This window comes from Aquarana catesbeiana, linkage group LG02 (assembly GCF_042186555.1).
Source record: "Aquarana catesbeiana isolate 2022-GZ linkage group LG02, ASM4218655v1, whole genome shotgun sequence".
In the NCBI taxonomy this organism is placed as follows: Eukaryota; Metazoa; Chordata; class Amphibia; order Anura; family Ranidae; genus Aquarana; species Aquarana catesbeiana.
In genome coordinates, this window is record NC_133325.1 from 665715681 (window position 1) to 665859859 (window position 144179).

General features: G+C 44.1%; 1 protein-coding gene across 1 annotated transcript; it reads left to right on the forward strand.

Moving 5' to 3' along the window:
• Positions 1-8942: 8942 nt before the first annotated feature.
• On the forward strand, positions 8943-119547 carry LOC141128961 (protein ABHD15-like). The gene is made up of 3 exons (XM_073616626.1): positions 8943-9564; positions 26839-27191; positions 118001-119547. The coding sequence occupies exons 1-3, from the start codon at positions 9115-9117 to the stop codon at positions 118539-118541; spliced, it is 1344 nt and encodes a 447-aa protein (XP_073472727.1). The 5' UTR covers positions 8943-9114; the 3' UTR covers positions 118542-119547.
• The last annotated feature ends 24632 nt before the right edge of the window (positions 119548-144179 follow it).

The window sequence follows — 144179 nt, forward strand, 5'->3', positions numbered from 1 at the left end:
AGTGACTGTAAAGGCAGAATGTTTTTTTTATCTTAATGCATTCTATACATTAACTGCTTGCCGACCGGCTCACGCCGATATACTTCGGCATAAGGGCACGTACAGGCAGATTAATGTACCGGTACGTTGCCCTTTAAGAAGCGGTTTGCGGGTGCCCGCCGCGACCTCCGTGACTGTGATCGTGGGTCCCGTGGACTCGATGTTCGCGGGGATACCCACGATCGTCTCACGGAGAGGAAGAATGGGGAAATGCTGATGTAAACAAGCATTTCCCTGTTCTGCCTAGTGACAGGACATTGATCATAGCTCCCTGTAATCTGGAGTGGTGATTAGTGTTGTGTCACACATAGCCACACCCCCCCACAGTTAGAATCACTCCCTAGGACACACTTAAACCCCTTCACTGCCCCCTAGTGGATAACCCCTTCACTGACAGTCACATTTACATTTTTAATTGCACTGATCGCTGTATAAATGTGAATGGTCCCAAAATCGTGCCAAAGGTGTCCGATCTGTCCGCCATAATGTCGCTGTCACGATAAAAATCGCTGATTGCCGCTATTACTAGTAAAAAAAAATATTAATAAAAATGCCATAAAACTATCCCCTATTTTGTAGACGCTATAACTTTTGCGCAAACCAATCAATAATTGCTTATTGCGATTTTTTTTACCAAAAATATGTAGAAGAATACGTATCGGCCTAAACTGAGGAAAAAATTGTTCTTTATATATTTTTTGGGGATATTTATTATAGCAAAAAGTAAAAAATAATGCGTTTTTTTCAAAATTGTCGCTATTTTTTGTTTATAGCGCAAACAATAAAAACCGCAGAGGTGATCAAATACCACCAAAAGAAAGCTCTATTTGTGGGGAAAAAAGGACGTCAATTTTGTTTGGGAGCCACGTCGCACGACCGTGCGATTGTCAGTTAAAGCGACGCAGTGCCGAATCGCAAAAAGTGCTCTGGACTTTGGACAGCCAAATGGTCCGGGCTTAAGTGGTTAAGATAAAAAACCTCCTGTGTGAAGCACCCCTCAGCCCCCCTAATACTTACCTGAGCCCCACTATTAATACTTTCCCTGAGCTGTTCACTTCATTATGTGCTACCTTTATCCACAAAGGGACAGGATGTTCTTAGCCTGTAATGGGCTGATTCTGAATTAAAGTGATTGTAAAGGAAGAAGGTTTTTGATCTTAATGCATTCTAAAGGCCCGTACACACGATCAGACTTTTTGACAACAAACATGCAAATTAGCTGTTTTGGGGCAACATCCGACCGTGTGTACGCTCCATCAAACAAACTTTTTCGGTTTTCATTGGACTTTTGTTGGCTGTGCGAACAGACAAACTTTCTGGCAACAAAAGTCCAATGGAGTAAAGTCCGATCGTGTGTACACAAAGCCATCGGACTTTTGCACAAACTACAGTACCTGCCCGTGAGAATGTTTCCAGCTTGCGCTGGTTCTCGGCGACAGGATACTGTACATTTCGCACTGGCTGCAATAGGAAAAACACATTTTCCTATTGCAGAGAGTGAGAGAGGGAATTCCCCTCTGGGAGCATACCAGGCCCTCAGGTCTGGTATGGATTTTAAGGGGAAACCCCTACGCCGCAAAAATGGCGTGGGGGTCCCCCCCAACATCCATACCAGACCCTTATCCGAGCACGCACCCCCCCACCCCAAAGCACCTTGTCCCCATGTTGATGAGGACAAGGGCCTCTTCCCAACAACCCTGGCCATTGGTTGTCGGGGTCTGCGGGAGGAGGGCTTATCGGAATCCGGGAGCCCCCTTTAATAAGGGGGCCCCCAGATCCCAGCCCCCCACCCTATGTGAATGAGTATGGGGTACATCGTACCCCTACCCATTCACCTGGGGGAAAAAAGTGTCAATAAAGAAAACACAGACAGGTTTTTAAAGTAATTTATTAGGCAGCTCAGGGGGTCTTCTTCCGACTTCTCCGCTCTTTCCAGCCTCTTCTCCCGGTGTCCAGTTCTTCTCCTACTCTCCGGCCTCTTCTCCCGGTGTCCGGTTCTTCTCCTGCTCTCCGGTTCTTCTGCCGGGCTCCTCCGCTATCTTCTGCTCTTTTGCCGCTCTTTTGCTAGCGGTGGCCCGGTCTTCTCCATCGTCTTGTTTCCTCTTTTCTTCTTCCGAAGTTGACACAACGCTCTCTCCTGCTGTAATGCCATGTGCGAGGTGCGCAACGACTTATATAGGCATGGGGCATGGTCACCGGGTGATGTCACCCGGTGACCCCGCCCCCTTATGACGTCACAGTCCTGGGGCATGATGGGACTGTGCCGTCATAAGGGGCGGGGTCACTGAATTACATCACCCGGTGACCACGCCCCATGCCTATATAAGTCATTGCGCACCGCTCACACAGCATTACTGCGGGAGAGAGCGTCGTGTCAACATTGGAAGAAGAGAAGAGGGAAGAAGATGACGAAGAAGACCGGGCCACCGCTAGCAAACGAGCGGCAAAAGAGCAGAAGATAGCGGAGGAGCCCGGCAGAAGAACCGGAGAGCGGGAGAAGAACTGGACATCGGGAGAAGAGGCCGGAGAGAGCGGAGAAGTCGGAAGAAGACCCCCGAAGTCGGAAGAAGACCCCTGGAGCTGCCTAATAAATTACTTTAAAAACCTGTCTAGTGTGTTTTTTTATTGATACTTTTTTTCCCCAGGTGAATGGGTAGGGGTACGATGTACCCCATACTCATTCACATAGGGTGGGGGGTGGGATCTGGGGGCCCCCTTATTAAAGTGGGCTCCCGGATTAAGATAAGCCCTCCGCCCGCAGACCCCATTGGCCAGGGTTGTCGGGAAGAGGCCCTTGTCCTCATCAACATGGGGACAAGGTGCTTTGGGGTGGTGGGGCCCGCAGGGCGCCCCCCTGCCCCAAAGCGCCCACCCCCCCATGTTGAGGGCATGCGGCCTGGTTACGGTTCGGGAGGGGGGGGCGCTCGCTCATCCCCACCCTCTTTCCTGACCAGCCGGGCTGCGTGCTCGGATAAGGGTCTGGTATAGATTTTGGAGGGGGCCCCATGCCGTTTTTTCGGTGTAGGGGGTTCCCCTTAAAATCCGTACCAGACCTAAGGGCCTGGTATGCTCCTGGAGGGGAACCCATTCCCTTTTTTATTTAAAATTTGATGTGGAGTTCCCCCTCATGATTCATACCAAACACCTGTCGGCAATGCATGTCGCTCATCGTGAAAGGAAAAAGCACATTTTTCCTTTCCCGATGAGCGAGCCAGCTCGGCGCTGGCTCCTGCGACAGGGCTCGCAGGTGTCAAATCTGCGAGCCCAGAAGTTGACCAAAGGGTGGCAGTAAAGAGCTGAAAAACCATGTGATTTGGTGAAAGTTGGATGAAAAAGTCCTGCCATGTGTATGCTTAATTAGTTTAAGGCCAACGCCCTTTGTACAAAAATCCACAGGAAAGTTTGTACAAAGTCCTATCATATGTATGAGGCTAAATACTTACCTGAGCCCCATCTCTATCCAGTGATGTCCATGATTGCCTCGTCAGTCTGGGACTCTCCCTCCTGATTTGCTGACACACAGCAGCAGCGCCATTGGCTCCCACTACTGTCAATCAAACTCAGTAAGCCAATCAGGAGAGAGAGGGGACAGGGCCGGGCCGCGGCTCCCAGTCTGAATGGACACACGGAGCTTAGGGTGCCCACATGTCCCGGATTGCCCGGGACATTCCCGCAATTGGCAGATCTGTCCCGGGTCCCGGGCACCTTCATTCCGGGACAATACAGTGTCCCGGAATGGAATTGACAGAGCGAGCAAACCCCGCTATAGCGCTGGTGCTCGCTCTGCCTCCAGCTCCACCTGATACTCTGCTCACTGGTTGCTATAGCCGCCTGGCGGCTAGCAACCAGTGACCTCACAGCGCGACCCTGCCCAGCATGCAAAGCGGAGGAGAAGTTAACTTTCTCCTCCTCCGCGCCGAACGCTCTCCACAATGCCCGTCGAGGCTGTCAGCCGGGGCAGCGGCAGCCCCAAAGACACGAATCAGCTGTTACCACCTCCGCAGCTCTGCTGGATGTCTCCCTGCCCTGTACCGTAGAGCAGACCGAAGCCGCCTCCCCCTCCTCGGCTACAAGTACACGGAGAGGGAAGAGGGACACCGCTATACATTCCTGGCGCTGATCTGAGGTCTGTTCTAAGCTTATATTATGTGTGTATGTAGATAGACAGAAGAGGGACAGGGACAGTGATCAGGAATAGGGTAAAAAGTGCCCCCCCAGCACATTTCTGACACCCACCTTTCCACTAGCACAAGTGTAAGAGGGGGTCTGTACTGTGGGGGTTCGCTACTTAGTGGGGGGTCTGTACTGTAGTACTGTGGGGGGGTCTGTACTTAGTGGGGGGTTCTGTACTTAGGGGGGTCTATACTGATGGAGAAGGGGTCTGTATTTAGTGGGGGGGTCTATACTGAGGGGGGGAAGTATGTACTGAGGTGGGGAATCTATACTTGATGGAGGGGGGTCTTTACTGAGGGAGGGGGTCTATAGTTAGTGGGGGGGTCCGTACTGAGGGAGGTGGCCTATACTTAGTGGAGAGGGGGGTCCGTACTAAGGAAGGGGGCCTATAATTAGTGGAGGGGGGTCCGTACTGAGGGAGGGGGTCTATAGTTAGTGGAGGGGGGTCCGTACTGAGGGATAGGGTCTATAGTTAGTGGGGGGTCTGTACTGAGGAAGGGGGCCTATACTTAGTGGAGAGTGGAGTCCGTACTGAGGGAGGGGGTCTATAGTTAGTGGGGGGTCCGTACAGAGGAAGGGGGCCTATACTTAGTGGAGAGGGGGGTCCATACTGAGGGAGGGGGCCTATAGTTAGTGGGGGGTCCATACTGAGGGAGGGGGCTTATACTTAGTGGAGAGGGGGCCAGACTGAGGGAGGGGGTCTACAGTTAGTAGAGGGGGGTTTGTACTGAGGGAGGGGGGTCTATACTGAAGGAAGGGGGTATATACTTAGTGGAGATGGGGGTTCGTACTGAGGGAGGGGGTCTATAGTTAGTGGGGGGGTCCGTACTAAGGGAGGTGGCCTATACTTAGTGGAGAGGGGGGTCCGTACTGAGGGAGGGGGCGTATAATTAGTGGAGGGGGGTCCGTACTGAGGGAGGGGGTCTATAAGTAGTGGAGGGGGGTCTGTACTGAGGGAGGGGGTCTATAGTTAGTGGAGGGGTCTGTACTGAGGGAGGGGGCCTATACTTAGTGGAGAGGGGGGTCCGTACTGAGGGAGGGGGTCCGTACTGAGAGAGGGGGCCTATAGTTAGTGGGGGGTTCCGTACTGAGGGAGGGGGCCTATACTCAGTGGAGAGGGGGCCGGACTGAGGGAGGGGTTCTACAGTTAGTAGAGGGGGGTCCGTACTGAGGGAGGGGGGTCTATACTGAGGGAAGGGGGTCTGTACTAAGGGAGGGGAGTGTATTATTACAATGTAATAATAGAAATACATTTCAAGCAGGGTATTGGGATGATATGAGTGCTAAAACCAGCCATTCACCCGACAAATCACTCGCCGCCGAAATCCCGCCAACCCCGAAACTACATTCAACCCCTCCCCCCCCGGTCCTTGGCAAAATTGTCCCTGAATGGCAGTTTGGAAATGTGGTCACCTACGGAGCTGCAGCTCAGCTCGGGTGCCCCCATAGCAAGCTGCTTGTAGTGGGGGCACTCAACAGGAGGGAGGGGCCAGAAGCTCCAGCCAGGGACCTGAGAAGAGGAGGATCTGGTACTGCCCTGTGCAAAACCACTGCACAGAGCAGGTAATTATAACATGATTATTAGAAAAAAAACAAGACTTTACAATCACTTTAACTTTCCCTGGAATGAGCAGCAGGTGCTGTGACTGTAAACCAAGTTTGTGCTGGAGGAAGTTACAAGAGGATTTTTCAGTGTAAATAGTTAAGTTGCCCCCTTGTGAATAGTTCACAAGGACACTTTTCCATGTTGGGCATCCCATAATTCCTTTCCCTATGCAAGTTATCAATCCCTAATAAAACATCAAAAACAAGCAAAGGACCGTTTTCTGTGTTTGAATGCATGAAGGAAATGCTGTGTGCCTGGCCATGGATGTAGCAGTAGGGAAACCTAACTTCTGCAGCTCCTATGAGGGGGTGTGCTACACAGTGTTTATTTGTGCACTGTGAAGTGCTTTCACTAATGGATGTGCTGTTTTTTATATCCAGGGAAACAAAAACCAGCATAACCCTGCTGACAGGACAGAGCTCTGTATTGTTTACATTCACAGGGCTCTGTTCTGTCTTCCTCCTCACTGATCAGTGGCTTGCGGCGGTCATTCATTGGCTGGCACCCCCTGATCGGCTTGTGCTGTGACTAATCACAGCACAGCCAGGGTGCACGCGCACCCCCTACCCGGGAAAGCAGAATAACGTATATGTATGATTCTGTGCAGTCGGCCCACACCATGGAGTATAGCTACAGTGCGCAGTCGGCAAGTGAGTACCCTTAGACAAGCCAGGTCACATATGAGTATATGGCACTGCATCCCAAGTACATCAGACCTAAACACATAAGAGCCACTGTTCAGACTCAAGTAGGAGTCGTGTGTAATGACCAGCAGAAGATTCTGCCTGCTACATACCCCAAATGTTCTTAAATATTTTTAGGCAACCTCTGTGGTTATAGATCAGTTTCTTAAACAGGAGCGTTTTATAAATCACTGCTTTCCCTTGAGTAATATATTTGAATGAAAGTTTTTCTGCCTGCCTTCAACTTTAAGGGATGAGTGCATTTCTGGTAGATCAACGCATTATTTTTCTATACTTGAAGGATCCTTAACCACCTCCCACCCGGCCACTGCACATATACGGCCGGGTAGGCGCTTGCTCCTTCTGAGTGGATGTTCAGGAACGTTCCTCAGAAGGAGGGGGATCGCATGCGCGTGCCCGCGCATCTCCGATTGGCAGGAGGGCTCTGTGATTGGCCCTCCTGATCACATGATGTCTGTCTCCAATCACAGCCGTCATGTGATGTAAATAGAAAGCTGTTGCTAGGCGATCCGCTCTCCTCACATGGAAGTTGTCAGTGAGGAGAGGAGAGCGGATTGCTGAAGCTAGCCGGTGATCAGTGAGTATAAGCTGTTTTGTTTTTTTAGCTGTTTTGTTTTTTACCGACTCAGTGTCCCCGCACAATGTAAAATGTCCCCAAAACACTGTCCCCACTCACATGTTCCCACACATGTGCCCACACAGTAAAAACACCTGTCCCCCACATATGTAACAGTAAAATCATGTCCCAATGATCATCTGTGCATAACTGTACATGATCATATGCATACATATGTCCGTGATCACACAAACCAATTATTATACATGTAGCACTAACTCTCGGTGGAGCTGCTGGTTTAAGCGGGCTGTTACCTTCACTCTCGATACCTCTGTTTCACCGGCACCGGGTCTAGGGTTCCGTTGAGTTTACCTCTGGACGATATAAGCACCAACACTTGAGTACGTTTTTCAATGCTTTATTGAACCAAGTAATGAAGGAAGTAGCAGGAAAGAGGCAGGAGGAAAACTGCAGGGAAGCTCAAATACCTTTCTTTATGTTTCTTTAGAACATCCTTTAAAGTTGACTACTGTAATTGAATGCAATCCCCTTTTTGTGGGACCCAATGTAGATAGGCCTCTCTCACTTGCCTAGCAGCCAGTACGTAGCACGAACAAAAGTCTCTGCCACAGACTTGCTTGAATTAAACCCGTGCGATCCTCTGCCACAGGATGTATTGGTTCACGATGAACGTCAGACACAGTACTTGGACCTTTAAGCCAACCCGGCAGTACCATGCAATAAGACTACTTTAGGATACGTCCTCCAACCGAGTCACCAGGCCCTTCTCCAGACCAGCACTCTGCATGATCCTTCCATGACGGGTCCTCCCCTGGGATCTTCTCGGTTGTCCAGCTTCTTCACTCTGGATAGACAGCTCAGGACCATTCCTCAGCTGCTGTGGTAGGCCCCAGACAGGCTTCTGGGCCCACCCATGCACCGCAGCGACGCGGGCCTCCAGAACGGAGGGCCGCGAGGTGGTACTCTAACACATACCTGTCGGCCAGGAGGGCCAGCAGGTGGCTGAAAACGAACCCCTAAATATGGCGTCTGTTCCATAAATACCCTCTCCCAGAATGCAACTCAGAGGACCACCTCTGTCTCTGGGACAGAGGAGAACTCATCCGCTTTAACACGTTGCTTTTCCAACACCCGCCAATGGTGACAACGACACCCACTGGCACAATGTGGAACCACACACAACGTCAGCCAAGCTGGAACAGAGGCAAATCTAACTTCCTATAACGAGCAATTCACTAAATTTACATCAGATGGTAGATCATAAATCTACCAGCGCTACATACACTTAACAGGATTTTACTTACCAAAGACATGTAACAGAATACATTTTGGATTAAATTTATGACAAAATTTTATTTTATTGTATTTCTTTTAAAACAGAAAGTAGAAAATATTGTTTTTTTTTTTTAATTTCCACTCTTTTTTTTTTTCGCTTATATCGCAAAAAATAAAAAACTGATTTGTGAATAAATACCACCAAAAGAAAGCTCTATTTGTGTGAACAAAATGATAAAAATGTCTTTTGGGTACAATGTTGCATGACCGCGCAATTCTTATTGAAAGTGCGAGAGCGCTGAAAGCTGAAAATTGGCCTGGGAAGGAAAGGGGCGAAAGTGCCCTGTATTGAAGTGGTTAAAGGGATAAAACATGGAGAAATGTGCACGTATTGCAGAGATGTACTAAATATGTTTTTTTATATTGCCTTGATGTACACTTCAACTCTAAACTCATGACGCCTGGCTTGCTCTGATGCCATTTCTCGCTCAGGCAGCATGTTTGAACTCTTATGTGTTTGTATCTATCTTCCTCTCCGACACTGGGGAGTGACCGCAATAATAGGCTGTGAAGACACAGCTCCTCCGCCCACTGCTCAGAGTACACAAAACCATGCATTGCCTGAGCTGTCTGTGCTTCTCTGAGATGTGAGAGCATTTCTCAGGACTGCAGCAGCACCTGTCCTGGCCCCCCAGCCAAGTCCTTATCACTGTCCCAGCTGAGCTCTGACTCCTACTGCAATGCTAGAATGGGCTGCCTCTCTAGGCACTCTCCTTCTCCTAGTGTTGTGGTCCTATAAAAAGCACTTCTATCTTTATTTCCCAGCAGCTGTACCTGCAAAGACTGTGGAAGAGCCGAAAGAGGACTACAAACTGATCTGCAAACCTTCTGCGCTGGCCAACTACCTGCTGAGACAGTGCAGAACTTTCTGCGCCTTTTCAAATGTCACCTGGGTGTGGAGAACTTTCCCTAGTCTGCAGACTGTGGTGGCTGTGCTGGGACCTGTGGATAAAGGGGTGCACTTTGTCAGGGAGTTCCTGCAGCTGACAGATGATGGCTTGGTTGCCCTGGACTGGGCTGTAAAGCCTGGACACCATCAGAGGAGGAGGAGGACTTCTAGCAACTCGACCGTGCCTATTCTTATCATTATCCCAAACTCTGTTGGCAAGATCACTAGGAATACCAGCAAGGTAGGAGAGCTTAGCTTGCATGAATTGTTTTTGAGCTCCTGCACACGGATGCAGAGGGGCATACGTTGTTAAGAAGCTGCGTATTTTTGCACCCGGGAGTCACAGGTGTTTGCGTATAGTCATGGACAGCAGCCCATAAAAATCAGTAACAGGCTGACAGATGCTGTAACTGTATGGATATAACCATGCATCTAATATGCATACAGGGATAGATGAGCGGCTCCAGATGCTCATCTGTCCCTGTACGCATGAAACTGCTCACATGTGCGGTTCCATCCCTGCAGCTGTGGTGTCTGTCACTGATTTGTACTGGCTGCTGTATGCAAACACCTGCGCCTACCGAGTGCAAAAATACGCTCCTTCTTGATGGTGTATGGCCCTGTGTGCAGGAGTACTGAAGAATCCTTAGCCAAAATGTTATTTTTGTATAGGGTAGAGAATGGTTAACTCATAATATTGTTGTGTGTGTTTTTGTTGTGTTTTGTTTTGTTAAGCCTGTGCTCCATTGGGGAGATTTTCTTCATTTCCTGTCTCAAGACACAACATAAAGCGAGAGGAGAGGTCTCCAACGTAAGCAGTTGTTCACACCATGTCCGTTGAGCTGCGTTGCTCTATATACTGTAGATCAATGCAAGCCCAATATAAGGGCACATAAAAAAAAAAAAAAAAAAAACAGCTCTATGTGCCCTGTTCACACCATACATGTGCGGTGGTGTGTGCTGCATAAACCTGCAGCAAGTATGCATTTTTAAGCAGCACAATTCACTGTACAGCATGTAACCACAGTGTGTCACAAAATTCTGAATCGCATAGAGTTTAAAGAGGAGCGCCAGTCGTTTTTGTGTTTTTATTAAGAGCCAGCAACTACAAAAAGTGTAGTTGCTGACTTTTAATAAAGCGCGCTCACCCGTCCCAGGATCCATTGATGTGCTCACCCGAACCATCGCTTGTCTCCCTCTCCCCTCCCCGGTGCCAGCATTTCAACTGTGGGCACCGAGCTGTGACAGTTTGCGGCTTCACAGCCAGGTGCGCACTGCGCGTGTCGTTCTGCGCCTGCTAAATGGTCCGGTAGTATTCTGGGACCTGTGGGGTGTCCCAGTCGTCTGCAAGGAGGGAGGGGGAAAGAACTTCCGCTCAGATCTACTAGGCGATCCGAGCGGAAGTGGGAGCGGGTATTTGTCAAAGCTAGGTATCCCCACCCCAAAAATAATTGCATGCCAAATGTGGCATTGGAGGGGGGGAGGAGTGCTTAAAGCGAAACATCCCCTTTTGGATGGAGCTCCGCTTTAATGTGTTATTTTGTGACACTTCAACAAAGGTATAAAAATTGTGATGGGTTGTAACACTGTGTCTCACTGCACATATACCAGAGTGTGTGCAGGCTGGTGTGAACAAGGGAAATCTTCCCTTCTCACCAATATAAGTGTCCCCATTGGAAGATTACTCTTCCTTTACCTGTTCAATGATCCAAACTTTTTCCTTACTTCCTACTTACTGTTTAGGGAACAATGGTCACCAGTACAGAGAGGTGAGTCTCTCCAGTGGAGAGGCAAACAGCAGTAAAGACCTGACAGGGGTTCTAATCCTCGCTTTGAGCCTTGTCACGCTGATTTCCCTAACCCCACATTAACACATGTAACCTCAATGCATATGTGTAGTAGCTGGCAATGCACCTGCAGTGTTGTGGTGTACTGCTCTGCCAAATACTGCAGGTGTGGTTTCTATCTGTGTGTGCAAATACTACTAGCCCATTTAAAATGAATGGGCTGCCTTAAAGCAGCATGCCATGACACATGACAACACGTGTCTTAATGCAACGCATAGTGTAAATGAGCCTCGCTTTATCTAAAAAGTAAAAAAAAATAAATAAAGAAATGGCTTTAGGACTCTCTAATGCTGAACTAACTTATGGATAAGGGTCAACCTATCTGCCATTAAATGATAAAATCATTAACCAGCAGACATCCATTGTCACATAAGTCACTTTTCAGAATATTGTAGATGGGTGTTACAGAAATATACTGCAGCTCTTTGTGAAGTGTGCATGACTATAGGAAAATTTTAGGCAATGCAGGCTTTCGTTTAAAGGTGTCCATAAAACTTATGGTTACAATGACAAGTATGGTGGCGTGTCTGGTGGACACAATGTTACTTGTCTGTGTCTAATAAGGTAAGTTGCCTTTGCAATAATTTCATTCTTTTGTGATCCAGAATGATGGCCAGGTAGCATCCCTATTAAATTTGTATAAGGGCTCATTCACACCATGTCCACTGAATTATGTTGATTTACATAGATCACCTCAAGGGCACATAGAAAACAGTAGTTTTCCACGTGCCCCGTTTACACCATACAAGTATGATGCAGTGCACTGCATTGTCCCCAATGCCCTCCCCTCCCCCTGCAGCCACCATCACATCTAAAATCAACGTGGTTGCACTCCACCTGCGCTGCTGTATTATTTATTCAGAGGAATCTGTTAACCCCTAGGCGCCGATGGCATGAAAATACACAGGCTCTTGGTGGGAGGGCCTTGGCCCAGAGAGGCCGCATATTTGCATACCAATTGGCTTCTTGCGAATTGGGAGTGTTCCGATCATGTGACAGCCAATCATGGTGGTCATGTGATCATAAACCCCGCCTCCCGGCGTCTAAAATCCCTCAAAGGGCCGGGAGGTGCAAAGGGGTTAATGAATAAAATACAAGTCCCGTCTGCCACCGCAACAGGAAAAAAGAAAAAACATATTTTTTTTTCTATAAAAATATGTGCATTTTATTTTTTCTCCTTTTTAAAAGGTGAACTTATCCTTTTAAAGTAAATGGAAAGGCAACTTTTTTTTTTTTGCCATTTTTGGACATGCTTAGAGGAGGGTAAAACTCCTGTCCCACTTTTTTTCGCCATGTATGTCTTATTAGGGAGATTTCCCTCTACTTCCTGTCCTCTCAACTAACAGAAAGCTAAAGGATATCTTTCAAATGTGAAGGAAATCCCATCGTTGACAGTTGTCATGGAAACACATCTCCCCATTGGAAGATTTGCCCTATATTCCTGTTCTGAAGGCAACTGAAAATTTTTAATCTACCTGCACTTTCATTAATGGTGACATTGGTTATCAGGACATTTATAGAGGGTGAATCTCCCTAACTGGAACACGCGTTTAAAAAAACCCAACCGTGGTTCTAACACCTCTGTACTCCTCTCCTCCAAATCTAAAAAATAAGTTTTGCCTTTAGTTATACTTTAAGGCTAGCCATCTGAATGGGATAGGGTGGAGGTGGCAAAAGAATAGAGTGCATACAAGGCACCCAAGAGTGATTTGAGAACCTGGTACCAAAAGAAAAGTATATCTGCAATCTTGCCTACAAGCCTGGACTGTGCTGGACATTGTAGTCCCATTCACTTTCCATCACTATGATAATGCTGCAGGCCTTAGTGTAGTGGTCCCGAAAATGTACCCCACAAGCAGGATGTGGCCCTTGCTTGCCTTTAACAACCTTTTGGAACTCTATTCCTCTCAACGGTTTTGCCCACTGACACCAACGATGGGGCACTATACTATCTGACCCCAACAATGGGGCACTGTTTATCCCCCTTAAGCCAACAATGGCACATTAGTTGTCCTATTGACACCCAACATTAGGTACTATTTCTTGCATTGACCCCAACCACGGGGCACTATTCCTCTCACTTACACCAATGATGGGGTGTTATACCTTCTGATGAAACCAATGTTGGGGCTCTTTGCCTTCCACTGGCACCAGCAATGAGGCACTATTCCTCCACTCACTAGCCACAAACACTAGGCCATTTTTTTTTTTTTTTTTTTTTTTTTACTCCCACTGTTTACCAAACCTGGGGCATTGTTTACATCCACGGACCACAGTCTGGCTGAATATTTTCTACTGGCACCAACGATGGGGTTCTCCATACCATACTTTTTTACTGACGCCAATAATGGGACACTATACTTTACTTTCTATTGACACCAGCCATTGGGCGCTATGCCTCCACTCAATAGCCACAAACACTAAGCCATTTATTTACTCACGCTGTTACCAAACCTGGAGCACTGTTTACTTCCACTGACCACAGTCTGGCTGAATACCTTCTACTGACACCAACGATGGGGCACTCTTCCGTGCCATACCTTTTACTGACGCCAACAATGGGGCACTATTGTTTCTACTGACACCAGCCACAGTCTGGCTGCCCTAAAGGTCTGAAGGAGTGTGTACTGGCACTTTGTTTAGAAAGTTTGGGGACCCCAGGCTTGGTGGAATGCAGCCAAAAGTGACATTGATGTGCTACCTCATTTAGTACTAGTGATCCAGCACTTAGATATGTTGCATGTTAGAGGGTGGGGATATTTGTGTACAGAACACACTGGCCAAATTTGAAGATAATAAGCAGCTGTTAGCTACTTGCATCATTTAACACTGCCTTATTAACGTTAAACATAGTGGTTAAGTGTTGATAAGTATTAGTTTGTGGTCTGTTTTCGGTAATGAATTCATGGTGTGGCCTAAAATGAGAAAATTTTAGGTCTGGGTTTACTATGCACACCTCAGGCAAAGAAGGAGCTAAGAATTAACACAACCTGTCATGTTTCCAGACTGCAATAATCTTGTAACTTTTAACGAGATCAAGTATAACTAGAGTCGCTGGTTACGTGGTTAGAAAAAAGAGAGACTTGCTGCATCATTTTACATGCAAAGAGTGTCTGTCATCAGTATTCAGCTCACTTATTTGTTTAAAGCAGAACTCCGGGAAAAACTTGTTTCCATGTCCTTGTTGCTGATCTCCTACCTTCACCAACTATGCAATCCATGTTCTTCTGAGCTCTGTAGTTCCTCTGTAGTAGCCTGCTGATCTTGCTGAAAAACCATTACTGCTCTGTGGTTTCCTGTATCTAAGACCGCTGGCTGCTATTCCTCCTGTATCCTCAGCCAGCGGTCTTGGCACTTCCTACCAGTAGAGCGAGCAGGAAGGAAATAGAAATGTGCTCTGCGCCCCGATCCCACCCTGTTGTGTGACGATCGCAAATTAATTTTCGCTATGGTCACATTACAGTTCTCCCCGACAATCAGGAGGCGGGTCTGTGAGGCTTGTTTCCCAATTGACCAAAGCGCCAGGTGATCCTACTGGATGTCTAGCGCTTTGGCGGAAGAGGAGACACAGAAGGGAGGAAGCCTGAGGAGCGGACACTGGAGCCACCGCTGCCCACCACTGAAGGAGAGGCGGAGGACAGCCCTGCCACTGCAGGAGGGGAGGAGAGCCCCACCACACAGTGGGTAAGTGCCGCCGGACCACCCGCGGGTGGTCAGTGCTGCGTGTGGTCCGGTGGGTGGTCAGTTCTGTGGGTGGTCCCACTGGTGGTCAGAGCCACGCCACCTGGCGGCGGGGGGGTTGGTGTATGTTTGCCGCCTCCCCAAAAGAAGAACCCACTGGCCGCCACTAAGAAGGAGGGGTGTGAGTTATAATGAAGTGGGCTTCAATTATGGTTTAAAGAGAGAAGAGGATATGATGCAATCACTGTTCTAACAGATCCTCCTTGGCAAAATAAATGATGCATTTTTTTGAATTAGAAAGTGGACTTCCTGAAAATTCAATTAGACTTTTCTCTTCAATGGTAAGGAATTTCACAAATGTAATAACTGTTTAGTGTTTTGTGTGGGGGTGTACTAATGTGTTTTGTTTTTTTGTTTTTGTTTTTTTTTTTTTCTAATCCCGGCGTTCTGCTTTAACGTGACCTGTCGTCATTTCATGAAAAAACGTTAGTACATTTCAAAAATCTAAAGTAAATAAGCTATGTAGATTTAACCATTCCAATATGTATGAATTTGAAAAGAGACGCTGGGCTAATTTGAAAAAGATGAAAGAAATTAATACAGATTAGCGTTGTCCATATTAACCAATCTTCTCCTTTTTTGCACTTTTTACAATCAACTTCAGAAATGATGACAACTTGAACCTACTGGTTGCTGTAAACGACATACACACCTATTGACAGATTTCAGGGTGACTGTTGAGGAAGGACTTTGGTGCTTATTCATTTTTTTTTTTTTTTTTTTTCAGACTTTACGTGATTGTATTGAATTTGTGACATTCCAGGAAAAGTTTAGCACTTCCATACACATCAAGAATGTGCACAATGGTGTCAGCTGAGTGGTACATCAGTAATAAATTTTACGGGCAGACAAAACAATCATTGAGAATCCAAAAAGCTTTAAGGGCTAATAGTTCACATGAAGAAATAATAACCTTGGGAACGAATAATATGAAGAAAAACCGTAACTTCCAAATAGCAGGAACATTTCACGGTGTTCTAGAGCAGTTGAGATACTTGATGGGTATTATTTCGTTCTAACGTGGACAATTTATAAAAATCATTGGTATCATCACATTGTTCTTTGGAAGACCTATAACTGAAGTGCAACTCGTATAGTACCATTTGCAAGATGTGTTCACGTGTAAAATGGCTACATTGTGATCAAATTGCCCTTGCCATTTTTATACAGCTGCTCAGGTTGAATACATAACCTTTATTTGGTAGTCAGTCCTGTTTATGCCTCCCAATGAGATAGAACTAGAAAAAGTATTTTACTCAGATATTGCCAGAAAATGTGGTGGTTCGTGGTCTTAAACAACATCCACATTTTAAAGTGGGTCATTCTATGTAGGTGTAGCAAAGTCTCGGTGCCCCTGAAGCCCAACGGTGACCTCCAGAGTTGGGGACAGCTGACATCCTTCAGTGTAGATTGGGTTACAAGGCATGGTGGGTGTAATGCAAGATGAGCAGGTGGGTGCCAGATACTTTTTGAATGTAAAGAGATTTATTGTCTCTTAAACAGAACTGTGGGAGAGAGGGTTAGGGCCAGGACACCCTTAAGTAAATGCAATGTTAATTGGCAGACTCTTAGACTTCTATAGGTAGACAGCTGTACAGGTGAAAGCCTCCAGCCAGACAAAACTTCTGTATAGGTAGGACCGCTGTCTCCTATGGCAACAATCATGTAGTTGTTACTAATGGTAAAGGTATTCAACTATCTGCAACACGAACAGTCATCTTTACCCCATACTTGCTCACTGTGGGTCTTCCCTCAACAAGCTCCCAGTCTCTCACTAGACTTCAGATCCACTAGCCACTGGATCCCCTGAGCTCTTTCACTATAGCACTCAGTATCTTCCTCAAGCGTCACCTCCGATTCACTGCTGGGTCCCTGGCTTGGCACTCGGAGATACTCCTCAAGCTTCACCCCTGCTTGGCACTTCACAAGCGTCACCTCTGCTGTCCTGCTGGGTCCCTGACTTGGCACTTGCTGATGCTTTCCCACTTCTTCACCGTCCCCGGTTGGCGAGAAGTCTGCTCTGGTACTGGCCTCAGCTTACTCACAATGGTCTCCGGTAGCAAGGTGGATGGTCCCTTTGTGGCAACCGCTTCCCCTCTACCTCCGACCACGACTGGTTCCTGGCAGGCAGAACCATTACTTCTGGTTGGGTGGCCTGCAGTCCACACCCTGCACTACTTCTGGATAGGCACCCAGATATCCTAGCAGCCAGATGTCCCTGGGATAGGCCTTAGATTTCTGGCCTAGCAGCCCGGGGCAATATGACACACATCCACCCAGACAGCTGTCCAGGTAGCACAGAACCCCGATCACCTGACTCCACCCAAATAAATAGGCTCTCCCAGCAGGCCAAGGGACCCAAGAAAATCCCTGCCCATTAGCTGAGACACCCCATCAATTCCTAATCTGCCCATGCAATGCCCTTGTTATCTAATGTCACCAGACACAAAGCCATCTAGTGACAGAAAAGAGAATTGCAGCAATTCCAGAATTGGGGCAAAATCAATTGACCTCCTAACAATTGGCCATGTCAACTATCACTTGGCAAATAAATTTAATAGCAACCCTGCCTAAACATCAGGGTGCTACATCGGATAAGGTGGGGCAGACTTTGATTTCCCAGCTATGTCTTTACAGGACCACAGTACTTACCCTCAGCACAGTGGCAATTTGAAAAACTTGCTTTTTTAATTTAGCATGTGATGTCAGTTGTGGAGCTTAATTCTCCATCTTTTTCCATACAGAGCTGTGTATTGTAAAGAGTTTTTTTATAATCATGGAATGTGTTCAGGTATATGCCATACCATTTCATAACCCTACAATAACAAAGGAACACACGTAACCACTGAGACGCATAGGCTCATTTATGACCAACTAATAAACCAATACCCCCCCCAAAAAAAGACACAGAAACTGATTAAGTTGGAAATGGGGTAAGGCCACAGTTTTATTGAACTTTTCAAAAGTACAACTTTCCAAATGTACCAAACAACAATGCCAGTCACAGTATACCATGAGCACTCATAAATATAAACTCACATAGTCTGAGGCCTGTCCTTACCATCAGTGCCAGACAGGTACTAGACTGACACCAGAATTTAACTTGAGGGCATAGCCCATAAAGCAACATCAATTGCTGGCAAGGTCAAAACCGCCACATGCAAGCCAGTGGTACACTGACGAGCGCCCCACCACAGCCAGCACCTGCTCAACACCAAATTGTAGGCCGAGGTGTACATATTTAGGCCAATCATTTAAATTAACCCCATCAGGTCTTAATAAATACTGTTATCTCCCTCAAGATCCCAGCGGCAGACAACAATGCCACCAATCCTGTGGACAAATTTGAAAACCTAGGCATTCATCTTGTGGCAAAACAATGTTGGACCAAATAATAGGTAAAACTGGCACAGCACAGAGCAATACCATGCCTAATAGAGGAGGTGGAATCTACAGGCCAGTAATGCCCTATATTGTTGCCCCATACATGAATGATAAGAATGAAGGGGCCTAAAACAAATTGTCTCAGGTAATACCAGCAGCCAGTGTAGGCCATGAAAACTGTGACAACGAATTCTGCAAATTGCAAAGGAAAATTCTCCCCACAGTATCAAAATTCGGCATTGGCAAGAGGCCCAATAAACGAAGGAGTTAAGGATGATCCAAAGTAATTCTGGGGAGAGACATGAAATCAGAACACAAGGTGAGGAAGAACATGTAGCAGAAATTCTAATGATTCCCATCTACCTAAAAGCCATCTTTGTCATCCGCAGAGAGGCAGTTAACCACCTGGCCATAATAGGTAAGGGCTCTAACAGCAAAATGTTAAACAACAAATAGTTGGGCCAATGAGGCCGGCCAAGGTTCAGCAGACCAGTCATCCTGGAATAAAATGCCAAAGCTAGAGGAGCTGAATACAGACCTGTAAAAAAAACTCCAGCTGTGTGTTCGACAACTCTTCCATTCAAAGAAGGACCATTAGAGGAGTGCAAGAAGGACAACCGCGCTTCCAAGTCATCAGGCATCGGAGCTGATCATTAGTACGTAATGACGTGTATCTGATATACATATCATAGATGTCCACAGAAGGCACTGCCCATCAGAAGTATGTGGCATGTGAAAACAAGATGGCCCAAAAAGGTTGAAGCTGCTACAGTCATAGCTTCCTAGAGTCCCTTGTGAATTTAACCAAGGAAAGAAGCTAACCCCAGGAAGTCGGCAGACCATCACCACAATGTCAATCTCAATGCCCAAAAAGACAGAAGATGGGCAGGACCTTCCATGTTGTTGGGATGGAACAGTTGTAGTGTACAGGAAGGAAGCGAAAGGCAGATTCAATGTTAGCCTTCACCAGAAGGGTAGAAGCACCAGAGAACTTTGGCAAAGAAAGTGCTGTATCAAAAGTGAAGTATTGGTCCCAAGAATTCTCCTGATCAATACCACCATTAACTGACAAAAGCCTGCAGGGAAAGAAAGTGTTGTATAAGCTGAGGGGGGAAAATTTATATATATATATATATATATATATATATATATATATATATATATATATATATATATATATATATATATATATATATATATATATATATATATATATATATATATATATATATATATATATGTGTAAGATTCAGGCCTCCCTACTGAGAGGGTACTGGTCTAGCCATTGCAACATCCTTGAGACTTTCACTGGCATCCTTTGTCTTAGGAGGAGGGTTGAACTTGGAACCTGGTTTGGTAGGTGATGTATTCCCCATTCAGAAAGTTGACTGCTGGGTAAGCACCACCACCAACGGAAAAGTCGAGCGCACACAGTGGCTCTCATTGAACCGTCATCAGTTGCCTATTTGTATACCACTGACGATCTGTGCATGTGACTGAAAAGAAGTTGGCCTGTGCTGGCACATGAGTAATAACCATGTGCAGAGTAAGTCAGCGCTAGAATGAATAAAGTTGGCAGCTACCAATGCAGGTCAATCTACATTGACTATAGACTAACATTTTGGCAGTCAAAACTTAGTTATTTCCAGGCAGCCATTTTTAGGCAAAAGTGGGTATCAAAATTAAACAGCACAGGCCTCCATATATTTTGTACACCTCCCAACTGAGATCCACAGAACTAAATAGGGAAGGGACTAATTCTGTAATTTTATTTTTTTCAGACCAATGCATAGGCACAGAAACCCTGCAGCCAGTTCCCAACAATACCAGGAAGCTGCTTAGATGTTCACCCTCCAGTATTAACATCAATATCTTTCTATATGTCAACTGTCTGTGTATCAAAAAGTACCAGCATCAGCACATCAGTGAACTCATGGTGCCATTTTTAAAATGTATTTATTCAATCCTCTGTACTAAGTGCAAATCGAAAAAATTTTATAGAGGGCCACCCAGGTGAGAACCAGACCCTGGGGATGGGGTGGGAGCCACATCTGGCGTGACAGCCAATAAAGTAAACATAAGATTTGATTGGACTGCTGCACAAATGCATCAGTGGCCCTAAAACGGCTACACTTGATTTATCTCAGACCACCCTATAATTATACTTGCCCTATGGAGGTGGAGTAGGAGGACTGATGATTGCTTGCTGGAAGGAGAGTCTGGAGTTTAGGAGTTGACCCTGTGTGTCAGAGGTTGTGCCGGGACATACAAGGTTAATAAGGAGCCTCCTGCCTCAAGTGACACAGAAGCTCTGTCAGAGAATCCCGAGGCATGTCACTTGGGGAGGCTGTAACACTGAAATCACATGTCACTGAAGAGAAGGAGCTGAGTGAAATGCTGGAGGGGATGAGAGCTGATCTTATACATCAGTTACTGCCCTGTAGGGCGCAGGGAACTCAGTCTCTCTGACAGAATCCAGGGACTGAGATGCTGCAAGTGTCCAAGGTCTGAGGTCCATTCACATGTGATGGCAGTGCTCTGGGAATCCTAGGATGGGGAAGGCGGTGTCCATTATTAGAGGCAGATGCTGTATTAAAAGTCCTCACAGGTTGTGGGCAGAGGAGTGAGTGGTGAAAGTAGGAGAGGAGCCAGTAGCAGCGGTGAAGGGCCCCATCCCATGTAGGAATGAGCATAGGGGAAGGATGCTGGGTGTAGAGGCGAGACACCTTCTGATAAGAGCAGCACTTTTCAGGGGATGTGATGGCTGAGGGACAGACTCTGGTGTGAGTAGCCAATCCTTAGGGAGCCACCCACAGTGATGCCATGCTTCCAGCAGTCAAGGCTTCCTTTCCCTAAAGGCGGTTCAAGGGGCCTTCATTCTTTGTTTAAAAGTAAATGGTAACCATTTTCAGTTAGTAGTAGACATTATGGGAAACTGAAATGTAGAAAACCAAGGGCAATGCTATTATCTCCAGTCTGTTGATATTACAATTGTAATTTCAAGTTTTATTTGCAGCTCATTGTCTTTTAGATATTTTTTTCAAGGCAGATGGATGATCGTTCAGTACAGACAGACTATTCACAAAAGCCAGGAACAGTCTGTATTAGAATCTTATAGTTTATACACATTTATGTACTGTATACATAGTTCTATTCAGCACACAACTTGTTTTAAATGGGCCTGTCATTTTTTCATAAACATACATTTTTAAAAGTATGTCTTAGCTGCATTGATCATGATTCTGAAACACATGGAGCTGCCTGCTTCTGACACGTATTAAACACGTATTCCCCTATTTAAAGCGGAGATCCACCCAAAAAAGTGGAACTTCCGCTCCTTTGTCTCCTCTCCCCCTCCGGTGCCACAATTGGCACCTTTCAGGGGGGAGGGGGTACAGGATACCTGTCTTTGACAGGTATCAGGTTCCCACTTCCGGGAGTCCGGGCTGCGGCCCGTGACATCACCGCGGGGCTCCCGCCTCCTCTCCCTGTCGCTGGGCCAATATGAGAGAGAGGAGCGGGGCCTCTCGCGAATGCGCAGTAGGGTTCCCGGCGTGAAGCCCTAAGGCTACACTGCCGGGTACCCTTACACGCAATGGCGCTGGCAGCACCCGACAGCTGATGGAAACCTCAGTTGCGGTGCCGACATCATGGGACTGGTAAGTGTCCTATTGTTAAAAGCCAGCAGCTACAGTATGTGTAGCTGCTGGCTTTTAACTTTTTTTTTTTTTTTTTTTTTTTTGGGGAGAAACACCGCTTTTAAATAGGGCAAAATACTGTTATGTTGTACAAGGTGCATTGACCCATTTTACTTTACTGTTGTCCATGAAAGCACCACTAGAAATCATTGTGGATTCTAGTAGCACCACGTGGAGGTGAAAATGTTAAGTAGAATTTCAAATTATTCCAACCTACTATTTATTTTACCCTGCATAAACCCCCTCTCCCAGCAGGCTTGAGGCCTCTGCAGATTCCTTTGTAGCTCTAGCCAAGGCAGCAGTAATGTAAGTATTTATTTGTATTGGATGAACTTATCACTCAATTCATTTTGTCATCCTCTGCACATTAGGATTTACACTTTAAGTCCACCCTAACACTAAAATGCCTGCACCTACAGATATCCATGATCTAACACTAACCTATCTAGCCGTGTGTAAAAAAAAAAAAAAAAAAAAAAGAAATCGGTATACATACTATATATTTTTTTTTTTTTTTTATCCGATCCAGTCTCCAGTGGTGGAAGCTTTTCAGAGGACACAGCCGACAATGGCTGTGAAATGAACTAGGGAGTGACATTACCCATAGAGTTACTATGAGGCTTCTGTTGTTGGATGTGTCCCCTGCCCCCGCTTCCACAACAAAGCCGCAGCTGGCAGCTCAGCATGGAATCGGTCAGATTGGCTTTAGAAAAGGTATGCATACTGACGACTTCTTTACAGGGCTAGATAGGTTACAGTTGGATTGTGGATGTCTGTAGATGTAGGGATTTTAGTGTTAGGATGCACTTCTATTTCAAGCTGGTCATACATAGTACAATTTTGTTTTGGGGAAAATTTATTTATATATATATATATATATATATATATATATATATATATATATATATATATAATATTATTTTATTTTCTCACTGTGATTTGTGGTTTACATTCCGGAAATATCACACTTATTGTACTGCGTATGTAACACCCTCAAGTGTGTTCTACAAGTATTGATAGAGTAGGAAAATATATTCTGGCCAGGAATAACCTGAGTCACTAAATTGGGTCAGGGTTATCAGGGACCAGGGTTGGATGACTCATCTTGGCAGCTCTCTGGTGTCTTCCCCTGGTGTCTGGAACTAGAACTAGAGGGTGGGGGCTAGGAGGAGCTTCCCTAAATACTGGTGGGGCCCCAGCCAATCCCCAGAAGTGGACTAGCAGGGGGCTGGAACTTGGACATGGGTCATGCCAGCAGCGCAGTCGGGTAAAGATGGAGATGCAGTGTTGAGAAGGCTGTCATGGTCCTGAGGGGTACCCCCTAGTCCCCTACTCTTGGGAGGGGGAGGGTTCTGCCTTGAGCTGGGGCTCGGGTGACGGAAGAATCCTGCCAAAGACACAAAGGAGGAAGCTTTCCTGGAGGCACAGGAGCAAAGAGAGGACAGAGTGAGTAGTGCAATACTGGTGGGAACTAACAAAGTCTGCCTTGAAGACAGCAGTGGGCTTACGTTTTCTACCTTTTTTTTTTTCTTTTTTTCCAGCGAGATCTTGAGAGAGTCAGCCAGGTGGGCTGGTGTAGAGGCAGCCAGGTGGGCTGGCATTGCCTGAAGAAGTGGAGCTGAGACCAACGGCCATAAGGGGAAGCAGAAGGAAAGATCACATGCAGTTCACTTCATATGTGCTGCTGTTAAGGGACTGTGAGTTCCTGCCTGTAATGGGTTGCTACTTAACTGACAAGGAGTCTGTCAAGTTCCCTCAGGAGTGAACCAGCAGAGACTGTGTAAAGTAGAGCAAGTGTGCGTAGGAGGAAGAAGTTGAAGTTGTACATAGGAAGTTTGTCCCTGAAGTTCTCATTAGTCAAGTGGGCATCCCATACAGTAATCTCGCCATTCCCATCCAAGTTTTTAACCCCCCTAATAAAACAACCAAAACAAAGATACGGACTGTTTTCGAAGTATTGTGTACCTGAAGATTGGGTGTGCCTGGCTGTGTAGGAGTGGGGGATCCCTTTTTCATCTGCAGCTCCTATGTGGGGTGTGCTACACGTATGTGCATCTCAAACTCAATGTACAGATTAAAGCGCTGGCCTGGCAATTGAACAAACTGTTCCTGTGTTCTCATACGAAATTTGTTGACTCCTTAAGATGCTGCCAAATGTTCTGAATGTATGGCCAGCTTGTTCTGCCCTCTTCACATGATTTTCGGTTGGGACTCATAATACACTCCTGGTCTTGCCTCACTGTTTGGCTCCCTACCTTTTACTGTAGATGTGACTTTTTATGGTCTATTGTCAGCTTAATTAAGCCTCCATTAAATACTAATTTAGCCTTTCTATTTATAGCTATATAGTTCTTGCATTCTCGGTACAGGTTTAAACTACAGGATTAATTTTGTTTTGTTGGTTTAGTCTATTTACTTTTTACATATATTAAGTAACCAATCTGTTTAACATATACTATACTGTATATTATAAAAATAAGAGGTTAAACAATACAGATCTTTCTTTGCCTTTAGGCTATTTGCATTTATGGAGGGAGGAATTTCCAACGGAGTGCACAGAGGAGACTGTATACAGTGTGTGTGATATTTATTTAAAACATTTATATACAGTATCTCACAAAAGTGAGTACACCCCTCACATTTTTGTAAATATTTTATTATATCTTTTCATGTGACAACACTGAAGAAATTACACTTTGCTACAATGTAAAGTAGTGAGTGTACAGCTTATATAACAGTGTAAATTTGCTGTCCCCTCAAAATAACTCAACACACAGCCATTACTGTCTAAACCGCTGGCAACAAAAGTGAGTACACCCCTAAGTGAAAATGTCCAAATTGGGCCAAAAGTGTCAATATTTTGTGTGGCCACCATTATTTTCCAGCACTGCCTTAAGCCTCTTGGGCACGGAGTTCACCAGAGCTTCACAGGTTGCCACTGGAGTCCTCTTCCACTCCTCCATGACAACATCACGGAGCTGGTGGATGTTAGAGACCTTGCGCTCCTCCACCTTCTGTTTGAGGATGCCCCACAGATGCTCAATAGGGTTTAGGTCTGGAGACACGCTTGGCCAGTCCATCCCCTTTTACCCTCAGCTTCTTTAGCAAGGCAGTGGTCGTCTTGGATGTGTGTTTGGGGTCGTTATGTTGGAATACTGTCCTGAGGCCCAGTCTCAGAAGGGAAAGGATCATGCTCTGCTTCAGTATGTCACAGTACATGTTGGCATATATGGTTCCCCGAATGAACAGTAGCTCCCTAGAGCCGGCAGCACTCATGCAGCCCCAGACCATGACACTCCCACCACCATGCTTGACTGTAGACAAGACACACTTGTCTTTGTACTCTTCACCTTGTTGCCGCCACACACGCTTGACACCATCTGAACCAAATACGTTTTATCCACCCATAGTCCTACATATCTGTAAACACTATTGAACCTTTCTTGGACAGGCAGATGGTGATGACAGCTTGGCTGAAAGCTACATTCAGTATAGAGAGAGGCAAGAGGAATGACCTAAAAGTTGCCAGCATACAGTCAAAAGATAGCCACAGCAATTGGGGCAGTTTTTGTAACCTGCCCAGTCAACGGTTCTTGTATACCATGGGTGCTTAACCTGTGGCCCTCCAGCTGTTGCAGAACTACAATTTCCATCATGCCTCTGCCTTTGGGAGTCATGCTTGTAACTGTCAGTGACTTGCAATGCCTCATGGGATTTGTAGTTCTGCAACAGCTGGTGGGCCACAGGTTGAGCACCCATGTTGTACACATTGATTGACTAATGGAGTTTGGGACCGCATATAGACATGAGATCATTGCCTAGCCCAACTGAAAATCAAGGATGAGGTGACTGTTATTTATGTGTATGCTAAGATATCCATCTGTCTCATCATTGAGTGTTTTATTTTTCCTAATATGGCCGTAATTGGGTGGTGTGTAAAACGGCTATCAAACAGCTGAAAGCATCAGGTACTAATATGTGGACCGCATTGATGTATGCCACTGGGGCATTGCCAATTCCATTCACACAATGCACGACAATAGAAATACAATATTGACTATGGAGCCCATTCACACATGCAATGAGCTTCTGTGTTTCTTTGAAAAAGGTGAAAGCACCTTCCCCTTTTTTTTTTTTTTTTTTTTTTTTGTGCGAAAGTGTATTTTTGGCCCCATAGACTTCAATGGAAGAACGTGAAAAATTATATAAAATGACATAAAAAAAACATGAAAATGCAGAGGAGCAAGTGTAAGCCTAGCCTTAGAGACCATACTGTCTGCAGCTAAGAATGAGCCTGATCTGCTTGTGTATATGCAATGTGGTTTTTTAATATGTATTAGTCATCCTGTGTAAAGCAAAAAAAAAACTGCTAAACGAAGCAAGTCCTAGGCATTAAATAGCAGCTGCTCATGAGGCCTTAGTCTGACTGTCAATCCTTACCGGTAATTTAAACAGTGGTTAAATTAAACACACACAATAAAATTTTTTGAGCATAAGAGCCATGTAAAGAAGAAAAGCAGCCCCCCCCCCCCCAAATGCTGGTCTTATGTTGTGATACAATAGCAATTGCCTGGAAATGTCCATCCTGACAATCATTACTTACCACCCCCAAATAAAAACCCTTGGTCATCTTTAGACCTACAAGTTTGCTCAGTATGGAAAATTGTCCTAAACAGATTAATGATTCTTATGTATGTGAGTTAGTATTTGTGTGACGGACGTAACCAAAGACTACAAGAGTACAAAAACTTAAAAATATGTGAAAAAATGCATTAAACAACTGTATTCCAATGGTCTATTGCTTGTTAAACACTTTCATATAATAATTATATCTATATCTAACAGATGTGTCACTTGGCCCTCACCCATGGATACCAAGCTGTGGTCTTTAACCGTCGCTGTCATAATGGATGCCCACTCAGCACAGCCAAGTTACAGCCGTATGGTGATCCTAATGACCTTCGTGAAGCCATTCGATACATCCGTCATTGTCAGCCCTCGTCTAGACTATTTGCCGCAGCTGAAGGCACAGGTGCTGGACTTCTGCTTTCCTACCTTGGCGAGTGTGGTTCATCAAGCTACATCACAGCAGCAGGCTGCATCTCCCCTCTGTTTCGCCTGCAGGACTGGTTTGAAGCTGGGTGCCCATGGCTTTGGCAGTCAGCACTACTCTTGTATCAAAAGATGTATTTAAGCAGGTAAGTTTTTTTGCATAAACTACACTGTAGATTAACTGTCTGTTTTCCCTAAAATGGTATTCCATTTGTGGGTACATTCTAGCAAGCTGAACTATACACTAGCTGCTTATATCTCTTGTCAGTACATGATGGCAAATTAAATTGTACACTGCCTGATATTAGGTGTTAGAGGTAGCAATAGTTCAGTTTTGGAGCTCTTAAAATGCGCATTTGTTGTTGCCATTATGAAGACATCTCGCTTCCCTTGTCTAATATTCACTCATTAAGGCCTATTTCACAGGGGCAGCCAGGGGTAGTAGAAACAGGCGGTTGAGCAGCAGTTTTACTGTCCCTCCCGACCACCCAGCTACAGCCTAACAGGCAGCTGTAAAAGAATGCTTTGCATCGTGGTAAATATAATGTCACATTGGGCTGACAAATGGCACCAACCCACTTGGCTCACGGTTGCAGTGCATTAGTCCCATTGGAGAAAAAAAAAGCAAAAAATAGGCATTCATGAGGCGGCAGGATTAGGATTGCCTAAATGTAAATTTAGAGCCTCATTAGCACCACCTTATTAAGATGGCCTAAGTGTGAATTTCGCTATAGGGCCCATTTAAATTTATGTACTACGCTGCAGTGAAAATCACTTATGCACAACTTTTTCCAATACCGCACACCATAACACACTGTATTCAATTGTGTGTGCTGCAACAGAAGTATGTTGAGGATGCATTGTATCAGTGAATTAGGGCAGCATTCAAAGCTAATGGTACTGCATTACCCAAACTTACCTTCAATAATATAGGCAATACAGCCATATTGATACACATTGCACAGGCATGGTCCACTGCTGTCACTTATAAGAAATCTGAGTAAATAAATGTCAATTTTGTATGAGAACAATGCCTTCTTAAGCCACATGCCATCTAGCTAGTGTTTTCATCTACTAGATCTAGTCCTTTTGTAGTCTGTATATTAAAAACAAACTGATAAGACATGCATTCTTACTGCTTGCAGTACCAAGTCTGAAAGCGATTTGACAAATATACCATTACTTTTGGACGTATGGTGTTTTTTTTTTTTTTTTTTTTTTTTTTTTTCTGTGATACTTTCCATCTGTTCAAATAGTTTTGATATACAGTAAAACTGAAGTCACAAAAGCAAGGAATAAGTTCCTCTTGGATCTGTTTACCTGAAAACACACTTCCAAAGTCTTCCAAAAGTGTCATTTGTGCGCCAAGGAACAGTTGACATCACAGCAGTTCTATGAATGCATGGGGACTGCATTGCAGTTTTTCATATTCTAGGCCAGCCTTTTTTAACCAGTGTGCCCAGGCGCCCAGGGGATGCCTTGGCAAAATGCCCAAAAATTGGTCAAAAATTGTATACAAGCCAGCAGGTAGAACAAGTCTGCCTTTTAATCACACAAAGCCACAGGTTTCCATTATGCACCATTACAACTTTGTAGACATTGGGATCTTAACAACCAATGATGATGTCTGTTTCCTCCACAGCATCCTTGTTTGACCCTCTTGTACCCCTCTCCTTCAGCACTGGGGTGACATTAGCTGACTAATGGAAAGAAAATGAGGGAGAAGAGAAACACTGGTATACTAGTCAGTACCAGTGTGCAAAAGTGTATTTGCTTTGGAAGAATAAATCACCTCTAATATTGGGTGTCCTATGTGTGGATGTTGCTGCATTATGTAAAACTATTAGAATCGTTTTTTACATTTTAGAATGGGGTGTCAGGGAGAATCGCCCTATCTTTGTCCTGTTTCCTATTATCACTGAGAGTGAAAGTGAAATAAAATTACAATTTTTTTCGTTATCCCCAGAGCAGTAATAGTGGAGGAATATACCAAGGGAGACAGTAGTTCTGGTGACCTTGCTGACAACCAAGGATTCCCTCACTTTTGGAGGGATTTCTCCCAACTTCCTGTTTTGGCTTTGAGACCGGAATTAGAGGGAAATGTCCCCAATGGGAGAAAGATGACAAAAAAAAGAAAAACACAGGTGTTCTAACCCTTCCTTCCTCTATCCAAAATGAAATAAAGGTTTACCTTTTTTAGTTCTACTTTAACTGCTATTATTCAAAACTAAACAATTGCAGGTTTGATCGACTTGTGTTCTTCAGGCACTGTGTTTTATCTGTAGAGGAAAAAAGAACACCCAGTGACCAGCACAAGTTAGTGAGACTAAAGTGTGTATGTCTGGACATTGATAACAGGCTGGCAGACTGCGGTCCTTGAGTCTTTCACGCCACACTCTTCTTCTCCCATTCAGAATTCTAATTCTAAGCACTTCTCCTCTTTTTCCTCAATCCCTCCACACTTGTCTCCACCATGGAGGAGAGCGATGAACACAAAACACATCCTCATTCCCTTCTCCACAGACCTGTGTGGTGGCGTTCTGCTTTAAACAGATGCTTATGTTCTATGATTAGGTGCACATCACTGATTTCCTAGTTCTACATCTTAGACATCAATGACCCAGTTTTGAGCCGTTGCACACAGACCATGCTTTGCAGTATTTTACCACACAAAAATACCACAACAGAAAAACAATACAATGATAGCAGAGATACAAGGCAGCTGCTGCATTAGGTAAAATATACATAGCTCTGTAACATGTTTTACGATCCAGGATTCTTGATTTTAATATATAGTTGGACCCCTTCCAAGGTTCTTACACACATTGTCATACTTGCCAACTGTCCTGGATTTCCCGGGACATTACTGGGATTTGGACTCTTTTTTTCCCCATTTTGTTTCCCGGGAAATGTCCCGAGAAATCCGTTTTTTCACGTTTTTTTTTTTTTTTTTTTTTTCCCTGCCGCTGCTAGAGGTCCGCGGCCACCATTTTTAAGAAGACCAGGAACACGGCTGGGTGGCTAGACGAAGCTTCTGCAACGACGCCCACCCTCCGCCCCGCTTTGCCTACCCCCCACCCCACTGCCAGTCTGTTATGGAAAGGGGTGAGGGTTCTATTGTAACCACGCGGCCGGTGGAGGGAGACACTATTTTGTATACTCCCTCTGTTTTGCAATGGCGGTGGAGACCTACTAGGACACCTGAGGTAAGGGGGGGTGCACTGCTGGGGACATCTGATGTAAGGGGGGGCTCCGCTGGGGACATCTGATGTAGGGGGGGGCTCCGCTGGGGACACTTGATGTAAGGGGGAGCTCCACTGGGGACACCTGATGCAAGGGGGGGCTCTGCTAGGGGCACCTGATGCAAGGACGGACTCTGCTGGTGGCACCTGATGCAAGGACGGACGGCTGGTGGCAGACGACGTGGCAGGTGACACGCTCAGGGATCCCACTGATTCGGCATTATGGTGAGTTGAATGATTTAATTTTATATTACAATGTAATAATAGAAAAAATGCACTTCAATCATCCTGACACCATAACAACCATGGTGCCGGGCTGATTGAAGTGCTAACACCAGGTGTTTGGAGTATCTTTATCTGCTGATTGTTAAACTTTCTAGAATACACGTTTCCATTGTTGTGTAGGATCTGGGGCTGCTGTCCCTCCATCCCTCATTCATCTGAGAATCTAACCACGCCCATTTGAGCCACGCCCACTTAAGACACGCCCACTGTTTTGCGTAAACCATGCCCATTTTTACTTTCCCCCTGTGCCACGCCTACAAATGCATGCCCTGCCCCTAATTATAATAAGACTCCGCCTACAGCCCAAAAAGTGTCCCTAAAAATTTTTTTCAATGTTGGCAACTATGACATTGTGACTCCGCAGATTGCTAAATATATGTGCATATAAAACACAGATCGGCAAGACAAATTGCAAATTTCCTAAGCTGTGCCGGATTTAGGAGTACAATGGGGCTCATTATTTACAACTGTTCAGCAGAAAGTGAAGGCATTGCTTCAAGCAACAAATCAGAAACCAGAACCTTACTTCCTGGTTGGGTCTACTAGTTACACTATAAATGATCTAAACAAAAGTACATGATTAGTGGAAATATACTGTCTATCTGCAGTGTAGAAAGAGATGGATAATAAAGATAACAAGGTTTAACTTTGGGGCAACTGTTTTTGTAATGCCCTTTTTTCTGTATCACAGACTGTGCCCCTCTGCAAAAAGTCAGTTCAATAAAAAACATGGTTGAGATTGGTGTGGAAGAACTTGAAAGGCCTTGGTTTTTGCTGTGGTTGTGAAGCATAGCATCGTGACCACGGTGGGTACAGTCGTGAGTGGCTGGATGTCAGTGTTCAAGTGGGAGGTCTCGAGGCAGTAAAGCTGCAGCTCGGCCATCTGGTTTTGCCACCCTCTGTCCACTTGTATGATCAAAGTTTTACTGTCAGCTACAAGGTCCAGCTGGCACTAGGATGTATCCCTCCTTTATATTTGCAAAAAAAAAAAAAGAAGTTTATTAAACTCCAAACATGGGCGAGGGCCCCACATTACATATATTGACACAGAGACAAAACCAGTTACATTTGTAATTTGCAGAGGAAAAGTATGCATTACAAAACGTGCTATGATGAGAGACATGAAGGTTTCGAGCATATATTAGTTCTGATAACATTCACTCTGTGGCAATCTGTATCTACTGTGGGAAACATCTCATTTGGGTAATCCTCACCCGCTTTTTCCATTTTACTCTAAAAGGAAAAGTATCAAGAGATAACGAGAGGTATCCGAAAGGAAAAAGAGAAAGGAGGGGGATGGGGAGAGGATTAGAAGCGGAGAGGGTACGGAAAAAGGAGGGGGAGGAGAGGGGGGGAAGACACGGCGGTGGCTAAACCTTCAGGCCATTCCAAAGTAGGAGGGCGTGAACCCATCGGGTCAGCCCAGTAATCGTTGACCCTCATCAGAATATATGAAGATATTCCAATTATCCCAGGTCTGCTTATATGTCTCTTGCTTATGTTGTGCTGTAAGTATCAGGTCCTCCATCTTCTTAATTTCCTCTACTCTTCCAAGCCAAAGTTTTATGGGTGGAGGGAGGCTTTGTTTCCAGAAAATTGGGATGCATCCCTTTGCTGCGTTGAGTAAATGGCGAACAAACGATTTTTTGTATGTCTTAATAGGAATCGAGGAGAGATGAAGGAGAAAAAATGCGGGGTCATCCGGGACGACATAATTAGTAAACTTTTGTGTGATGCGTCTAACTTCTCCCCAGAAGTCCTGTAACTTAGGGCATGTCCAAAAAACATGAATCGGAGATCCCTCCCCCTCCGCACACCGCCAGCACAACCCAGAAGTCTCTGGGAAACACTTTCTTAGTCTGGATGGAGTCAAATACCATCTGGTGAGCAGTTTTAAAATTAGATTCTTGTATTTTGGTGCAGAGCGAAGATTTGAGGGAGAGGGTAATGACTCGCGTCTTTTGTGAGGGTGAGAAGGTGCGGCGTAGATCTTTCTCCCAGCTTGTCAAACAGGCTAAATGAGGCTGTGTTAACGGTGTAATCAGCAAACTATACGTTTGTGATAGGATGTGTGCCAATGGGGTATTTTCTGAGCAAAGGGCCTCAAAGGAAGTCTGTTCTCGCGTAAAATTTTGCTGAGCTGGGAGCGAATGGAGAAAGTGATGTAGTTGTACTGCTTTCCAAAATGGGAGTTGGTACATTCCCGTTGGGTTACAAAGATCTGAAATGGTTGGCCACCTCCCATTGCAGATAAACTGAACTGCACAGTCCCTACCTGAGTCTCTAAGAGAGGAGAATTCTGCTGTATCCAAGCTGGGTTCGAATTTTGGGTTGCCCAGTATGGGGAATAGAGGAGAATTCTCTGATGTAAGGTTTGTGTGAAAAGCAGATTGGTGGCTATTTCTCAGAGTGATCCCAATGAGTGGGTGAGATTTCAGCTCACATGGAAGATCACGAAAGCACCATAGTGCTCCCCCTAGTGGTACACTCGACTGCGCTTGTTCAAGTTGTATCCAAAGTTTGGATGTTCCATTTCTCCTCTAGTCGAGTATACGTCCCAGGTGAGAGGCCATATAGTATAAGCGTATGTCAGACAATGCCAACCCCCCAAACTGTTTGGGGAGAGTCATCTGTGAACGGCGTAGTCGGGGTCTTTTATGTGCCCAAACAAATCTGGTGAAGAGAGCATGAATCTGCCTAAAAAAGGAGGGAGGGATGTGAATCCGTAAGGCTTGAATGAGATCTATGAATTTTGGTAAGAGACTCATCTTAAGCAGATTACATCTCCCAAACCAGGAGTGGAAACCTGTGTGCCATTTGTCTAATAAGGTCCGGGTCTTCGTCAATAGAGGGGGAAAATTTAGGTCGAATGTTCGTGTTGTGTCAGGAGGGATGTATGTACCTAAGTACTGAAGTGCGGTTGAAGTCCACTTAAAACTGAAATTTGATTGGAGCTCAGCTAGGGTAGTAGGAGGGACCGAGACGCCCATTGCTTCAGATTTTGAGAAATTTATCTTCAAATGAGATATTTCTCCATAAGTTTTAAACTCTCGCATCAAATTTGGGAGTGAAATTTTAGGGTTTGTGAGGGAAAATAGAAGATCTTCGGCATATGCTGAAATTTTGCAGTTTGTTACCTACTTGAAGGCCTGATATGTCTGGGTTTGATCTGATCTTACGTAGGAAGGGTTCAAGGGAAAGGGCAAAGAGAAGTGGGGATAGGGGGCACCCCTGTCTCGTACCATTTCTGATGGGGAAGGGGGAAGGAGAGTATGCCATTGACCTTCACTTGGGCAGACGGTATCGAATAGATACTGCCAATCCATTTCATCATCCTATCTCCTAGGCCGATATGACGAAGGACAGAGAACATGTAGTCCCAAGTATCCCTCCTTTTAATACACACCGCTGCCTGCAGATTACGATTAAATTAATTCCACGTTGTCCTAATTTTTCTTTCTTTTGTCATTCTGTAATAATTATGCTCTTCTTTTTCTGTACTTTTATAAGGTTGTTTGAAAACCCAATAAATATTGATTATACAAAAAAAAATTAATTCCATGCTCAAAACTGACTATACAGTGTGCCCCCTGGAAATAAAAGTTTTGCTCTGAGATCTGGCTGCATTGCTATTGCATTATACACATATGTAAATCATGTATTATTCACTGTATTGCATATTACTTAGCCTGAATACATAGATTGTATATAGTTGATTCAGAGGAAGGAAACAAACTATTATAAAGCCTGGTTCAATATGCTCCAGCAAGGAAAAAAAACTGAACTGTGTGCTCTCCTCCAATCTCCAATGATTTGTCATGAGGCCGCCCCCCCCCCCCTCCTTTCCTCACAGCCTATCACTGGGAAAATTGGTGTGCTGCAGGTTCTCCTCCCCCAGCTCTTATGCAGCTGAGAACATAGGGTATGTGATCACTTATATATATATATATATACAGTGCCTTAAAAAAGTATTCATACCCTTGAAATTTTCCACATTTTGTCATGTTACAACCAAAAGCATAAATGTATTTTATTTTATTGGGATTTTATGTGATAGATCAACACAGAGTGGCACATAAATGTGAAGTGGAAGGAAAATTATAAATGGGTTTTCAATTTCTTTTACACATATCTGAAAAGTGTGGTGTGCATTTGTATTCAGCCCCCTTTACTCTGCTACCCCTAACTAAAACCTGCTGTATCCAATTGCCTTCCAAAGTCACCTAATTAGTAAAAAGAGTCCACCTGTGTGTAATTAAATATCAGTTTAAATACAGCTGTTCTGTGAAGCCCTCAGAGGTTTGTTAGAGAACATTAGTGAACAAACCGCATCATGAAGGGCAAGGAACACACCAGACAGGTCAGGAATAACTTTCTGGAGAAGTTTAAAGCAGGGTTAGGATATAAAAAAAAAAATATCCCAAGCTTTGAACAGCTCACGAAGCAGGTGGCAAAATCTGTCCACAGGCCAACTATTGTGCACTGCACAGATCTGGTCTTTATGGAAGAGTGGCAAGAAGAAAGCCATTGTTGAAAGAAAGCCATAAGAAGTCAAAGTCCCATTTGCAGTTTGCGAGAAGCCATGTGGGGGACACAGCAAAGAATGTGGAAGAAGGTGCTCTGGTTAGATGAGACCAAAATTTTACTTTTTGGCCTAAAAGCAAAATCCTATGTGTGGCAGAAAACTGGCACTGCACATCACACTGAACACACCATCCCCACCATGAAACATGGTGGTGCCATCATGTCTGTGGGCTCCTTGAGGGTAGGGACCAATGTGAGTGTGCAATGTACGTGTGGAGTGCTGCATAAATTGATGGCGCTATATGGGTACCTTTTTAAATAAAATAGGGATAATTGTAGACACGCACCCACGCTCTTTCAGGTTGAACTGGATGGACTGGTGTCTTTATTCAACCTTACTAACTATGTAACTATCTATGTAACTATGTTCTGGGGATGCTTTTCTTCAGCAGGGACAGGGAAGCTGGTCAGAGTTGATGGGAAGATGGATGGAGCCAAATACAGGGCAATATTAGAAGAAAACCTGTTTTAGGGCTCTTTCACACGGGACGGATCCATGATGATCCGTCCCGTGAACATCCGCTTGCTCAGCGGGGATCGCTTCGCCGATCCCCGCTGAGCAGGCAGATGACAGGTCCATCGCTGCACACTGTGCAGCGACGGGCCTGTCAGAGCGCCGCTCTCCCCTATGGGGGATCTGATGACGACGGACCGTAGAGTCCGACTTCATCCGATCCGAAAACGGATGGAAAAGTAGGTTTTTCCTCTGTCACACTTTTTCGGATCGGAGCGGGTCGGCTGTCAGCGGACATGTCACCGCTGACATCCGACGCTCCATAGAGGTCTATGGAGGGTCCGTTCAGGTCCGCCTAAAAAACTGACAGGCGGACCTGAACGGATCATTCGTGTGAAAGAGCCCTAAGGCCTCTTTCACACGGATGATCCGTATGTCCGTTTTTCATCCATCCGTTTTCGGATGAAAAACGGACATACAGTCATCCCTATGGAGCGTCGGATGTCAGCGGTGACATGTCCGCTGACATCCGACCCCGCTCCGATCCGAAAAGTGTAACGGAGGAAAAACCTACTTTTCCCTCCGTTTTCGGATCGGATCGGATGACGACGGACACTACGGACCGTCATCATCCGATCCCCCCATAGGGGAGAGCGGCGCTCTGACAGGTCCGTCGCTGCACAGCGTGCAGCGATGCACCTGTCATCTTCCTGCTCAGCGGGGATCGGCGGAGCGATCCCCGCTGAGCCAGCGTGTGTTCACGGGGCGGATCATGACTGATCTGCCCCGTGTGAAAGAGGCCTTAGTCTGCAAAAGACTTGAAACTGGGGGTTGGAGGTTCACCTTCCAGCAGGACAACAACCCTAAACATAGAGCCAGAGCTACAATGGAATGGTTTATAATTAGATCAAAGAATTTTCATGTGTTAGAATGGCCCAAAGTCCAGACCTAAATCCAATTGAGAATCTGTGGCAAGACTTGACAATTGCTGTTCAGACGCTCTCCATCCAATCTCCAATCTGACAGAGCGTGATCTATTTTGCAAAGAAGAATGGGGAAAAATATTTCACTCTCTAGATTTGCAAAGCTGGTAGTGACTAATGCCCTGTACACACGACCAGTTTTGCCAACGGAATTCCGCTCAAGCTGTCTTGCATACACACGGTCACACCAAATTCCGACCGTCCAGAACGCGGTGACTTACAACACATACGATGGGACTAGAAAATGGAAGTTCAATAGCTTCCGTCTCATACGTACTTCAGAGTATGCGTCGTTTTTGGTGCGTCGGAACAGCATACAGACGAGCGGTTTTTCCAATAGTAATTTGTCCTGTCGGAAAAATATAGAACATATTCTCTATCTATGTCCATCTGAATTTTCGACAGAAAAAGTCTGATTGGTCATACATGCGGCCGGAATATACCATGAAAAGCTCCCATCGGACTCTTTCTGTCAAATTCCGCTCGTGTGTACACGGCATTAGGCTACTTTCACACTGAGGCATTTTACAGGCGCTACAGCGCTAAAAATAGTGCCTGTAAAGAGCCTCTCCTGTCTCTCCAGTGTGAAAGCTAGAGTGCTTTCACAGTGGAGCGGTGCGCTTGCAGGACAGTAAAAAAAGTCCTGCAAGCAGCACCTTTTGCAGCGCTGTAGGAGCGGTGTATACACCACTCCTAAAGCGCCCCTGCCCATTGAAATCAATGGGGCAGCGTCGGTAAAGTTCTGCTGCAGCGGCGCTTTGCCGGCGGTTTTAACCCTTTTTCAGCCGCTAGCGGGGGTTAAAAGTGCCCCACTAGTGGCCGAATAGCGCCATTGAAATTATGGTAAAGCGCCGCTAAAAAAAGCGGTGCTTTACCGCTGACGCCCGCCCCAGTATGAAAGTAGCCATACCCAAAAAGACTTGCAGCTGTAATTGCAGTGAAAGGTGGTTCTACAAAGTATTGACTCAGGGGGACTGAATACAAATGCACGCCACACTTTTCACACATCTATTTGTAAAAAATTTTGAAAACCATTTATCATTTTCCTTCACAATTATGTTCGACTTTGGTCTATCACATACAATCCCAATAAAATACATTTACGTTTTTGGTTGTAACATGACAAAATGTGGCAAATTTCAAGGCACTGTATATCCTATACACAAATTTTTTGCCTTTTAATTTCTATTGTGAACTAAATGGGTTGTTTTTCAAGGTGAGGGTTTACAATCGCTTTTAAGTTGAGACCAGAATTATTGGTAGAGTTATTACACTGAGTTATATCAATTGTTTCTTCATAAACTTTAGAAGTATATATGAAACTATCAGCACCTTCAATATCCAACTGCTATGAACTTATTTTAGACATGTCTTCTCTGCCTTATCTATTACATACTCTTTATGGTCAAGACCACAACAGCAGGATGTCCTGTATATGCTCTTGCTTGCTTAGGTTGTAAGCAGAAAGCCGGAACCCTTTTATGTGTCTAACTAGCATTTCTTCCAAAAAGTTTATTTGTGTCAAAAAACATGAGGCCGCAACTTACTTAAAACTGACTTTGTTTTCTCTTTGTTTATCGATTCATGCATTATGTAGTATAGATTTATTAAGCCCAGTGGTCACTGTAGTGGCAATAGGTCACCCTGATTATTACTAGTAAGGAGCAAACCAAGCAAAGTTGAAGTTGTTGGATATTCTCTGAACAAATTTGCAAACCCTGAACATAGCACCCGAACCCCATCGACATCTATGGGAACCAAAATTCTTCTGGCTTTTTCCAAGGTCAATTTTCAAGTTTTTGGTAAGAACGGGCATGGGTAGATAGGCACTGCCATGGGGCACCACTGCAACAAAAATGCTTTCTTAAAAATACCGTTCAGCAGGGAGCAAGTCTTTTTAAAAGATTTTAAACTACAAAATAAAAATACACAGTTCCTTTTAAATAACGTGCTTGGGTATTGCTCTATACCCACCCATGAATTTGCACACCTGTAGGGTGTATTGCAGCAGAAGTGACATTAAGGCTCCATGCACACTGGCTTAAAAAACATTGCTTCTACAGGAGTTTCGAGTTCTGCCTGTAGAAACAGCTCAGTGTTATCCTATGTGTCTGTAGCGCACTACTCCCTTGGGAGCTGCAAAGTTGTTCATTTTCCCACTGGCCATCCCAGACCCTCGGAGCTACCCTTACCTCTGACACTTCGGGTTCCATTATGTGTAACACCGCAGACTCAATCCCCTTGACCCAGCTGTGGTGTGGTTTGCAGCTGGCAACAAAGAATAACCCCCACAATGTATACAATAACAATTATATACCTTTGTTATTACCTGAAAGACAATAGAATGCAAGACCTTGCAATGATAGAGGTAGTCCTTTTCTTTTGAATTCTGTCTTCTGCTAGCTATGTGTAGGTTAAATTGTAATCCAGTGGTTAACAAAAGCCATGTCAGAGCAAACTGAATGTTGAACTATTGTTGTGGTGCGGCAGCACTGCAACTGTCTCCAGTGCGACTAACTTGGTATAACACAGTGTCAAAATTGTAGTGAAGTGCAGGCTTGTGGCCTATATTAAACTCAGTCTTTATTTCTTTTAAATCTCCTCCGTGGGACTACAGGCCCCAGCAGCACTGTGTTATAAATGCAAGTGTGTAAAAGTGTGTCAATGAAACTTTGGGCAGCAGCCCTCTCACCCAACCAGGTCTGCAGAGTAGAACAGTTCTGCTCCGGTGCAAGCGGTCTTGTTTCTTTCCCAGCAAATGCTGCTACGCTCCACTCAGCAAGATGTTCCGACGGGCTTCTCTGGATCCTTCCCAGTTCTGCCTCAACGTCTGTCCAGCTCACTGAAGTGCAGCAAGATCACTGATCGGGTCACTCCGCAAAGGGTGTAGGCCGCGCTCCTCTGGATACCTCCGCACAGATCCTCACAGGCAGGCCACGCGTCCAGAAGAGACCCAAGATGGCTGCGCCGAGTCCTTTTATAGCCTACCCAGCATGCATTTCATCACTGAGTCTTGCTGGGTAAAAACACTTGGCGTTATGGGAAGGTCAATTCTTATGAGAAGTAAATAAACAATCTCACTTCCTGTACCATTCTTGAATAAAGAAAATAAAATGCAGTCCATTCCACAATTTGTCCACTAGATGGTGCCACATACTAACTTTTATAATACTGTTCATTAAATAACATGGCATTACATTAATAGGCAACAATTTGCGGGCACTACATGTCCATGTACATTAGGACGTTTACAGGCATATTTTGAGTTCAACGTTTAGAAGCAGGAAAAAAAAACCCTCTGGTTTGCGTTTCTGATTGGAGCTCACTGGCATAAAAAACGTAAAACTCTTTTAAACTCGTCTAGACTTTGTACAAAAAATGCTCTATATGAGTGTTTTTTTACTCCTAAGAGAACAAACTTTTTTTTTTTTTTTTTGCCCAGTGTGCATGGAGCCTTATGCCCCGTACACATGATCGGACTTTCCGACAACAAAACCATGGATTTTTGTTAGAAAGATGTTGGCTCCAACTTGTCTTGCATACACACGGTCACACAAATGTTGGCCAACAATTACGAACGTAGTAACTTTCAAGACGTACGTGATATCTCCATTATGAACGCTAGTTATATCTCCGGCTCGTACTTGATTCTGAGCATGCGTGGACTTTTGTCCGACGGACTTATGTACACACGATCGGAGAGTCCGACAACAAACATTTGTTGGCGGAAAATTTGAGAACCTGCTAGCCAACATTTGTTGGCAGACAATCCAACAAATGTTCAATGGAGCATACACACTTTCCGCCAACAAGCTCACGTCCAACATTTGTTGTCGGGGCATAAGAAAGCATAAAAAGCTATTGCCACTAAATGAAACTTCTTCTCTTGCCTGTTTCTGTTTGTAACTAAAGCAGCTGGTGGTTTCTATGTGACGCCATTGAACATATAGGTCATCGTGCGTAAATTTTGGTCCAGGACATCAGCCAGCATCGCTGGCTGTTTTTTTTGTTGGCATTCAGCTGGCTAGGTAGCTGGCACTTGTGGTAAGGGTCTGTGGAAGCGGATCTTTGGAGCAGGTGTGTGTGTGTGTGTGTGTGTGTGTGTGTGTGTGTGTGTGTGTGTGTGTGTGTGTGTGTGTGTGTGTGTGGTGTTTTTTTTTTTTTTTTTTTAAAGCTGGCCAGGAACATCACTCCCCCTCTCCCCAAACCATACCAGGCCCCATGCCCTTAACGTGGGATTGGTACCTTGCCAGGGAAACCCCCCTTGGCAAGGCACCATGTCCCCATCTTGATGCCAGACTATTCCGACTTTTGTACACCAATATACACACAATACAGCAATACATATAGTATATTTTGTAGTAAACTTTAAATGCACTTATTTTTTCCCACTTTATCCAGACAGCTAAACATTTGCTAGTTGAGTCGGTCAGGCACATTCTGTGTTTTCACTTCTATAGTATCTATAAATGTTAATATGGGGAAGGAGTTGGGACTTTGTATGAAGCATGCAGCCAGGGAGATAACACGAAAAGAATCTATAAATGTTAGCTTCCAAGTCATGTTTAAAAGAAGTATGTTTTTTTTTTTTTTTTTTTTGCACATGTATACTTAGAGCCCGTGGGGGACTGATGTTGCACCACCTAACACTAAGAACCTTGTGATCTAACCCTGCTGATCGCTCGGTTCGCACAGCTCCCCGAGCAGGGAGCTGCTGACTGTCAATCAGCAGCTCTCTGTTCTGCCTCCTCCTCACTCATTGGAGCGCTGGGCTGTGGAGGGGGTGGGAGCGGCCAGCTCAGGCTCTCAGCGGTTCGCTGAGAGCCTGAGCCGGGTGCTGGTCCAGGCAATTGGTGGATCCCAACCCCAGTGTCGCGATCTTGCCTGAGCCTGGACCGGCTCTGTGACGTCAGCCAAATGAGCTTTGGCTGTACTTCTCCTTTAAGCTGACCATGCATAGCTCAAATGAGAGAAATCCTTTTTTTTTAAATGTATGGCCAGCTTTAGGGCTCATTCAGATAGCAGATTAGTGCCATCCTCCATGAAGAGCCACTGTCAGAGGTGCATGCATACACCTCAAAACTGAGTACAGGAAGCCCATAGACGTGGATACACGCAAAGAGTCGGCACGGACATAATCTCATGTCAAAGTTTTACACGGGCAGGAGCAGGTGTACAGTTCTGAGTGCAGAGGCTCTGCGTACAGATCCATGTACCCGCTCCTGCCCACATTTCAAACTTTAACATACAATTGTGTCTGTGCAGCCAATTTGTGCACACAGCTCCAAGGTGGATGCACATGGATCTGCCAGCAACTCTGCACAGAGAATGGCACAATCCATGTAAAGATTTCTCCCATTTGAGTTGTGCATGGTCAGCTTAAAGCTGACTTGGAAGCTAACATTTTTAAATATAAGACCCCTTTCACACTGGGGAGGTTTTCAGGCGCTTTAGCGCTGGAAATAGCCTCTGCTAAGTGCCTGAAAACCGCCTTCCATTCATTCAAGTGTGACTTTTCACACTGGGGCGGTGCACTTGCGGGACGTTCCGAAAAGTCCTGCAAGCAGCATCTTTGTGGCAGTTTGGGAGCGCTGTATTTAACGCTCCCAAAACGCCCTGTCCATTGGAATGAATGGGCAGCGCTTCTGAAGTGCCGCAACACTGTAGTTTTTAACCCCTCCTTTGGGGTTATAAGCACCCGATAGGGGCCAAAAAGCACTGTTTTTAAACGGCGCTAAAACTATCTGCGCTTTAGCGCTAACGCGGCCACAGTGTGAAAAGGGTCTAAGTGAAAATGGACTGACTAGATGTCAGGGTATACTTTTTTCTTTGTACAAAACTTTTTCTTTTTTTTGTCAATCTAAAGAAATATGTATGTATTTTAAAGTGAGCAATCTCCACAAAGTTGTTGAATTTTTGGGAGCTACAATGGTTTAGGTTAATTGGCTGCCTTAAGAGTGGGTAAAGTGTACATTCTAGCCTGCAATGCTTTTCTGTATAGTTGTTAATTTGTCCCTATGAGGAGAGGAACAGAAGAATTTTATAGGAGTGGGCAGAGGCGGGCACAGTGTTTTTTTTTTTTTTTTTCTCACCAATTTTCCGAACCATAACATAAGACAATATAAATTAACAGCTGTGTAATTAGGCAGATGCACACAAACAGTACATTAATAAAGCATAACTGCACTCTCTCAATCAACATTGACTATTTTTAATCCATACGCTGGTAACAGTGAATATATAGGAGAGTTACTGTAAACTTCTTTTTTTTTTTTTTTTACATTCCTTCAGTTGCTTCCTAGTTTCCAGGCCTAGGCAAATGATGTCATACATCCCAGGAGTCTTCAGGAAGGGAGAGCATTCTCGGCTAAGCACACCCTCTTACCTGCATGCCTTAGCTAAGGGCAGATCGATTCCAGGAAGTAAAAGCTTCATGACATGAATCATCTGTCTTTACTCAAGATGGCAATGGCCAAAAATGCTAGGGGATGTTTTTAAAAGTGATTGCTTAGCAAAATAAAGCATGGAGATATGGGCTGATGGCCAAGTTTGCTTTGAATACTAGAAATCAATTAAATTGCATTTTTGTTTTGTGGTGCTCAGATGCAGAGTAGTTCCGCTTTAAGTTATCAGACAAGGCCAGATTGTGGTCATGTTGGCTTCGGGGAGGTCATAAAGATTGTGTTTATTGTTTAGAGCAGTGGGCATGTGACTGAAGCTCATGGGCCCTGTGTTTATAATGATCCAAAAGTATCCTGGTTTGGATATTTTCATGAGTCTTGTTTACAGACTTACTGGGTTGCAGTTCTCCTTTTTTTTTTTTTTCACTTTTTTTAATGTTTTTCAATTGAAATTTTTGCATATTGGTTGTAGGGTGGGGTTTAGCACAGGATTTTTTTGGATTATATTTCACTTGTATTATAATTTTACATTGGGGACCTCTGTGTCACTAAGCTACTGTCTAAATAAAATTAGTTTTTTGTCTGTCATGTCATAATGAACCAGACAATTTCTACAGATTGCAGATTTAAATAAATAAACTTGCTTTCACCAGACAGAAGCCCTTTTATTAGAAATAGCTCTATAGTCTTACAGTGATAAGTAGAATACAGGTTTTTCAGGAAGCAGATTATGTGGGACATGCAAATAAATAATGCACTAGAGATTTTCATAGTTTGCGTGAATTCCTTCCTTCTTAGCATGAAGCAGTCGTCCTCTGGCCAGAACATGCAAACCAAGTATTTGCTATTCCTCTTTGGCACTGAAGAATAGGTGTGCTTTCAGCTTGGTGAAGCTCAGCTGTGGCCAGGGTTATATACAGAATCCTATATGGAACAGAGAAACGAACAATATTGACTATAATTCTTTCTCTCTTAGTCTGTAGGAAAGTTTATAGAGTCCACAAACCATGGTGTATATAGATCTGAAAATTGATCAAGCCTGATATACTGATGGCCTATCTCATTTCTTGAGGCACGAAAATGCCAGGACAGTACAAATACAACCCCCCCAAGCAGACTGTGGTAATTGGGCATGGTGCATTTTTTTTTTTTTTTTTTTTTTTTACATAGTGTGACATTTGTCAAGTCATCGAATGCGCTGATTTTTTTTTTTTTAATGAAGGTTTTGTACAAACATTAATTATAAAATATACTAGTGAACAGCTTTAGTTCTTCAGAAAAGTGACCAGCACAGACCGAAACCTGTCGCAATATTTTCATTAGTTCTTTTTAGAACTTCTATTTACATAATGTTTTTTTTCATTCCCAGCAAGATGGTTAAATAGCTTTATTTTATTGTTTAAGTCTAAAATGGTCTAAAAGTCTAAGGCCTTAGACATCAGTGTATGTAGAAAGTCTTATTTTGCACTCAGAAAAATAACGATTAATTAAAATCTTAAGAGCCTCACATGTTTATGCATATGTTTGTATGACTATGGTAGGGACATTTGAGTGTAAGCTCTTCTGGGGCAGGAATTGATAAAAATGGTTTAGGGCAATTTGTAAAACTGTGTATGACATTAGTGAATATATCACTGTTCTAGTTCATAGCCTACATTGAAGTAAAAACCATAAGTGTTGGCTCCCATATTTTTACTTTATACAGTTTGTGCTCATAAGTTTACATACCCTGGCAGAACTTATGATTTTCTTGGCCATTTTTCAGAGAATATGAATGATAACACAAACTTTTCTTTCACTCATGGTTAGTGTTTGGCTGAAGCCATTTATTATCAATCAACTGTGTTTACTCCTTTTTAAATCCTAATAGCAAGAGGAATTACCCAAATGACCCTCATCAAAAGTTTACATACCCCAGTTCTTAATGCCGTGTATTGCCCCTTTTACCATCAAAGACAGCTTGAAGTCTTTTGTGGTATTTGTGGACGAGGCTCTTTATCTTCTCAGATGGTAAAGCTGCCCATTCCTCTTGGCAAAAAGCCTCCAGTTCATATAAATTTTTGGGCTTGCATGTTGAACTGCATGTTTGAGATCTCCCCAGAGTGGCTCAATGATATTGAGGTCTGGAGACTGAGATGGTCACTCTAGAACCTTCACTTTATTCTGCTGTAGCCAATGACAGGTCGACTTGGCCTTGTGTTTTGGATTATTGTCATGTTGGAATGTCCAAGTACGTCCCATGCACAGCTTCCTGGCTGATAAATGCAAATGTTCCTCCAGTATTTTTTGATAACATACTGCATTCATCTTGCCAACAATTTTGACCAAATTTCCTGTGCCTTTGTAGCTCACACATCCCCAAAACATCAGCTACCCACCTCCGTACCTTTTCATCATCGGCCTTGTTGACTCCTCTCCAAATGTAGCATTTATGGTTGTGGCCAAAAAGCTCAATTTTGGTGTCCTCACTCCAAATTACTTTGTGCGAGAAGGTTTGAGGCTTGTCTCTGTGCTGTTTGGCGTATTGTAAGCTGGATACTTTGTGGCATTTGCGTAGTAATGGCTTTCTTCTGGCGACTCGACCATGCAGTCCATCTTTCTTCAAGTGCCTCCTTATTGTGCATCTTGAAACAGCCACACCATGTTTTAAGAGAGTCCTATATTTCACCTTGTTTGTGGGTTCTTCTTTGCATCCCAAACAATTTTCCTGGCAGTGGTGGCTGAAATTTTAGTTGGTCTACCTGACTGTGGTTTGGTTTCAACAGAGCCCCTCATTTTCCACTTCTTGATTAGAGTATGATCACTGCTGATTGGCATTCTCAATTCCTTGGATATCTTTTTTTTTATATCCTTTTTTTTTCCTGTTTTTTATACAGTTCAACTACCTTTTCCCGCAGATCCTTTGACAATTCTTTTGCTTTCCTCATAGCTCAGAATCCAGAAACATCAGTACAGGACTGGATGAAAGATGCAAGGGTCTGTCAGGAGTCCAGAAACTCATTGACCTTTTATACACACAACACTAATTACAAGCAAACAGATCACCGGTGAGGATGGTTACCTTTTTTTAATAGCCATTCAAACCCCTTTTGAGTCAACTTGTGTGCATGTTATCAGACCAAAATCACCAGGGTATGTAAACTTTTGATCAGGGTCATTTGGGTAGTTTCTGTTGTGATTATGATTTAAAAAGAGTAAACACAGTTAATTGATAATAAATGGCTTCAGCCAAACACTAACCATGAGTGAAAAATGTTTTTGTGTTATCATTTATATTCTCTGAAAAATGGCCAAGAAATCATAAATTCTACCAGCATATGTAAACTTATGAGCACAAGTGTGTGTGTGTGTGTGTGTGTGTGTGTGTGTGTGTGTGTGTGTGTGTGTGTGTGAATATATATAGTGCTCATACGTTTACATATGCTGGCAGAATTTATGATATATAATCTTAGACTGAAACCTTATTTGATGGTATGCTGCGAATATACACACTGTCAGTTTCTTGGGAAAAAGTGACCAATGGATGGATGGGCAGAATATTGGGGCACTTTTTTATAAGATATCTTTGCTCATTGTATGCAACTGGTCCACTTGAAGATGGAACTTCCAATATCAGATTTTTTCATTTAGAAAATTATGGCCATAACTGTAAAAAATTAAGATGTTTTTAGAAACGTAATGTTCACACTATTGTCTGATACTGTGTGGAAAACCAGAGTGGAGGTTAGCTTGTGCAAGCCAAGTTTTTTTTTAAGTGATTGATGACATGAGCGTACACAATGGATGACTATTACCTAGTACACAGAAGGAGGAAGTGGCAAGGCTGGAAGCCAAGATGTGGACTGCCGAACTGCATGAAATTTACAAGAATGGCACTATAATGAAACCACTCGAATGATGATTTTAATGTTTAAAAATATTGGTTATGAAATGCCACTCGTAAACAGCATAGCCTGGTTAAAGAGAATCTATAGTTTGTCCATTCAGTGCATAGAAATAGGTTAGCTGAATTGTAATGCATTATTTAAGCATTTCTCTACAATTTCCAAACTCATTATATACTACTGCTGGAGTGAAAAATCTAATATGTTATTATTTAAGGTATTAACCCTTTCATGACCAAGCCTATTTTTGAAATTTGGTGTTTACAAGTTAAAATCCGTATTTTTTGCTAGAAAATTACTTAGAGTTCCCAAACATTATATATATTTTTTTAGCAGAGAATCTAGAGAATAAAATGGCAATTGTTGCAATATTTTTTATCACACGGTATTTGTGCAGTGGTGTTTTAAATGCAAATTTTTGGAAAAGGGACACTTTCATGAATTTTAAAAAATCCAAAGAGTAAAGTTACCCCAATTTTTTTGTATAATGTGAAAGATGATGTTATGCCGAGTAAATAGATACCAAACATGTCACCCTTTATAATTGCATGCACTCGTGGAATGGCGACAAACTACGGTACCTATGAATTTCCATAGGCGACGGTTTAAAATTTTTTTTTTTTTACGGTTACCAGGTTTGAGTTACAGAGGAGGTCTAGGGTTAGAATTATTGCTCTCGCTCTGATGATTGCGGCGATACCTCACATGTGTGATTTGAACACCGTTTACATATGCGGGCGCAACTTCTGTATGTGTTTTCTTCGCTGCGCGAGCTCGCGGGGACAGGGGCAATTTAAAAAAATTTTTTTTTTTTTTATTTGTTTTATTTATTTTTTTACTTTTATAAATTGTGTTTTTAAAAAAAAAATTTTTTTTTTTACTTTTATTGCTGTCACAAGGAATGTAAACATCCCTTGTGACAGTAATAGGTGGTGACAGGTACTCTTTATGGAGGGATCGGGGGTCTAAAAGACCCCTGATCCCTCCTCTGCACTTCAAAGTATTCAGATCACCGAAAACGGCGATTCTGAATACTGTGTACTTTTTTAAATTCGGCGCCATTGGCAGCCGAGTAAACGGGAAGTGACGTCATGACGTCGCTTCCGCATTTACAATGAGAAGGCTGGAACGAAGCCGCCCACAGCTTCGTTCCAGGCATACAATCAGACACCGGGCCTCCCGATCGCACGGGAGGCCCGGTAACAGCGTCGGGAGGGGGTGGGATGTCCCCTCCTGCTCCTCCGGTATAACAACCGAGCGGCTTTTAGCCGCATCGGTTGTTATACTCGGGTAGCCGATCGCCCGCTGTAAACAACGGTACCGGGATGATGCCTGCAGCTGCGGGCATCATCCCGGTATAACCCCGGAAAGCCGAGTACGCATATCTGCGTATGGTCCGTGGGAAGGGGTTAAGGTTTGAACATGCACTACAGACACAGATTTAGTCGTTATATAACGTCTTTATTTAAGTAAAACCGTTTCGTCATGAATATTGCTTTTTTGACAAAAGAGTAACCTAAAAATAAAAACTCTTTGCGTGATCATGATGATGCCACCATGCAGTGCACATTTACATGAATTTTAACAGTTCAAGAAACAAACAAACACAACAAAACATTTCAGCAGCTTGGCCTGGTGTCAAGAAGGGCAGCAAAGAGGCCAGGCCACTATCTCACTCCAGGAAAAACATCAGGGACAGACTGATATTCTGCAAAAGGTCTCTGATGAATCCCCTTTCTGATTGTTTGGACAAAACCTTGTCCAGAGAAGAAAAGGTGAGCATGAGCGTTACACTATCAGTCCTGTGTCATGCTCATGCCAACAGTAAAGCATCCTGAGACCATGCATGTGTGGGGTTGCTTCTCAGCCAAGGAAGTGTGGTCACTCACAATTTTGCCTAAGAACACCGAATAAAGAATTGGTATAAAAATATCCTCTGAGAACAACTTCTAACCATCCAGGAACAGTTTGGTGATGAACAATGCCTTTTCCAGCATGATGGAGCACCTTGCCATAAAGCAAGTGATAACGAAGTGGCTTGTGCTCAGTCCTCGAGGCAGGTGCATGAACAAAAACCCCACACAAATTCTGACAAACTCCAAGCATTGATTATGCAAGAATGGGCTGCCAGTGCCATCAGTCAGGCTGTGGCGCAGAAATTGATTGACAATGACAACATGCCAGGGTGAATTACAGAGGTCTTGAAAAAGATAGGTCAACTCAACACTGCAAATATTGACTCTTTGCATAAACTTAGTCATTTTCAATAAAAGTCTTTGACACATATGAAATGCTTGTAATTATACTTCAGTATACCATAGTAACATCTGACAAAAAGATCTAAAAACACTGAAGCAGCAGACTTTGTGGAAATATATTTTTGGTGTCATTCTCAAAACCTTTAGCCACAGCTGTACATGTACAAAGTCAAGCGCAGCACACTGCACAGGCACTGTCACTGCCAGTCTGGCACAGGCTCAGCATAATAAACCAATACCTGAGGGTAATGCTTATTTCTACAATAAGAATCAGTTTACTGTCAGTTTATTATTTCAACAATATTCTCTCTTCTTTTTTTCTTTTTCTCTTTCTTTTTCTTTTTCTTTTCCTTTTCTTTTCCTTTTCTTTTCCTTTTCTTTTCTTTTCCTTTTCTTTTTCTTTTCTTTTCTTTTCTTTTTCATTATGTGATATTTACCTCCTATTGTCAATGCTAAGAGAGCAAGAAGTTGATAAAAAGTGGTGCTTGTAATTGTTCCACATACTAATGGCATTTGTAGCCTGTGCATTTTCCTATGAATTTAATTGATAATTTTAAACTGTTGTTGAACTATTGATTCTTCCTATCACAAAAAGCACAACCCACAAGTATTCGGTATGCTTCTTATGTTAGAAATTCCTGGAGAATAAAATGCTTCCATCTGTTTAGATCAATTTTAAGGAAAGCCCTTTGTGCCAACATGCTCCCTGCTCTATTCCTCTGGCCTCTAGAGAGGTCACCTGTGACATTGAATACCCTCTCTGCAAAAGCTTGAGAAGCTGGCATAGCCAGCAGGTCTAATGCAAAAGGTTTTAGCTGGTGATAAAAAGCGTCACTCTTTGACAGCCACAAATCTGTTCCGGTGTCCTCACTGATAGTGGCAACTTGGTGCAAAAGCTCTTCTTTATATTTTCCGATCTGCTGTGCTATGCTGTTTGGGGAGATCCTCTGCCTGGGTCTTCTGCAGCCTTTAGAAGGAAACCGAAAGACTGTCTGCTTAGATGTGGATGCCGCCGGTGGCAGTGCTTCTTCCACTTCCTGTGATGGTTCCACATCATCTTCAGACAATTCTTCATGGGGTGTGTGTGTGTGTGTGTGTGTGTGTCAATGTGGATTTTCTTACAGCATACTCCTCTGCCTTTTTAAGCAGTTCCTGAATGTTCTCATCTGCCACATCAAGGGTTTTTCACAGACCATATGGTTGACAAAACAAACAGCTGCTGCAACTGGCGAGAACATTTCATCAGTTGGAGCTAAGAATGAAGCAAAACGCTGGTTGACACTCACTTTTAACCTCTGTGCAATTGTGGCAAGGTCTTGGTAGCTAGTGTTCTGTTTAAAGTCCTTAAGGTGGGTGAGTTAGATCAAAGAGGGCAGGGACAGCCAGGGACATGGGGTCTCTCTGGAGGGTTTTAGTATGGTCTGCAAAAGGCAGCAGTAAGTCATGCAATGATGTGAGCTTTTGCCATTCATTAGAGAGTAAGCTGTCCCATCCCATGTTTGCTATTTGGCAGACCAACTTTCAGGTGTTTTTTTTTTTTTATTTCCCACAAAGATGTACAGTTTTCCAATGCACAAACATTTTTCCTTTGTTCAATACAACCCTTTCACATGTGACATGCGTAGGTAATACATAAAAGTTTTTGTAAATATTTTATTACATCTTTTCATGTGACAACTCTGAAGACTGAAGTAGTGAGCGTACAGCTTGTATAACCGTGTAACAGTGTAAATTTGCTGTCCCCTCAAAATAACAACACACAGCCATTAATGTCTAAACTGCTGGCAACAAAAGTGAGTACACCCCTAAGTGAAAATGTACAAATTGGGCCCAAAGTGTCAATATTTTGTATGGCCACCATTATTTTCCAGCACTGCTTTAACCCTATTGGGAATGGAGTTCACCAGAGCTTCACAGGTTGACACTGAAGTCCTCTTCCACACCTACATGACGACATCATGGAGCTGGTGGATGTTAGAGACCTTGTGCTCTTCCACCTTCCATTTGAGGATGCCCCACAGATGCTCAATAGGATTTAGGTCTGGAGACATGCTCGGCCAGTCCATCTTTACCCTCAGCTTCTTTAGCAAGGCATTGGTCATCTTTAGATGTGTTTTTGGGGTCGTTACCATGTTGGAATACTGCCCTGCGGTACTGAGTAACAGACCACTGTAAGACTAGACATGTCTTAACCATATGAAAAGGGAAAAAGGGGGAGGAGACAAGGAAGGAAGAGGACAAGGGGGGGAGGGAAAGAGGGAGAGGTGGGGAGGAGGGGAAGGAAAGGAAAGACAAGACAGGGAGAGAAAAAAGGGGAGGGGGGAAAAAAGGGGGGAAGGATAGATTGTATAGTCATATTCCTCCAGTTAATTTCATTTGAGGAAGTATTTGTATGAATGTGCTTCATTGAGTCCCGGAGGCGTGAGGGCATCAAGTCGCTCGATCCTGAGAGCCTCATGTCTCAGGATCTTGCGATCCCAGTCACCACCTTGTGGGTCCTCGGGAATGACCTCCAACACAAAAAATTTGACAAGTTCTGATTGATAACGGTGGAGAATGCCAATGTGGCGTCCGACCAAGGTTAACTTGCCATTGGATGTATAGTATAGGTGATCGCCCATCCATTGGCGTAGTTCCCTGATGGTCTTGCCTACATAGAAGGCCTTACAGGCACAGACCATCAGGTAAACCATGCCTCTGGTACCACAATTGGCATGTTGGGGAGGTAAATGGGTTTCTCCATTGGGAAGGATAAAGCTGGTACCCTCCAAGATCCATGGGCATTTGGGACAAGTCCCACAACTAAAGGTGCCATGAGGGCCATCAAGACTGTGTTGATTGGCCCTATAGTGGCTGCTGGTAAGTTTGTCTCCAAGAGTGGTAGCTCTTTTAAAAACTAATTCAGGTGTCGATCTCACATACTTCCCCAGGATGTGATGGTCCATTAAGAGGTGCCAGTGGTTGGATAGTAGTGTGCGAAGTGTAGTGTGGTGGGTGGAAAATTTTTGGTGACAATCTTCACCGTAGCCGGCTGGTCGAGGAGGGCCATAAAGTAGGGACTGTCGTGTGCGGGCGTAGGCCTTATTGAAGGCCTTTCTTAAGTTTGTACGCATATAACCTTGAATCAGGAAGCGCTCACGGAGAGCAGCTGCCTGAGTGAGGAAGTCCCTGTCCTCTGTGCAGTTACACCTCAGTCTAAGATACTGGGCATAGGGTATGCACCGAGCCAGAGGGCGGGGGTGTGAAGTTGAGGGGTGTAACAGAGTATTGCCCGCAGTCGGCTTACAGAAGGTCTGTCATCAACCCACCCGTGTTGTTTTTGATGATATTAAGATCCAAAAAGGAAATGCATTGAAGGTCATAGGAGAACGTGAATCGCAAGTTAAATTGATTAAGATTTAGAAGTCTAATGAACTCAGTGAGTAGTTGCTCAGTGCCGGTCCATCTAACGAACAGGTCGTCTATGAATCTATGGTACATAATTCAAATAAGGTTGAAATGTTTTGTCACTAAAAATTACAAATTTTACATTGTAGCAAAGTGTCATTTCTTCAATGTTGTCACATGAAAAGATAGAATAAAATATTTACAAAAATGTGTGGGGTGTACTCACTTTTGTGAAATAGTGTGTGTGTGTGTGTGTGTGTGTGTATATGTGTGTGTGTATATGTATGTATATGTATATGTGTGTGTATGTGTATATATTATAACACAGGCCCAGTAGAGCTGCACGTGAAAGAGGGAGATGTGCTCTGTAGTGCTACACGCATGTGTCAGATGCATTGAGCCAGCGATCCCAGACTTTGTTATATTTTGCAGGGCACCTTCTATTAATGTAGATTAATTTTTTATAGGGCAATGTGCTATTAATGTCAGTTTTCCAGTCAGATAGTCTAGGGGGAGCCTGCCTCATCCAAAGTTTAGCAATTGTTTTCCGGGCAGAAAATAGGGTCTCATGCATAAAAGTTTTGGTGTATTTGTCCATGTCAGCATCTGGAAAAATACCCAGTAGACACGGTTTGGGGTCTAGAGTCAGCGGAGACCCCATATTGTCATCAAGGAAATCTACTACCTTTTTCCAGAATCCCTGTATGTAGGGGCAGGACCACAGGAGGTGGTAGAATGTGCCTGTTTCTCGGTTACATAATAGACGTGGAAGGTTGTCCCTGATTAAATGTAGCCATTCTTACAGGTGTGAGGTATGTGCGGTGTAGAATGTATATTTGGGTTACTCTGTCAGATAGTTTGGGTGAGACAGCTTTGCATGTGTCCAATGCCTCATTCCAGTCTTCGTCCTCGAGGTTCCCCAGATCTCCTTCCCATCGTGTTTTTATATTGTAGGCTATTTTTGTTGATGAGGGAGTATGTAGCATGTTGTAGAACAGGGGTCTTAAAACTACGGTCCTCCAGTTGTTTAGGAACTACAATTCCCATCATGCCTAGTCATGTCTGTGAATGTCAGAGTTTTAAAGTGCCTCATGGGATGTGTAGTTCTGCAACAGCTGGAGGGCCGTAATTTGAAGATCCTTGTTGTAGAATATTGATATTAATTTCTGGGGGTCTTCACTTTTGGCTATGTCCATTATGGGATTGTGTGTGGGGTTAGGTAATGATTCTGGGAATTGGGAGTGAATAGCATGTCGGACTTGTAGAAATCGGAAAAACATGCGATTTGGGAGTACAAATTCTAGTTTTGATGCATCGAATGTTTTCAATGTGCCAGCAGTGAGTAAGTGTGAGAGGTAAAAAAATCCGCTTTTACACCAGGCCTCCGAGTCTGGTACAGTCAAGAATTCTTGGAGTGCTTTATTGTGCCAGATGGGAGAATAGTTATGTGTAGGTATGTTCAGTTTGATAGAGGCCAATCTCCAGATCTTCCTATAATGGTTTAGGAGGGAGTTGTTCTCCCTTTTTTTTTTTTTTTTTTGTAATACCTTCAACGCCTGCTGCTATAGCGCAGATTGGGTCGGTTGTCAGTTGGGCCCAGGCAGGACATAGGAGTAAAGTAAATCTCTTCCTGTCAGTCTTATTTATATGGAACAATTGGGATAGTTGAGATGCGACGTAGTATAGACTGAAGTCTGGTTGGGCTGTATCGGCCAGATCAGTGGGGTTTTTAAGTAATCACTATGCCAGTTTATGTCTATTCTTCCCCCAAACATAAGGTTTGAGAATTGCATCTATGGTTTTGAAATATTTCAGTGGTAGGTACACAGGGGTGTACCACAGTACATATAGAATTTTAGGGAGGAGTATCATTTTAATGAGGTTGATATGACCTAGTACCCCAAGAGGGAGACGTGCCCATATTTGTGTTTTAGATTTAATTAGGGCAAACAGTGGTTCCACATTGAGAGAAACATAAATGACTGGTGACCTAGTAACGCTCACTCCCAGGCATTTGATACTATTTACTCGCTGTAGAGGCAATTGGGTCTGTAATTCAGTTTGGGGAGCAAAATCAAGTGGGAGAATGTGAGTCCTGAAAATGAACCAAAGTGTTCAATTGTTCGTAGGTCTTCAGCCAGGGAGGGGCCTGAATCTGCTAGATATAGTAATGTGTCATCTGCGTACATGCTTCTTTTTCCTTCTAGGTCGCCCATGCATAGGCCCTGTATCAATGGGTTGCATCAGATTGATATTGCTAGGGGTTCTGTGGCTAATGCATACAGTACTACTAATACTAGTAATACTGCCTGGTGCCTCTGGAGGGTTCAAAGGTATCTGACTGCCATTCGTTGGCCGTCACCCTGGCCACTGGGGCCTGGTACAGCAAGCAGATCCACCTAAGAAATTTAGGACCGAAGCCGTATTGTGCCAGGCATTTCCACAGGTAGTTCCACTCTGCCCAATCGAATGCCTTAGCAGTGTCAAGTGTCACCACTACTCTCTCTCCGATATTGTCATGATGGGCTTGCATATTTATGAACAATTTCCTGAGATTGAATGAGGTGTTCCTGCCCGGCATGAAGCCAGCTTGGTCCTCATGCACTAGTTAGGATAACCTAATTGAGGCGCAGCGCCAAAATTTTAGCCAGGATTTTGATGTCCACCTGAAGCAGGGAAATGGATCTATATGATTCGGGGAGACCCAAATCCTTGCCTGGTTTGGGGGTGAGTACTATAATTGCTTCCCTCATGGATGCTGGTAAGGTAAAGGTCTCAAATAGGTGGGTGTAGAGGGTAAGCAACTGAGGTATGAGAGTCTCACTATATTGTGAATAAAATTTGATGGGTAGTCCATCAGACCCTGGTGACTTGGATCCAGCAAAACTGGGGATTGCCGTTGCTATCTCCTCGGTCGTTAGTGGCGCCTCTAGTGTTTCTATCTGAGCTGAGGTCAGTTGCGGGATCGCAAGTTCTTCTGTTGAATCATTGGATGTAGTGGTGGTGTACAGGGAGCTAAAAAATCTGTGGAACATTACTGTTACTGCTGTGGGTTTGGTTATCCTCTCACCTGACGGGTTTCGCAGGGAGATCACTACTGGGGGTCTGTCCTCCCTGTGAGCCATGTATGCCAATAGCTTTCCTGCTCTCTCTCCATGTTCAAAGAGTTTCTGTTTAGAGAAAAAAAGTTTTTTTCTTCTAGACATCTCATATTGCAACTGATTAACTACCCTGGATTGTAGTTTTAAGGTGGGAAGCTTTGTCAGGAGAGGAGTCAGTCTTGTACCGATGTTCTGCAAGCGAGAGCTCCTCCAGCACCCTGTCTGCCTTCTTAGCTGTGGTTGTTTTTAGTCTGTTAATTTGGGATATCCGAGTGGCCCTCGTGTGCAATTTGAATGAGTCCCATATGTTTGCAAATAAGGCAGAGTGAGCATTTTCTTGGAAGTATCTTTTCCATTCATCGGCTATCTGACCATCATCTGGTAACAATGAGAGCCAAAAAGGGTTTAGTCTCCATGTCCTGGGTGGTTTAACTATAGAGATAGATAATTTAATCCAGTACGGACCATGATCCGACAAAAGTCTAGAGCAAAAGGCTGCCTCTAGTAGACGAAGCACTAGTATCTGCAATAGTAGGATAAAGTCTATGCGGGACATTGTGTTGTGGATGGAGGAAAAGCACAAGCATGCTTTGGTGGTTGAGTGTTGGGTGTCCACAAGTCAGTTAGATTGAAGTTTGATATTAATCTGGCAAACCTGGTAGATGAATAAGGCCTAGGAGTTGAGGCAGGCTGTTGTGCTCTGTCAAGGCTGGGGTTTAGGGTAGCATTGAAGTGTCCCAGCCAAATGGCTGGAATCGTCGGATGCTGTGCCATAAAGTTGAGTCCCTCCATCAAGACTGTCATGCAAAATGGAGGTGGTACATAATAAGCCAGCAGCAAAAACTGTTCACTGTATATTATAGTCACACAACTCAAAATGTAGGGACTTGGTTATGAGCCAGGACACCCCTCTTGCGTGTGTGGTATTAACTGAATGATATGCCTAGCCAATCCAGGGGCACTTGACTATGTGTCTCAACGAGGACTATGATGTCAGCCTTTTGTTTTTTAATACAGCATAGGACGGCTGAGCGTTTAGTAGAGCATGTAGAAATATACTGAACATTGCATTCTGTAGCTCACAGGTGGCAAACACAAGGCCCGCGGGCCGAACCTGGCCCGCCAGGCCTCGTCATGTGGCTGCACAATGGCCGGCGACCGCCACCTCTTTTGTCTCCCAATGTCAGGGACATACTGCCCGTTCGAGAAGGTATACGCACGCGCAAGTCATGGACTTTGCGCACGTTAGACGTGCTTTGGCGGCCAACAGTCCATAAAAGACACTCAATGATGCTGCCCTTTGTGGTTTGATCTACTTCTGTTCCCTGTGTTCCTGATTCTGTACCAGTACTCTGTTCCTGTGTTGACCCGGCTTCCTGACCTTGCTTATGTCTCCAATCCTGACCTCGGCTTGTTTGATCCTGCTCTGTTACCTGCCTGATTGTCTGTTGCCAAGACCCAGCCTGGACTCTGACTATTCTCTGCCTGCCGTTTTTGCTGTGTTCCCTGATGTGTATGACCCGGCTAGTCTGACTCCGCTTCTGCCTGCTGACCTGCATCCGCTGCTCTGCAAACCTGCATCTGCTGAACTGCATCCGCTATTCTACTAGCCTGCATCTGCTGACCTGCACCCGCTACTCCAGCTTCCACGCAACGAAACCACTTCAAGCAGTAAGGACTCAGCAGGCACCTTTACCTCACTGTGCTCCTACCACCACTGTTCCCACTCCAGTGGTCTCCGAGCCAGGGTGGTACGGGAGGTCTCCCTCCACACGTCAGGCTCACATCCCAGGTACGTTACACCTAGGCAACAGGAGTAAACATCCTCTGTCACACGAATGGCGCTGGCTTTGTGCGAGCGCATGCGTGGCCAGCCGATCTCCAAGGGAACATCTCCCGCTCTCTCCTCCTCAGTCGCTCTAGCAGCACCAGCTGTTTCCGAGCTGAGCACATGCGTGGTTGGCCCATCAGTGTCGGAGGTTCCTGACAGCTCCGACTGCTAGATATATATAGATATATATAGATATATATAGATAGATAATATATTTTTATCCAGCGGGTTGCAGCCTGAGAGCAGGCTACTTAAGGACTTTGTCAGAAACCATGAACCAGACCGAAACAGAAGTACAGTAAAATCACACTTGTTTATTAATAAAAATAAAAAGATAAATAGAGTAAGCGTAGTCAAAGCATAGCCAGAGTTCAGTAACCAGATCGGGTAGTCAGCCAAGCCAGAGTTCAGTAACCGGATCAGGTAGTCAGCCAAGCCAGAGTTCAGTAACCAGATCGGGTAGTCAGCCAAGCCAGAGTTCAGTAACCGGATCGGGTAGTCAGCCAAGCCAGAGTTCAGTAACCGGATTGGGTAATCAGTAATAAGTAGAGGAACAGCAAGCAGGATAAGGAGCCAGAAGGGATGTCAGAAAAGCCAGTCTTTAAACAGGAACACAGGAGATGGTTTCTTGTGATGTGACCAAGGCGAAGGCAGGAATGAAGTGAGCGGGACGTCTTTAGGCGGGACTGACGAGCAGATCCACAACAGCTGGTTAACTGTGGAGAGAGAAGAGAGCTGGCAATTAGCCGACAGCTGAGCGGCCAGCTCAGAAGGAAGGGCTGAGCCAGCCCTGACAGACTTGCTGCAGTGTTGTGGTGCTGAACACAGATCCTCATACACAGGAGGTTAGCAGAGCTGGGCCAGGTAGGAAGGTAGGAAAGAGCACAGATTTGAGAGGTGAGGGGGGGGTTGAGGGCTGTAAAGTGAAGGGGTGCAAAGGTCAGATGTTGCACACTGCATAGCATACTCCTGTACCCCGCACTCCGTACGCAGCATACTCCTGTACCCCGCACTCCGTACGCAGCATACTCCTGTACCCCGCACTCCGTACGCAGCATACTCCTGTACCCCGCACTCCGTACGCAGCATACTCCTGTACCCCGCACTCCGTACGCAGCATACTCCTGTACCCCGCACTCCGTACGCAGCATACTCCTGTACCCCGCACTCCGTACGCAGCATACTCCTGTACCCCGCACTCCGTACGCAGCATACTCCTGTACCCCGCACTCCGTACGCAGCATACTCCTGTACCCCGCACTCCATAAAACCAGTAATAAACAAATGCAGTGACAATTATTTATGATAATAAAGAGTGGACACACAGTCCTACAGATACAACTGGCCCTTTGAGGGCAACCATACTGCTGATGCCACCCCTGATGAATTTGAGTTTGACACCCCTGCTGTAGCTGATAGCATTTGTACTTGTTGCTTTGTACTTTTGATATAACATTCCTCCCGCCCGGCCCAACACCGACCCCAACTGGTGTAGGCATTTAGCCATAACAAAACATGAGTGTGTGCTGAGTTGGTCAAACACTTCGCTCAAGTAAAACCGTAACATAGACAAAACCTGGATCAGGGCCCTGAGTGATAAAGGCTGGTATGGTAATACATCCCTGGAATCAAACTTCTCAGGGCATATTGTGGCAGGGCTTGTACGCTAAATTGGGTGGATTCCAGGTTGAATCTAATCCAGGTCATTCTGGTAATGCAAAGGGGGTGAAACTGCACTAAATAAGTCTCGCATATTGTAAGACTTTCATGTCTCCAATTAGTAATTCTCCGTTTTGCAAAGGGGCATGTTTATGCAGCTTTTGCCTGAACGGTTTGTGTTTCTCGGCCATAACGTTCAAAATACAAGTGCGTGTACCCGGACATGGTAGCGCTGGTTTTATTGTTGCAGGTGGTTTGTATATAAAAGATAGAATCTCTCCATCGCACCAGGAGTGGGGGGAAAAAGGAGGAGAGTACAGCAAACGGCAAACAGGAGACTTTGAAAGTAAGGCCCGATAGGTAGTTTACAGTACCTGAGATAAGTGGGACAATTTCCCTCATGTTGTAGAGAGGGGGGCTTCTGGTCCCCTTTTTGCAGCACACAGCCGTGTGCTATATATTGTAGGCTAATCGTTCGCTTTCCTGTTGGTGTCTCAGCGCTCTAGCCAGGTGAAGGTGTCCTTGGGGGTTTCAAAGAAAATGGTGCGGTCATCATCTTCCACGTGAAGGCATGCTGGGAACAGCATTGAATATTTAAGATTTTTGATAGGTAGGCGTCTTTTGGCTTCTGTAAAGCTTTGTCTGCGCTTCTGTACTTCAGTGGAAAAATCAGGAAAGATGGCTACCTTGATGTTGCCAATGGGTATATTGCCTTTCACCTGTGCCATACGTAGTGCTGTGTCTCGGTCTTTGTAATTCAGCAGTTTAGAAATAAATGTGCACGGGGGGCACCCTGTGGTGGCGGCCTAGCGGGCATGCGGTGCACTCTTATAACCGCAAACGTGCCCGAAAAAGGCCTCCTTGCCATACGTCTTGATCAGTAATTGTTCTAGGAACGTAGTTGGGTCTTTCCACTTTGTCCCCTCTGACAGACCAATACGAAGGTTGCACCTACGGAATCTGTTCTCCATGTCGTCATCCTGTTTTGCCAGGAGTTGGTTTATCTGGTACTGCATGCATTCGGAAGTATTCTGTAATGGCTGGATCGTGTCGTCCACCTCTCCCAATCTGGTCTCAGAGGTCTTAACCCACTCCTTGAGCTTATGGAGATCCTGTCGGACTAGGGAGATGTCCACCTTCACCTCCTCAATTTTAGTTGTGAGGGTGGCCTGTAGTGCAGAGAAAGCCTCTAGTGCCTTATCCGTATCTGCTCCAGCCATCTCCCTCCCCTCCAGTGCGGTGCCGCCATCATCCTCCGGGCTGTCTTTGTCATGTCGGCGGTATTTGTCCAGCTTGGTGGCCGTATCCAACTTGGGTTTCATCGGGGCCGTGACCGTTTATAAAGAGCTGGTAGTTGTAACAGGCTGAGTGGTGCTGGTGTTAGTACAGTGGGTGAGTTGGACACCTGGGGAGCGTAAAGGCCAGGACCAGGTGTAGATACTAGAGGAGGGTGTAGCAAGATGGCGGCCGCACATGTCACCGAGAATAAGGCCACGACTGCCACCCGCCCTTGATGGATTTGGATACCCTCTGCAAACTTAGGTGGGAATAGCGTTCTGGCAAGCCAGGGTGCTGCAGTGGCTAAGTGGGGCCCGGGTCAAGCAGGGGAGAGGCGAGGAGGCCGAGGGCATCCGTTAGGGTGTAGCAAGATGGCCGCTACTCACATGGTGGGTCCAGGAATCACCCACAGACTGATGCACAGTGATGTCTCTGATTGCTGTAGGCAGCGGTGGACAAGCTGGTCGACTTTTGGCTCCGTGTAAGGAAGGAGTCAGGGAGGCCAGGATGTAGTGCTGGCAGAGAGTCCAGGAGGAGCCAGATGGCCGCCGGTCCCCGAGACTAGGCCAAAGTCGCGGTCTGTCCCTGAGGTTGCCATCGGAAGCCTGTGGAGCCGGGTTTGAGCGTGTGGAGAGTCCCTAGGGGGACCTTTCAGGCTGCTGCAGGAGATTGTTGGAGTGCAGGATCACTTAGAAACAGGAGTAATGAATGGAGCTCAGGTCACACAAGTCCTACTCCATGCTGTGCCAGGCCATGCCCCCCGACTTTCAGTTTTGAGGAGTCTTGCGATCATGTTGCATGTACTTGACCAGTGTATAGGGCAGTCATTTAAAAGAGGTAAGGCCACGATGCTCCAATATCCATCTTCTGTGTTGCAATGGAAGACTTGCGGAAGAGGTTCACTTGATCTTGCTTTATGCAATATTCTCTTCATGCTTGCCTCCTTCTGCACCATGTGGACCACAAGTTGCAAGGTATGCACCACACATGGTGTCCGGTCCATACCGATCTGTTGGTACAAGAGGAACACAGCCAAATAGGCATAAATTATAGAAAAGGTTACTGTACTATTCTATTATTATAATACTTAACATCTTATGGGAATACTTTTACAGAAGACTACAAATAAAGTGGAAAAATAACAAAGATGCACCCGTACAGTAGAGCAGATAGTGCCCCCATATCAATCATCTCCTATCCATGTGATAATTGACTGACTGGTGTCAACCGTGTCATCATGTAAAAGAATAATAAAAATGGCTCACCGCAGATCATCAATTTCGGACTCGGCCTCAGTCACTTTCCGTCATGGAGGAGTCTTCCTCACTTTTGCTGGGTGGTTCTGCTGCTGCTCTGGTTTGTTTAAATGCTGCCACCATATAGCTCCCATTGTCTGTTATCACTGTAAGGATCTTCTTCTATGGTATGTCCCATTTTTGCAAGCATTTGTCCACACGTGATTTGATTGACTGTACAGTAGCATGCACTTATAGCAAGGAATGAAGCTGAGTCCTTTTTTGGTCTACAAATCAGTGCAAATGGATACTCCTCCGGGCAGCAGCCAGTCCCTCCCTCCCTCCCTCCCTCCCTCCCTCCCTTCCTTCCTTCCTTCCTTCCTTCCTTCCTTCCTTCCTTCCTTCCTTCCTTCCTTCCTTCCTTCCTTCCTTCCTTCCTTCCTTCCTTCCTTCCTTCCTTCCTTCCTTCCTTCCTTCCTTCCTTCCTTCCTTCCTTCCTTCCTTCCTTCCTTCCTTCCTTCCTTCCTTTTTTTTTTGTTTGTTTTGTTTTTTTTTTTCTCATCTTCATACTGTTCGTCAATCAGATTGCTTATTTTAGTTTTCTTTGGAACAGTCGGCTTCCTATCTATTGTCTCCATCATGATAAAAAAGTCATCATCTTTAATTGTCCTGACTGGTAATCCGGTGCGCCCAATCCATCTTGCTATGGCCTCCTCCCTGGCCTATTGTTCCTTTTTTAGAGCCAATTTTGTATTTTGAAGTACCTAAAAGAGCAGTGCAAATAGTTTGCTGTGGCGCACTGGCTTGACAGTGCCCCAGCCCCTCCCAGTGACCACATCCTTCTACATATAATTTGGTGAGATACTTCAATTTGGGGAAAGCAGCAGCTGATAGCTTTTATGAAATCAAATCACTCCCATTAAAATTCAGTGACTAAAGTGCACAACATAGACAGACAAACAGCTATTACTTCAGAATAACAAAAGGTATGAAATCTGACTGCTAGAACATATGTTAAAAAAATCCCTGCAATGTACAGAAGACTGTTCCCAACAAGAGTGGAGTTAAGTGTTGTGCTTACCTTTTTTGTATGAATTTCAGGATGAGTTGTCCGCAAATGACGCTTGAGTTTGTTGCATTTTTACCAGCGAGTGTCGCTCCACATGGTTTGCAAAGGGTCTTGTTGTTGTTAAGATCAAATGTAAAATACATCCATAGATCTACTCTTTTCTTTCTACCAATCAGACGCCAACATTTTCCTGTATATTTTGTGCAGCAGTGGGGATAGGAAAACAGGAGGAGCTACTCAGTCTGAGTCCGACTCGCCTCGGTGAGGTCTGGACGTAAATGGTAAGGAGGAAGACTGTAATTCACAGTACTTTGGGCGGGGGTCTGAGTAGGCCTGTAATGCTGCAGAGTTTTCTGGATGCCGGTGGTCAGAGGAGGCCTGTAATGCACACAGTGCTCTAGATGGTGGTCACTCTGAGGGATGCCCTGTAATGCACAGTGCTCTGGATTCTGGTGGTCAGAGGAGACCTGTAATGCTGCGCACACAGTGCTGGATGGTGGTCTCGGGTCAGGTCTGAGGGATGGCCTGTAATGTACAGTGCCCTGGATGCCGGTGGTCAGAGGAGGTCTATTGTAATGCTGCACAGTGCTGGATGGTGGTCTGAGGGATGGCATGTAATGCACAGTGCCCTGGATGCCACTGCCAGTGGTCAGAGGAGGCCTGTAATGTGCACACACAGTGCTCTGGATGGATAGTGGTCTGAGGGGAGGCCTCAGGCCTGCTGTAATTGTATTGTACTACACACTGTCTGCTCTCTGCTGCTCTGGACGTGGGCGGTCATCTCGTGAGTCAGGACTCGGGAGGTATGGCTGTAATGCACAGTGCTGCTCTGATCTCTGGCAGTCGTCACTGTGTACACAGTCTCTTCAACTTGCTTGCTGGGAGAGGAAGCATTCGGAGCTCCGTGAAAAATGGAAGTTCGTTCACGAGGGTAAACGTCCCTGCCTCACATTTTCGGCCCGTTTTCGTTCATTAACGAAAACAGATTTGATTTTCGGCAGTTTTCGTCCCTGTAAAAATGCCGCTGACGAAAACTTTGAAAAACATTTTCATTGACTAAATTAACACTGGTTCCCTGTCTCTTTAGTGAATAGGGAGAAGTTTTAAGTGAATGAATGCGTGGACATGGGAATAGATCAGCCATGACACTACAGACTGCAGCTCCATCATTACAAGGTAAGGCAAACAAACGACACAGATAATATAACTATACTAATAACTAGTTAAAACCACAAAAACATTAGAAAGTGTACATCGCCTTCAAATTAAGGGTGCCCCATAGTCATAGTTGCCAACATTGGTAAAAAAAAATTCGGGACACTTTTTTTGGCTGTAGGCGGAGTCAGCCTATAATTAGGGGGCGGGGCATGCGTTAGTAGGCGTGGCATAGAAAAAAGGAAAAATGCGGCGCGCGTGGTTTACGTGAAATAGTGGGCGTGGCTTACATGGGCGTGGCTAAAATGGGGTGTGGTTAGAGTCTGAGATGAATGAGGGATGCAGAGGGAAAGGGGGGTAGAGGGATGGAGGGACAGCAGACCCAGATCCTACACCATAATAGCAATGTGTATTCCAGAGTTTAACAATCAGCAGATAAAGATACTCCAAACACCTGGTGTTAGCACTTCAATCATCCCGGCACCATGGTTGTTATAATGTCAGGATGATTGAAGCGCATTATTACTATTATTACATTGTAATATAAATAATGAAATCATTCAACTCACCATAATGCAGAATCAGTGGGACCCCTGAGCGTGTCACCTGCCACGTCGCCTGCCACCAGATGCCATCAGGTTCCCCCAGCAGAGTCTGTCCTTACATAAGGTGCCCCCAGCAGAGGGGGGAGAAGGGGGTGCAGGTATGTTGGTGACACAGGGGGGGAGAGGGGGGTGCAGGTATGGTGGTGACACAGGGGGGGAGAGGGGGGTGCAGGTATGGTGGTGACACAGGGGGGGAGAGGGGGGTGCAGGTATGGTGGTGACACAGGGGGGGAGAGGGGGGTGCAGGTATGGTGGTGACACGGGGGGAGAGGGGGGTGCAGGTATGGTGGTGACACAGGGGGGGAGAGGGGGGTGCAGGTATGGTGGTGATACAGGGGGGGAGAGGGGGGTGCAGGTATGTTGGCGACACAGGGGGGAGGGGGGAATCAGGTATGGTGGTAACATGGGGGGAGGGGGGTGCAGGTATGGTGGTGACATGGTGTGCAAGAGGGGAGCCAGGACCATCAATGTCCCCAGCCAGCGGAGCCCCAGTCCATCCATGCTGGACCTCAGCCTTTGAGAAGTGTACTGCAGGGAAAGCTCCAAGCCTCCCATACACTGAGTACACTCCCTCCCCCTATCTCTCTTCTCCCCCACTACACTGACAGGCCACTACTCACAGGTCAGACAACTCCTGAACAGCCAGATGAAAGCCTCCCTTCTTCCCTCCCGTCACTCCCACTATTCCCTGAGCTCCGTTGGACACACGGGGGCGGAGGGTGATGGCAGTGGAGGCTGATCACGTCTTCCTTGTGTGCAGTGTAGAGCGGGGAGGGGTTGCCAATCCCTCCAGCCAATAGGCTTCAGTGTACAATAGAATTTTCTATTTGTACACTGAAGAGAGAAGCGGATTGGCTGCCCCTCTCCCCTGCACGGAACACAAGGGGAACTTTGTGACTGACTCGTGGAGGCAACGGCGGCCATTTTTGTGGAGCCATTGCCGTTTTTTACAAAAACACTCACGATTTTCTCGAGACAAACCCCAAAAATTCGGGAAAACACCTGGGACAAAATTAAATCGGGACAAGGGTCCCAAAATCGGGATTGTCCCGGGAAAATCGGCAACTATGCATAGTAACTAGATGGAAAACTTCTAATAATGCTGGAGTTAAATTCTTCCAGTTAAGTAAAATGACTCGTCGCCTAAGGAAGAGTCCAGACATGGTGCGCATGTTTGAGAATAGTACAAATTAATTGAGAATACTTAAGAGGCTGACTCCCCGAAGTTGGAGAACTGTTAAAACCTTGGCAAATATCCAAAGCATAACGCAAGTTTTTCTACAATGCACTGATGCAAAGACAAGTCAAGAACGTATGGAACATAGTTTCAAGGGAATCACTGCATGTAGGACACTGTGATGAGACATAAGACCCATGCTTTGTAACTTATCCAGAGAGTAGTGTAATTGATGTTAAAGCGGAGTTCCACACAAAAATGGAACTTCCGATTTTCGGAACCCTCCCCCTCTCCGGTGTCACATTTGGCACCTTGCAGGGGGGAGGGGGTGCAGATACCTGTCTAAGACAGGTATTTGCACCCACTTCCGGCATAGACTCCCATGGGAGTCTATGCCTCTTCCCGTCCCGACCGCGCTGTCTGCTGGGAACACACAGCTCCCAGCAGAGAGCGGGGACCACTAGGGACGCGCAGCGCAACTCGCGCATGCGCAGTAGGGAACCGGGAAGTGAAGCCGCAATGCTTCACTTCCTGATTCCCTCACCTAGGATGGCGGCGGCAGCTGCCGAGAACCGAGCGGGTTCTCGGCGTCCCCTGCCGACATCGCTGGACCCCGGGACAGGTGAGTGGGCATGTATTAAAAGTCAGCAGCTGCAGTATTTGTAGCTGCTGGCTTTTAATATTTTTTTTTTTTTTGGCGGTGTGGGTGAACCCCCGCTTTAACGTTTGGCAAACCATCTGTCGGTAACTTCTTCCCAGCCCTCTTTAATGAGGTTTGGCATAAACCTAAGCCATTTTTACCAAAATGTGTCAAATGATTGGACCCCTTAAGTTTGCAAATGTTTGCAGAGGGCCATATTCAGTTTGTCCTTTTTGGTTTGCCCATTGTAACCCTCTTTTGGAGAGGAAGGGTTATGAGAAATGACCCTCCCCCAAACAAGAGAGTGCACCAAACCTGGATGTAAATAACAGAACTAGAATCTTTGCTAAATGGAAGAGTAGGTTTGATTAATAAAATTGGCAGTGCCTTCATCCAGGACAGGGCATCTGTGAATAGAGGGGATTTCCCTCCTGGGAAATTAACCACTAATCTAATCAAAGTAATTGTGAGCAGAGGAACTACTGCAACCAGCATAGAACATTAACCAGAAATATAAAGATGCACGCTGGTATGGAACTAATACAAGCGTTATATAATAAGACTAATAATAGTACATAAAGCCAATGTACAAACCGGTATTATCAGCAAAGGGCCCGGGTGTATATATACAACATTGTTATTAATAAAGATGGGGCGGTCCTCCAACTGTTGTCCAACCAGCCTGGAAGGCAGATTCTCACAGCAGAAACTGGTGTGGCACTGAAACTCAGTCAACCTATCTACTGTTTTAGTCAGTTAGATAGTAGTTTCTAATCTGTCATGCAACCAGACTTCTAGCTACCAGAAGTGGCTATTGGATTTCTAACCTGGCTGTAGCTGTTGCTGGTTATTGAGCCCTGAGCTAAAACCAGCTGTGGAGTCCCAGACCTGAAGGGACAAGGTTAACTAAAATAACAGGAGCTGCATATAAATTCTATTGCCACACAGACCTAGCTATTTATTGAAATAATAACAACACGCTCAAGAAGCTATGGGCAGCTGCAGGTAAATTATTACAACGTAGTAATCCTTTCTTAATAATCTCTGATTCTGGTCTGGGTGAAATGCTACAGCAGCTCCTGTGTAAGGTTATGCGGCTCAGTTCTGTGGAAATTCACCTTTTATACAACATTAAATAAATACAGTACGCCAATCAGTGTTTCTGACCCAAATAGCAGGGACAAAGTACCTGACTGTAACCAACTAACTTTGCGTCAATATTCAAAATCTATATACAAATACAGACAATAGAGGGCAGCAGATCCCTACAACTTCAACATAAAAGGGTTGTCCCAGGTAGAAGACAAAGTCAGATCTATAGCATCGAACTGGATTTAAAGGCATGATGTAATAGGAGGTAATAAAGCATTTGTTAACCCCCCCCCCCCCCCCACAAAAAAAAAAACAGATCCTGTTCCCTTAAAGCATGTTATACAGCACAGTGCTTGTGCTGTGTCATTTGGCCCCCTGTATCACCTGTAATACCTGTCTGATCCTGGCTATGCCCTTCTCCTGTGCTTTGACCACGATATATCAGGACTGCTGAGCCTTGACACCATTGACATCGTACGTGCCTCCGTCAGCCGCAGCCCTGCTCTGTCTCCTGTGTCCTCTCCTCCATCCTCTCCCTTCTGACTGCTCGTGTCAGTGCCCACCACCCCCCACTCCTGCTGCTCTCATACTTAACATTAAAGGCTCCCATCCCCTCTGTATTAAAACAATAAGTCCCCCTGTGTCTGTGCTATATCATAAATATGCTTATCTGTACTGATAACACAGCGTCTTCCTGTGATCATGTGACTCCTCGGCTCTGTCTCTCCTCTCCTCCCTGGCAGACAACAGCGGCAGTGCTCTGCTGGAGCTGTCAGCCGGGCAGAGGAGAGAGGAGGAAACTGAACGCAGGAAGGCGGTGTGTTATCAGTACAGATAAGCATATTTATAACACAGACACAGGGGAACTTATTGTTTTAATACAGAGGGGTTGGAAGCTTTTTATACAAGTGGCTTAACAACCACTTTAAGGAAAAATGTGTTAGTTATCCCTGATTTTCACTTAACAGGAGCAAAAGTAAAGAACCATTCTCAAATACACTATATTGTCAAAAGTTTGCCTGCCTTTAAATGCACATGAACTTTAATGTCATCTCAGTCTTAGTAGGTTTCAATATTGCGTTGGCCCACCCTTTGCAGCTATAACAGCTTCAACTCTTCTGGGAAGGCTGTCCACAAGGTTTAGGAGTGTGACTATGGGAATGTTTGACCATTCTTCCAGAAGAGCATTTGTGAGGTCAGGCACTGATGTTGGATGAGAAGGCCTGGTTAGCAGTTTCCGCTCTAATTCATCCCAAAGGTTGAGGTCAGGCCAGTCAAGTTCCTCCACCCCAAACTCGCTCATCCATGCCCCAGTCCAGCTTTAGTCCAGAGAACCCCTCCCAAGTTCTCCACAAAAGGTAACAAAGTCTGAAAAGAAGTTTGTGAACTATCAACCCACTTTGCTTAGAAATGTTAGCACTATGAATATTGAGGTATAATATGTGAATATTGTCATGGGTACCTTTTACCAGGCATGAAGATGCCTTGATCAAAATTTGAGATAACTAATTGCTGCAGAGACAAAAGGTCAAAATTTTTGAGAGAATCTTTGTCACTGTACAAAGGAGAAATCGGAGCCGCAGACTGAAGTCTTTTGATATCAGTCTAGAAAAGTCATTGGGGGTTATTTACTAAAGGCAAATCCACTTTGCACTACAAGTGCACTTGAAATTGCACTTGGAAGTGCAGTCGCTGTAGATCCGAGGGGGGCATGCAAGAAAAATAAACAGCATTTTGGCTTTCACGTGATTGGATAATAAAATCAGCAGAGCTTCCCCTCATTTCAGATCTACCCCTCAGATTTACAGCGACTGCACTTCCAAGTGCACTTTTAGTGCACTTTGCACGTGTAGTTTGCACTTGTAGTGCAAAGTGGATTTGCCTTTCTTAAATAACCCCCATTGTGTTGTCAGCCACAACAAGAAATTAGGAACTGAGTACATATCTAGCAGATCATTCTGATATTATTCTACAATTGCAGATGCAGGAATGCAACATGGGCAAATGTAAATTACAGAGAGTGTACTGAATATGCTTTTACTTTGCTTTGACATCTGTTTTAAGTAGCTAACAAAAATCTATTCTCTCTTCACTCTATATAATTGTTTTTTGCTTATTTTCATACACTAAAGGACCATGTGATGGTGGTGAGTAGGGATGAGCCAAACATCTCCCCGGTTTGGTTTGCACCAGAACATACCGAACAGTAGGGATGAGCTGAACACCCCCTGGTTCGGTTCGCGGCAGAACATGTGAACAGACCAAAAATTAGTGCGAACACGCGAACCCCGTTTAAAGTCTATGGGATTAGAACGTGAAAGATCAAAGGTGCTAATTTTAAAGGCTAATATGCATGTTATTGTCATTAAGAGTGTTTGGGGACCCGGGTCCTGCCCCAAGGGACATGTATCAATGCAAAAAAAAGTTTTAAAAACGGACGTTTTTTCGGGAGCAGTGATTTTAATAATAAGTGTAATATTCCTTTAAATATTGCGTCTGGGGGGTGTCTATAGTATGTCTGTAAAGTGGCACATTTTCCCGTGTTTAGAACAGTCCCTGCACAAAATGACATTTCTAAAGGGAAAAAAAGTCATTTAAAACTGCTTGTGGCTGTAATGTAATGTTGCCCCAGCCCATTACCAGGCCCTTTGGGTCTGGTGTGGATATTAAGGTAAACCCTGCACCCAAATTAAAAAAAAAAAAAAAGGCGTGGGGGCCAGAGGGGCAACTAGAATCTTCAGGGCCACGGTGCAAGAAACCATGAAGGGCCCCCACCAGTGGCGTTGCTACTAGGTCTACAAAAGATCTCAGGCTAGAGCCCATAGGAGATAAGTAAGGAAAGTCATACACTTTGGCGAGCATACACATATATATATAATATATATGTGTGTGTATATGTGTGTGTGTGTATGTATGTATGTATGTATAAAATTATATATATATATATTCTCTATCTATCGTTTATCGTCTATACCCAGAGAGCCCCACTTACATCAGAGTTCCCAGGGAGCCCCTCCTTACATCAGGGTCCCCAGAGAGCCCCCCCCCCTTACATCAGGGTCCTTAGAGAGCCTCCCCCTATATTATGGTCCCCAGAGATTCTCCCCTTACATCAGGGTCCCCAGAAAACCCTCCTTACATCAGGGTCCCCAGAGAGCCCCCCCCCACATTAGGGTCCCAAGAGAGCCTCCCTACTTATATTAGGGTCCTCAGAGCCCCCCTCATTACATCAGGGTCCCCAGAGATCTCCTCTTAACATCAAGGTCCCCAGAGAGCCCTTCCTTACATCAGGGTCCCCAGAGAGCCTCCCCCTACATAAGGGTCCCTAGAAAGCTTACCCTTGCATAAGGGTCCCCAGAGAGCCTCCCCCTACATTAGGGTCCCCAGAGATCCTCCCCTTACATCAGGGTCCCCAAAGAACCCCCTTACATCAGTGTCCCCAGGGAGCCCTCCTTACATCAGGGTCCCTAGAGAGCCCCCCCTACATCAGGGTCCCCAGAGAGTCTCCCCTTACATCAGGGTCCCCAGAGAGTCTCCCCTTACATCAGGGTCCTTAGAGAGCCTCCCCCTATATTAGGGTCCCTAGAGAGCCCCCCTCCTTACATCAGGGTCCCCAGAGATCCCCCCTTACATCAGGGTACCCAGAGAGCCCCACTTACATCAGGGTCCCCAGAGATCCCCCCTTACATCAGAGTACCCAGAGAGCCTCCCTTACATCAGGGTACCCAGAGAGCCTCCCTTACTTCAAGGTATCCAGAGAGCCTCCCTTACATCAAGGTACCCAGAGAGCCTCCCTTACATCAGGGTCCCCAGAGAGCCCCCCTACATCAAGGTCCCCAGAGAGCCCCCCTACATCAAGGTCCCCAGAGAGTCCCCTCCTTACGTCAGGGTCCCCAGAGACCCCTTTCCTTAAATCAGGGTCCCCAGAGACGTAAGCTAGCAAGTGGGTGTGGTGCTGCGCTAATCCTGGTAACTAAACAAATGCATGAGTGCAACCGTGCTACAATGTTGATGAGTCAGAGGCTAGTCGCCTAACGTGAACGTGGGGTGTGAATAATCATCAAACACCATTGTAAGAGAATAAAAATATAAATATACTCCGCCCAGTGTAAAAAGTGACTAAATTGGGTAAAAGTGTCCGGACTATGAAAATTGCAATAATAGCATCAACATAAGCAGTTAAAAGGCATGCAGTGTCAGACTAAACATATAGTGCATATGTAGGCAAGTGGGTGACTAAAACATTAATAGCACAATATACAACTTCCAGAAAAATAAAAATAAAACAAAAAAGTGCAATGTTACACTGTATGTCCGGAGAGATCACAATGCCTGTGGAAATGCAAAAAAGTGTCCAGTGCAAACAATAAGTGCTCAAAAATTGTCTAAAGACATAAATACAGTCCAAAGAGAGGTGGCTTGTGTAACAGCAAAATCTCCAATGATTCATCAATTCCCAAAGTGCCAGTGAGATGCAAGCAGCAAACTTGATTCTAAAATCAGTCACTTTGAATAGGTGAAAAGTGTGAAGTGTATAGACCAGTCCTCTTCATGCAGCAATCCTACACTGGTGGATAATGGCCCCTTACCTCATTATATTGAGGTTACAGCATAAATCAGTCACCGCTTATGGCAGCTCCTATGGAGGTTGGTCCTGGGTCCCGGACTATGTCTCTATATGCCTCAGGTCCACAGGGGGCATGGCGGCCGAAAGGGGAAAAAGGATGCCATATAGTGTAGTAATTTTTAAAACATCTAAACTTTATTCAAAGGTAAAAGAAGGTACTTACACAGTAAAAACGGCAGAGGGCGCATATAACCAAACGAGTGGCGAGCTCGTACACTGCTGACAGTGGAAGGTGCCTGTCCCAGGGACAGGCATCCTTTTTCCCCTTTCGGCCGCCATGCCCCCTGTGGACCTGAGGCATATAGAGACATAGTCTGGTATACAGTGTATACAGTGGAGACCCCGGCATGTATCAGCAGCGCAAGCAGAGCTGACTCACTGAAAGTGAAACTGATACCTGCCGGGCTCCTCCCCTCTTCTCTCCACTGTTTACACTGACACTCGGGAAGAAAGAACTACAAGCTGCAGGGAGATCCCACCGCCCACAGGAACAATAGAGCTGCCGATCGCTGCCTCCCACCTCCCCCCACTGCATTCCAAATGGCAAACCAGGGGTGCAGGGAGAAATGCCAGGTCTTGGGCCCCCCCACAGCGGCAGAATGGCAGGGCCCAGTCGCAAGTGCGACTGCAGCGACCCCTATAGTTCCGCCACTGCGTGGCCCCCAGGCCCTATATATTCTGAACAGCAGCAGTATGCAGGCGGTCCCTGGGTTACAAACAAGATGGGGACTGTAGGTTTGTTCTTAAGTTGAATTTGTTTGTAATTTGGAACAGGTAGATTTTTTGGCTGGAGCTACACTTACAAAATATATTTTTAAGCTTTTTGGATAACATAGGGAAGGGTTATCATCACCCCTGTAACATTTGTTTTGCTGTCTGTGCCCCTGTTCAGAAGATTTCACCTCACTTTCTGTCCCAATGACAATTGGATTTTGAAAATTTTGGGTTATTAGGGAAACAAGAATTGGTGATAAAACATCAGTGGGGAGACACCTTTTTCCCATATTAACTCTTACAGGAGAGAATTTCCCTTCCTAGGGGTAGATTTCCTCTCACTTCCTGTTGTCTCCCTCTGTTTCTAAGTAGGAGTCGTTTGTAAGTCGGATGTTTGAAAATAGGGCGCCGCCTGTATATACTATATGGCCTGCCCTATACACTCTGCGGAAAATTGGGCCTTAGGTGTTGGTGGTACCAGAACACTGTAAGCCCTCAGTAAGCCCACTCCTGGTGGGCGCTGGAACGGGCCCTGCTGTAAAATATTATATCAAGAATTGTAATTACATGCTCCTGTTAAACAGGGGCAGAAAAATTGGGCCTTAGGCGGTGGTGGTGGCACAACACTGTAAAGTCTCACAGATACTTTTGTTGAGCACAGGAACAGGCCCTGCTGTGAAATATTAGATAAAAAATTGTAATTACGCGCCCATGTTAAACAGGGGCAGAAAAATTGGGCCTTAGGTAGTGGTGCCCTGAACCGAAAATATTCTTAGAAGCTATCATCATGAAAATTGAGGAGGAATAGGATAGTCACTCAGCATATGCAGCCTTCAAGGGATCCCACATCTATAGAAAAGTCATTCAGTTACATCAGCATCAGGTGCTTGGTAGCTGGTGATCCAAGACTGATTCATTTTTATGAATGTGAGCCAATCAACAGTCTGTGGACAGGCATACTCTGTGATTGGTTACAAAGCCTCCAGCAGCACTGAATGTGCGTTCAGAAGGAACGCTGGATGCAGGACAGGCCAGTAGCTCAATTGCATATTGAGCAAGCTCTGGCCAGTAGTCCATCCTCAAGACCCAGTAACCCAGTGGATGTTCTGGTGGAAAGGTCTCCAAGTCTGATCTTGCCCCCAGATATTCCTGCACCATGTAATTTAGACGCTGGCGATGGTTGCTGGAACCGATCAGACCTGGGCACTGAGGACTGAAGAATTGCCTGAAGGCATCGGTCAGCCAGCCACCTTCTCCACTGCTCTTTCTGTGACTGATGAGAGAGGGGGGCATAGAGGGTGGGACTTTTAATGAAGCACATGGAAGCGAGAAGATAGTGAGGTGGAACAAAGGAATTTTATTCATGTCACAATGTAAAAATACATATAATGTTAATACACGATAACAATAACATGCTGATAATACAAATATCTCGAGTTGTAACCATAGATGTCGAAGATGAAAGAGGTAGACATGGCAGTAGACAATCGAGGGTAAAAGGGTAGCAATCTCCCAATGAAGAGCATAATAAAATTCCTTGATACATTCCAAAGTTCCACACATTCAAAATATGGTAAAAATCGTAAATACAAGGTAAAACCTGCAAGATCTATGACTTCACTAGACCTGTTGGGCTAATTGTTATATGGAGACTTGAAATAGATGTGATTGAATGAAAACATGGCATCATATAGCTCTACGCGTTTCCATCTATTTTCACTTTCTACTGTGATTCCTTGGGGTTCAATGCCCGCCCTGTTTCGCGACCCATGTGGGATGCCCCCTGTAGGCCGTCTGCTACGGCTCCCAACTAGAGGCTTTGTTGGATGCTTTGGCACCTCACAGCCACACCTTATCTGGCAGATCTCAATTAGTAAGTTTGCACCCACGTGCTGCGGGTGGTGATATTTCACCCCTAACTATGGTTATAATGATTACTGATCTTTTTTATTAATTCTACCCTAGATCACCACGTGCATGCTCCTGACGAGTGGCGTATCGGCCACGAAACGTGTAGAGCTATATGATGCCGTGTTTTCATTCAATCACATCTATTTCAAGTCTCCATATAACAATTACCCCAACAGGTCTAGTGAAGTCATAGATCTTGCAGGTTTTACTTTGTATTTATGATTTTTACCATATTTTGAATGTGTGGAACTTTGGAATGTATCAAGGAATTTTATTATGCTCTTCATTGGGAGATTGCTACCCTTTAACCCTCGATTGTCTACTACCATGTCTACCTCTTTCATCTTCGACATCTATGGTTACAACTTGAGATATTTGTATTATCAGCATGTTATTGTTGTTATCCTGTATTAACATTATATGTATTTTTACATTGTGACATGAATAAAATTCCTTTGTTCCACCTCACTATCTTCTCGCTTCCATGTGCTTCATATAAAGTCCCACCCTCTATGCCCCCCTCTCTCATGACTCAATAAGGATGGAAATATGTGACCCTACTGGGCCACAATTTCAATTAAAGTCCCATAGGGATGGAAATGCATAACCTTACCAGGTTTAGGCCTCCTGAAAGTCCCTACAAATTCATTTTCTTCTAATCTTTCTGTGACTGAACAAAGCCTCAGCAACACATTGTCCAGCACCAGGAAATTGTAACCTCCCAGGCTCTGGAAACGCATTGCACAAACCTTTCTGCAAGCCCTCCCAAAGATGTTTCATCCTCTGCTCCCTCTGCGAAGGCTGGATAAGTTCTGCAACCTTACCCTTGTAACGTGGATCAAGAAGGGTTGCCAGCCAGTAATGATCCCTCTCCTTGATACCATGAGTCCTAGGGTCCTTTCGCAGGCTTTGCAGGATCACGGAGGCCATGCAGCGTAGGTTTGCAGATGCATTCGATCCTGAGTCCTCTGGGTCACTAAGGATCACATGATCCTCAACTACCTCCTCCCAGCCACGTACAACTCCATGGGTTTCTGGGGACTGCAAACGATCCCTTGAAGACTCCTCCTCCTCTTCCTCCTCCATCTCCACCATCTCCATCATAAAGGGGGCCTTGAGAGGTAAGGAAGTCCTCCTGTTCTGTTCTGCCTCAAGTGCCCTGTCCATTATTCCACGAAGCGTGTGCTCCAAGAGGGACAGTATCACTGATGTACATGGGCCAAACCACATTGAGTCATCGGGCACCTACGATAATAGAAATGATTATGAGTACACTATCAATACACAAAACAGCTTTTTTCCGTTACGAGATAGAGAATATCCGTCATTGGAATCTGATCGTAGGAATGATATCTTGCATTCAGCTAGAGAGGCTGGTACTCCTTCTATGCCTCACAATCGTGATTTAACCACTTGACGACCGCCTCACGCTGATTTACGTCGGCAAGGTGGCACGGACAGGCAAAATCACGTACATATACGTGATTTGCCTTCCGCGGGTGGGGGGTCCGATTGGACCCCCCCCCCGGTGCCCGAGGCGGTCGTCTTTTGTCCAGCAGCGATCAGAGGTGAGGGGGAGGCCATCCGTTCGTGGCCCCCCCCTCGCGATCGCCGCCGGCCAATCACATCATTCCTTTGCTGCTGTATGCTAAACAGCAGCAAAGGAAATGATGTCATCTCTCCTCGGCTCGGTAATTTCCGTTCCGGCCCGAGGAGAGAAGACAGGTATGTGAGTGCACAACACTACACACACACAGTAGAACATGCCAGGCACACAACACCCCGATCCCCCCCCCCCCCCCCCGTCACAAACTGACACCAGCAGTTTTTTTGTTTTTTTTTGTTTTTCTGATTACTGCATTGGTGTCAGTTTGTGACAGTTACAGTGTTGGGACAGTTAGTATTACCCCCCTGTAGGTCTAGGATACCCCCCTAACCCCCCCTAATAAAGTTTTAACCCCTTGATCACCCCCTGTCACCAGTGTTGCTAAGCGATCATTTTTCTGATCGCTGTATTAGTGTCGCTGGTGACGCTAGTTAGGGACCTAAATATTTAGGTTCGCCGTCAGCGTTTTATAGCGACAGGGACCCCCATATACTACCGAATAACCCCTTGATTGCCCCCTAGTTAACCCTTTCACCACTGATCACCGTATAACTGTTACGGGTGACGCTGGTTAGTTTGTTTATTTTTTATAGTGTCAGGGCACCCGCCGTTTATTACCGAATAAAGGTTTAGCCCCCTGATCGCCCGGCGGTGATATGCGTCGCCCCAGGCAGCGTCAGATTAGCGCCAGTACCGCTAACACCCACGCACGCAGCATATGCCTCCCTTAGTGGTATAGTATCTGATCGGATCAATAGCGTCCCCAGATACCTGCTAGCACCTGCGTTTTGCCCCTCCGCCCGGTCCAGCCCAGCCCACCCAAGTGCAGTATCGATCGATCACTGACACTTACAAAACACTAAATGCATAACTGCAGCGTTCGCAGAGTCAGGCCTGATCCCTGCGATCGCTAACAGTTTTTTTGGTAGTATTTTGGTGAACTGGCAAGCACCAGCCCCAAGCAGCGTCAGATTAGCGCCAGTACCGCTAACACCCACGCACGCACCGTACACCTCCCTTAGTGGTATAGTATCTGAACGGATCAATATCTGATCCGATCAGATCTATACTGGCGTCCCCAGCAGTTTAGGGTTCCCTAAAACGCAGTGTTAGCGGGATCAGCCCAGATACCTGCTAGCACCTGCATTTTGCCCCTCCGCCCGGCCCAGCCCACCCAAGTGCAGTATCGATCGATCACTGTCACTTACAAAACACTTAACGCATAACTGCAGCATTCGCAGAGTCAGGCCTGATCCCTGCGATCGCTAACAGTTTTTTTGGTAGCTTTTTATTGAACTGGCAAGCGCCAGCAGCCTAGTACACCCCGGTCGTAGTCAAACCAGCACTGCAGTAACACTTGGTGACATGGCGAGTCCCATAAGTGCAGTTCAAGCTGGTGAGGTGGCAAGCACAAGTAGTGTCCCACTGCCACCAAGAAGACAAACATAGGCCCGTCGTGCCCATAGTGCCCTTCCTGCTGCATTTGCCAATCCTAATTGGGAACCCACCGTTTCTGCAGTGCCCGTACTTCCCCCATTCACATCCCCAACCAAATGCAGTCGGCTGCATGAGAGGCATTTTCTTTATGTCCTCCCGAGTACCCCTACCCAACGAACCCCCAAAAAAGATGTCGTGTCTGCAGCAAGCGCGAATATAGGCGTGACACCCTCTATTATTGTCCCTCCTGTCCTGACAATCCTGGTCTTTGCACTGGTGAATGTTTTGAACGCTACCATTCATTAGTTGAGTATTAGCGTAGGGTACAGCATTGCACAGACTAGGCACACTTTCACAGGGTCTCCCAAGATGCCATCGCATTTTGAGAGACCCGAACCTGGAACCGGTTACCGTTATAAAAGTTAGTTACAAAAAAAGTGTAAAAAAAAAAAAAAAAAAAAAATAGTTGTCGTTTTATTGTTCTCTCTCTCTATTCTCTCTCTCTTGTTCTGCTCTTTTTTACTGTATTCTATTCTGCAATGTTTTATTGTTATTATGTTTTATCATGTTTGCTTTTCAGGTATGCAATTTTTTATACTTTACCGTTTACTGTGCTTTATTGTTAACCATTTTTTTGTCTTCAGGTACGCCATTCACGACTTTGAATGGTTATACCAGAATGATGCCTGCAGGTTTAGGTATCATCTTGGTATCATTCTTTTCAGCCAGCGGTCGGCTTTCATGTAAAAGCAATCCTAGTGGCTAATTAGCCTCTAGACTGCTTTTACAAGCCGTGGGAGGGAAAGCCCCCCCCACCGTCTTCCGTGTTTTTCTCTGGCTCTCCTGTCTCAACAGGGAACCTGAGAATGCAGCTGGTGATTCAGCCAGCTGACCATAGAGCTGATCAGAAACCAGAGTGGCTCCAAACATCTCTATGGCCTAAGAAACCGGAAGCTACGAGCATTTTATGACTTAGATTTCGCCGGATGTAAATAGCGCCATTGGGAAATTGGGAAAGCATTTTATCACACCGAGCTTGGTGTCATCAGATGCTTTGAGGGCAGAGGAGAGATCTAGGGTCTAATAGACCCCAATTTTTTCAAAAAAGAGTACCTGTCACTACCTATTGCTATCATAGGGGATATTTACATTCCCCGAGATAACAATAAAAATGATTAAAAAAAAAAAAAAAAAAAATGAAAGGAACAGTTTAAAAATAAGATAAAAAATAATAAAGAAAAAAAAAAAAAAAAAAAAAAAAGCACCCCTGTCGCCCCCTGCTCTCGCGCTAAGGCAAACGCAAGCGGCGGTCTGTCGTCAAACGTAAACAGCAATTGCACCATGCATGTGAGGTATCGCCGCGAAGGTCAGATCGAGGGCAGTAATTTTTGCAGTAGATCTCCTCTGTAAATCTAAAGTGGTAACCTGTAAAGGCTTTTAAAGGCTTTTAAAAATGTATTTATTTTGTTGCCACTGCACGTTTGTGCGCAATTTTAAAGCATGTCATGTTTGGTATCCATGTACTCAGCCTAAGATCATCTTTTTTATTTCATCAAACATTTGGGGAATATAGTGTGTTTTAGTGCATTAAAATTTAAAAAAGTGTGTTTTTTCCCCAAAAAATGCGTTTGAAAAATCGCTGCGCAAATACTGTGTGAAAAAAAAAAATGAAACACCCACCATTTTAATCTGTAGGGCATTTACTTTAAAAAAATATATAATGTTTGGGGGTTCAAAGTAATTTTTTTGCAAAAAAAAATAACTTTTTCATGTAAACAATGAGTGTCAGAAAGGGCTTTGTCTTCAAGTGGTTAGAAGAGTTGGTGATGTGTGACATAAGCTTCTAAATGTTGTGCATAAAATGCCAGGACAGTTCAAACCCCCCCCAAATGACCCCATTTTGGAAAGTAGACACCCCAAGCTATTTGCTGAGAGGCATGTCGAGTCCATGGAATATTTTATATTGCGACACAAGTTGCGGGAAAGAGACAAATTTTTTTTTTTTGCACAAAGTTGTCACTAAATGATATATTGCTCAAACATGCCATGGGAATATGTGAAATTACACCCCAAAATACATTCTGCTGCTTCTCCTGAGTACGGGGATACCACATGTGTGAGACTTTTTGGGAGCCTAGCCGCGTATGGGACCCCGAAAACCAAGCACCGCCTTCAGGCTTTCTAAGGGCGTGAATTTTTGATTTCACTCTTCACTGCCTATCACAGTTTCGGAGGCCATGGAAAGCCCAGGTGGCACAAACCCCCCCCCCCCAAATGACCCCATTTTGGAAAGTAGACACCCAAAGCTATTAGCTGAGAGGTATAGTGAGTATTTTGCAGACCTCACTTTTTGTCACAAAGTTTTGAAAAAAGAAAAAAAAAAAGTTTTTTCTTGTCTTTCTTCATTTTCAAAAACAAATGAGAGTTGCAAAATACTCACCATGCCTCTCAGCAAATAGCTTGGGGTGTCTACTTTCCAAAATGGGGTCATTTGGGGGGGTTTTGTGCCACCTGGGCATTCCATAGCCTCCGAAACTGTGATAGGCAGTGAAGAGTGAAATCAAAAATTTTCACCCTTAGAAATCCTGAAGGCGGTGCTTGGTTTTCGGGGCCCCGTACGCGGCTAGGCTCCCAAAAAGTCCCACACATGTGGTATCCCCATACTCAGGAGAAGCAGCTAAATGTATTTTGGGGTGCAATTCCACATATGCCCATGGCCTGTGTGAGCAATATATCATTTAGTGACAACTTTGTGCAAAAAAAAAAAAAAAAAGTGTCACTTTCCCGCAACTTGTGTCAAAATATAAAATATTCCATGGACTCAATATGCCTCTCAGCAAATAGCTTGGGGTGTCTACTTTTCAAAATGGGGTCATTTGGGGGGGTTTTGTGCCACCTGGGCATTCCATGGCCTCCGAAACTGTGATAGGCAGTGAAGAGTGAAATCAAAAATTTACACCCTTAGAAATCCTGAAGGCGGTGCTTGGTTTTCGGGGCCCCGTACGCGGCTAAGCTCCCAAAAAGTCCCACACATGTGGTATCCCCATACTCAGGAGAAGCAGCTGAATGTATTTTGGGGTGCAATTCCACATAGGCCCATGGCCTGTGTGAGCAATATACCATTTAGTGACAACTTTTTGTAAATATTTTTTTTTTTTGTCATTATTCAATCACTTGGGACAAAAAAAATAAATATTCAATGGGTTCAACATGCCTCTCAGCAATTTCCTTGGGGTGTCTACTTTCCAAAATGGGGTCATTTGGAGGGGTTTTGTACTGCCCTGCCATTTTAGCACCTCAAGAAATGACATAGGCAGTCATAAACTAAAAGCTGTGTAAATTACAGAAAATGTACCCTAGTTTGTAGACGCTATAACTTTTGCGCAAACCAATAAATATATGCTTATTGACATTTTTTTTACCAAAGACATGTGGCCGAATACATTTTGGCCTAAATGTATGACTAAAATTTAGTTTATTGGATTTTTTTTATACCAAAAAGTAGAAAATATCATTTTTTTTTTCAAAATTTTCGGTCTTTTTCCGTTTATAGCGCAAAAAATAAAAACTGCAGAGGTGATCGAATACCATCAAAAGAAAGCTCTATTTGTGGGAAGAAAAGGATGCAAATTTCGTTTGGGTACAGCATTGCATGACCGCGCAATTAGCCGTTAAAGCGACGCAGTGCCAAATTGGAAAAAGACCTCTGGTCCTTAGGCAGCATAATGGTCCGGGGCTCAAGTGGTTAAGAAATGGGTTTAACCACCCGGGTTCTGGTTTCCATGATCACGATTCACGACAGTGGGATTTTCACAGGCAAAATCAGGGCACCAAAAGTTTGGGAGAACAAAAAGAGGATCCAGAGGGGGGAGGAGGCTACGAATCAAAAAAGAAACTATAGTTGGGGTCGGAATCTTTAATCTTAGTACTGTGACTCTGAGCGAACCGGAGAAACTTGTTTTAGGTAAAGGTCTCTACTATGCCCCCCTGCGTAGGCTCAATAAATCTGAAACCTATATGGACGTGCATAGGTTTAACCGTAAGCTTAACATTAAGCGGTATATGCTGTCCAACCTTATCAATCCAATTAGGTCATCCATCCCTGATTATCGACATTTGGGGCTCTCAAATGCCTCTTTATTCAACCCTCTTGGTTCCCTAGCACCTTCTCTCAAAGTCTTTAGGGACGTTTTGTTAAGAGATCTTGATATGATGCCCATTAGAAAAGTTTGAGCTAAACAAGAGGTGACTGCTGGTTTAGACTTTGTGTAATAACAAAGAACTTGTCATCAGACCCGCTGACAAAGGGGGTGGGATCGTTATACTCAACAGAAGTGATTATATGGCAGAAATGCATAGGATCCTTGAGAACCGAGAAACGCTCTATTAACGTCTGACCCAAAAATCTCCTATCAAAAATATCTAGATATTATCACACAGAGAGTATTTAGTCAAGAGATTATAAACAAAAAGAAAAGTTTGTACCTTGTTCCAAAAGCACCACGCACACCAGTCATCTATTATCTGCCTAAGATTCATAAACATCTTACCTGCCCCCCCGGGATGTCCGATAATGAGTGGTATCGATTCCATCACGTCCCGGTGGGCAGGTATATTGATTTCTCTTTGCAGCCTCTTGTGCTTAAGATGCCTTCTCATATTAGGGATTCACGCCATGTCATTAATCTCTTGTCCAACTATAGGCCCACTGTTGGCATGTGGCTGGTAACCGCCGATGTCGCATCACTCTACACGATTATTTCCCATAATTTGAGGCTTTTCGCTGTAGAGTATTACCTCAGACGTGACTCTGGCCTACTTGATGAACAAATTGTGTTTATTATGGAACTGCTGGAATATGCGGCCTCGCACAATTATTTTTGGTTTGAGGGACAATTTTATCGTCAGGACAGAGGGGTTGCGATGGGGGCAAAATATGCCCCCAGTCTAGCTAACCTGTTTATGGTGCTTTGGCAGGAGGATGTCGTCCATGGTTGCCAGAGACCCCAACTTGTGTTGTGGGCGAGGTACATTGACGACATCCTTCTCCTTTGGGATGGTGGTCGTGAGGACCTAGAGCTTTTTATGAGTCACCTCAATACTAACACTAGGGGCATCCATTTCAACTTTGAGGCCAGCCACATCCATTAACTTTTTGGATCTTAGTATTACAATAAATGGTAATCAATTCAATACATCCACCTATTTCAAAACTATGGACAGGAATTCTTGCATCCCTATAGACAGCTGCCACCACGAGCCATGGCTCAAGTTCATCCCAAAAAGCCAATACATGCGCTTGAAACGCAATTGTATGAACAATGAAGACTTCTTGGCACAGGCTGCTGTTTTAACAGAAAGGTTTCGAGAGAAGGGATATGCCAATGATTTTTTGATGAACACCCTGGGTGAAATCAATCTCACGAGACGATCTCTTGAGTGTTAAACCACCACGTAAGAATACAATCTCCCAGGTCCCATTTGTCACCACGTATTCTGTTCAGCATAAAAACATCAGGAACTTGATCAGAAAGCATTGGCATATCATTAATAATGATCCAGTACTTTGTACAGCCCTTCCTGAGAGACCACAAATTGTATATAATCCTTTCATGACTAAGCCTATTTTTGACATTTGGTGTTTACAAGTTAAAATCTGTATTTTTTGCTAGAAAATTACTTGGAGCCCCCAAACATTATATATATTTTTTTTAGCCGAGAATCTAGAGACTAAAATGGCGATTTTTGCAATATTTTATGTCACACGGTATTTGTGCAGCGGTGTTTTAAACGCAACTTTTTGGGAAAAGGGACACATTCATGAATTTAAAAAAAAAACGAAACAGTAAAATTAGCCCAATTTTTTTGTATAATGTGAAAGATGATGTTACGCCGAGTAAATAGATGCCAAACATGTCATGCTTTATAATTGCACGCACTTGTGGAATGGCGACAAACTACGGTACCTAAAAATCTCCATAGGCGAAGCTTTAAATTTTTTTAACGGTTACCAGGTTAGAGTTACAGAGGAGGTCTAGTGCTAGAATTATTGTTCTCGCTCTCACAATCGCGGCAATACCTCACATGTGTGATTTGAACACCGTTTACTTATGCGGGCGCTACTTCCGTATGCGTTTTCTTTGCTGCGCGAGCTCGCGACGACACTTTAAAAAAAAAAATTTTACTTATTTATTTTAATATTAATATTTTTTTTTTTTTAATTTTTGATCACTTTTATTGCTGTCACAAGGAATGTAAACATCCCTTGTGACAGTAATAGGTGGTGACAGGTACTCTTTATGGAGGGTATTCAGATCGCCATTTTCGGCGATTCTGAATATTTGTATATTTTTTTTAAACCGGCGACATTGGCAGCCGAGTAAATGGGAAGTCGCTTCTGTGTTTACAATTAGAAGGCTGGAACGAAGCCGCTTACGGCTTCGTTCCAGACTGTCACTAGCCGCCGGAGGCGGTTTGTTGATTGGGCCTCCCGGTGGAATGGAAGGCCCAGTAAGAACGGCGGGACCCCGTTCCTCCAGTATAACAGCCGAGCAGCTTTTAGCCGCTTCGGTTGTTATCGCTGGAAAGCCGATCGCCGGCTCTAAAAAACAGTACCGGGATGATGCCTGCAGCTGCGGGCATCATCCCGGTATAACCCCCGAAAGCCGAGTACGCACATCTGCGTACGCTTGGCTGCAAGGGGATAAGGGAGCCCCCTCTCTTCGTGATAGGGTGGCGCCCAATGTTGTGAACCCTCCGGCTAAGAAAGGAGGCTTCTCTGGGAACCTTACAGGGTTTTATAAATGTGGTAGGTGTCGTGTGTGCTCCCTTAATGGGTGCACACAGAGATGCACACATAGGTTCTGTTCAACCAGTACTTCTAAGGAATATGAAGTAGAGCCTTTTATCACCTGTGCAACGAGGGGGTAGTCTATTTGATCCAGTGCCCCTGTGGGCTCCAATATGTGGGTAGGACAAAACGCCCCCTCATGGTAAGACTCAATGAGCACATTACTAATATTAAAAGTGGATTTTCTAAGCATTCACTGTCCAAGCATTATCTTTTGGCTCACAACAAGGATCCTTCTAAAATCATCTTTATAGGAATTGATAAATACTGCCCCACAGTGGAGAGGCAGCTCCTTAGTCGGAAGCATATCCAGACTCGAAATGTCTTGGATACATAGTTTGAGATGCTACGTCCCATTTGGGTTGAATGTGGACTTTAATACGTTCATAGACAATTCATGAGGATTAAACTATATTTTTTTCCTGTCATATGTTTTCATGTTTATCCCTAATAGTTCTCTAATATGTATGTTCTGGTGTGAACTCGTTTGAGTCAGTGGTGGGGACACCTGTAGTATGGGGAAACTTTTTTGGATTCCCCATGGTATGGCTGGATGGTTTGTCTTGGGCCCTATTGGCCTGGTTATGGGCAGATCATTGTTAACTAACCAATTATTATTTTTTATATACCGTTCGTCTAATTGATTTTTATTTAATCTATTAACATACAAGATACTTTGGGACCAATCCTCATGACATGAGTTTTCTCTGCCATCAAATGTGTTGGATCCTAGACAATTGGGGTATGTTTGATGTTGGGACCCGCATTTTTTAATCCAGAACGGATTAGTAACATCATCTAATTTATAGTCATCTCTCTGTATTTAATGCCTGGTACATATTTCAATTGATGACATTCACCTAGTGCGGTTGTATTGATGTACGTTTTCTCATACACCGCTTTATTTAATCATTGGGGTGTTTCCCTTTTAACTAGTTTCCTTAACTAATCCATCCTTGTGTTTGCCACAGAATAATGCCAACACTTCGGTCAATATGGCCTTTTGCTATTTGGCTATTAGTTATTGTTATACCTCCAGGCTGATTTCTCATGATCGTTTATGTATTCAATTTATTATTCCACATGATTAGTTTAACTGAGATTACTGATCATCGTTTTTTATCTCGTTCCCTGTTCTCCTAGACAAATTTACCATTTCTAGTATAAATTTACTATTTTTAGTATAATTTTTTCTGGAAAGCTTCAGGGGTTTTAACTCTTCTGCCAGCTTCCAATATGGTGGATCCGGAGTTTCTGGATCTCCATGCGGAATTTCAGGGGTTCCGGTTCCGCGACTCAAACCGAGGCTTTGTTCTCCTGCTTTCCATATATAGCGTGATGTGTCAGTGCATTGCCCGTTCCCCAAGACGACGTCATTGTATGATGAAACGTGATTCGGGAGGTTGGAAGTACTGTCGCCATCGCGTGGTCCTCGTTTGTGGACGCGTGTTTTGTTTGTTTTGCTGGCCGGCTTTCTCTTATACCTTATGATGGTTTATACCATGTAAGTGCAATAATTGTTTTAACAAACTGTAATGTGTTATGGTTATACAATATGTGAGCTCCTCCTTTTCTCACTTTTTGGTAACTCACTGACCAATCCGAACTTTGAGTATCTGTGAGCATCTACCTGTCGATCTGTTGTGGCTCACCCTCCTGGACCATTTGATGTGTTGCTGCCACTTCCTTGGACCAAGTACCCTGGCGGTTATAGCCGCAGGCCTGCTATAGCTTGCCTCTGGTAAGCCTTTCTTTTTTTTTTTTTATTATTTTTGTTGCATTTTTCAAGACAAACAATACATACACAACTCAAAAACTGTGGTGCCTATGCAGGGTATCATACACATCACATAGTGAAATACTATAATTGTATTATTTATCCTATAACAAGCTAAACCCATGGATTGCTTCTTCTTGTATCCATTTAGAGGTCACTTAAAAACATCAGGTCCTCTCCCCCAGTCGTAACCAATAAAAAAAAACTCAATACTTTCTTATTCTCAACCCCTATCATATTAATTAGAGACTCAGCAAGCTGTTTCCACTTCATCTAACCACGTACGCCAGACTCTATCGTACTTCATCAGGCACCCTCTATTAAAGTATGTGTCTTTATATAGAGGAAGGTTATTATTAACTAGACTTTTCCATTGTCAATGAAGGGGGGGTGGGCTTCTTCCATTGTATGGCAATATTTTTCCGGGCATAGAATAGCAATAACCCGACCAGTATGCGTTTTGCTATTGTTGGTACAAGTGTTTCGATTAGCCCTAAAAGACAGACTTCCATGGCATGTGGCAGTGTAGTTGATGCGACGCTGTTTACCATGTCAAGCACCTCACTCCAATATTGCTGAATCTTAGGGCAATGCCAGAAAATATGAGAGAAATCTCCTGGGGAGATTCCACATCTCCAACCCTCCGAGGGTTATGTAGGGTTCATTATAGAGAGTCTATGTGGAGTAAAATACGTCCTATGTACTATCTTAAATTGGATCAGCCGATCCCGCATAGAAACTAAGGAACTGAAAGGAAAATCCCAGACATCATCCCAATCATCATTGTCCAGCGAGGGTATGTCAAGCTGCCAGCGAGACCAGAGTTTATCTAGAGGTGGGAGAGACACACAGACCAAATGCGCATATAGCTGTGAGGTAGGTTTCTCTGCACACTTAGTTCTGAGTGTCCTCTCCAGCCCCGACTGAACAACTATGCAGGAAGCGCGTGGAAACTGCGCAGCGAAAGCATGTGACAGTTGGAGATAACGAAATTGGTAGTGCTGAGGTACATTATACATAGAAGAAAGGTGTGAAAGGGGAGATAATGACGTTTGTGACACTATGTGAGAGAGGATTTTTATACCATATTTGGTCCATGCGAAAGGGTCTGGAAGTTTGTAAATGTGTGGCAAAGTAGGGTTCAGCCAGATCGATGTGTTAGGAGAGATCTCGGTTGATTTGTACTTTTCTATAGCTAGTCCTGCCCGCCAAGCCCGCAGGGTGGTATGCATAGAGGGTGTCAAAGGATATGGGGCTCGAGGGCCTCTAAATATCAAAAAATTGCAGGGCTTCCAACGAGCCCACTATCGTGGCCTCTAGGACTGTGGATGAGTTAGTTTTGTCAGGGTGCAGCCACCAGGCCACTGTCACCAATTGAGTAGCTAGAAAATATTTGTAGCAATCAGGAAATGCCATACCACCCTGCGTTGACGGCCGCATCAAGGTCGACAACCGATACCTGGGTGGTGAGGAGCCCCAGATAAAGGATGAGAACAATTGATTCAGTTTTTAAAAAAAAAAGATTTGGGTATCCACTGAGGGGAGTGGCGGAACAGATATGTGAATTTGGGGATAATTTTCATTTTAAGGAGATTTACTCGTCCCCACACTGAGAGAGGTAAATTACTCCACGATTTACGTTTTGTCTTAGTGTCCAAGAGTATAGGGGTAAGGTTAAGTGAGATAAAATCTGATGCTTGGGTGGATATATGAACCCCCAGGTACTTAAAAGTTTCCACCCATTGTAGTGAACAGTCTGGGGGGGAAGTAGTTTTAGCCGCCTGGTCTATTGGAAAAAGTATGGATTTGGACCAGTTAACCCTTAGTCCGGTGACTACTGCGAAAGTGTCTAACATGTTCAGAACACCCTGCAAGGACGGACCAGCATAATTGAGGAACAGTAGCATGTCATCCGCGTACAGGGCCAGCCTCTCCTCCAGCAAGCCAATACGGAGACCTCTAATATGCGGGGACGTACGTAGCACCTCCGCCACCGGTTCAATAGCTAGGGCAAATAAGGCTGGAGAGAGAGGACAGCCCTGCCGGGTTCCTCTAGTGACCTTAAAGGGAAAGCCTTTAATTCTTATGGTGGAGGTGCACTATTCCATTTGGTGTGTCATCGGATCGTTTTGTAAGTTCCTTGGGGACTTGTGGATTGACATCTTTCAAACATATTTTTTCACTTGTGGACTTTTCCCTTGTGTATTTTTTATTTACACTTATATGTTACCCAGCTAATCAGTTGTGGAGCGACAATTATTGAATTATTTACCTATCACACACACTGGTCTCACTATCACATGTGTGTCACTATTTATATGTAATAGTTTTTAGGTTTTCACAGCGCAGCTTTATTTTTGAATAATTTTATTTGGTGTATCTCTCACTTTCTAGTTGCAGCATTTTTAGGGGTTGATTTATTAGCGCGGTATCTTTTTTTGTTTAGTATCACTGATGCATGCACTGTCACTGCTCACCATCCTCGTGGCCTCCTCAAATGGTGACAGGACAGTGCATGCATCCTTGATCTGTAGCCACTGGCGTGGCGAACAAAGCCAAGTTTCCCTGACCCTGTCCTGGTGCCATACTCACACAGGTACTCATTGATGGCCCTCTGCTGCGTGTGCAGCTGCTGCAGCATTGCCAACGTTGAGTTCCACCTGGTGGGCATGTCACAAATGAGGCGGTTCTTGGGCAGGTTGCATTCTCTTTGAATGTCAGCCAGCTGAGCGCTGGCATTATACTGTATGACCGGCGGAAAGGACCACAGACTTTCCTGGCCTGCCTCAGGAGATCCTGTAAGCACGGGTACCTGCTCAAGAACCGCTGCACCACCAAATTCAGGACATGAGCCAAACAGGGTACATGGGTCAAGTGTCCCTGTTGGAGGGCGGCGAGAAGGTTGATGCCATTGTCTCATACAACCATTCCTGGCTGAAGCTGGTGTGGCGTCAACCACCTCTGAGCCTGCCCCTGCAGAGCTCACAGAATCTCTGCCCCAGTGTGGCTCCTGTCCCCTAAGCAGACCAACTCAAGCACCGCATGGCATCTTTTTGCCTGAGTGCTTGCGTAGCCCTTGAACATATATATATGTGGTAGTACGCTGCTGAGCAAAATGACGGGAAGTATTTGATCCAATTTTCAGTTTTTGCTCCTAAAGAGTTAATCTCTTCTAAAGGGATTTGGAGCTGCAGTTTTCCTACTCAGAACCCTGCAGGTGCAGCACCTGATTGGTAACGAGGATCACTCCCATTGCCATCACTCTGCACATCCAAACACACAGATCTTCCTTCACCGATACACAAGGATATACTGAAGGATACTTCACAGCTGGAGCGGGGGACCCTGAGAACCCATAAACATCATATCGCTGCCTGGTACTACATGCCTACTACCCCTGCAGGGGTGCAGGGAGCTGGTGAGTGGGGATCTTTGAGGGGGAGCACCGCAAGTCACTGGATCTGATCAGCTGTTCTCACGAAAGTCACTTACCACAGACGTTTTGTTTTTTGCTTTATGCTTCTTGATGCTGGACTTTGATACACATATTAATAATTTTTATATTTTTTCACTATTTTTTCACTATTTTTTACCACTTTTTTCACTAATTTCCAAATGTGCAGTTCTGCACTGTATGCCTAAGTTGGGACTACTTATGATACATGTATTTATATTTAATTCACCCTATGCATAAAAACACTTTTGGACACACCTGGGGATCAACATAGGATCTAGATATCCTGATTAATGCCACTCAGGAAGTGGATTGCACACTGTTTCCCAGAAGGGGGATTTCTCTAGGATTGATCCCCTTCCATGGCACAGACCGTGGTGTTTAATTTATTAATATTTTGTATTGTTATATATTAATTTTTATAAGTTGTCACCTAAATTAATTTATGATGGTCAGTTACACGGTGTACACCTGTATGTAGGTATGAGACTGACACGCTAGTACCGTCCACTCAGGTAATGTTGGACACTTATATCCATTATCCAATGAATCTGAGTGACTAAGGGGTTGCATTAAGCACATTTATTCACTCATATTTCTACTTGTATTTATTTCTCCTTTGAGGTTCATTATATTATAAATTAAGGTACCCTGGTAAGGTAGCGCCATTCACCCCTAATTAACTTTCCTTTACTACTTAACTCACCCCTTTGGGGGTAAGTGTAAGGGGAGGCTGCAAGCCTTCAGGTCCGTGAGCGCGGAAACCCGTCCCTCAGTCTGTGGCAGAATCACCAATAGCATTTTGGAGGTGTGGTGGCGGAACAAGCTCCAACAATGCTGAACTTTGTCCTGCATCCTTCCCAGCTGCCAGCAGAGTTACCCAGTGCGCCGTGAAAGAAAGGCAACATCCCTGTCCATGCCTGCTGGACCATGAGTCAGTAGTAATATGCATCTTACTGCTGACCGCCCTGTCCAACGAGGCCAAGACATTGCCTTCCACATGCTGGTAGAGAGCCGGAATGGCCTTCCGTGAAAAGAAATGGCATTTGGGAACCTGCCACTGAGGTACCACACATTCCACAAATTCATGAAAGGGAGCAGAGTCTACCAGCTGAAAAGGCAACAGTTGCAGTGCTAGCAATTTGGCCAAGCTAGCATTCAGACGCTGAGCATCTGGGACCGAACTTCTTTCGACAGTTTAGCAACTGGGGTAGGAAAATTTGCTTGCTAAAATCCGATGTTGGTGTACCGCTAGCAGATTGGCTGCAAGTACTTGGGACACCTATTTCTATACCTTCATTCCTCTCAGTGCAGGTTTCTGAGAGGACTGGAGGTATAGTGGGGTTGGAGATCCCAGCTGATGAGGAGCAAGGAGAGGTTCGCCTTGTTCTTTGATGTGGGTCTTTTAAGTGCTGTTGCCAACGGACTGCATAGGAGGTCGACATCTGTCTGGTCAAGCATGTGGTCCCCAAGTGGCTGCTATTTTGGCCACGCTTGATACGCTTCAGACATATGTTGCAAACCGCAATGGTGCGATCTGCTGCACACGTGTCAAAAAAGGCCCACACCAAAGAACTTTTCAAAATATGTGGGGAGTCAGCAGCGTCCTGCACCTGCTTAGCTCTGCGGTGTGATGCAATAGGGTGGCTGCCCTTAAGCTGCCCCTTGGAGGGCATCCTACCTCGTTGGAGATGTGCCTCCTCCTCCTTCTCTCTTCTATCAGGTACCCAAGTTGAGTCAGTGACCTCATCATCCCCTCCCTCCTCATCACTGGAGCAAACTTGGCAGTATGCTGCAGCTGGGGGAACATGACTGCCAGTTTCTTGACCTTCTTGGGCACCCCCTCTCTCTAGGCTGACGTTACTCCCTTCCTCAACCTGGGTACCATCATCGGAGCCTTCAAATCGCGGCACATCCTCCTGCAGCATTTACCCGACACTGTGGTCGAATAGTTCGGGGAACTCCTCCATGCATGATGGGGGCTAGGGAAGGAGTGACTGTTGACATGGAGCCGGTGGAATAGGCCGCTTTGGCAGCTGCATTGGCGGGAAAACTACTCTGAGCCTGGGTGACAGAGGATGAGGACAGCTTTGTTATCCATTCCACCAACTCTTCTGCATGTTGTGGCTCAATAACATGGCCAGCTGCAGGAAAAAAGGACAAGCGCGCCCCACGACCATGTGCTGAGGATGCACCATGTCCACGACCAGCACTGTCGACTGTAGGCACAGAGCCTGCTTGCCCTCTTTTAGTGGCCTGTGAACGTCTGCCTGTCCTTGGTGGCATTCTGGACATGCTGTAAATTTTGTTTAGCAAAAAAACACTACACTGTATTGTGTACTGTGTACACTACCAGGAAGGTAGTAGCAACTGCACTAGGGGTGCATGGCCCTGTGTACACCAACAGAAGTATAATAGCAACTATGGGTGCACTGTATGTATTGTGCATACCACCAGGAAAGTAGTAGTAACTGCACTAGGGGTGAACGGTACTGTGTACACCAACAGAAGTATAATAACAACTATGGGTGCACTGTATGTATTGTGTATACCACCTGTGTACGCTGTATGCAGTGTATGTGTATATCTATCTATCTATCTATCTATCTATCTATCTATCTATCTATCTATCTATCTATCTCTATCTAGATATAGATATATATCTATATCTATATCGATAGATATATACCCTGTTTCCCCGAAAATAAGACCTACAAGGACTTTAACTAGGGCTTATTTGGGGGGCAGGGCTTATATTGCAGCCATCACCGACAATCACGCTAGGTCTTATTTTCGGGGAAACAGTTTATATATTAAATACACTGCAGCTAACTGAATCGCCTGCCTGAAGTATATTAGAAACAGTACACCAGGAACAGACTGCAGTCAGATCTAGCTAAACTGGATACAGTGGATATATATATTATATCTATCTATAGATCCACGAGACTGACTGTATATATGTGTGTGTATGTGTATATATATAATAAATATATATATATATATATATATATATATATATATATATATATATATAATATAATTTTTTTTTTTTTAAATGCACTGCAGCCAACTGAATAATCTGCCTGCCTGCTCAATCTAAATTACACTCTCCATCCACGCCAACGACACACTACACGAGACCGACGTGCAGGCAGCCTTATATAGTGTGGGGCATGCACTTAGTCCCCCTGAGCCATGATTGGCAAAAGGCACCCTGCCTTTGGCCAATTATGGCTCTCTTAGCTGAGGGCGCTGTGATTGGCCAAAGCATACAGGTCATGGTGCATGCTCTGGCCAATCATCATACAGCAATGCACTGCGCTCCCGCAGTGCATTATGGGCCCTTACGTGCCACGATCGAATTTGGCACGAACGGCCCATAATGTGTGGTTTTTGACGAACGGGCGAACAGCCAATGTTTGCGTCAACTCTCGACCCGAACAGAAAGCTCATTCCTACCGAACAGGCTAAAAATTTGGCAGAACACACAAACACCGTTAAAGTCTATGAGACACGAACATGAATAATTGAAAGTGCTCATTTTAAAGGCTTATATGCAAGTTATTGTCATAAAAAGTGTTTGGGGACCCGGGTTCTGCACCCGGGGACATGTATCAATGCAAAATTTTTTTTTTTAAATGGCCGTTTTTTCTGGAGCAGTGTTTTTTTTTGTTTGTTTTTTTATGCTTAAAGTGAAACAATAAAAATGAAATATTCCTTTAAATATCGTGCCTGAGGGGTGTCTATATTATGCCTTTAAATTGGTGCATTTTTCCCGTGTTTAGAACAGTACCACAGCAAAATTACATTTCTAAAGGAAAAATTGTCATTTAAAAATTATCGTGGCTGTAATGGATTGTCGGGTCTCGGTAATATAGATAAAACTCATTGAAAAAAGAGCACGGGGTCCCCCCAGTCCATTACCAGGCCCTTTGGGTCTGGTATGAATATTAAGGGGAACCCCGAACCAAAATTAAAAAAAAAAAATTGCGTGGGGTCCCCCTAAAATCCATACCAGGCCCTTCAGGTCTGATATGGAAATTAAGGGGAACCCTGCACCAAAATTTTAAAAAAAATGGTGTAGGGGTCCCACCCAAAATCCATCCCAGACCCTTATCTGAGCACACAACCTGGCAGGCCACAGGAAAAGAGGGGGGGGGACTAGATAGCGGCCCCTCCCTCCTGAACCATACCAGGCCACATGCCCTCAACATGGGGAGGGTGCTTTGGGGTAGCCACCCAAAGCACCTTGTCCCCATGTTGATGGGGACAAGGGCCTCATCCCCACAACCCTTGCCCGGTGGTTGTGGGGGTCTGTGGGCGGGGGGCTTATGGGAATCTGGAAGCCTCCTTTAACAAGGGGACCCCCAGATCCCAGCCTCCCCCCCTGTGTGAAATGGTAACGGGGTATAAATGTACCCCTACCATTTCACAAAAAAGTGTCAAAATGTTAAAAACCACAAGACACAGCTTGGGGACAAGCCCTTTATTATAAAAAATAAAAATGTCCCACGATGTTCATTCATCTTCTTCACGCTGCGACGGACTGAAAAAGAAAAAAAATTCCGCAACCGATCCTCCTCTATGGGAGGCTCCCACGGTGTGACGCTTCATCGCCTTTGACAGTTCTAACATAACTGAGTGCGGGGCTATCCGGTGATGTACCTGGGTGACCCCACCCCCTTCTGACGCCATGGGGAAGCCATAGGAAAGTCTCCGTGATGTCAGGGTTTCCCCGCCCTCAGTTATATGAGAACTGTCATCAGCGAAGAAGCGTCACATGACGGGAGTTGCCCATCGGTCCGTCGCGGCAAGATAGAAGAAGATGAATGGACATCGTGGGACGTTTTTATTTTTTTATTTTTTAATAAAGGTTTTTGTCGTTTGTCGCTTTTAACATTTTGACACTTTTTTGGTTGGAATTCTGGTTCGGGGTTTCCCTTAATATTCATACCAGACCCAAAGGGCCTGGTAATGGACTTGGGGGGGATCCCATGCTCTTTTTTTTTTTTTCAATGAATTTTATCTAGATTGCCGAGACCCGACAATTCATTACAGCCGCGATCAGTTTTAAATGACAATTTTTCCTTTAGAAATGTAATTTTGCTGTGGTACTGTTCTAAACATGGGAAAAAGGTGCCACTCTACAGGCATACTATAGACACCCCCCAGGCACATTATTTAAAGGAATATTTAATTTTTATTGTTTCACTTTAACCACTTCCCACCCGCCACTGCACATAAATGGCCAGATGGGAGCTCCCTCCCTCTGACTGGATGTTCCCGAACGTCCTTCAGAAGGAGCGCGGACACGCCGCATCTCGGCAAGGGCAGGAGGGCAATATGATTTGCCCTCCTGATCCGCGCGATGGCTGTGTCTAATCACATCCATCGTAAAGTAAACATGGGGGAGGGGTGGCTTTTGACAGGAGATTGCGCCGCCAAGTGCCTGCGCAGTGGCGCGATCCCGATCTGCCTGTGCCCCCCAGAGACAGTGGAGTAGTACAACACAGGAGGGCCCTGTGATTGGCCCTCCTGATCACATGACGACTGTGTCCAATCACAGTCGTCATGTAATGTAAATAGAGAGCGGCTGTAACTGCTCTCATCTCTTCCTCTCCTCACACAGAGCCTGTCAGTGAGGAGAGGAAGAGAGATCTGTGCTGCAGCCAGGAGATCAGTGAGTTTTATAGATGTTTGTCTGCTGTTTACCCACTGATCACCCAGCTAGAATCCTGAAAACACAGTGTCCCCAAAACACAGTGTCCCCAAAACACAAAACAGTGAAAACACCTGTCATACAGTGAATATCAGCCCGCCAACAGCTGGCACATCAGCCCGCCAACAGCTGGCACATCAGCCCGCCAACAGCTGGCACATCAGCCCGCCAACAGCTGGCACATCAGCCCGCCAACAGCTGGCACATCAGCCCGCCAACAGCTGACACATCAGCCCGTCAACAGCTGACACATCAGCCCGCCAATTATCTGGCACATCTGCCGCCCGCCAATTATCTGGCACATCTGCCGCCCGCCAATCATCTGGCACATCTGCCGCCCGCCAATCATCTGGCACATCTGCCGCCCACCATCTGGCACATCTGCCACCCGCCATCTGCCCATGATCAGGCACATCTGGCTGCCAACATCAGGCACATCTAGCCACCCACCATCTGGCACATCTGCCGCCCGCCATCTGACACATCTGCCGCCCACCATCTGACACATCTGCCGCCCGCAATCTGGCACATCTGCCCGCCAACATGACGAAAAGATCTTACAGCGCAGAGGAGGCTCTGCAAATACTCCAGAGTATGTTGGACGAGAGCAGCGGGGAATTCTCTCCATCAGACTCTGATATCGACTAGTCAGTGGAAAGCAGTGGCTCCGAGATGGAAACAGAGGAAGATAGAATCCTAACAAGGAGAATCAGGAGAAATGAGCAGGAGGAGACATTCACTAGCAGTGCAGCACTCCAGGGCATCCACCAGCAGCGCAGCACTCCGGGATGATATGCAGGCATCAAGCAGCAGCCCAGCACTCCAGGATGATATGCAGGCATCCACCGGTAGCGCAGCACTCCACAGCATCCACCAGAAGCGCAGCACTCCGGGATAGGCAGGCATCCACCAGCAGTTCTGCAACCTTCCTAGAAGATAGGCCAGATGCTAGCAACGGATCCCATCAACGAGGCAGTGCCCATACTAGCCTCCCAGATGTTCTAATGTATCCAACAAGGCTACCCGATACGTCAGTAGAACCTGTAATTCCCCTTTTTACAGCCCAGCCAGGCCCTCAGATGCAGATGGAAAATGTAACCCCACTTTATTATTTTCATTTATTTTTTAGCAATGATCTCCTAACCTACATTGTGGAGCAATGTAATCTATACGCCAGCCAACATATAGCCAACAATCAAAGCTCTTCATATGCCCATCCTTTTTTGTTTGGAAACCCCTCACCGTGGAAGAATTTAAAATTTTCCTTGGCCTAACCCTCAACATGGGGCTGACAAAAAAAATGAACTCCATTCCTACTGGTCTACCCAACCTATCCACCACATGCCGGTCTATTCGTCATTGATGCCCAGAATCCGTTATGAGATGATTATGAGATTTTTACACTTCAATAACAATGCCCAATGCCTCCCTCGAAATCATCCCAGTTATGATAAATTATTCAAAATTCGTCCCCTAATCAATTTTTTTTGTGCCAGCTTCAAGGAGATGTTTACCCCTGATAGAAATATTTGTGTAGATGAATCCCTAGTACACTTCACCAGAAGACTCGGAATAAAACAATACCTCCCCAGTAAAAGAGCCAGACGTGGGGAAAAATTTTATAAGGCGTGTGACAGGGCCACGGGTTACTCATATGACTTTATAATTTATGAGGGAAAAGTGAGACAGCTAAACCCCCCTGGATGCCCTACCTACATGGGAACAAGTGGCAAAATTGTCTGGTAGCTGATCCAACCATTACTTGGGAAAGGTTACCACCTATATGTAGACAATTTCTACACTAGTCTCCCACTTTTCTGCCATTTGTACTTGAAGAACACTGTGGCCTGTGGGACAGCATGGACCAACCGCAAAGGCTTCCCACAGAGATTGGTCGCCAAGAAATTGAAGCAGGGTGAAATGGCCAGTATGCGGACTGAAGAGGTACTAGAGGTGAAGTGGAGAGATAAAAAAAGAGATGTCTACATCCTTTCCACAATACAAAATGACACCTTGGTGGAACTTCAGAGAAGAAGAGGCCCCATACAGAAGCCAAAATGTGTGCATGAGTACAACCTATACATGGGGAGGGGGGGGTGGTGGATATGAACGACCAGATGATGCAGCCCTACTTGGCCACCAGGAGATCACTATTTTGGTACAAGAAAGTCGCCATTTATTTGATGCAACTTGCCCTATTCAATTCATATATAATTTTTTCTAAGTGCACCCAACGTAGCCTAACCTATCTAAAATACCAAGAAGACGTTGTCACAGCCCTTCTCTATCCCCAAGGCCAAGCCCCCTCAACTAACTCGCTCCGTTTAATTAGCCATATTCCATGAAAGGCACTTTCCCAAAATCCTCCCTCTTACCCAAACAGGTCGCAAACCCCCCAAAAAATGTTGTGTGTGTTCAAGTAGAGGAATTCGCCATCTGAACACCTTCTATACCTGTGAGCATGGCATGTGCACCCCTAATCAATACAGGACACGATCGGTGACCAGAGGGAACTGACACCAGACCTCTCAACTCACCATCCGCCGCTTTTTGAGAGACCCGCAGAGGCCATCACCAGGCGCCATTGCAGTCGCACCACGTGAGCCCCGCATGGAGCTGACCCCTAACACAGCGCGAACATCCGTACCGTCACCTTTATCGGTATCGGACCCCCTTGCTGGGACACCGGCTGCCTTTCGAGAGGATATGGAAGCTCCATCCAACAGCCAGAGCCAGCTAGACGCCGACCTTCGAGCTATGCTTCAGGCCCTCCCCACGAGAGCAGACATCGAAGCTTTAATCCAGAGCATAGAAGAGGCACATAGCAGAGACGTCCATGAGCTACGAACAGAGCTACACACGGTGACTGATCGAGTAGCCTCCGGTGAGACTGTAGTAGCTTCACTGGAATCCCAGGTACAAGCACTTGAAGGGGCGAACATCTCCCACACCAGGGAGACTCAGGAGATGCAGTTACATTTGGAGGAAATGGAGGACCACAGCCGCCGCAACAACCTTCGGTTGCGGGGCATCCCTGAAGCCACGGGCCCAGAAGACCTGGCGGAACCGGTAAAGGCCATATTCCACAAGCTCTTAGACTCGCCACCACCATCACTGGAAATAGACCGGGTACACCGCACCCTGGGCCCGAGATCCACGGACCCCTCCAGACCTCATGTGCTGTGCCGTCTGCACCGTTATGCACAGAAAGAGGTCATACTACGCAAAGCATGGGAGCTAGGAGACTTGGACTTTGACGGGGCAAATATAGAGATCCTCCCAGATCTCTCTAGAGCCACGCTGCTGCGACGAGCGATGTTGAAACCAGTCCTGGAAGCTGCGAAGAGACATGGCTGTGCATACCGCTGGGGATACCCCCTGGCAGTTACCTTTCGCACGGCGCAATCCTCCTTTACCCTGCGCACACCAGCTGATCTACCAGATCTCTTTACGTTCCTAGGAGCAGACCCAATCCAGGTACCCAACTGGTTGCTAAGGATCCCGAAAACAACAAGCCGCATGGGCCCAGCTGCCGGCAGATTTGACCGGCCTGCACGTTCTCAAGGCCGCGCGGTCGTCCTCGATCTCCACCGAATACCGGGTCACGTGAGTCCTAATTGTTCTTTTCTGCAGACAATTTGTAAATCAACTTTGCCAAATCAGAGGCGATGGGAGTGGGGATTGCGCAACCACAGCTCACACACCTACAATCCAGCTTTAAATTGAAATGGACAACAACCGCCCTAAAATACTTGGGCACGTACATCCCACACACATTTTGCGCGGCTATATGATCTTAACTTCCCACCACTGCTGAAGACAATCAGAACACTACTTAACCAATGGCACACGGGCTTACACTCCTTGATTGGAAGATGTAACATTCTGAAAATGATGATCCTCCCAAAATTCCTCTACCTCATGCAAGCGCTACCTATTTTTATCCCTACATCCTACTTTAAGCAGATACAATCCTTGTTTACTGAATTCATATGGGCCAAAAAGAGACCCCGACTCTCACATAAACTTCTAATCCTACCCAAACAACATGGCATGTCTTGCGGTGCCAGACATCCGTGCTTACCACCAGGCAGTACATTTGGGGAGGCTAATAGACTGGTGTCGACACCAAGAAACTAAAGTCTGGACACAAATGGAGCAAAACCAATCCACGGTCCCCCTCAGTAGGGCCCCCTGGTGCTACAAGACCCTACCGATAGAAACAAAACGTCATCCACTGATTGGCAATACAACACGAGTCTGTTCTCGACTCTTATCTCAGACATCCATATCTTCCCATAACTCACCTTTTATATCCCATATTGGGGACTCCTGGTTTCACACCGGGTATACAGGATGCAATCTTTTGGGGTCTGAGCGACACAGACCTACACCAAGCCGCCCACTTTAGTACTAGAGGATGTTGGTACACAATCGCAGAACTTTCAGATCCTGCGGGCCTGTTTCGTCTAGACTTCTTGAGATCCCGTCAACTAAGTCACTTCCTCCATTCCCTGAAACCCCCTGTCACCAATGATCAACCCCTCACAACACCGGAGGAACTTTGCAATACCTCAGGAACCATAACACATACGCTATCCCTAGCCTACAATCTCCTAAATACACCACAAACAAATTTTTCGCCCCCCGGGATTAATTAAATGGGAAAAGGAATTAAATTGCCACTTCAGCACGACTAAAAGACAGCGCATCCTTAGATTTACTCACAAATCCTCCATCTGCGCCAAATCCCAGGAGACAAACTACAAGCTCCTATCGAGATGGTATAGGAACCCAGCACTACTCCACAAGTTCTTCCCGGAGATGTCTGATGTTTGGCGGTGCCGGGCAGACAAGGGAACATTAGTACACATTTTCTGGTCATGCCAAAACTTGACCCACTATTGGCGAACAGTGCACGAAGTTACTCAGAAATTTACAGAACACAGCATTCCAAAAGACCCTGCATTTTTTCTCCTGCATGCGTCTGACATACCGGAGAAAATATACAATAAATCTGTGATTAGACGCCTGCATCCCAATCCATTGGAAAGCCACACTACCACCAACCATTGCCTCATGGATTGCTAAAGTAGAAGAAATAAAACACATGGAGGATCTTATCCTCACTGCGCAAAACAGGCAAACATTCAGCAAAACTTGGCAGCTATGGAACATCTTCATATTCTCGACTGAGGGTCAAGCCCTGAGAGAACTCACCACGGCTATATGAAGGTACACCCTCCAGCAAGCCCCCACTCACTCTCGGTAAATACTGATACAGCATACCATGTTCGCATCTTCTGAACACCCCCCCTGACGTTACATGCCCGGGGGTCCAAAACCACCCCTCCTCCCCCTTTCTATCCACTCCTGATCATTTCTTCTTTTCTATCTTTCTAGTTTCTATTACATTATCCTCTCTCGCTCTATATATCCCCACATGTAGGGGTCTTCTTTTTTCTTTGTCTTGATAAAAGGGAAAAGACAATGCAGGGATGGGGCGCATGAACCCCGACACCTAAAAGCCATTACCTAAACTGGCACATCAACACTCGCACTTACAAAAGAGATTTTTTTCTGTTAACAACACAGACTAATTAAAGTAGGGGCACCTAGACAAACATCAAGGACACTTGAGACGTCTCAAAGATACGAAACTATGTCTAACACGATTTATTCTGTGATCAAAGTTCTTGGTCAATCAGACATGTTATTATGTACCTTGATGTGTTAATGTACAATTATATTACCCTCTGTTACCCTATATTACCCTACTGTATACCATGTCTGCCCATGTGGGCCTCATTCCGGTTATAAATAAATAATTCAAATGGGTACCCCTAGTAGTGTCTAAAATACCTGGCGCCTAATTTGTCAAGGCTAGCTGGCTTTGGGCCCTTCTGTATGGTGGTGCTCATGTAGTTGTCTCTTTAAGGCTGTTCACAAAAGATGGCTAATCTGCTAATTTACTAAAATTGGTGCCTTCAGAATCTGGTGCAGCTGTGCGTGTTAGCCAATCAGCTTTTAACGTCAGCTTGTTCAATTAAGCTTTTGACAAAAAAACCTGGACGCTGGTTTCTATGCAGAGCTGCACCAAATTTTGAACTCTCCACTTTTAGTACATCTCCCTCAATTTGTCTTCCTAGATAAACTTTGCATCGTGAGCTCCTGTGAGCGTCCTTTTAGCATTTAACAGCTCAGGTTGTTTTTTTGGGGGTTTTTTAGTGATGTTTTCTATTATGTTTACTATAATTACTTGGTGAGGCAGACCTAGCGCTTACTGGATGTACGTGTGTCACTTCCCACATTTAAAGCTGGCCACATATAATCTGCAAGCGAATGACGCTGTCTTGTGTTGTGGTCACTTTGCATGCTTCTCAAGGCAGGACTCTGTCCTCATGTGGTTTTCAGCATTTTTTGTTTTTTATTGTCATTTCCTGTACTATTTATATATTGTATGCCCTCTTTAATATTTGTACAAATCCTGTTTACTGTTATGTGGCTCGAAATAGTGATTTATTCATATGACAGGATTATTTCTATGCAAATATTAACTTATATTCTATTCTAATGTGACAAAGGTTGGTGTTGAAGGTCTCAAATCTATCTTCAACTAATCCTGACAAGAAAAATAAAATCCTATGTCATAGGAGGGTGCCTAAAATAGAGTAGGGGGTTGGCCTATGTTTTCTTTTTTATTACAAGTTTGAAAATAAATATATTTTTTGTATATAATAAAGTGCAGCCACGTTATACATTTTAAATGAAAAAGTCTTGCCTAAGAAAAGGCACTAGAAGGTGCCTTTTTATATTACCTTTATTAGCCACAAAGCTGTTTGCGTGCCTCTATGATGTAGGTTTAAAGTGATACTAAACACACATTATTTAATTTATATTATCCCTTCTCTTTCTGTACGTGGATGATGCCACTGTAATTATTTTAATAATAAAAAAAAAATCTAAGTACCATACCCTTTTTTTTTTTTTTTTTCCTAATTGATATACAGCCGTAGCCTGACCCAGCTCTTTCCCGGCCTGTCTGCAGGGAAACTTAAGCAGGAGGAGCTTCTAGAAAAATCAGCCTTTGGGATAAAGAATACAGAATAAAAATAAGTAATAGCAATGAACTGTTTTACATTGTCGTCATACAAATATATATTTGAAATTAAATCTTTATTATTTTTTTGGCAATACCATGGTATGGGCGGATTTCTGCCAGTCATACTGTGTCATGCCAGCCTGTGCCTTTATAATAACAGGGAGGTTAAGCCACCCTCAATCGAGATGTAATATACCACCCCTATTGTGTTTAGCTGGTTAGTGGACATGGAGGAGGAGGGAGGGAGTGGGCTGTCATTTACCACTGTGTATATGCCCACACGAGTAAATCTGTAGTCACCTAGGCTGCTCAGATGTGATAGGGAGGAAATGCTAAGGGTTAAAAATACACGGGAAAACCTGAGCACGTGCACTAGCTGCCAACACTGCTGTGGAAAATCCCCAACTGCAGTGGGGACATGGACAGGTTTTTTGCAGAATACAGAAAACAAATCCCATAGTGACTGAGTATGAACAGCATGTAATACACCATTTTTGATAGTTTTTAATGATGGGTTTGATGACACTTTAAAAGCTCATTCACACTAGAGGTTTTGGGGGGTGTAAAACTTTGCAGTTGAGCTGTGTTTTTACCACCCTCCAACCCAACCACTACTGCCTTTAGCTACTGAGGCGGGTAGTATATGCATGCTGGCGCTGCAATGCTTTGCTTCGTGGCCATGGCAAAAATTACCGTATTTATCGGCCTATAACACGCACTTTTTTCCCCTTAAAATCAGGGGAAAATCGTGGGTGCGTGTTATAGGCCGATCCCCACCAATTTTGTTCTGATCAGAGCGATCGCGGCTATTGCCGCGATCACCGCCGACATACACAGCTGTATGTAAATTCAAATATGGCGCCGAGACCGCAGGGACTCGTCGGAGCCGAGATACACATACCTGAGTATCTTTGGCTTTTCTCGGTGCCGCTCACAGTCACGCCCAGTCCCGCCATTGGACCTGTGTTATGTCCATCATTGGGCGGGACTGGGCGTGACTGTAAGCGGCGCCGAGAAAAGCCGAGGATATTCGGGTATGTGTATCTCGGCTCCGACGAGTCCCTGCAGTCTCGGCGCCATATTTGAATTTACACACGGCTGTGTATGTCGGCGGCGATCGCTGCACTGGGGCAAGGCTGCACTGACAAGGCTGCACTGGGGCAAAGCTGCACTGACATGGCTGCACTGACACCGATAACGCTGCATTGATGGGCATTTTAATGTAAGTTTTTCTTCCTTAAACTTTACTCCTAAAAGTTTTTTTCCTTAAAATTCCCCCCTAAACTTGGGGTGCGTGTTATACGCCGATAAATACGGTATATACCGTGTTGCTTTTGGTGCGACCCATTCAAGTGCATGGGGCTGTTCTGCAAGTGCCCTGCAACCGCATAAATGCCTAAAAATATTTTTTTATTTAAATATTCCTTATGTTTTAGATATTTTTAGGGAACAGACCTCTGGACAGACTTCAGGCTACTGTGAATTTAAGTGAGTCTGACCCCAAAAACAATGAACAATGAAAAAGCCAAGCTTCTAAATATTTGATGTAATACTAAAGGCAGTTTTTTTTGTTTTGTTGTTTTTTGTTTTTTTTAATAGCAAACAAGTACCTGCTCTGTGCAATGGATCAATTCCCTTTATAAAAGCTGCAGTTGGTTATTTCTATACTACGTATGCATTAATGCTTGACAGTTTAAAAGTGGAAGTAAAGGCAAAACCTAAATCTATTCCCACCCCCATTCTAATGCCCCGTACACACGGTCGGATTTTCCGATGGAAAATGTCCGATCGGAGCGTGTTGTCGGAAATTCCGACCGTGTGTGGGCTCCATCGGACATTTTCCATCGGATTTTCCGACACACAAAGTTGGAGAGCAGGAGATAAAATTTTCCGACAACAAAATCCGTTGTCGGAAATTCCGATCGTGTGTACACAAATCCGACGGACAAAGTGCCACGCATGCTCAGAATAAATAAAGAGATGAAAGCTATTGGCCACTGCCCCGTTTATAGTCCCGACGTACATGTTTTACGTCACCGCGTTTAAAACGATCGGATTTTCCGACAACTTTGTGCGACTGTGTGTATGCAAGACAAGTTTGAGCCAACATCCGTCGGAAAAAATCCTAGGATTTTGTTGTCGGAATGTCCGAACAAAGTCCAACCGTGTGTACGCCCTATAAGAATAATCTATCTAACCCTGTAAAGAAAAGATTGCTATACTTATCTATTCTTAAGCTGCTCTGGTTTGGCCTCCAGCAGCACCCTCTGTGTGCAGAAGAAAGCTGGAAATGCCTCATAAGTGACATCGCCCATATATTTACTATGGGGCTTCCATTGTTGGAACAGCTCAGCTTGGGACCGGACTTCAGAATAGGTAAGTGTAGCGATCTTCTCTTTACAGAGTTGGAAAGAGTAGGCTAAGAAAGGGGGTGTGCATAGGTTTAGAGTTATGTTTTGCCTTTACTTCCACTTTAAGTGACCGGCCAGGTGTAATACTTGTATGTTAGATTGATGCCATTTTTATATGATGTATATAGTGTATCATATTGTTTTTTTTACAGTTAATGTGGAGCCACACCTTACTCTTCCAATATTGTGGTACCCTTGGAACATGGGTGTGCCTGTGTTAACAGGGGGGTGTAAGTAGGTTAGTGCCATTTTATTGAGGCCCCTCCCCTGCATGGGTTTGGTGGGCATGCCCAGTATGTTCTAGAACTGAGAAAGCCTGAGGGCAGAAGTTGATGGGAAGAGGCTTCTCCTGGTATACTAATATGCAAGCCTGTATCCTTGGGAAGTGAACCCTTTGGGGTAGGCCAGTTTACAGACCCAACTGGAGAATCCACCTATGAAGGACCTGCAGTGAAGACAGTGGAAGAGTTGGACGGTTATGTGTTTTTTTTTTTTTTAAATACACAGTGTGGATGTTGGGTCTGGAGGAGTGGAGATGAAAAAAAAATGTACAATATAATGTAGGAGCTGGCCATACAGGGCTCGAATTTCAATGGATTCCTGCTGAATTGGACACAATTCAAGCTGTGGGTGGCCCTGTTATTTATTTATTTATTTATTTCAGGTACTTATATAGCGCCGTCAATTTATGCAGCGCTTTACATATACATTGTACGTGGCACCATCTGAGATGAAAGATGGTTGGAAAACAAAACTCTACATTCTACCTTTTACAGCCATAAAATAATTGAAAGGCTGAACGTGTGGACCTTTCTTATTTGTGGAGGGGGCACAGGCATAAAGAGTGAAAGTGAACAAAGATGGCGGCGTTTCTCACTGTTACAGGTGTGTGCATGCCCACCACATTTCTGTTGCAGGAGAGCAGTGATGGTGCCAGCATTGCCATTGTTGCCAACGAATCATGGCCCTGCTTATAGGTGCTGTGGCTCTCCGAATACCATAGCTTGCAGGTGGGGACTCCGCGATTTACACTGTTTTTATAATGCACAGTTTTACGTTTTTGTTTTTTTTTTATTTTAGTTTTTTTTTCTTTCCTCATGCTTTCTTTTACAACAGGTTTTACAGCACTATCGTTTATATCAGGTTCATGTGAGAAGATTACAGCGAATAATGTGTATACTGGAATTATATTTTTAATTCAGTATCTGCTAGAGTGGATCAAGTATCAGACACCATAATTTAGTGATTATTCACTAGGGCTCAGTTAATGAAATTATCCGGAGGTGTATTTTATTAACTGATTAACGAAACCCATGTACAATCTACCCACTGGTCACACTACATTGACAGAGCTGTCCTTGACTCTAGATCATGATTTTCATTAACTCCATATTACCCATATGCACCAGCAACAAAGCTCCTCTTCTAGCTCTTTTGAATAGGCACCTTATTAAAATTCACAGCCATAGCCTAAAACCGCTGTATTTTAAGTAGGAAAAAACAATGTGATATTTGGAAACTGACTTTACAGTCAAAATACCTTAAGGATCCATTCACATTATTGTGCAGTGGCAACATAGTTGTTCGTGCTGCGCATTGGTGCAATGCAGCACTTCATTCTGGATGGCACCCCAACAAACCATACCAACAGATGTGCAGTGCCAATGCCCTGATGTGCGTTTCAAATTTGCTACATACACCTTTTTTAGAGCATTCATGTGCGTCAGGCAGCTAATTTAAATAGGCTTCCTTGAAGTGTTACTAAACCTAGGACCCTGTATTCGCTATATCTGGTCTCCCACAGTACACAGAACATGGAAATGCAATTATTTTAGTAAATATAAACTGCTAAATACCTTTTCTCCTCAGCTGTATATTGCAGTCTTCTGAATTCTATTAGTGTCTGGCAGAGCACTGGTTAAAGCTTGTAGGAGAAGTTTTCATTCTCTGTTCTATGAGGCTATAGGACCCCTGACCCTCTGATTGGTCCTGTGCTGATCACATTCACTCTCCCCCAAAGAAAAAAAAAACTCTCTTGCAAAACAAATTAAACTGAGCATGTGCAGAGTTACCCCAAGGCTCTGTACTATCAGCAGATAGGATTAGGGACTGTGGAAGGAAGGGAGGATCAGAAAACACCAGATCAAACAGCCTTTTTACACCATGCGAAAAATGAACCCCTTAATTTACACAGTGAGTATGACAAGCATGCTTTACTGCATCTAAAGACATGCTGGTAGTTTAATTGGATCCTGTCTAAATTAGCCCTAGTATGTATGAATGTGTGTTAGGGACCTTAGATTGTAAGCTTCTTGAGGGTAGGGACTGATGTGAATGAACAATGTATATGTAAAGCACTGCGTAAATTGACGGCGCTATATAAGTACCTGAAATAAATAAAATAAAATAAAAATATACAGATGGCCTTACTGTTGTGGGTTTAGTAACACTTAACACCATGATGTGTTAAACACTGCTGTGGTGTGAATGGGCACTAAAGTATTGTGTGTGTCTGTGAAATAAACAATCCAAGTGCATGCAGTGAATTCACAAGATGTGTATGCTTTAACACTTTATTGGTTTGGGAAACATGGTAGCTAAAATTTAAAAATATTTGTAACTGACAAACTTTTCATAACATTTCTGTGACCTGGCCAAACTAAATTCACAGCAAAGCAACAGTGGCAGCCACTTCAGCCGGGACTGGTTGAATTTCAAACCATGGAAGGGCAGGCTGGTGGTACAGAAGTCGATCTAAAGATTGACTTCTGTACAACCAGACTATTGGAAAATTTCTGCACGATCAGCGCTGCCAGCTATAGTAGTCGAATACAATACCTCAGCGGGGGTGATTCCCCCATCCACATCAAGAGTGTGTAGATAAGGGGGGGGGAAATTGGTAATTTTCTTTAATTCAATCCGCTTGTAGGAGGACGCAGTGTGGTGCAGCAGCAGTAACTCACACACGGTCCAGTTGCAATAGAAAGAACCTTGTGTGATAGTAAGAATATAACACAACAAGTCTGGCAGAAGGCAGCATGACTGGGAACACTCACAGGTGAACAGCAGATTGTAGCAGAGCAGATCTCAGCCGAACTGACAGTGCCTGTCTTGAGGGACAAAATGCAGCCTGGCCGGTCTGAGTTTAGGCGGGGAGGTTTCCAGGAGAAGTGGTGGATCCCCTAGTCTTTCCCTGCAACTATTACTGACCATAATACTGTCCCTAACAGGCAGGTAACCTGTCCTTACACTACCTACAGGCTAAATGTGCACCAAACTCAAGAGCCAGGGTCTTAAATAAACTCTACCTGACCCAAGATGGCCAACAGTGTCACACAGGCTGTCTGCACCGCTGCCCCAGTGACCTAGAAAACCATGGAGGAACCATGCTCCCCTTGACTCCCTCTGCACTGCCGCTGCGGTTGAGTGCCACCTGCAGCAGAGAAAATAGACTACACTTGCCTATATGCTGGTTGAATTAAAAAAAAAAAAAAATGACCGACTAATGTATAGGCTACCTAACATCAACATCTTGGGTTAGAAACTGAGATTTGTTTCATTCATTTGCTAACATTCAACATTGCTGTGTCAAAGCACCTCTCAAAAGTGTTTGTTCTCTAACTAATAGATTGCAAGAGGGCTTCTCTAGAAGAGCCCCCCCCCCCCCTTCCTTCCCCTAAAAGCTATTTTTTTTTTTTTTTTTTTTGACTGATGTAGCACCCTGGTGTTTAGGCAGGGTTGTTCCTAAATTTACCTGCCAAGTGTAGTTACCTTGGCTCATTGTTAGGGATCAACTGAGTTCACCCTAAGTCTGGAATTACTGCACTTCTCTCTTCTGCCGCTAGGTGGCCAGGTACCTGGTGGCATTAGATATGTGAAGGGCAAAGCAAGGACAGATTATGAGTATATGGGGTATCTCAGCCAGTGGGCAGGGGTTTTCTTGAAACCCTTGGCCTGCTGGGAGAACCTATATGTTTGGGTGGAGTCAGGTGATCAGTGTTCTGTGCCACCTGGACAGCTGTCTCGGTGGACATGTGTTGTCTTGCCCGGGCTGCTAGGCCAGAGTTTGGGCCTATCCCGGGGACATCTTACTGCTAGGCTGTCTGAGGGCCTATCCAAACGCAAGAAAGCAGCGCAGGATTGGGATTGCAGCTAGCAGTCATACCAGAATTGACGGTTCTGCCAGCCGGAGAACCTGTCGTGGTCAGAGGTAGAGGGGAAGCTGTCGCCACTAAGGGACCAACCACCTTATTACCAGGGACCACAGTGAGTAGCTGAAGCAAGTACCGGAGTAGAATTTTACCAACCGGGAACGGTGAAGAATGGGGAAACGCCAGGGACCCAGCCAGCGGAGGTGACACTTGCAGAGCAGCCTTGTGTGCCAAGCCAGGGACTGAGCAGGCCAGTGGGGTGAAGCTTGAGAAGTATCTGGAGTGCCAAGCTAGGGACCCAGTGGAGAAGCGGGGGTGACGCTTGAGGAAGATACTATAGTGAAGATTGGAAGAGCTCAAGGGATTCAGTGGCAGTGAATCATCTAGTCTAGTGAGAGACTGGGAGTTCAGTGGGTTGAAGAACTACAAGAAGTGATTGTAGTGGAAGTGAAGGAACTGTTATGCCCCGTACACACGGTCGAACATTGATCGGACATTCCGACAACAAAATCCATGGATTTTTTCCGATAGATGTTGGCTCAAACTTGTCTTGCATATACACGGTCATACAAAGTTGTCGGAAAATCCGATCGTTCTGAATGCGGTGGCGTAAAACACGTACGTCGGGACTATAAACGGGGCAGTAGCCAATAGCTTTTGTTTCTTAATTTATTATGAGCATGCGTGGCACTTTGTGCGTCGGATTTGTGTACACACGTTTGGAATTTCCGACAACAGATTTTGTTGTCGGAAAATTTTATATCAAGCTCTCAAACTTTGTGTTTCGGAAATTCCTATGGAAAATGTGTGATGGAGCCTACACACGGTCGGAATTTCCGACAACAAGGTCCTATCACACATTTTCCATCGGAAAATCCTATAGTGTGTACAGGGCATTACACTTTGTGTTAGAAACTGTTGCCATAGGAGACAGCATTCCTACACATTCAGATGTGGTGTCTTGCTGGATGCCTTTCCCTGCATGGCTGTCCTCCATGTAGAGGAGGCCTGGGACCATGCTACACTAGCTTGAAAGTCTGTTTAGGAACGTTTTGTATTGTTGCCTCGCCTACTATTACCTTGCCTTTCTTGCTAGTTTTGAATTGATCAGCGTGGCTATTGTTGTTTTTGTTGGCTATGGTGCAGACATACACAAAGTCTTATGCCGCGTACACACGATCAGAATTTCCGACAACAAGTGTTCGATGTGAGATTGTTGTCAGAAATTCCGACTGCGTGTAGGCTCCATCAGACATTTTCTGTCGGAATTTCCGACAACAAAAATTGAGAGTTGGATCTCAAATTTTCCGACAACAAAATCCGTTGTCGGAAATTCCGACTGTGTGTACACATTTCCGACGCACAAAATTCCACGCATGCTCGGAATCAAGCAGAAGAGCCGCACTGGCTATTGAACTTCCTTTTTCTAGTCCCGTCGTATGTGTTGTACGTCAGCGCGTTGTTGCCGATCGGAATTTCCGAAAACATTTGTGTGACAGTGTGTATGCAAGACAAGTTTCAGCCAACATCCGTCGCAAATAAATCCACTTTTTGGTTGTCGGAAATTCCGATCGTCTGTACGCGGCATTACACAGACAAAAAAAAAAACATCTGTAAAAGACACATTTACTTACACTACTGTGCAAAGGTTTTAGGCAGATGTGAAAAAATGCTGTAAAGTAGGAATGCTTTCAGGAATAGAAGTGTCAATAGTTTATTTTTATCAATTAACAAAATGAAAAGTAAATGAGCAGAAGAAAAATCAAATCAATATTTGGTGTGAGCACCTTTTGCCTTCAAAACAGCATCAATTCTTCTAGGTACACTTGCACACAGGTTTTTGAAGGAACTCTGCAGGTAGGTTGTGCCAAACATCTTGGAGAACTACCACAGATCTTCTGTGGATGTAGGCTGCCTCAGATCCTTGTCTTTGTGTAATCCCAAACAGACTTGGTGTTGAGATCAGGGCTCTGTGGGTGCCAAACCATCACTTCCAGAACCCCTTCTTTCTTCTTCTTTCTGCTTCTTCTTTCTTCCGCAATGTGGCTCAGTTATCCTGACTGGGCGTCATATGATGTCCAGCAGGATAAGCCACTCGTGGTAAAGAGCCTATGACATGTCCAAACCAGGAAGTGCCGGTAATCGGCTTTCCTCAGTTCGCTCTGACAGGGAGGGCTCTCCTGTCAGAGGGGGGGGGGGTCAGTGCATTGATTATCAGCACAGCCCCCATCAGAGGTGCCCACCACAATGCCAATCAGTGCCCATCAGTAACGCCTGTCAGTGCCCTTCACAGATGCTAATCAGTGCCCATCAGTAATGACTGTCAGTACCTCCTCCTCAGTGCTGTCTATCAGTGCCACCTATCGGTGCCCATCAGTGCTGCATATCAGTGCCGCCTACCAGCGCCCATCAATTCTACATATTAATGCAGACTTCTCAAGTCTCCCGCAACTCGCGGGAGACTCCCGCATTTGACGGCGCGCTCACGGACACCTACGAGTGCGGCACAATCTCCCAGCTGACAGCAGCAGTAGGCCGAGCCGCCCCCTCCTCCCAGCCAGGGCAGGCAGTGGCATCGCTATGGGGATCGATTGTGCCAAGGTAGGTGCAGCACGGGACTTCCTATGTGTCCCAGACTGTTACTCCGCCCTCCTCTCGTAACCCTCAAGCTCCCCCAATCACTGAGCGCCCCGCCCTCCGCCAGTCTAGCTCAGAGAAAGTTAGGAAGCCGGGACAGCGAATGGGAGGTGAGCAGCAGCTGTGTGTAGGGAGCTTGTGTCGGATTCAACAGAGGGAGGGGTGAGTCCAGGAGTGAGTCCAGGAGTGAGTGAGAGAGAGCTGGTGAGTGTGAGGACGGCATTCATTACTGTTATAAACTGCAATGTGGTTCCTCCAGGTGGTTCTATGTCCCTACAATACGTATGAGCTGGCTGGCATTAGAACCTGGCAGGGTGAGGCACGCATTCTACTCTTTCAGCAGTAGAATATTTCCAGTGGCTGGAGAGCAGAGAAGGGGTGAAAAGGTAAGTAAATAAAGCTTCTTTTACAGGTGGGCTTTTTTTTTTTTTAAAGTAACCTTGTAGAGCCATGTTTACTTTGTGGAGGGGGCAGCCTCCAGGTAAGTCTTCATGATCACAGGTACACTTTTAAGGCAGACATTAGGGACTGAAATGCAGAGAGATTAATATAAAGCAGCCCTACTCAAGTCACAACAGTCCAGGAATACCTTTTTTGATGTTCCCCAGACTGTTCTCTTTTGGAAAACTTGATTAATTGGTTTTAAACGGCAATGATTTTTTTTTTCCTGGCTTTTACTGCAGAAATATATTGTATATAAACAATGAAACATGTACTGAGTCACAGTACTATTGTAAATCTCACACAAAGGAACTTCCGAATCACTGAAGCGCCCTTAGTAGATGTACTGAGCAGAGACATTAGTCTGTTTTGAAACCGCCGTACCAGCTCATAAATTTGTGCTTTTGAAAATGACCGGAGTTGCACTAAAAAAAAATAGTAAGCGCTGGTTTAAAATTTGAAGAGGACTCATTTTAGGAAAAAACATATTCTTGTATATTATGTTCGACTGGTATATACACTGTTTTCTGTAAATGTCACCACTGTTTTGCAAGCATATGTGTACACAACAATACTTCTGTGGAAGCTCTTTCTGCATCTCAAGTCACTGTCTTTGATCAAAAAATAGGCCACTTTTTTCCTGTCTGACATATTTGACGTAAACAAAGTATATTCTGAAATACACCAATGTACAAGGATACTGAACTTCTGCAAATCATAAATATTGGCACATTAGTCAGGTCAAATTTTCATTCTATGGCCTGGTTTACACCTATGCATTTTTTAGTGCATTTTTGATGAAACATACTACAGTCCATTTAACATGGTTTCCTATGGATGTAGTTCACATCTGTGGATTTTATGGAAAGGGCAGGGTTATTTCTGTTTTTTGGTTCCATAGACTTTAATGGTTTAAAGATGTGTATTGAAAAAACACAAAAAGCACCTGCAATATGTAAACTGCAACCTGCACAAGTGTGAATCAGGCCTAAGTGTCACGTTTAGGGGTCAAGCTCGAAGACCAGTTGCTATAGCAGTAGCAAAACTACCACCAACCAGCAGGATAGGTACACAGGCAGTCACCCTGGTGAATGTCGCTGACTCACCTGAGGTGCAGAGTATAAAGTCAGGGGTCGGCAAGCCACACTCGGCCGCCACCGCTAAATGTCCGGCTGGTCTGTGCCCGTGATTAATTTGCGGGCACCCGGCCCGCGGACATTTTTGCCCCCGTCCTCTTCTTTGGACAGTGGTGAGCAGCTGGATGGGAGCGGGAGCCGCTGGAGTTAACTTTTTATGTTAAACAGTAGGTGATTGGTTGCCGGGCAATCCTAGCAACCAATCACCAGCCTGTTAATATGAAAAGTTAACTTCAGAGGTTCCCGCCCCCATCCAGACCTGTGATGCAAATCTCTGCTCTGCTGTACACCTGTGTAAGGTAGGAGAGTTTTGCCTACAGTGTGTGTGTGTGTGTGTGTGTGGGGGGGGGGGGGTTGCAGAGGGGCAGAGGAAACTACAGTGGGGTGGTGCAGGGGACAGAGGACACTGCTTTTGGGGGGCACGGGAAACTTGCTATGGGGGCAGGGAACACTATGGGAGTGATGTAAAGGGGGACAGAGGACACTGCTATAGGGGTACAGAGGACACTGCAATAGGGGGACCCTATTAGGGACCCCTTCTCCCCTGGGGACAGGGACCCCATCTCCCCTAGGAGCAGGAACCCCATTTTCCCTAGGGACAGGAACCCCATCTTCAGACCATGCTGGCTGGCTGGGCTGGCATCAGCCACCTTTGGGTGCCAGTATGGAGGAGAGGGCAGTAAAATCCGAATTCCCAGCCACATGCTCCCTCTGTGAACTTGCTTTGTATTCGTGAAGCACCGTAAAGTGAGGTAAACCTGTAGTGTTATTATTACTATGTTAGGATTATTATTATCTTCATTTATTAGCAGGAGTATGTGTGGCCCTCCACGCATTAACATACATTGATTCCTGCCCTTAAGTGGAAAAAGGTTGCTGACCCCTGATTTGAGTACTAACCAGTGTTCACCAGAGCTCCTGATGGTGGGGATGGATTTTGTTGCATGTTAGTGCCAGGTCACAGTTCTCAGGATCACCCTACCAGGAGGTGAGCAAGCCGGGGTCCAGTAGCAGATAAGCAGGTAGGGATCAAACAGAAGCATCGTCAGTAAACAAGCCAAAGGTCAATAATGAGTAGTTACAGGTTGGGGTCAGGCAAAAGCGTAGCTGAGGAACAGGCCAAAAGTCAAAAACGAGCACTCGCAAAATATGGACGGCAGCAGGGAAGACTGGAACAAGTCACTGGCTGGAGAGAGAACTATAATCTGGCAAACAGGAAGTGTAGAGACATTGCTTAAATCAGGAAGTTCATGGGAGCAGCAAATAGTTCAGGGTTCAAGACAAACCAGGTTTAAGACAGGTTCATTCAAGTAATTGTCCAAGGAACTGTTCCAGGTAAATCAGCTAGAAGAGACATTGCCGCACACAGCAGAGGTTCCGGGCTCAATTCCAGGCCCTGACACTAATGGGCTGTACACACAATAGGATTTTCCGACAACAAATGTTGGATGTGAGCTTGTTGTCAGAAAGTCCAACCGTGCGTATGCTCCATAGAATATTTGTTGTCGGAATTTCCGCCAACAAATGTTTAAGAGCAGGTTCTCAAATTTTCCAACAACAAGACTTGTTGTCAGAAATTCCGAGCGTGTGTACACAATTCAGACGCACAAAAGTCCACGCATGATCGGAATCAAGCAGAAGAGCCGCACTGGCTATTGAACTTCATTTTTCTCGGGTCGTCGTACGTGTTGTATGTCACCACGTTTTTGACGTTCGGAATTTCCGACAACATTTGTGTGACCGTGTGTATGCAAGACAAGTTTGAGCCAACATCCTTCGGAAAAAAAATCCACGGTTTTGTTGTCTGAAAATCCTATCGTGTGTACATAGAAAAAGACTGAATGAGGAAGAGGGCAGGTTTAAGACTTTTATGGTACCTTACACAGGTGTACAGCAGAGCAGAGATTTGCATCACAGGTCTGGATGGGGGCGGGAACCTCTGAAGTTAACTTTTCATATTAACAGGCTGGTGATTGGTTGCTAGGTTGCTGGTAAAATGACGTCTGGCTGGGTTTAATGTAAATCTAAGGACAAGACAAAATAAGGGGAAATTATATTCACAGACCTTGCAAAGATGCTATGGGAGATGTGTAGAGTTGGCTTTCTAATGATAGCATTTTTCAATACACTGAATTGTTTGTTCTGGCAAGGAGAAGAAATGGACAAAGTTCTGCTTTGGTGACTTTTATGTAGTTTTTAAACATTGTGCCAGACATGAGATACATCTAGCTTTACAGATTATTTAAAGTCAGGGTTTCTGGCATTAAGAAATCTCTTCCAGAACCTTTGAGGTATCATGTGTGGCCTTGTCTCATGTAGGTTAAGGTATTGTACCATCTTTGGTTGTGGACTTTTGGCCATCTTTTTCTTTTTGGAAGTATTTATTAAGCTTGAGGTCTGCAGGTTAAATATTGTTACTAGGTAATTGTCTATTTGAAGGGTCGTAAAAAGCATATGGAACTGTAACATTATTTGTGGGCTTATTTAATGGGCATTATGTGAAAGCAATAAGTGAGCTTCTAAATGCCATCAAGTAAATGCTGCACTGTGCTATTCGGTGTATTGTGTAATATACTACACCCAGATTGCACAGACCATCTAACAGGTTCAGCAAGTGGAGCAGAAAGAAAAGTCTCTTCCACACTCACTTTCACACTCTCTCACTCTCATCTGACTGATTTATATACTAAACCCCAAAGTATTTTATTTTTTGTATGTGAAAGACATTAGGGAGCTTGCAGGAATGTTCCAGCTTTAGAAGTAAGTCTGTAGGTACTAATATGACCAGATCACAGACAAATGAAGTGCACTGATAGTTTAGAATACCTGAATGAAGTGCTAAAGTACTAACATGGTAGGTTGTGTCCCCTTATGCAACTCAGCATTTCATTTTCAGCGCAATGCTGACTTGCATAACGTGATAATCTATAGCAAAACTGTTGTAGTCAGATTAGTAAATGATAAATATTTGTTTCCTGCTATGGGTTAAAGAATACCTCATGTGTTTCTTGTATTCACTGTTTGTGAGCCATGTATGTTTCCTTGCCAAAATAATTATGCAATTATTTGCTAATTACTGTATTTTTTTTCAATAATAAATAATCACTATAGAAACGTATTTCAATTTAATATATTTAAATTCAAAATACAATCTCTTCATATTCATACATGTTAAGCAGCAATGAGACTGTAGGAGTAGCGTGACTGCCACCTACTGTTTTCGACTGCAAAGGCCTCTTGCACACAATACTCCTGTTTGAGCATCTATTATTATTATACAGGATTTATATAGCGCCAACAGTTTACGCAGCGCTTTACAACATAAGGGCAGACTACACTTACAATACAAATCAATACAGGAGGGATCAGAGGGCCCTGCTCGTTGGAGCTTACAATCTAGAAGGGAGGGTGAAGTGGAAACCAAAGGTAATCACTGTGGGGGGTGAGCTGATGGAGAAAATGAAAAAACATTAGTTGTTAGGTGTGGGTAGGGTAGGCTTCTCTGAAGAGAAGGGTTTTCAGGGATCGTCTAAAAGCTAATAGAGTTTTTTTTGTATGTATTTGCGCGTATTTTCCCACATATGTATCATATGCAATTTTGCGCATGTGCGCGCAACCTATTCTCGCATTCACAATATGTTAAGGGATGATTGCGCACAAATGTGCGCATTTGCACTCATGAGGCGTAAATTACTGACCAAAAATGTTGACTTCTCTTTTTTTTTTTTTTTTTTTAACTGAAGAATACATGGCGCTTGTTTATGCGCCTGTGTGCATAGGCACATTACAATTAATGGGCTGTATTTTAACTCAGTAAAAAAAATAAGCTGTACTGAGCTTTTTCAAGCTGCAGTGTGCAAGAGGCCAAAAGCAACACTTCGCTGAACCAGGGAGACACTAACACTATGGCCAGCAGTGGCAGATTCATCTATGGGTTATTGCATTATAGGTGTCAGTTTTTTTGTGTTCAACTAAAATTTTAGGTTAAAGCAAAAATTTGCATGACCCTACTGTCATAGTAGTAATTCTTGTCATGAAATAGCCCTTCTGTCAAATCTTGGCTGTTGTGAGGACTTTATGCTGTATTGTAGAGCCATAGCTAATTTGTGGATTGCAATTCAAAATATGGACCAACACCTGCATGCCACATCTTGAATTTTGGTTTTGGATGGATGCTGGTTAGGATGCGTTGTGACTAATGAATCTCCTCCTCTTGCCACTGTTTGACAATATGTTGAAGAAATTCTCATAGATGGGCCAGCATAACAATTTTCATTGTCCTCGTCAATGCGAACAGTTAGGGAATAAGTACAGGATCTTTAGCATGGCAGATTTTCATATCATATTTTAGTATGTAAGTAATTGTACCTGTCAGGTAATCCCACCATGCACTCTAAAATGCATTAGCAGCTTTGAGATTAGCTTTTCTTTAAGTGTTTTATACACTTATAACCATACAGGTTTTTAGTCTAGCATTGTTTATTTATTCTAGATACAAATTTAGCTTATAATAGGCATTTTCAAATGCATATCTTTTAACTGTAGGTAATTTTATATTTATAGTTCTGTCATAATAAAAAATATTTGACTACCTCTTCTGTCTCTGCTATTTATGGAAACTAAATTTTTCTTCTATATTTCTATTCTCTTTTTCCATAGATATGCTACAGCTTTAGGACATCTGGTCAATACAGAAAGACTTTTGGGGAGCCGGACATTAAAGGAACTTGAAGAAGCATTATTTTGCCAGACCAAGACTTCAAATAGTATGTCATGGGATTCCTATTGGGAAAGGAATGACCCACTCAGAGACATTGATGAAGTGGCTATTCCAGTACTGTGCATCTGCAGCCAAGATGACCCCATACGTGGGGAGCCCTACAGCACAATACCCTTTGAACTCTTTGAGACAAACCCTCACTTTTTCCTACTGATGAGCCGTTACGGTGGCCACTGTGGCTTTATCAAGGAAGATGTATCTAGTACAATGTGGAGTCACAGTGCTTTGCTTGACTTCTTCAAGTCTACTGTGGACTTCTTTGCCATGGAAGAACGGCTTAAAGGTCTCTCAAGGAGAAAAGGAACCATCTCTGTCTCTATCAACAGAACAACGCTGGACAGGGCCTCATGTAGAAAGGAACAAAGCTGTCCCCATAATATCCATGAAATTTATAACTGGCAGAGATCCTACACGAGGTGACAGGAACTGTATTGCCAATTTTTTTTTTTTTTTCGGACTGACAGTTTAGTATGGGATGATGAATAAACTGTCATCTGGGTAAAATCTTTAGAAATTTTCTGATCTGTACTGATGCAAGTGTGCTGCAGTCTCTCTTCATTTTACAAGGAAGCCCGTCTGCCATTTCTTGTATTATTCAGTATAACCTTACTAGATTAAGCCATCAGATTGTAATAAGCGGTTACCACACCTGTCGATGCTGAGTGTATCAATACAGGGGGTCCCCTACTTACAAACATCCGACTTACAAAGGACTCCTACTTACAAACGGAGGGAGGCAACAGGAAGTGAGAGGAAATCTACCCCTAGGAAGGGAAATTGACTCCTGTAAGAGTTAATATGGCAAAAAGGTGTCTCCACTGATGCTTTATCACTAATCCTTGTTTCCCTAATAACCCCAAATTTTCAAAATCCAATTGTCATTGGGACAGAAAGTGATGTGAAATCTTCTGAACAGGGGCACAGACAGCAAAACACATGTTACAGGGGTGATAACCCTTCCCTATGCTATCTAAAAAACTAAAAATAGATTTTTTGGCTGGAGCTACACTTAAAAAAATTACCTGTTCCGACTTACAAACAGATTCAACTTAAGAACAAACCTAAAGTCCCTATCTTGTTTGTAACCTGGGGACCCCCTGTATCCTGAACTGCATGTGATATCCAAGGTAAATCAAAAGAAGACTGAATAGAGATTGTACAATCAGACTGTAATATGTATAACCAGTATAATGCTACTGAAAGATAAAATGGCCATATAAAGTTCCCCTATCTACCTACTGTATAAAGAGGAAAAACAAAGTGGTGTAATCCCAAAATGTGCTGAAAATAGATAATATTGTGCTATTAACAATATATATAGTTTTTCATAATCATGCGTAGACAGATTAAAGTCTAAAAAAGAGACAAAGGTTTTGTTGAGAAAAGACAAGTTTTAAAAGAAAAATAAATAAATATTTAGACTTTTGGCCTGCCCCTTCTTTTATTGCTTGGTGGTCTGGAGCTGCACCCTTGGTGGTATGGCTAGCTCATAGGCCATACCTACACATGGAGCCACTTCTGGTGATATGCAGGCTAGATGAAAATGTGGCTACAGATGTCTGCAGTAAGAAAAAAATGCAAAAGATCAGTACCCAGACTGACAGAGGTTACATTATGTTACAGACCATTAATATAAAACATTAAAGATTATTAGATAAAGTCAATAAGCAACACATTACATGATTGCCTCACCTTCCTCAATATCAGAGAGGCAGGTGGTACAGTCCTTATTGTAGCAATCTTTGCCATTTTACCTTCCTCTGCTGACAAATTGGAAAACTAGCCATAAAAACCTTGCACATAAAATAGATAATTTCTCACCAATATTAATCCAAAATGTATGTGTCAATGTCTGAAACCATTTCAGGTAAAGTAGGCATGACTATTCGCACTATTTATAAAGTCTAGATAAAGCATTGCCCTTAGATTTAGAAAACATTAACCAACAGGGAAAATTAATCTTGTTTCCCCCAATTTTGCATATTCCAATAAGGAGAAAAAAAAGGAAAAAAAAAAAGAAAAACAAAAAAAACAAACGAAAGGCTTTTTAAATTGTTAAAGGTACTTAATTACTTGCACATTTGTTGAAATTGCCATGTGCAATTCGTTTAGTTCCGAATTCATTTTTTTAACAAATTTTGACAAATTCGTTAACTCGTTAATTTCGGAAATTGGAAAATTCGAGATTTCAGAAATTTCTAATTTCTGAATTTCGATTTTCCGAAATTATGAATTATAAAATTTCTGAATTTTTGGAAATTCGAAATTTTAGAAATAAATAAATAATATTAAATTATAGGTATTGGAATTTCCTTTTAAATTTTGGCTGTTAGTGAACGTAACAAGTACGAATTTTTTCGAAGTTACGAATTATCTGAAATAATGAATGCCGTATCCAAATGAATGGAATTTAACAATCTAATAATAATAATAAAACCTTTTTATTATTATTATTTATTACTGTTTTGTTCCATTCCATTTGTTTTAGATGTGGCATTCGTTATTTCAGGTAATTCGTAACTTCAGATAAATTTGTATTCGTTACGCTCACAAACAGCCAAATTTGAAAGGAAATTCCAATATATAATTTAATAGTTAGCTTTAAGGAGTACAAGTCTCCTTAAAGCGTATCTAAGAACAAAAAAAATCTATATATAGTACATTTTTGCAATACATGCACATTTCCGAATGTTTTATAAGACTTTGCAAGTACAGAATTATATTTCTTATTTTGAGCTGACAAAACAGTTTTTTGTGAACAGCGTGGTTTTTGCCTTGCCTAATTTTTCCATTGCTAAACTTCTCCAACCTTCCCAGTCTTGGATCTCTATAACATAGACATTAATCTAGCTGTAGTCTCAAGGTAAGAACTGGGGGGCTAATTGTTCCAAATGAAGTGTGCACAAAACACAGGACGGCTCTGGATTTCTGACATGATCAGATCATGACAGGTATTTCTTTGCACTTATCAAACAGATACCACAAAGCGCTTTGAAATGTATATTTAAAGCCGATTCTCCAGTTTGCTCTGGTTTGGTAAGTTCACTTCTACAAAATGAATTTGAAACGATTACCAAGAAACCTGTACATGTTCCATGATCAGGAATGAGGATATTTGAAATGTACAGTTGTGCTCATAAATTTACATACCCTGGCAGAATTTGTGATTTCTTTGCCATTTTTCAGAGAATATGAATAACACAAAAACTTTTCTTTCACTCATGGTTAGTGTTTGACTGAAGCCATTTATTATCAACCAACTGTGTTTACTTTTTTTAAACCATAATGACAACAGAAACTACCCAAATGACCCTGATCAAAAGTTTACATACCCCAGTTCTTAATACCATGTATTGCCCCCTTTACCATCAATGACAGCTTGAAGTCTTTTGTGGTATTTGTGGAGAGGCTCTTTATCTTCTCAGATGGTAAAGCTGCCCATTCCTCTTGGCAAAAAGCCCCCAGTTCCTGTAAATTCTTGGGCTGTCTTGCATGAACTGCACGTTTTGAGACCTCCCCAGAGTGGCTCAATGATATTGAGGTCAGGAGACTGAGATGGCCACTCCAGATCCTTCTCTTTATTCTGCTGTAACAATGACAAGTCGACTTTGCCTTGTGTTTTGGATCATTGTCATGTTGGAATGTCCAAGTACTTCCCATGCGCAGCTTCCTGGCTCATGAATGCAAATGTTCCTCCAGTATTGTTTGATATACAGTATACTGCATTCATCTTGCCATAAATTTTGACCAAATTTCCTGTGCCTTTTTGTAGCTCACACATCCCCAAAACATCAGTGATCCACCTCCATGTTTCACAGTAGGAATGGTGTACCTTTCATCATAGGCCTTGTTGACTCCTCTCCAAATGTAGTGTTTATGGTTGTGGCCAAAAAGCTTAATTTTGGTCTCCTCACTCCAAATGACTTTGTGCCAGAAAGTTTGAGGCTTGTCTCTGCTGTTTGGTGTATTGTAAGCGGGATACTTTGTGGCATTTGCGTAGTAATGGCTTTCTTCAGGCTACTCATCCCTGCAGCCCATCTTTCTTCAAGTGCCTCCTTATTGTGCATCTTGAAACGGCCACACCACATGTTTTCAGAGAGTCCTGTATTTCACCTGAAGTTATTTGTGGGTTTTTCTTTGCATCCCGAACAATTTTCCTAGCAGTTGTGGCTGAAATTTTAGTTGGTCTACCTGACCATGGTTTGGTTTCAACAGAACCCCTCATTTTCCACTTCTTATTTAGAGTTTGAACACTGCTGATTGGCATTCTCAATTCCTTGGATATATTTTTATATCCCTTTCCTGTTTTTTACAGTTTACCTTTTCCTGCAGATCCTTTGACAATTCTTTTGCTTTCCCAATAACTCAGAATACAGAAACGTCAGTGCAGCACTGGATGAAAGATACAAGGGTCAGTCCAGAAACTCATTGACATTTTTATACACACACTAATTACAAGCAAACAGATCACAGGTTAGGATGGTTACCTTTTAATAGCCATTCAAACCCCTTTGTGTCAACTTGTGTGCATGTTATCAGGCCAAAATCACCAGGGTATGTAAACTTTTGATCAGGGTCATTTGGGTAGTTTATGTTGCCATTATGATTTAAAAAGAGTAAACACGGGGGCGTGGCCTGGACGACGATGTGAGCGGATGTGCGAGACTGTAGCTCCGCTGACGGCAGATCCTCCTTCACCCATCCTGCACAATAGGAACACCAAAATCCTTTTTAAAATAACCAGGGAGCGGGCACGGACCTCCGAGCACACCATGTCCCCGCCGAAACGAACCACCGCAGCCTCCTCGTCCCTCGAGAGATACCGCAGGACGGAGCGGGATGCCGAGGGCCAAGATGGCGCCGCGCCAGCAGAGCACGCGGCTTCTCCCACAGAACAAGCGCCTAATGACACTATCAAGGTACTTGAGGCAATCTCTCTATGTCAGTCCACCTTGACAACTAAAATAGAGGAGGTGAAGGTGGACATTTCACTAATCAGACACGATATGACAAAAATTAGGGAACGGGTCACTGAGGCTGAGACCAGAATCGGGCGGGTGAAAGACACGCTATACCCCATGCAGAACTCACAGGAGGACATGCAGCGTCAGCTGCAACAATTGGCACAGAAACAAGATGATTTGGAGAACCGGACCCGCAGGTCCAATCTCCGGTTTATTGGACTGCCAGAGGGCTCTGAGGGTACTGACCCAGCTACCTTCTTAGAGCAACTTTTGATTAAAACGTATGGGAGGGAGGCATTCTCAACTACTTTTGTGGTGGAACGCGCCCACCGTATGCCAGCCCGCCGCCCACCTGAGGGGGCAGCCCCGCGCACATTTATAGCAAAACTGCTGAATTTCAGGGACCGTGACGCGGTCCTAAGGCTGGCAAGACTGAAGGGAAATATCCCATATCAATCCGGTTCCATCTCAGCGTTTCTGGACTTTTCAGCAGAGGTCCAGCGCCAAAGAGCCAGTTTCTCCAACATTAAACGTCGCCTGAGAGCGCATCATATAAAATATGCAATGCTTTTTCCAGCCCGCCTTCGGGTGGTGGGAGAGGATCGTGTCCATTTTTTTTGAAGACCCAAACCTGGCTTCCACATGGCTGGATCAGCAAGATGCGCAGAGAAATCGCCCTGGCTGATGCACACCCTCGCTGCCAACCAAAGTAAGTGACATTGCACTACTCTTTAAAATGCGCTATATCTCATGGCCCCCATAATCCAGACCCATAGGTGTAATTCCACTGGCCCCACGAACGCTGGATGTTTACTGAACAATATATTCTGCGGCCCTGAATCTACCCTCCATACACCTTGGCCTTCCACCGATAAAATCCTATAATGCCATCGTGCCTTATACATTGCTCCAGGTCCATACGTACTTTGCCACAGGATCTTTATGTTTCCCGTATAAGTGCCTTCACGACAATCAAGACTGGAACAATCTGTCACTTCGGATCACTCAACCAATCTTATACCCCATTTTTATATCCTCCATTTTGTTTTAAACCCCCGCCTTACCACCAACTACATTTTACTGGATTTCGGAGGACTGCTACGGCCCCATCATTACCTATGGATTACGAGGACTTTCCTTGCTATACACAAATTCCTTTCGCCAATCGCCATAGTGAAAATGGTTCCTAACATACGGAAACTTTCCTATTTGCTGTATAATTGTTGCTACGTGTGCTTCATCGCTGGTGTATTACCCAGTATTTGTTCGCCCCCAAAGGGTGTTTGATTATGTCGCCACTGTCGTTGCCCAATAGGCTACTGACGGTGCTGACCTGTTTAATGTGCACCTGTTTTTTGCTTTTTTGTTTTAATTTTCCTTGCAGTAACACCCTTTTTCCTTACAGCTGCACTAGGTTTGGGTTACGTGCCCCAGTCAAGTTTGGGCGACTGAGGGCAGGGAGGGCGGGAAGGGTAAAAGTTAAGGTTCAAGTTAAGCTAAGAAACATGTATAACAACTTGCAACGCACTGTAATGAATGTGTATGCGTACTGTTATCTGGAGGAGAGAGGAGCGGCTGAGATCACCTTGGGGGGACGGGGGATGGCATGCGCCCCTAACAAGTACCATAATCTTATCCTAAAAGAAAATTGGAGATGTAATTCAAATGGCTAATTTGAAATTCCTTATTTGGAATATCCGCGGGATTCGAGACAAACTCAAACGCACGGCTGTCTTTACCTGCCTTAAAACATACCGTGCAGACATCACGGTTTTAGTTGAGACCCATGTTACAGGACAGCTCCAGCTCGCGCTGAAGCGGCCCTGGATAGGTTGGGCGTTTCATGCCACTCACACTCCCTACTCCCGCGGGGTCTCAGTCCTTATAACTAAAACTGCACCCTTTGCGTTAATTTCAGTACGCACAGATCCCCACGGCAGCTTTGTCTTCATACATTGTACATTCTATGGCTCCCAATATTTGATTATGGCATTCTACATACCCCCACCATATAAATCCAATCTAATTACGGAAGGCCTACTATATATGGCTCAACACCCCAATATACCCGCTATCTGGATGGGGGATTTTAATATGGTATTGAATCCTCAGATAGATAGAACACATTCAAGTCAAAATGTCCACCTCCCAGACACTACCAGACTAGGACGCATATTAAAAGAATTCTCGCTGACTGACGTCTGGAGATATAGACACCCCCATGATTTGGCGTACTCGTGCTTTTCGGCAACCCACTCCACTATGTCCCGCATTGACCTTATTTTAATTTCTGACATGATACTTCCCCAACTAATAGACTCAGGATATCACACTAGATCCCTCTCTGACCATGCCCCTTGCTGGACAACATTGCAATTAACACAGTACCTTGGGCCTCGAACCTGGCGTTTACACCCCTTCTGGTTATCAATGGTAAAAGACCAAGAGGAGACACACACAGAATGGAAATTCTTTTTTAGAGTTAACCAAAACACTGCCTCTGTGGGACACATCTGGGAGGCGTACAAATTACATGTCCGCACTATTCTAACTTCCCGTATAAATAGAATTAAAACCTCCTCCAATTTACTTCTTGAGCAGGCCTCAGACAAGATTGACTTACTAACAAAAGAATTTCACAAAGACCCCAGTCAAGAAAGAGCAGCAACACTTAGACTTCACACACGACTACTGGACCAACTACACTACGACAAAGCTAAAAAGAAGCTTTTCTTCCTAAAGCAACGCGTGTTCGAGCAAGGGGAGCGAGCTGGCAAATTACTAGCATACTTAGCCCACCAGAACACCAACCCCCCAGTAGTGGTAACCCTGTCAGGACCCCAAAATATCCAAATCTCAGATCCCCCTGCAGTAGCAGAAGCATTTCGCAAATATTTCTCGGACCTGTACTCCTCTAAAGTATCAGTCACTGCGCAGGAAACCAGATCATTCCTCCAGGAAATCCCCTTCCCACAATTATCTGAACCTCAATTACAAGAACTAGAGGCTCCCCTCACACTAGATGAAATTACCCTAGCTATAGCATCCTTGGCACCGGGTAAAGCGCCAGGAGGAGATGGTATCCCATTGGATTTTTACGCGGAATACTCAGAGATATTAACCCCTGAACTTCTGAAATTATATAATCACATATTTGAAACTAAATCCCTCCCTGAAACCCTCCGCCAGGCGGTAATTATAGTAATCCCCAAGCCGGGTAAGGACCCCCAACTACCAGAATCCTATCGCCCTATTTCACTTCTCCAAGCAGACATAAAAATATTAGCCAAAATATTAGCCATGCGCCTTAATAACAGCATTCTCTCCCTTATTCACCCCGACCAGACAGGGTTCATGCCAGGAAAAAACACAGCCATGAATTTAAGACGCCTGCACATGAATATTCAAGTGGAACATGAGAATATGGGCGATAGAGCGGTGGTGGCGCTCAACGCCGCTAAGGCGTTCGACTCAGTGGAGTGGGGATATCTCTGGGAGTGCCTGCGGGGATACGGTTTTGGTCCCAATTTTATACAATGGGTACAGCTACTATATTACTCCCCAATGGCAAGAGTGGTGGTAAATGGATGGACATCCGATCCCTTCCCACTGAGTAGAGGAACCCGTCAGGGGTGTCCGCTGTCCCCTCTGCTATATGCTTTGGCGGTGGAACCTCTAGCTATCTCCCTTAGACAGAATCCACACGTACGGGGGTTACGAGCGGGACCTCTGACGGAGACACTAAGCTTGTACGCAGATGACATGCTTCTTTATATAGAGGATACTGGCCCATCTTTACAGGCGACCCTCCTAACCATTGAAGAATTTGGTAAACATTCAGGTTTAAGCATGAACTGGACTAAATCTCAGATTCTCCCCCTAGATGTGACATCCCCAACACACAGTGCGGCATCTCTCCCTTTGCAAAGAGTTGCATCCATTAAATACTTAGGTATAGAAATCACTAGAGATCCACTAGAATACACCACAAATAATATCGAACCACTCTTTTCACATTTAAAATCCCGAACACAAACCTGGGCGAGACTCGCTCTTGGAGTAATGGGCAGAATTAACCTCTTTAAGATGATACTATTGCCAAAGTTCCTTTATATACTCTGTACTCTCCAATTTTTATTCCCCTTAAAACCTTCAAAACCATCGATAAAATTTTTAATTCCTTTGTCTGGGGCTCTAATAGGCATAAATTGGCCTGGAATACACTTAAGAACCCAACTGGGGGGGCCGCCCTTCCGGATGTACACACATACTATATAGCAGCTCAGCTTTCACACTTCTATTATATCCACAAAACAGACGAGGAAAGATATCAAATTTTAGTATGCAAGAAAGTCAACAAAGACTTATATTCCCCACTACAAGTACTTTTTAGAGGCGGCAACACGAAACATAAGAAAGAGGATCGCAACTTGCTACTGTCCCAACACAGACGCGTATGGGAGAGAGCTATCAGGCTCACTGGAACTGATTTCTTCCACTCGCACACTCCACTGTGGCACAATCCACAGCTGAGGGAGCTTATGTCCTTGCCCGGGACCCTTAGCTGGGCCGCTAAAGGAATAGTGTTCTTATTCCAGGTTATCACTATATTTGGCATAAGAAACTTTGAAACAATCTGCGAAGAGTATGACCTTTCTCCCCATATGCGCTTTAGATATATACAATTGAAACACGCACTCCAAACACAATTCGCAAACGGCTTCCCCAATCCACAATCACTAACATTAGTGGACGTGATCACAGGATCAGACCCAGACAAACTTATCTCTACCCTATACACCACCCTACGCACCAAGTCGGTAGCTAGAATTGCCGATAACGCAAGGATTAGATGGAAAAATGACGTAGGACCAATAGAATGTTCTGACTGGGAAGACATATTAGAAAACGTTAAAAAAACATCACCTAAAATCTCAGAACGCCTGACTCAACTTTATATAATACATAAATCCTATCTTACACCAGCTAGAATAGCCAAATACTCCCCACAGCAGGACCCAAACTGTCCTAGGTGCTCCAGTAACCCTTGCACATTCTACCATTTAATATGGCTGTGCCCCAAAATACAAAGCTACTGGACACAGATCATCAAATTCCTCCACGATCACATGGGATCACCGATCCAGCTAGACCCCAAGTTATGTCTCCTTGGTCTATTGCCAGATACCATTAAAGATAGATCCACAATCACATTTCTCAGTGAATCAATATTTTATGCTAGAAAATTGGTTGCTAGGCATTGGATGGGCACAGACTCTCCTACCATGCAGGTCTGGATTAGGGAGGTGAATGCGTCACTACCATACAAAAGGGCTATGTACAAACACAGGGGTTGCCCAAATAAATACTATAAAATATGGGACAAATGGCTGAACAATGATAATACTTGCTCTAATTAATCTTGAAGTACTCTAAGAGTTTAACGAGTCACCAATGACCACCTTGTGATATTATGTTACATAGGACCAAGCTATAACCCCCAATAAATAAATGCTACAAGCTAGGTTTAATAACTAGGAATATACTGGTGAAAATTGTGAAGTAATGTCCGTAACCATATCAATCTATGCCCATCTGTAAACTGTTTAACTTACCCATGTACCTTCATGCCTTGTGTGGGAAATACCCCTTCTTCTTGTTATTGCAAGTGTTGTACTATAACTGTATACTGACATAATTTTTCAACAATAAACATGTTCCTTTTTTTTTTTTTTTTTTTTTTTTTTTTTTAATAAAAGAGTAAACACAGTTGATTTTGATAGTGTTTGGCTGAAGCCATTTATTAACCATGAGTGAAAGGAATGTTTTTGTGTTCATTCATATTCTCTGAAAAATGGCCAAGAAACCATAAATTCTGCCACTGTATGTAAACTTATGAGCACAACTGTATATGTTAATAAGGTGTGGGTCATTTTTTGCTACGCACAGCTGACGTAAAAAACACTGTAACATATATCAAGTACAATAACTTAAAGTGGTTCTAAAGCCTCATTTTTTTGTTTACTCTAATGCATTCTATGCATTAACCGTTTGCTGTACGTCAGCACAATGGCACAGCTGCGCAAATGGGCATACCTGTACGTTCCCTTTAAGATGCGGGCTGGTGGGCACACGCATGCCACCGGCAGGGCGTGCATGTGCCCACCGCGTGAGCATGCCCCGTTGACTTGATGTCCGCCGGTGGCCCGCGATCGTGACACGGAGAGGCAGAATGGGGAGATGCCTATGTAAACAAGGCATTTCCCTGTTCTGCCTAGCAACATGACAGGGATCTACTGCTCCCAGTAATCTCTGTCATGTTCTAGTAAGCCCATCCCCTCTACAGTTAGAACACAGTGAGGGAACACAGTTAACCCCTTGATCGCCCCCTAGTGTTTAACCCCTTCCCTGCCAGTGTCATTTACGTAGTAATCGGTGCATTTTTATAGCACTGATCGCTGTATAAATGCCAATGGTCCCAAAAAGTGTCTGATGCGTCCGCCGCAATGTTGCAGTCACGATAAAAATCGCAGATCGCCGCCATTACTAATAAAAAAATAATAATAATAAAAATGCCATAAATCTATCCCCTATTTTGTAGACGCTATAACTTTTGCGCAAACAAATCAATATACGCTTATTGTGATATTTTTGTTTAAAAAAAAAATGTAGAAGAATACATATCGGCCTAAACTGTGGAAGAAATTTAGTTTTTTTTATATTTTTTGGGGGGATATTTATTATAGCAAAAAGTAAAAAATATTGCTTTTTTCAAAATTGTCAGGCTTTTTTGTTTATAGCGCAAAAACTAAAAACCGCAGAGGTGATCAAATACCACCAAAAGAAAGCTCTATTTGTGGGAAAAAAGTTTGTTTGTGTGCAACGTCGCACGACCACGCAATTGTTAAAGCAACGCAGTGCCGTATCGCAAAAGGTGCTCTGGTTAGGAAGGGGGGGGTAAATTCTTCTGGGGCTGAAGTGGTTAAGATAAAAAACTTTTGTATCACAGACTCCCCTGTCAACCCCCTTTATATTTAGAAAAGAAGAAAAGATTGATGATCAGTTGACGCGTTTCACACGAAAAAAAACGTGCTTGTTTAAAACTGTGAACAAGCATGGTTCTTTTCATGTGAAACACATCACTTGATCATCATTGTAATTTTGTCTGGCTCATGACAATAAAGAAATCTCTACAGCATCTTTTGGATTAAAATGTGCAATCAATCTTTTCTTCTTTTCTTGATATTGCCTACGGTGATGAGCCGTGATCAGCACCTTGGACCAGGTGTGTCCATTTTTGCCTGAAGCAGTGTGTGCACCCTTGTTCTGTTCCCCCTTATACTTGCCCAGACCCTATCAAGATCCAGTGATGTGCGTGAGAGCTGTGGCTTTGTCCCACCTCCCTGGGCAGATCGATAGCAGCAGAAGCCATTGGCTCCTGCTCCTCTCCATCAACTCCTGTGATGAGGGAGCAGGGGGTGGGGCTGAGTTCCACTGTCTGTGTCAATGGACGCAGCAGCGAGTGTCGGGATTGTGCCTGCACGAGTGCTTCCATGGGAATCGTCTTCCTATCGGGGGCACTAGCAAGAGAGGAGGAGCTAGGAGCGCCGACAGGGTACCCAAGATGAGGGTCAGGGCCGCTCTGTGCAATTTTATTGCACAGAGCAGGCAAGTATAGACACGTTTTTTTTTTTTTTTTTTTTCCGTTACAACTACTATAAAGCAATCTTTACTGATCTTTATAATTTTGCTGGTTGATGGTGGATTCTGAGTTCTTTCTTTGCTTTCTTTGACGGTGGATTCTACCCTGAGTTATTTCTTTGCTTTCTTGAACTGTATTACATAATGACCCTTCCAAGAGTACAAAGTGTAAAATCTGATGTTAAAAAGACTCATCTAATATAAAGCCAGAGGAAGAACTACTGATGAATGACAGAGAAGAGTGCCTAATTAGGTTCACAAGAGGAGCAGCTTCATCATCAGAGTCCAGAAGTGGACTCTGGTCTACTAGCTTCCAGTGCACAATCATAACACAATAGGTTGTACATAGATAGATGAATGGGTTGTACCATCAAATTGGTCTTCAGCTCCACACTTGGTTACCTATCTTCCATGTTGTCAAAGCAGGCTAGATATGGCACACTGCTGTATTTATTGTTAAATATAATAGATGATTATTGGCTGTCTTTATCCTCTAATGGGAGCTCCCTCCTGGTGGAGGAAGATGGCTCCTCTATGCATGGCATTCCGCAGTGTTGATGACTGCATTGATGAAATGAATGCAAGAGAAAAATATAGAAGAGGGTGGATCAAGGTAAAGTAGGGGCTTTTGGAAAGTAAGAAATAAAGAGGGGAGTCTAATACCCCTTCCTGACAAGCACAACCCAATTATGTCAGAGATTCTATGTAAGTATTCAAAACAAAAGTTTTAGATCCACAGATAAGGTCAAGATATGTCCAAAACAGGTCTTTTTTCAGAGAAAAGGTGCAGGCACTAACCCTTCCAAGTCACCCCTTATCTCCGCCCCTACCAACGTCGGAACCCCATACCTTGGTTCCACCTCCCAGTACTCCCCTTTTGAAGAATACAAAAGTATATCATTTTTTTTGGTACTAAGTAGTTTGTATGGAATTTGTTAATGAAAATCCGTAAAATAAGTCCCCTGCAGCTACATTACATAAATGGATGGTATACAGTACATATGTTCATCCCATCAATATAGAAGATGAAGGACATCATAATCTTGAACATCATAATCTCAATGCTTTTCGTGAAACACAGTTCACTTCATCAGAAGGTTTTATGTTGCTGACAAACTGCCTATTATTCATGTAATCAACAACTTTAGTAAAAAAAAAAAAAAAAAAAAAAAATGTGTGTGTGGGGGGGGGGTGCAACTTATGAAAATGGCTAGTAAAACAAGGAATGAATTCCCCTATGTTATAATATTTTGTTATGACAGGCTCTCTTTAGTAAAACATCAGACCCCCGATGTATCAGAGTTATTCAGTTGATGCTAATAGAGTGCAGATTGACAGTAGTGTGGAGCCACATCAGGGGGGGCAGGCGCTGCCCAGGGCCATCTTTATGAGCGGGCACCCTGCACTTTCCCTGTCTCTTTGCATCTTGGCCAAGTTGATCAGTGCAGGGGAGGCTGCCTGTAACACTCTCCTTTCATCCAATCAAGTTAGGCTGACCCTCAAGGATCTTCAATTTCTCCAGAGGCAGCCGGAGTTGGTGGGTGGAGCCCGGGGTGTGGCGGCCTCCTCCACGCCTCCCAAAGACTCGTTCACTCAAGCTGAGCAGGAGAGACCACAGTGAGTCCTGGAGTGTTCATATCCAGCAATGCTGTAAGTGACTGAGCGCATTGTCATTGCATACAGTCCTAACCTGCCACTATTTCACCCTATACTATCCAAACCTGCCACTATACTGCCCTATACTACCCAAACCTGCCACTATACTACTCAAACTTGCCACTATACTGGCCTATACTACCCAAACCTGCCACTATACCGCCCTATTCTACCCAAACCTGCCACTATACCACCCTATACTACCCAAAACTGCCACTATACCACCCTATACTACCCACACCTGTCACTATACTGCCCTATACTACCCAAACCTGCCACTATACTAGACAAACCTGACACTATACCGCCATATTCTACTGGAACACGCTGTATCAACTGGGAGCATTTAAATTTGCCTCACTTGGTGTTTGTCTTTCTGGCAACACCTCATATGCAAGCATTCACCTGTTGATTTTGGTTGCCTAGTTCCTTGTGAACCAGCAAGGTAAATCGCCATGGCACTTTCACCTTCCTCTTTTAGCACTTTGTTCTTCATTCTCTTTGGTTCCTTCACTATCTCACCCAGGATATAATTTTCTTCTCCTTTCTTTTCTACACCTTTCTTTCTCCTTCCTTTGGTGTTTTTTGAGTATCTGTTTTTTCATCTATGCTCAGTTTTTCCCTTCATCTGACCTGGTGTATGGGCTTTTAACACTCTTCATCAAAAATATTAAACATTCAAAACATATTACTGATCTCAATTCACAGAAGTTTTGGCTCACCGTCACCCACATTTGCACATTTACTCTGGTGAATCTACAGTGCTCCCTGCTTGTCCACATGTCTTTACCTCAGCTCCCATGCCAGACCTTTTTAACGGCTCTGATCCTCTGTTCACATCTATGCAGTTGACATGAGTATCTATAGGGATGTCCATCCTGTTCCTTACACATTATTTATTCCTATTATTCAGTGACAATATTATACCATATGGTTATATTTCTTTATAGACCACCATTGCATTTGCCCCTTAAGAGTTGGTATACCCCAATGAAACGCTTTGGGCTTACATAGATGCATGATGTCCATACAGATTATTTTATGTCTTATTTTGTTTTACTCTAGACTCTCCAACATCATTCAGACCTTCCGGTGGCCCACGTTGTGCAGGACTTGTTTTTACTTTATGATATGCCAAGTACCATGGCGTCAATATTTATATGCGGTTTTCAGCATGCCCTGCGTGTATGCGATTCTGTGTATGCATTTTTGTGTTATTCATTATGTTATACATGATCTCACACGGTATAATAAAATGTTCTTTGCCAAGACTGCTTTTTGGTATACATCTCTCATTCAAAAACTCCCCCTTTTTGTTGGAACCCATAAAAGCAACACTGTGTTTTATATCCCAAATTTACTTTATACAGTGATTGGCCTCATTTAAAGTCCCGCTGACCACTTTCCCTTTTCTTTACTGCCATATAGTATCCAAACCTACCACTATACCACCCTATACTACCCAAGCTTGCCACTATACTACCCAAACTTGCCAAACAGTGCCTATAGTAGCCAATCATATTTTATCCCTATTTTATTTATCACAGTCAGATGAATGAAATATGCTATATCTTAATATTGTTAAAGCTATCTTTTGTTAATATTTATTTTTCTAACCTAATTCTGCATAAAACCTTTAACAGTGTCATTTCATTAGATAATTTACAAGGGCATGTTTAGGGGCAGGGCAGGGTAGGGGATGGGTGGTGCAACTGGTGGCGGGTAACTTTTAAGGCCTGGCTAGTAGCTCAGGACTTGAAATTTTGAGCCCTGCGTTAACGTACAACACAGTGTCCAGAATAGCGTGATCAGGACTGAGTAATGTATAGCAAAATGTATAGAGTGCAGTGGATCTGGTATATGTCATGCATAGCATGTTGTACAGAGCTCAGCTGTCTCGAGTCTATAACTTGCAGCATGGTATAAAGGTGCGACAGCCTGGAGTATGTAATGCAGAGCAGGGTGTAGAGATTTAGAGTATGTACTGCACAACATAGTATACTGTCACTTTGTTCAGCAATTAGGAGCAAAGAGAAATACCCAGTACTTCCAGGTACGAAGAGCATGTGGCTCATTCCCATTTCTACCATAATTGAAGGTCAGACACCAGTGCCATCTCATGGGGGAGGGGAGAGAATCCCTAGTCCTGTATGTAAGCTCAGACTAGAGCAACTTAGAGCTTGTACTTTTTTTTTTTTTTTTTTTTTTCTTTTTTTTAATCTTTTAATTTCCATGCATGAACAGTGCAGTGAGGGAAGGAAGAGAAGCTAAGTGTATATATAGATGGTGACACAGCAGTACAATAAACCTGTTGGTTTGCCCAAAAGTTCAGATTCCCTTTAAAAAAAAAATCTACGTTCAAATTGTAAGAATTATATAAGGATATATACCAGACAAATAATGGAACACATACTCTTTTTAAAATAGCAAAGAAGATTGCAAAATTCTGACCAAAATATGGTAAAAAATGCCCCTTTATAAATAAGCCACTTAAATGGAAGAAATGAATAGCTGTCTGTCGCCACCTGTTGTTCACAGGCAGGCACTGGTTTTAATATTATTTCAGAGTTCACCTTTGGAAATCCGCTGCACATTGTCACCAGGTAATACATCTGATTATGCCAATTGTGATCCAGTTTGCAGCACTGGGAAATAAACTGCCAAGGTATAATTTGTGCATTATCTCCGGGCACACCAAGCTTCAAACTGTAGAGACAAAGACAAAATATCTAAGCTGCTGTTGCAGTTCATTCATCACTCTTGTAGAGGAAGTTGATATAGTAATTCTGTCATTTTATAGTTTTATGATAAACAGCCTCAGTTACCTAAGTGCATATCCCTGAGGCACAAATGTTATTTTCAAGATGCCATGCTCCAAACACTTTGTCATTTTTTTTGTACACAGCCCTAAATGCCATATTTATAAATTAAACTTGATTTCCACCAGCTGACTTGATTTGCCAGGTTTTGTAATGGCTGGCATCTTGTACCAGACATCTTTATCATTTTTATCAGCTCCATAATTCACAGCTACTAACATCCTGTGACAGACACATTACACAATGCACAGTACAATTTGCTGCGCTTAAAAGCGATCCAAGCACTGATCTGTGGATAGGCCACATAAGTCCAGACATAGAGTGGGAAAATTACAAATGGCGCCTAACTGCCATTATTTACAGTTATATGTGTTTGTTACATAAGCCTGCTAAGAAGATGTCATTACAATTTCATACACGGTTTATTTTATACAAAGTGATCAGAATTGACAAATAGGAAAACAGCGAGCCTCTGAACCAGTTTTTAGCTATCCAGCGGGTGAACAAAGGCAGCAGTAATTCACTAAAAGGACACAATATAAAATTCATCACCCCCTAATTTTGCTATTCAGCACAGGGGACCCTTTTAGAATCACTTTCTTTGTAATATTAAGCAGAACTAAATCTCTAACGCTCAGCTCCCCCCAAGAATTCAACATCTTCTCCCCATCTTCCTCCAGGCACGATCATCTTGTTTGGTCAGGCTGGGATGACACATCTCCTTCACATGCACACAGGAGTCCTTTCATCTCGGGAACCAAGAATGTACACTGAGCTGCACATACACAGATACAGTAAAACCTTGGATTGCGAGCATAATTCATCCCAGAAACGTGCTTGTAGTCCAAAGCACTTGTATATCAAAGCAAATTTCCTCATAAGAAATAATGGAAACTCAGATGATGCGTTCCACAACCATTTATTCATAGGTCTTTCAGTTTATAGTCCTTATAAAAAGAATATAGCAATGTGACAGGTTGTGTAACCATAAAATGTCCATCCACAAATGAAAGCCTCCACAAGGGGAATAGAAGCAAAATCCAGCAGGAGCTACAGAGTATAAAAGAGAAGAGAGGCGCCTCTAAGTGTAGCAATATGTTGCTAAATGTTGTACCTTCAATAACTGTTACCATATTGCTACACTTAGAGGCGCCTCTCTTCTCTTTTATACTCTGTAGCTCCTGCTGGATACTCAATTATGACATGACGCTACTTGTATATCAAGTCATCGCTTGTATATCAAGTCAAGTATTTAAAAAAAATTTTGCTTGTCTTGCAAAACGCTCTCAAACCAAGTTACCATCAAACCAAGGTTTTACTGTAATGTATATAGTAAGTTTCCTCTGCAATAAAAATCATTCCTGCTCACAAGTTTTTGAATTTAGGGTTACATTTACATTCAGAAACCCTTTAACCTGAGCATTGTTACCCTAAGACAGGAACTACACTATGTTACAAAAAAGTATTGGGACACCTGCCTTTACATGCAACATGAACTTTAATGGCATCCAAGTCTTAGTCCGTAGGGTTCAATATTGAGTTGGCTCACCCTTTGCAGCTTTTAACAGCTTCAACTCTTCTGGGAAGGCTGTCCACAAGGTTTAGGAGTGTGTCTATGGGAAAAATGTTTGACCATTCTTCCAGAAGTGCATTTGTGAGGTCAGGCGCTGATGTGGATGAGAAAGTCTGGCTCGCAGTCTCTGCTCTAACTCATCCCAAAGGTGTTCTATCGGGTTGAGGTCAGGACTCTGTGCAGGCCAGTCAAGGTTCCTCCACCACAAACTCGCTCATCCATGTCTTTATGGACCTTGCTTTGTGCACAGCTGCGCAGTCATGTTGAAACAGGAAGGGGCCATCCCCAAACTGTTCCCACAAAGTTGGGAGCATGAAATTGTCCAAAATGTCTTGGTATGCTGACGCCTTAGGAGTTCACTTCACTGGAACTAAGGGGCCAAGCCCAACCCCTGAAAAACAACCCCACACCATAATCCCCCCTCCACCAAATGATCTGGACCAGTGCACAAAGCAAGGTCCATAAAGACAAGGATGAGCGAGTTTCGGGTGGAGGAACTTGACTAGCCTGCACAGAGTCCTGATCTCAACCCCATAGAACACCTTTGGGATGAAGTAGAGTGGAGAGATGCAAGCCAGACTTTCTTGTCCAACATCAGTGCCTGACCTCACAAATGCACTTTTGGAAGAATGGTCAAACATTCTCATAGACACACTCCTAAACCTTGTGGACAGCCTTCCCAGAAGAGTTGAAGCTGTTATAGCTGCAAATGGTGGGCCAAGTCTATTTTAAACCATACAGACTAAGACCGGGATGCCATTAAAGTTCATGTGCGTGTAAAGGCAGGTGTCCCAATACTTTTGGTAATATAGTGTATGTTACTAGCTAGATAACCAGGTGAAATTAAAGTACGAGAACTATAGGCAAAACTTTTTTTCATTTTGGATAGAGCAAGGGAGGTTTACAACCCGTCACATTTTATTTTGCCATGTGTGTCCCATTATGGAGATTCTCCTTCATTTCCTGTCCCATAGCCAAACAGGAAGTGAGGGGAAATTCCTGAAAATTAAGTATTCCTTGGGAACCCCCAGGTCACTAGAACCAGTGTCCCCATTGGAAGATGGCCCCTCTATTACTTTTCTGGGACAACCCCAAATTTGGGATTTTCTTTTACTTTCACTTTCAATGATAATGGTAAACAGGACAAATAGAGAGGATGAATCTCATTAACGGGGGCACAGACAGCAATAACATTTAACAAATGTTCTAATCCCTCTGCACTCTATGCAAAACTATAAAAAAAGTTATGCTTTCAGCTATACTTTAAGGGGGAAAAAGACAAAAAAAATCACTAATGCAGTCACAAAATTTATTGACCGACAAACTTCAATATAAGACATTTTTTGGTCTTTTGATTGGCTAATGCCGCGTACACACGACCGGACTTTCCGGCAGAAAAGGTCCGACGGAATCATTCAGTCGGACATTCCGATCGTGTGTGGGCTTCATCGGACCTTTTCTTTCGAAAACTCTGACGGACCTAGAAATAGAACATGTTTCAAATCTTTCCAACGGAATCAATTCCTATCGAGAAAACCTTTCGTCTGTATGCTAGACCGACGGACCAAAAACGACGCAAGGGCAGCTATTGGCTACTGGCTATTGAACTTCCTTTTTCTAGTCCCGTTGTACGTCATCACGTTCTAAACGATCGGGCTTTGGTGTGATCGTGTGTAGACAAGTCCGTTTCAGCAGAACTCTGTCGGAAAGTCCGTCAAAGTCTACTCTGACGGAAAGTCCGGTCGTGTGTACGCGGCATTAGATACAATTGATAGTACAGCTTCATAAATCAGGATTTTTTTTTTTTTTTTTTTTTTTATGAACACTGAAACAAATGTAATGCTTCAACCTACAGCATTTTATAGTTCAATCTCTGGGAAAATCAAAATATACAATTGTAATGTGACCATTATCAGTGGAAATACTTCTAAACCAACTCATGTACCTATGACAGAGTCCAATTAAGAATTGATCAAAAGCCTCCTTAGTGATTCCAGGCAGCATTACTGTGTATAGTAGTCAAGCTATTTATCCTGCAGACATTGTATTTGCATCACTTACAAACAGAACAGTGGAAAAATGTAGTTACTACTCACTCAAATGTACTGGCCTAAAATGGAAGATCGGACAAACCTAAAAAACATTAAACACTGGAAAATTTGCACAAGAGACCTGTGGAGACCTGTATTGGTAAGACTGATTTACACTACAAGTGATTCCAAGTGGTTTTTCTACTTTTTCCATCACTGGAAAATTGCATTGTTTTCAGATGGGCTTGTTTATTAAAAAGGCGCAGTAATGAGGAACATTTAAAAAAAAAAAAAGAAAGATCCCGCATGCATAATTTTCAGAGTGATTTCACATTCCATCATCATCTGTGATAATGCTTGCAATATGCTTGGAAATGCTAATTTCAAGCTGTTTCAGAGAAAATGGCATAAAAAACGCCTATATAAACACCTGACAATTGTTTAACAAATACAGGCTATGAAAACGCTTGTCAACGCAACTTTTTCTATTATTGTAAAGCATTTTCAAGTGTTCCTGGTGCGATCAAGCCCTAAGATACTGGCAAGTTAAAAATACTCCTTTTATTTTTGCTGAGTAAAAATAATTTTTTCGAAATATGCATGTCAAAACTGTACAAGAAAGCATGGTCTTTGCTTCTTCTTTGTGGCCAGGCAACTTGCTATGAAGTGCCATTCATACTGTGTCTTATACATAATAATAATACATAATGTAGGGTCGCTATAAGAAGAGTTTCCCCCCCGCTCCATCTTTTCAGGTTGGTTATCGCACCTTCCCCAGTGGTTTTTACCTTGCCAGCGTTAAATGTTTCATTTAATGGGCTATGCCCTTCAATGGAAGTTCAACTAGTCTATGTCTATCTGGAACTTATGGTAAGGACAGGCCTTTTAGACTAGGTCCAATTAAGGTTTCAAGAGGTGCTCACAGTACAACTGTGACTGGCGTGAGTTTAATGTTTATGCTGAAAAATTGTTTACGTGAAAATATGCTAATAAAGCTGTGGCCTTGCCCTTTACATCTTAACCTGTCTGAGTGTCATTTATTGGGTAAGGTTAGAGGTAGATATGGTTATTTATGGCTTTAGGCCTATGCTCCTCAGCAGCCAAGCCATATTCAAACATAAGACAAACATAGTTATCAATATCTGTGAGGGTTTTCATTTATCAAGGTGATGGTATACAGTGCCTTGCAAAAGTATTCACCCCCTTGGCTTTTTACCTATTTTGTTACATTACAGCCTTTACGTCAATGTTTTTTTATCTGAATTATATGTGATGGATCAGAACACAATAGTCTAAGTTGGTGAAGTAAAATTAGAAAAATATATACATAAAACTATTTTTCAGAAATTAAAAACTGATAATCGGCATATGCGTATGCATTCACCCCCTTTGTTATGAAGCCCGTAAAAAGCTCTGGTGCAACCAATTACTTTCAGAAATCACATAATTAGTGAAATGATGTCCACCTGTGTGCAATCTAAGTGTCACATGATCTGTCATATACACACCTTTTTGAATAGCCCCAAAGGCTGCAACACCTAAGCAAGAGGCACCACTAACCAAACACTGCCATGAAGACCAAGGAACTCTCCAAACAAGTAAGGGACAATGTTGTTGAGAAGTACAAGTCAGGGTTAGGTTATAAAAAATATCCAAATCTTTGATGATCCCTAGGAGCACCATCAAATCTATCATAACCAAATGGAAAGAACATGGCAGAACAGCAAACCTGCCAAGAGTTTTTCAGCAGTGGGGACTGGGAAACTGGTCAGAGTTGAGGGAAAGGTGGATGGTGCTAAATACAGGGATATTCTTGAGCAAAACCTGTACCACTTTGTGTGTGATTTGAGGCTAGGACAGAGGTCCACCTTCCAGCAGGACAATGACCCCAAAAACATTGCTAAAGCAACACTTGAGTGGTTTGAGGGGAAACATGTAAATGTGTTGGAATGGCCTAGTCAAAGCCCAGACCTCAATCCAATAGAAAATCTGTGGTCAGACTTAAAGATCGCTGTTCACAAGTGCAAACCATCCAACTTGAAGGAGCTGGAGGAGCTGCAGAGTTCCCTGGAGGAGCTGCAGAGTTCGACAGCAGAGACTGGAGTATCTGTTCATAGGAAATCAATAAGCCGTACACTCCATAGAGTTGGGCTTTATGGCAGAGTGGCCAGAAGAAAGCCATTATTTTCAGCAAAAAACAAAATGGCACATTTTGAGTTTGCGAAAAGGCATCTGGGAGACTCCCACAATGTATGGAGGAAGGTGCTCTGGTCTGATGAGACTAAAATTGAACTTTTTGGCCATCAAAGAAAACGCTGTCTGGCACAAACCCAACACATCACATCACTCAAAGAACACCATCCCCACAGTGAAACATGGTGGTGCCAGCATCATGCTGTGGGGATGTTTTTCAGCAGTCGAGACTGGAAAACTGGTCAGAGTTAAGGAAAAGATGGATGGTGCTAAATACAGTGATAGTCTTAAGCAAAACCTGTACCACTCTGTGTGTGATTTGAGGCTAGGATGAAGGTACACCTCAACACTCGAGTGGTTTAAGGGGAAACATGTAAATGTGTTGGAATGGCCTAGTCAAAGCCCAGAACTCAATCCAATAGAAAATCTGTGGTCAGACTTAAAGATTGCTATTTACTAGCGCAAACCATCCAACTTGAAGGAGCTGGAGCAGTTTTGCAAGGAGGAATGGGCAAAAATCCCAGTGGTAAGACGTGGCAAGCTCATAGAGACTTATCCAAAGTGACTTGGAGCTGTGATAGCCGCAAAAGGTGGCTCTACAAAGTATTGACTTTAGGGGGGTGAAAAGTTATGCACATTGACTTTTTCTGTTATTTTGTCCTATTTGTTGTTTGCTTCACAATAAAAAAAAAAAAAAAAATCTTCAAAGTTGTGGGCATGTTCTGTAAATTAAATGATGCAAATCCTCAAACAATCCATGTTAATTCCATGTTGCGAGGCAACAAAACATGAAAAATGCCAAGGGGGTGAATACTTCTGCAAGGCCCTGTAGGTTGTGGTAACTAGTTTAAGAGCTTTTGTAGCTTAGCCACTTTTTAAGTTCTAATGAGTGATAGGAACATACCCCAATATTTTTTTTACATACAGGTAACACAGACACTTAAGTCAAATTACCATGGAATATGTCAAAGTAGATTTTGATTGTTCATGAACAGGATGGGAGGTGTGAAAGTTGTAGAACCAAACCACCCTGCTCTAGTTACATAATACCATCCCTGGTGTGGGAATATGAGAAAACATCAGGAAAAGTTATGGATTACAGGAACCACCTACTCTTCAACTTCAGATGTCAACATCAACCTGGATTTACCCTTAGAGTGTGCACAATACAAGAGCCATGTCATTAAGCAGAATGAGGAGGTCGAAATGATGAGGGTGGCCTATTGTATAAATCCAACCTGAGAACCCCTAAAAGTTGGGACAGGGGCTGCTAGGGCAATGGAAGGGCGCTGGTGCCTGGAGCTGAAACTGCAGACTTGAACTTTGGAGCACCTGTGTTAGGTAAGCAGAAGTACAGTGATGAAGGCACCCTAACTTTACCCAGACCAGTAGAGGGCAGAGCCATGTCACAGGCCGGGTGTCACGTACCTGGTGGAGACTGAGCTGTAGAGAGGGCTTCTCTTGCACCTCCTGTCTAGCACCCGTGATAGAGATGACAGGGGATGAAAGACAGAGTGGCACGAGGGCCGATGTAGAAGGTGGCTCAAACGGGTCTTGGCAGGAGCCTGATAGTTGCAGATCACCGGACTGCAGTCACCGCGGACTGAAACTCTGTGTTGCTGGATCAACAGGAAGTCGTGGTCGGAACATAAGCCAGGAGGTCATCAACAGCCGAGCAGAGCAGGTACTGGAACGTGAGACAGCATCAAAGACAGGATACAGGCCGGGTTCGGTACACAGTCGGGCAGCACAGTACAGGAGCATGGAGCAGGAACAGGATCAAAACACAACCCGGGGTCACAGAAAGGCAGGCAGAAGTCCAAGAGGAGGTTCAGGTACAAGCTGGGTCAAACACAGGAACACAGATTCAGGTAACAGGTACTAGCTGAAAGACCACTCAGCAAGGCTCATGTGTCAGTGTTCAGTTTAAATAAACTACTTGGCGCCCAGACGTGCGCGTTGCGCACACGCCAATTGGCGCATATCTGAGTGCGCGCATTGGCGCATGCGCCAATACAAGTCCTTTTTACACACACTGGTATGCCCGTGCTTGTGTGCAGGTGCGCATCTTAGCCAGACTTCTTACACCGGGTTTGGTAACAGTTGAGCAGGAAGATACCATACTCTGGGGCTGAATGATGACATCACAAGTAGCATTGAAAAACTGCTTTAAAACGCATTGCTATGCCCCCTTTGCACATAACATAGTACATCATCATCCTGTAGTAAAAACCGCTTCCCTGCATCATTCTACCTGTCATTGTCAGGTAGGTCTCCTAGCCAGCTGCAGTCCATCCATCCAGCCTAGTATTGGCCTTTAAATATCCCCAGCCGATGACCTCATTATATGGGAATGACTTACAGGATCTGGGCTATCTGATATGTAGTTTATTCTTTTACCACAATTAGTGTTTTTATATTTGTATTAATCAATCCATATTTAGATAGTGGCACCCTCCCTCTTTTTTTCCTAATATGTACTCTTACCTCAGTTGAAGTCTTTGTAGATGAAACGCGTTGGGTTTTATGAGTCCTTTCCATGCCATTGAATTTTTGAATTTTATGCTTTTGTGATCACAGAGGAGATTTTTTTAATTAAAGCAATACATCTTGGAATCTATGTAAATCCTTTTTAGTCCAAATAAACCCATTACCATATAATTTTTCACTATGTAGAGGCTGTTTTTTTATGGATACTGTTAACTATAAACCTACCAAACGGTTCTGTGGTGGAAGGAGGTTTTCTACCATCAGGGACATTGCTACCCTCATCCATGTTCTCACATGCTGAAAGAATATAATTGAAAAAGTGCTCAGTGTCACAGAATACGCACTAGATTATCCCACATCCTGAGTAACAATACATTGAAAAAATAAAATTTCCTCTAGGTGGGATATTTGGAAAGGGATAAATAGTGCAATGAGGTATGAGAGTAGTGTAAAAAGTATATAAATTTTTATTAAGAAACATAGGTTTAAAATAATGAGCACATATATACACTATACATATCACAAAATATCATGAATGAATACTGGACAGGACTAATCATATAATAACATTACAAAAAAAGACAGCTAGTAAATCGCAAAGATCTGTTATGTTGGAGGTGAGCACAACAGAA

Coding starts and splice junctions, on each gene's coding strand:
- LOC141128961 (XM_073616626.1), top strand. CDS start 9,115: ATGCTAGAATGGGCTGCCTCTCTAGGCACTCTCCTTCTCCTAGTGTTG. Junction 9,565..26,838: donor TCACTAGGAATACCAGCAAG/GTAGGAGAGCTT, acceptor TATATCTAACAG/ATGTGTCACTTGGCCCTCAC. Junction 27,192..118,000: donor CAAAAGATGTATTTAAGCAG/GTAAGTTTTTTT, acceptor CTTTTTCCATAG/ATATGCTACAGCTTTAGGAC.